At 42.4% G+C, this 143,565-nt stretch overlaps 7 protein-coding genes across 14 annotated transcripts; 3 read left to right on the plus strand and 4 right to left on the minus strand.

Annotated features, from left to right (window-relative positions):
- Positions 1 to 678: 678 nt before the first annotated feature.
- LOC118393105 (E3 ubiquitin-protein ligase RNF34-like) lies at positions 679 to 31,267 on the plus strand. Of its 2 annotated transcripts, XM_035785415.2 has the most exons (8): positions 679 to 825; positions 7,276 to 7,494; positions 12,992 to 13,381; positions 16,441 to 16,503; positions 18,964 to 19,165; positions 19,314 to 19,343; positions 19,607 to 19,651; positions 29,294 to 31,267. In XM_035785415.2, the coding sequence occupies exons 1-8, from the start codon at positions 820 to 822 to the stop codon at positions 29,479 to 29,481; spliced, it is 1,143 nt and encodes a 380-aa protein (XP_035641308.1). In that variant the 5' UTR covers positions 679 to 819; the 3' UTR covers positions 29,482 to 31,267. The 2 variants fall into 2 exon arrangements, with proteins under 2 accessions (XP_035641308.1, XP_035641309.1); XM_035785416.2 differs by lacking the exon at positions 19,607 to 19,651.
- A 2,881-nt stretch (positions 31,268 to 34,148) lies between these two features.
- Positions 34,149 to 56,605, minus strand: LOC118393092 (lysine-specific demethylase 2B-like). Of its 4 annotated transcripts, none has more exons than XM_035785392.2 (13): positions 56,590 to 56,605; positions 55,401 to 55,496; positions 53,799 to 53,902; positions 53,471 to 53,688; positions 41,241 to 41,465; positions 40,602 to 40,742; positions 39,686 to 39,772; positions 38,699 to 38,989; positions 37,703 to 38,511; positions 37,225 to 37,388; positions 36,928 to 37,089; positions 36,453 to 36,671; positions 34,149 to 35,977 (listed from the first exon to the last, which is right to left on the minus strand). In XM_035785392.2, exons 4-13 carry the CDS (start codon positions 53,522 to 53,524, stop codon positions 35,796 to 35,798), a joined length of 2,334 nt encoding a protein of 777 aa, XP_035641285.1. In that variant the 5' UTR covers positions 53,525 to 53,688; positions 53,799 to 53,902; positions 55,401 to 55,496; positions 56,590 to 56,605; the 3' UTR covers positions 34,149 to 35,795. The 4 variants fall into 4 exon arrangements, with proteins under 4 accessions (XP_035641285.1, XP_052317384.1, XP_052317385.1 ...); XM_052461424.1 differs by having other exon boundaries at positions 38,699 to 38,996; positions 39,684 to 39,772; XM_052461425.1 differs by having other exon boundaries at positions 38,699 to 38,996; positions 39,684 to 39,772; positions 53,471 to 53,902.
- Positions 55,731 to 59,605, plus strand: LOC118393119 (calcium release-activated calcium channel protein 1-like). 3 transcript variants are annotated; one of them, XM_035785453.2, is made up of 2 exons: positions 55,731 to 56,201; positions 58,118 to 59,605. In XM_035785453.2, the coding sequence occupies exons 1-2, from the start codon at positions 56,103 to 56,105 to the stop codon at positions 58,670 to 58,672; spliced, it is 654 nt and encodes a 217-aa protein (XP_035641346.1). In that variant the 5' UTR covers positions 55,731 to 56,102; the 3' UTR covers positions 58,673 to 59,605. The 3 variants fall into 3 exon arrangements, with proteins under 3 accessions (XP_035641346.1, XP_035641345.1, XP_052317388.1); XM_035785452.1 differs by lacking the exon at positions 55,731 to 56,201 and adding an exon at positions 56,209 to 56,499; XM_052461428.1 differs by lacking the exon at positions 55,731 to 56,201 and adding an exon at positions 56,885 to 57,169.
- On the minus strand, positions 59,476 to 62,519 carry LOC118393122 (rho-related GTP-binding protein RhoF-like). Its single transcript, XM_035785460.2, has 4 exons — positions 62,221 to 62,519; positions 61,796 to 61,905; positions 61,326 to 61,460; positions 59,476 to 60,674 (listed from the first exon to the last, which is right to left on the minus strand). Exons 1-4 carry the CDS (start codon positions 62,354 to 62,356, stop codon positions 60,444 to 60,446), a joined length of 612 nt encoding a protein of 203 aa, XP_035641353.1. The 5' UTR covers positions 62,357 to 62,519; the 3' UTR covers positions 59,476 to 60,443.
- A 2,980-nt stretch (positions 62,520 to 65,499) lies between these two features.
- Positions 65,500 to 82,272, plus strand: LOC118393087 (histone-lysine N-methyltransferase SETD1B-like). Its single transcript, XM_052460754.1, has 19 exons — positions 65,500 to 65,635; positions 66,003 to 66,154; positions 66,317 to 66,421; positions 66,526 to 66,790; positions 66,936 to 67,048; positions 73,235 to 74,401; positions 74,551 to 75,285; positions 75,422 to 75,538; positions 75,653 to 75,746; positions 75,862 to 76,058; positions 76,170 to 76,296; positions 76,417 to 76,884; positions 77,034 to 78,151; positions 78,237 to 78,497; positions 78,591 to 78,710; positions 78,814 to 78,933; positions 79,114 to 79,251; positions 80,807 to 81,676; positions 81,738 to 82,272. The coding sequence occupies exons 2-18, from the start codon at positions 66,017 to 66,019 to the stop codon at positions 80,978 to 80,980; spliced, it is 5,457 nt and encodes a 1,818-aa protein (XP_052316714.1). The 5' UTR covers positions 65,500 to 65,635; positions 66,003 to 66,016; the 3' UTR covers positions 80,981 to 81,676; positions 81,738 to 82,272.
- LOC118393102 (4-hydroxyphenylpyruvate dioxygenase-like) lies at positions 82,103 to 88,030 on the minus strand. Of its 2 annotated transcripts, none has more exons than XM_035785411.2 (15): positions 87,912 to 88,030; positions 87,523 to 87,625; positions 87,357 to 87,383; positions 87,002 to 87,064; positions 86,544 to 86,648; positions 86,375 to 86,417; positions 86,167 to 86,249; positions 85,876 to 85,965; positions 85,682 to 85,785; positions 85,471 to 85,548; positions 84,895 to 85,057; positions 84,639 to 84,710; positions 84,410 to 84,532; positions 84,113 to 84,229; positions 82,103 to 83,931 (listed from the first exon to the last, which is right to left on the minus strand). In XM_035785411.2, exons 2-15 carry the CDS (start codon positions 87,523 to 87,525, stop codon positions 83,821 to 83,823), a joined length of 1,182 nt encoding a protein of 393 aa, XP_035641304.1. In that variant the 5' UTR covers positions 87,526 to 87,625; positions 87,912 to 88,030; the 3' UTR covers positions 82,103 to 83,820. The 2 variants fall into 2 exon arrangements, with proteins under 2 accessions (XP_035641304.1, XP_035641305.1); XM_035785412.2 differs by having other exon boundaries at positions 87,523 to 87,549; positions 87,912 to 87,955.
- A 24,347-nt stretch (positions 88,031 to 112,377) lies between these two features.
- On the minus strand, positions 112,378 to 116,094 carry LOC118393108 (apelin receptor A-like). The gene has a single exon (XM_035785431.2). The coding sequence runs from the start codon at positions 115,914 to 115,916 to the stop codon at positions 114,819 to 114,821; it is 1,098 nt and encodes a 365-aa protein (XP_035641324.1). The 5' UTR covers positions 115,917 to 116,094; the 3' UTR covers positions 112,378 to 114,818.
- Positions 116,095 to 143,565: the final 27,471 nt, after the last annotated feature.

The following is a 143,565-nucleotide window of genomic DNA, read 5'->3' on the forward strand; positions in this document are numbered from 1 at the left end:
AATGTAATGTAATCAAACGATAAAGCTGTTAAAACAAAGTTATGACTGGATAGATAAATAAAGTAAGGATACAGGGGTGGAAGACCTAATGGATGTATGGTTGGATGAAACGAAGTGAGGGCAGGTGTTCGGCAGTTGGGAGCGAAGGACACTGTTCATGCTCGATGCCCACATGCAGAAACGCCCCTAATTGCGGCCTGCAGTTGTACACTATTGGACATGACGGGATATTTTTGTTGTGGTACAATTAGTTATGCAAGAAATGACGGTGGAAATATTTTGATTTGGTACATGAAAATGTAACAGCAAAAGTACATTTGATGGAAACAAATCTCTGATGAGAAAATGTGCATATTGTTTTTATGCGGATTTGAGAATATGTGCATGAAAATCTGTCGACAATTGGATGTGAAGAAGACATACCTACACAAATCAAGTTCGCCTAGCGGTTATAGTTCGAATCCCCGAGCCGACTAGCTATCGATGTGCCCTTGAGCAAGGCACTTAACCTTAATCGCTAACCTTAATCGCTACTGTACATCGTCTGCTAAATTAGTCAAACGTACAATGGTGGATAGCAGTGAACAGCAGCAGTAAAGTTAACGCCCTTAAAATTGTGATTGGACATTATGGATACTGCTGCACGGGACTTCGATTCAATTGGTGGAATTTATGTCCATCAAATTGCTCTCGCTGTCCAGTTTAATGCTCTAAATGCTGGTGGAAAGAAGGAAGATGTACATGAAGTGAGGATTCCTGAGTTTTTGCAATGGTCAGACTATTCATTTATTGCCACACATTCCACAACTCGGAGTTGCTATGAAGGTACAATTATTTCACAATTATTTGTAGTTGAAATGATACTTTCCTCAATAATCAATAGGTGATTGCTGCCAAGCTAGTTGACTGTCAGCAAATGTGTTAGCTAGCTAGCTAGGTCTAGCTATCTACCCAGATAGATATAGCTAGCTATGTTGAATGATCTGAGCTCAATCATCTCTAGCTCTTGGCTAGCTAATGCAGCGTTATTGCCAGCTACTGTACTGTCAGTATGTACAGTGCCTAAATAAAGTATCACATCACTTGTCCTTTTTACACATTTTATGTTACAGCCTGAATTTAAAATGTATTAAATTGAAATTTGTGTCACTGGCCAACACACAAAACCCAATAATGTCGAAGTGGAATTATGTTTTTTGATTATTTTTAATCAAAAATTAAAAGATGAAATGTCTTGAGTCAGTAAGTATTCAAACTATTTGTTATGGCAAGCATACACAAGTTAAGCAGTGAACATAGGTTAAACAAGTCACATAATAAGTTGCATGAACTCACTCTGTGTGCAATAATAGTGTTCAGCATGGTTTTTGAATGACTACCTCATCTCTGTACCCCACACATACAGTTATCTGTAAAAGGTCCCTCAGTCGAGCAGTGAATTTCAAACACAGATTCAACCACAAAGACCAGGGATGTTTTCCAAAGCCTCACAAAGTAGGGCACCTATTCCTTTGAGTATGTTGAAGTTATTATTTGCACTTTAGATGGCGTATTAATACACCCAGTCACTCCAAATATACAGGCGTCCTTCCTAACTCAGTTTCCGGCTCAGGGTTTCACAATGAGCCCAATGGTGAATTTAAAACAGAGTTTAATGGCTGTGATAGGAGAAAACTGAGGATGTATCAACAACATTGTAGTTACTCCAGAATATTAACCTAAATGACAGGCAAAATCCCAGATGAAAACTCCTTTCTAAAAGACACTGGGAGACAAATGCACCTTTCAGCAGGACAATAACCTAAACACAAGGCCAGATATTACTTACCATAATGAGATTTGCTTACCATGATGACATTGAAAGTTTCTGAGTGGCCTAGTTACAGTTTTTATTTATATCTACTTGAAAATCTATGACATACATGAAAATAGTTCTATAGCAATAATCAACAACGAATTTAACAGAGATTAAAGAATTTTGAAAAGAATAATGGTCAAGTGTTGCACAATCCAGATGTGAAAAGCTCTTAGAGACTTACCCAGAAAGACTCTCAGCTGTAATCGCTGCCAAAGGTGTTTCTATAAAGTATTGACTCAGAGGTGTGAATACTTATATTCATTTTTATTTTTTATTTTTTTATTTCACCTTTATTTAACCAGGTAGGCTAGTTGAGAACAAGTTCTCATTTGCAACTGCGACCTGGCCAAGATAAAGCATAGCAGTGTGAACAGACAACACAGAGTTACACATGGAGTAAACAATTAACAAGTCAATAACACAGTAGAAAAAAAGGGGAGTCTATATACAATGTGTGCAAAAGGCATGAGGAGGTAGGCGAATAATTACAATATTGCAGATTAACACTGGAGTGATAAATGATCTGATGATCATGTACAGGTAGAGATATTGGTGTGCAAAAGAGCAGAAAAGTAAATAAATAAAAACTGTGGGGATGAGGTAGGTGAAAATGGGTGGGCTATTTACCAATAGATTATGTACAGCTGCAGCGATCGGTTAGCTGCTCAGATAGCTGATGTTTGAAGTTGGTGAGGGAGATAAAAGTCTCCAACTTCAGCGATTAATGAGATATTTCTGTATTTCATTTTCAATACATTTGCAAAAACGTGTATATTTTTTCCTTCACTTTGTCAATAATGGGTATTGTGTGAGGATGGGTGAGATTTAAAAACATATATTTAATTAATTTTGAATTCAAGCTGCAACACAACAAAATGTGGAATACGTCAAGGGGTATGAATACTTTCAGAAGACACTGTAGCTAGCTAAGTTACAATGATGCCGAAATAAGGTTAGCTAGCTACTATTAGCTAGATTTTATTTTCTAACTGTAAGAGCTAGCTAGATTACACTATCTACTCATCTAGGAAATTCTCATTAACCAGCATTAATTTGCAATATCAGTACTATTGAAGATTGCCCCCAAGACCAAGGGTAGCTTGATGTTTTGCATCTGTATCTACTGCTAGTTGTAGCCAGCTTTGTGAAAGCACAGCAGATTGATTGAAATCTTTCCTTGCTTGTGACTGATATTTGTGATTTGAATGGATATTTATAGCATAATTCAAATCCTCCCTCCTAGGAAGCACGCTTCCTGTCAATGAATGATTCTATTTGTTTAATGTATGTTACAATTGTCTGTAGGCTGTTTGGTTGCACATCTGTAGAAACCATGAAGTTCATTCATTGGGCATCATTTTGACTTGCTTTATTAGGATCCCCATTAGCTGACGCCAATGGCGACAGCTAGTCTTACTGGGGTCCGACACATGATGAAAAAAACATTACAGACAAAAGACTTCACAATTTACATACATTTAAAAACATGAACGTGTGTGTGTGTGTGTGTGTGCATCTATGAAATTATGTTTAGCCAAGTTTATAGTTGGAGTTATAATGTTCAAAAACAATCATCACATTGTTGCCCACCTAATGCAATTTTGTAATTGTTGTACTATCTCTCTTCAATCAATATGTATTAGTAAAGATTATTGAACAAGTACTGTATTTAATTTCATCATAATACAATCTCAAACTGAGAGACAACTGAGGCAGTTTGCTGATATGAATGAATGATTATTGGTAGAACGAGATCTGCAGGGGACTCAATGCAGATACAGGTCAATGTACCAGGAGAAACTGCATCTTCAAGAGAAACACCCTGGCAACACATCCATTAAAAAATAAGTTAATACAGACTTCCATTTAGACTAACAACTTGAGAGCAGAAAATGCAATGTTATTAGAACATTAGTAACAATCATAATATAGCAATTGACCTGTTGCCTGAGTAACTACACTAATATATACAAAATCAAATTAGTGGGTTTGGTTATTTCAGCCACACCCATTGCTGACAGGTGTATACAATCAAGCACACAGCCATGCAATCTCCATAGACAAATATTGGCAGTAGAATGGCCTTACTGAAGAGCTCTGTAACTTTCATCTTGGCAGTGTCATAGGATGCCACCTTTCCAACAAGTCAGTTTGTAAAAATTCTGCCCTGCTAGAGCTGCCTCGGACAACTATATGTGCTGTTATTGTGAAGTAGAAATGTCTATGAGCAACAACGGCTCAAACGTGAGGTGGTAGGCAACACAAGCTCACAGAATGGGACCGCCGAGTGCTGAAGCTTGTAGCGTGTAAAAATCTTCGGTCCTCAGTTGCAACACTCACTACCGAGTTCCAAACTGCCTCTGGAAGCAGCGTCAGCACAATAACTGTTTGTCGGGAGCTTCATGAAATGGATTTCCATGACAGAGCAGCCGCACACAAGCCTAAGATCTTCATGCACAATGTCAAGCGTCGGCTGCTGTTGTGTAAAGCTTGCTACCATTGGACTCTTGAGCAGTGGATGCGCATTCTCTGGCGTGATGAATCACGCTTCACCATCTGGCAGTTTGACGGACGAATCTGGGTTTGGCGGTTGCCAGAAGAACGCTACCTGCCCCAAAGAATAGTGCCAACTGTAAAGTTTGGTGGAGGAGCAATAATGATCTGGGGCTGTTTTTCATGTTTCGGGCTAGGCCTCTTAGTTTCAGTGAAGGGAAATCTTAAAGCTACTGCATACAATGACATTCTAGATGATTCTATGCTTCCAACTTTGTGGCAACAGTTTGGGAAGGCCCTTTCCTGTTTCAGCAAAGCGAGGTCCATAGAGAAATGGTTTGTTGAAATCGGTGTGGAAGAACTTGACTGGCTTGCACAAAGCACTGACCTCAACCCCATTGGACACCTTTGGGATGAATTGGAACGCTGACTGAGAGCCAGGCCTAATCGCCCAACATCAGTGCCTGACCTCACTTAATGCTCTTGTGGCTGAATGGAGGCAAGTCTCCGCAGCAATATTCCAACATCTAGTGGAAAGCCTTCCCAGAAGAGTGGAGGCTATTATAGCAGCAAATGGGACCAACTCCATATTAATGCCCATGATTTTGGAATGAGAGCAGGTGTCCACTTTTGGTCATATTCCTTTTTTTGTTTTTTTATTGATTGTAATTTTTTTTACTACCGCATAGTACAGTTGTGGCGAAAAGTTTTGAGAATGGCACAAATATATATTTTCACAAAGTTTGCTGCTTTAGTGTCTTTAGATATTTTTGTCAGATGTTACTAGGGAATACTGAAGTATAATTACAAGCATTTCATAAGTTTCAAAGGCCTTTGTTGACAATGACATGAAGTTGATACAAAGAGTCAATATTTGCAGTGTTGACCCTTCTTATTCAAGACCTCTGCAATCCACCCTGGCATGCTGTCAATTAACTTCTGGGCCACATCCTGACTGATGACAGCCCATTCTTGCATAATCAATGCTTGGAGTTTGTCAGAATTTGTGTATTTTTGTTTGTCCACCCGCCTCTTGACGATTGACCACAAGTTCTCAATGGGATTAAGGTCTGGGGAGTTTCCTGGCAATGGACCCAAAATATCGATGTTTTGTTCCCCGAGCCACAGTTATCACTTTTGCCTTATGGCAAGGTGCTCCATCATGCTGGAAAAGGCATTGTTTGTCACCAAACTGTTCCTGGATGGTTGGGAGAAGTTGCTCTCGGAGGATGTGTTGGTACCATTCTTTATTCATGGTTGTGTTCTTTCAAAATTGTGAGTGAGCCAACTCCCTTGGCTGAGAAGCAACACCACACATGAATGGTCTCAGGAAGCTTTACTGTTAGCATGACACAGGACTGATGATAGCGCTCACCTTGTCTTCTCCGGACAAGCTTTTTTCTGGATGCCCCAAACAATCAGAAAGGGGATTCATCAGAGAAAATGACTTTACCCCAGTCCTCAGCAGTCCAATCCCTGTACCTTTTGCAGAATATCAGTCTGTCCCTGATGTTTTTCCTGGAGAGAAGTGGCTTCTTTGCAGCCCTTCTTGACACCATGCCATCCTCCAAAAGTCTTCGCCTCACTGTGCGTGCAGATGCACTGACACCTGCCTGCTGCCATTCCTGAGCAAGCTCTGTACTGGTGCTGCCCGGATCCCGCAGCTGAATCAACTTTAGAAGACAGTCCTGGCGCTTGCTGGACATTCTTGGGCGCCCTGAAGCCTTCTTCACAACAATTGAACCGCTCTCCTTGAAGTTCTTGATGATCCAATAAATGGTTGATTTAGGTGCAATCTTACAGGCAACAATATGTGAAGCCTGTGAAGCCCTTTTTGTGCAAAGCAATGATGACGGCACGTGTTTCCTTGCAGATAACCATGATTGACAGAGGAAGAACAATGATCCTAAGCACCACCCTCCTTTTGAAGCTTCCAGTCTGTTATTCAAACTCAATTAGCATGACAGAGTGATCTCCAGCCTTGTCCTTGTCAACACTCACACATGTAAACGAGAGAATCACTGACATGATATCAGCTGGTCCTTTTGTGGCAGGGCTGAAATGCAGCGGAAATGTTTTGGGGGGGATTTAGTTCATTGACATGGCAAAGAGGGACTTTGCAAATAATTGCAATTCATCTCTTCACTCTTCATAACATTCTGGAGTATATGCAAATTGCCATCATACAAACTGAGGCAGCAGACTTTGTGAAAATGAACATTTGTGTCATTCTCAAAACCTTTGGCCACGACTGTACTATTGTTCATGTAACAGAGACCATTATAATATGCAATGGCCATTTGATAGAGCCTAGTTCGGAAACATTGATAGAGATAGGAGCTGAACTGTAATTGAGTATGTGGAATTATCTTCCCATGGTAATATAGGGGAATGCATTCTCTCGTGTTATATTTCCAGGGAACAGATATGGAGTTAGAATTTGCAGCCACTCATCGAGGTTAGTTTATCAGATACGTTAATCATTTCTCCACTACATGCCTTTGCTTTCTCACAAATTTTCCCCTGCAGACAAAGTATCCAATTTAGGGAAAGATGTAGGTCTATTAGGGCTGGTCTGCATGCGATCCCTGGGCATGTCTATTCTGTTGTGCCATTCTCAACTTATGCTTTTAATTTCCTCAGCCATAACAACATGATGTTTCTCATGTGGTTGCATAATAGTATAATAGTCGGTGTTTCCATGACCACTCTATTTTTAGGAAATGTTATCAGACTTGCAGTAACCGTTGCAATACATTGCAGAACCTAGCCAATCCTTTTGTAGGTATCACTGTGAAAATGACTATAGGCTGTGTGGTGTTGCACAGATAGCTCTCAGCTAAAGGAGAGGAAAGGGAGACCCCTTCACACATCTGTGGAGCTCTGCAGTCTGAAAACTGCTGTCTGTGTTTTGTGTTCTCCAGGCAGGGGCCTCGTCCATGTGGGCTTCATGCTGTGGTCTGCTGAATGAAGTCATGGGCACAGGGGCAGTGAGAGGCCAGCAGCCCGGGTTCGGAGCCAGTGCTGGACCCTTCCGGTTTGCCCCCAGCGCTGGATACTCCACATACCCGCCCACAACCTCAGGGAGCCCCAGCCTTGTATGTAAGGCCTGTGGCCAGGCATTCTCGGTCTTCAGGAGGAAGGTAGGTGTTTGGTTTGGGGACTATTGGGGTTGCTAGTAGACTGACTGTGAATGTCCTATATGATTGTAGGCCAGTCCCAGATGGTTAGGGGTTGTTTGATGGGCTTTGGGGTGATGGTTAGGGGTTGTTTGATAGGCTTGGGGTGATCAAGAAGGAACCTGATAGGGTTTTTGATCCAAGGAATAATTTATGAATTGGTATGGACTGAGAGACATTACATTCAATACACCAATATTATTTGAGTAGGCTTTTGAGTAGCCATCATGTTTATTTTGCCACTCATCCTCAAACAGACACACTCTACTACAGTACATGTTGTAAAGTGAGGGCCAGTATTGATTAGTTACGTCCTAATACATTAACTGTCCTTGCAGAGAGCCAAGATAAGAGACGCCAAAAGCAGCCAGTTACGTCATGAGACTGCACTTACTACAGGCCTGGGGCACATCAGTTGTAATTGCTACACTCCACCACCATAGGTATTTTGTGAAAACCACATGTTTTAATTAAGTGGGCTAAAAATAGACAATGACTTAGGCTATGTATTTAATGTAGATTTACAGTGCATTTGGAAAGTATTCAGACCCCTTGACTTTTTCCACATTTTGTTACATTACAGCCTTATTCTAAAATTGATTAAATTGTTTGTTTCCACCTCATAATTCTACACACACTACCCCATAATGACAAAGCAAAAAACGTTACTTACACAGATCTGGGGAAGGGTACCAAAACATTTCTTCAGTATTGAAGGTCCCCAAGAACACGGTGGCCTCTATCATTCTTAAATGGAAGAAATTTGGAACCACCAAGATTCTTCCTAGAGCTGGCCACCGGGAGGTGACCAAGAACCCTATGGTCACTCTGACAGAGCTCCAGAGTTCCTTTCTGGAGATGGGAGAACCTTCCAGAAGGACAACAATCTCTGCAACACTCCACCAATCAGGCCTTTATGGTAGAGTGGCCAGACGGAAGCCACTCCTCAGTAAAAGGCACATGACAGCCCGCTTGAAGTTTGCCAAAAGGCACCTAAAGACTGATGAAACCAAGATTGAACTCTTTGGGCTAAATGCCATGTGTCACATCTTGAGGAAACCTTACACAATCCCTACGGTGAAGCATGGTGGTGGCAGCATCATGCTGTGGGGATGTTTTTCAGGGAATGGGAGACTAGTCAGGATCGAGGGAAAGATGAATGGAGAAAAGTACATAGAGATCCTTGATGACAACCTGTTCCAGAGCGCTCAGGACCTCAGACTGGGGTGAAGGTTCAACTCCAACAGGACAATAACCCTAAGCACACAGCCAATACAACACAGGAGTGACTTTGGGACAAGTCTCTGAATGTCCTTGAGTGGCCCAGCCAGAGCCCGGACTTGAACCCGATCTAACATCTCTGGAGAGACCTGAAATTAGCTGTCCAGCGATGCTCCCCATCCAACCTGTTAGAGCTTGAGAGGATCTGAAGAGTAGAATGGGAGAAACTCCCTAAGTACAGGTGAGCCAAGCTTGTAGCGTCATACCCAAGAAGACTCGCGGCTGTAATTTATTTTTAATACATTTGCAAAAATGTCTAAAAACCTGTTTTTGCTTTGTCATCATGGGGTGTTGTGTGTAGATTGATGATGTTAGCAGTTGATGTTACTCTTCAATAACACAGACCCCAACGCAAATCGGGGGAGGAAAATAGGTTTATTCAAATAGGACAAATCATGCGGGGAGGTAGATGTTCTTTCTCCCCTGTCCTCAGTGATTTTCTCCTGTGATTCTCTCTTCAGAACAAAGGGACAGGATGTAGTTTTATAACCCAGCCCTAGCCTGTGGCTGACCAATTAGAATTCCTTGCAATACAACTGGGCCAAGTATCCTATTTCAGGTTCAATGTATAAACAATTTGGACCAATGAGAACTTGCCATGTAGCTATGAGTCCCAGACTGAAATTCCTCCCATGTCTCTGACCCATTAATCATTAATCCCCTATTACTGAAAAAAAAAATATTTCCATGGATCGTTAGTACTCTATTGACTTTTATTCATCTTGACCTTTAGTACTCTATTGACCTGTATTTATCTTGGAAATATTCTTACAATGAGGGAGAAAAATATTTAAATCCATTTTAGAATTGGGCCGTAAAGTAAAAAAATGTGGATAAAGTCAATGGGTCTGAATACTTTTCGAATGCACTTTATTTATTTAACCTTTATTTAACCAGGTAGGCAAGTTGAGAACAAGTTCTCATTTACAATTGCGACCTGGCCAAGATAAAGCAAAACAGTTTGACACATACAACAACACAGAGTTACACATGGAGTAAAACAAAACACAGTCAATAATACAGTAGAAAAATAAGTTTATATACAATGTGAGCAAGTGAGGTGAGATAAGGGAGGTAAAGGCAAAAAAGACCATGGTGGCGAAGTAAATACAATATAGCAAGTAAAACACTGGAATGTTTGATTTGCAGTGGAAGAATGTGCAAAGTAGAGATAGAAATAATGGGGTGCAAAGAAGCTAAATAAATACAGTAGAGAAAGAGGTAGTTGTTTGGCTAAATTATAGATGGGCTATGTACAGGTGCAGTAATCTGTGAGCTGATCTGACAGCTGGTGCTTAAAGCTAGTGAGGGAGATAAGTGTTTCCAGTTTCAGAGATTTTTGTAGTTCGTTCCAGTCATTGGCAGCCGAGAACTGGAAGGAGAGGTGGCCAAAGGAAGAATTGGTTTTGGGGGTGACCAGAGAGATATACCTGCTGGAGCACATGCTACAGGTGGGTGCTGCTATGGTGACCAGCAAGCTGAGATAAGGGGGGGACTTTACCTAGCAGGGTCTTGTAGATGACCTGGAGCCAGTGGGTTTGGCGACGAGCATGAAGCGAGGGCCAGCCAACGAGAGCGTACAGGTCGCAGTGGTGGGTAGTATATAGGGCTTTGGTGACAAAACGGATGGCACTGTGATAGACTGCATCCAATTTATTGAGTAGGGTATTAGAGGCTATTTTGTAAATGACATCGTCGAAGTCGAGGATTGGTAGGATGGTCAGTTTTACACGGGTATGTTTGGCAGTGTGAGTGAAGGAGGCTTTGTTGCGAAATAGGAAGCTAATTCTAGATTTAACTTTGGATTGGAGATGTTTGATATGAGTCTGGAAGGAGAGTTTACAGTAACCAGACACCTAGGTATTTGTAATTGTCCACATATTCTAAGTCAGAGCCGTCCAGAGTAGTGATGTTGGACAGGCGGGCAGGTGCAGGCAACGATCGGTTAAAGAGCATGCATTTAGTTTTACTTGTATTTAAGAGCAATTGGAGGCCACGGAAGGAGAGTTGTATGGCATTGAAGCTCGCTTGGAGGGTTGTTAACACAGTGTCCAAAGAAGGGCCAGAAGTATACAGAATGGTATCATCTGCGTAGAGGTGGATCAGAGACTCACCAGCAGCAAGAGCAACATCATTGATGTATACAGAGAAGAGAGTCGGTCCAAGAATTGAACCCTGTGGCACCCCCATAGAGATTGCCAGAGGCCCGGACAGACCCTCCGATTTGACACACTGAACTCAGAGAAGTAGTTAGTGAAACAGGCGAGGCAATCATTTGAGAAACAAAGGCCGTCGAGTCTGCCGATGAGGATGTGTTGATTGACAGAGTCGAAAGCCTTGGCCAGGTCAATGAATACAGCTGCACAGTATTGTTTCTTATCGATGGCAGTTAAGATATCGTTTAGGACCTTGAGCGTGGCTGAGGTGCACCCATGACCAGCTCTGAAACCAGATTGCATAGCGGAGAAGGTATGGTGGGATTTGAAATGGTCGGTAATCTGTTTGTTGACTTGGCATTCAAAGACCTTAGAAAGTTAGGGTAGGATAGATATAAGTCTGTAGCAGTTTGGGTCAAGAGTGTGCCCCCCTTTTGAAGAGAGGGGTGATCGCAGCTGCTTTCCAATCTTTGGGAATCTCAGACGACACGAAAGAGGGGTGGCAACAATTCTGGCAGATCATTTTAGAAAGAGAGGGTCCAGATTGTCTGGCCCGGCTGATTTGTAGGGGTCCAAGTTTTGCAGCTCTTTCAGAACATCACCTATCTGGATTTGCCTGCACCCATTACGGATGCAGGCAATGATCGCTGAGATCTTGGTTGACAACAGCAGAGGTGTATTTAGAGGGCAAGTTGGTTAGGATGATATCTATGAGGGTGCCCGTGTTTACGGCTTTGGGGTGGTACCTGGTAGGTTCATTGATAATTTGTGTGAGATTGAGGGCATCAAGCTTAGATTGTAGGATGGCTGGGGTGTTAAGCATGTTCCAGTTTAGGTCGCCTAGCAGTACGAACTCTGAAGATAGATGGGGGGAAATCAGTTCACATATGGTGTCCAGAGCACAGCTGGGGGCAGAGGGTGGTCTATAGAAGGCGGCAACGGTGAGAGACTTGTTTTTAGAGAGGTGGATTTTTAAAAGTAGAAGTTCAAATTGTTTGGGTACAGACCTGGATAGTAGGACAGAACTCTGCAGGCTATCTTTGCAGTAGATTGCAACACCGCCCCCTTTGGCCATTCTATCTTGTCTGAAAATGTAGTTAGGGATGAACATTTCAGAACTGTTGGTGGGCTTCCATACCAGGATTCAGACATGGCTAGAACATCTTGAGAACATCCATCCATGCACTGTAGATCAGTCTGGCGTTTTGTTGATGAGACACCCTAATGCTATGGTTTGATAAAGTTTGTTAGAACAAAATGTAAAATTAAAATGTAAGAATTGGCTGTTAATGAGTGTGAGACTGTGCCTCATCAAATTTCTAGCCAGAATTTAATAAAATGTGTGGTGGTCCCCTCCCACTGGTGAGACACACCTGTCTGTGATTTGGGAGGGGGGTTGTTCTGTTGTTATGACAGAGGGAGAGATCCTCTCCATATTGCAGGGTTGAATTCCATTACTTGTCTGGTTTGGTCCCTCTGATGCCCTAAGTCACCATGCCAATACAGCGTCTAATCCCAAGGCTTGCATGTTATTACTGTTTGATGTTTGTGACACGAAAGAAATTAACTGCCTGCCTCCTGTCCGACTGTCTAGAGAGGGAGTGGAACAGATGTACAAGATTGAAAAAGACAGTAACAGTATTAATACATTGATATTCTGCTTCCTCATGCCTTGTTTGAGCTCCAATACCCCACATTCCTCTCATCTGTCCACTACAGCCGGTGAAGGTTCTATTGAATATTAAACATGAGTGTAGCTTTGTTAAGAACAAACAACCATTCAAGATACTGTATATAGAGCCAGATGAGGGAGGGGATTGCTTATCTGAGATTGAATCATTTTGAATCTTCCTTCCGCACTAATGTTTTAATGGAGATACATTCTAAATGCTGAATATTGGGCAGGCTTTGCAGATCCTATTAAGGCACAGTGTGCCCTGGAGCCTACATTACTGTCAATGTCACTTCTTCTGTATCTTCTACTTGGTTAATGCCTACACGCTCTCTATCACTCTCTCCCCCAGTATATCTGCTGTGACTGTAAGAAGAGCTTCTGCACGCTGTGCTCCATGCTTCAGGAGAACTTGCGTATATGTGCCACATGTCACCTGCTGAAGGGGACAGCCTTCCAGAGACCACAGCTGATGCGGCTGAGGGTCAGAGACCTGCGGCAGTACCTGCTGCTACGCAACGTCCCCACAGACACATGCAGGGAGAAGGAGGACCTGGTGGAACTGGTGCTCTGTCACCAGGGGACCGAAAGGGAGGGGGACCCCGACATGGCTAGCTTCAACTCCCGCTCCCTCTACACCCCGCCCCCTTCCACCACACGCTCCGCCTCCGAGCTGTCTACTCTCTCCGCCTCTCAGGGGGAAGCGCTCAGCAGGAGCGACAGCTCAGGGACTACCAACCAGGTACACATACTTCTTCTACACCCTCCCCAACTACCAACCAGGTACGTCATGCAGATAATGTGTAAAAAATATTAGGTCTGCTCTGGAAGTGACTGAGGCAAAGACAGTACAGTATGAAGATAGGCAGAAACTGCTTCTCCAATAGAAATCCTGATCACACTTGTAGGCGATGTCTTGGCGACGTCCGCTTTCAAAGCTTATGTACAGAAACACGTAGTCGGGTCTAACGGTCGTCTCACGCTGAACTACGCATGTGCAGGCCTTCAAATCAAAGGCATTCCTTCAATATATAGTTGTTGTGTTTTTATAAAAATTAGAATGGGTCAGTTTGACACGTTCAAGAGGTTTGAGTAAAAAACATGTTAAACTACTTAAGAAATTGGCTCGAATTAAATTGTGCCTTTAGATTTCAAGAAAATTATCAACTAAGGAAGATCTTTTCTCATTGACTTCTCAAACTCTGACTGAGGTATACATTTCAGGGTTGTGATTCTTATGGATTAATCCGGAATGTCTGGTACAGACTAGCAAAGAGCAGGTGAACACTGACTGTGGATGTTCTGTGTGTGAAAGTACATTAAAGACATCTGAAATATGGAGCTTCACAGTTAGTTTCTACTTATGTCAGCTTTAGAAAGCATTTATTTTGCTTGTCCTTATCAGACTGTCAACCCCTGGTGACTAAAATTGATGGGAGTGATTTGGTAAATTCTGTTGATTTAATAGACCCATCGTCTTCATTGTTGGACTCTTAGAAAGATGAGGCCTCCTGTTGGACTCTTCCCCTCCATAGAGAGATGAGGCCTCCTGTTGGACTCTTCCCCTCCATAGAGAGATGAGGCCTCCTGTTGGACTCTTCCCCTCCATAGAGAGATGAGGCCTCCTGTTGGACTCTTCCCCTCCATAGAGAGATGAGGCCTCCTGTTGGACTCTTCCCCTCCATAGAGAGATGAGGCCTCCTGTTGGACTCTTCCCCTCCATAGAGAGATGAGGCCTCCTGTTGGACTCTTCCCCTCCATAGAGAGATGAGGCCTCCTGTTGGACTCTTCCCCTCCATAGAGAGATGAGGCCTCCTGTTGGACTCTTCCCCTCCATAGAGAGATGAGGCCTCCTGTTGGACTCCCCCCGCCCCCAATAGAGAGATTTTATTTTATTATTATTTTTTAAACCAGGTAGGCCAATTGAGAACAAGTTCTCATTTACAACTGCGACCGAGCCAAGATAAAGCAAAGCTGTGTGACAAAAAATAAACAGAGTTACACATGGGATAAACAAACGTACAGTCAATAACACAATAGAAAAATCTGTATACAGTGTGTGCAAATGAAGTAAAGAGGTAAGGCAATAAATAGGCCATAGTGGTGAAGTCATTACAATTTAGAAATTAACACTGGATGGATAGATGTGCAAGTAGAAGTACTGGCGTGCAAAAGAGCAGAAAAACAAATATGGGGATGAGGTAGGTAGTTGGTTGGATGGGCTATTTACAGATGGGCTATGTACAGCTGCAGCGATCGGTAAGCAGCTCTGACAGCTGACGCTTAAAGTTAGTGAGGGAGATAAAAGTCTCCAACTTCAGTGATTTTTGCAGTTCGTTCCAGTCATTGGCAGCAGAGAACTGGAAGGAAAGGAGGCCAAAGGTGATGTTGGCTTTGGGGATGACCAGTGAAATATACCTGCTGGAGCGCCTGCTACGCGTGTGTGTTGCTATGGAGACCAGTGAGCGGAGATAAGGCGGGGCTTTACCTAGCAAAGACTTATAGATGACCTGGAGCCAGTGGGTTTGGCGACGAATATGTAGCGAGGACCAGCGAACAAGAGCATACTGGTCGCAGTGGTGGGTAGTATATGGGGCTTTGGTGCCAAAACGGATGGCACTGTGATAGCAAACTGGATGCAGTCTGAGTAGAGTGTTGGAGGCTATTTTGTAAATTACGTCGCCAAAGTCGAGGATCGGTAGGATAGTCCGTGTTACGATGGTATTTTTGGCAGCGTGAGTGAAGGAGGCTTTGTTGCGAAATAGGAAGCCGATTCTAGATACTCGTTTTGGATTGGAGATGCTTAATATAAGTCTGGAAGGAGAGTTTACAGTCTAGCCAGACACCTAGGTATTTATAGTTGTCCACATAAGTCAGAACCGTCCAGAGTAGTGATGCTGGACGGGCGGGCGGGTAGCGATCGGTTGAAGAGTGTGCATTTTGTTTTACTAGCATTTAAGACCAGTTGGAGGCCACGGAACCAGTGATGTATGGCATTGAAGCTCGTTTGGAGGTTTGTTAACACAGTGTCCATTAAAGGGCCAGAAGTATACAGAATGGTGTCGTCTGTGTAGCGGTGGATCAAAGAATCACCCGCAGCAAGAGCGACATCGTTGATATATACAGAGAAGAGAGTCGGCCTGAGAATTGAACACTGTGGCACCCTCATAGAGATGGCCAGAGGTCTGGACTCTATCTGAGAAGTAGTTAGTGAACCAGGCGAGGCAGTCATTAGCGAAACCAAGGCTGTTGAGTCTGCAGATATGGTGATTGACAGAGTCGAAAGCCTTGGCCAGGTCGATGAAGACGGCTGCAAAGTACGGCCTTTTTTCGATGGCGGTTATGATATCGTTTAGGAACTTGGAATCCAGATTGCATAGCGGAGAATGTATGGTGGGATTCGAAATGGTTGGTGATCTGTTTGTTCACTTGGCTTTCAAAGACTTTAGAAAGGCAGGGCAGGATGAATATAGGTCTGTAACAGTTTGGGCCTAGAGTGTCTCCCCCTTTGAAGAGATGAGGCATCTTGTTGGACTCTCCCCTAGCCTCCTCTCTCAAATATGTAGGAAGTAGCCCTGTCCTGTTTTCCTATTCCTGTAAACAAAAAGCTCAGCTGGTGCAGACAGCAGTAGAAGCTTTACTATGAATGGAAGGTAAACATAGTAGTCCCCGAGGTATCTATGGACTAAGCAGCGGGTGACTAATCCTAATCCCTGCCTGGACTGTACAGTAAGTATTTATAGTTCTCTGTGGAGGTTTCCGTCTGAGTCATGTGTTTTTGTGTTTGTTTTGGCTGTATAGGATATAGGAGACGCTACATCTCTCTCCACCCTGAACCTGGAACCCAGTGAACACACACCAGAGGTAAATAATAAACATCACCCAGTAGGCTCTACCTCTTACAGCATCTGGAGCTTATTCAGAGGGGTGCAACTTTCTCTCCAATGCAGTACATGTCATGTACAGTTGAAGTCGGAAGTTTACATACACTTAGGTTGGTGTCATTAAAACTTGTTTTTTAACCACTCCACACATTGTTTGTTCTCAAACTATAGTTTTGGCAAGTTGATTAGGAAGTAATTTTTCCAACAATTGTTTACAGACAGATTATTTATCTTATAATTAATTTGTATCACAATTCCAGTGGCTCAGAAGTTTACACACACTAAGTTGACTGTGCCTTTAAACAGCTTGGAAAATTCCAGAAAATGATGTCATGGCTTTAGAAGTTTCTGATAGGCTAATTGACAATTTAAGTCAATTGGAGGTGTACCTGTGGATGTATTTCAAGGCCTACCTTCAAACTCAGTTCCTCTTTGCTTGACATCATGGGAAAATCTAAATAAATCAGCCAAGACCTCAGAAAAAAATTGTAGAACTCCATAAGTATAGTTCATCCTTGGGAGCAATTTCCAAATGCCTAAAGTTGTGATGACCGTTGGTGGAAGAAGGTGAGGACCGAGATGCAGCTTGGTAAGTGTTCATCATTATTTTAATGAACTGAACACTAAATACAACAAGGAACAAAAGAAACAGCTCGGTCAGGTGCAAAACACACTAAACAGAAAATAACTACCCACAACCCATAATGGGAAAACAGGCTGCCTAAGTATGGTTCTCAATCAGAGACAACAATTGACAGCTGCCTCTGATTGGGAATCATACCAGGCCAAAACCAGAAATACAAAACATAGAACAAAAACATAGAATGCCCACCCCAACTCACGCCCTGACCAAACTAAAATAGAGACATAAAAAAGGAACTAAGGTCAAGGATGTGACAAACGTTACCAAGTTAATTTGTATAAACAATAGTACGCAAGTTTAAACACCATGGGACCACGTAGCCGTCATACCGCTCAGGAAGGAGACACGTTCTGTCTCCTAGAGATGAGTGTACTGTAATGAAACGGGCAGGGAGCAGGTCTCGTTCCCTCGACCTTCTAGCCCGAAGTCCCGAGCACTATCGACTGTGCCCCAAAAGCATGCTCGAGCGGCAGAGTCGATATCCGCGCTTTTAAACCCAGGGTCGTTACACTACTCCCTCCTTTCAAAGAGCGCGTCCTCGTGCTAGCTTGCGACTCTATGTCTTACAGGAACACGCTCACAGGCCATGCACACTCACTGTCGTGGATGCAAGGTCCGATCCCACTTCTGACACCAATGTAGTGAAACAAGCAGGGAGCAGGTCTCGAACCCTCAACCTTCTAGCCTGAAGTCCAGCACGCTATCGACTGTGCCCCAAAGGCATGCTCGAGCGGCAGAGTCGATATCCGCGCTTATAAACCCAGGGTCGTTACAGTACTTTGGTGCGAAAAGTGCAAATCAATCCCAGAACAACAGCAACGGACCTTGTGAAGATGCTGGAGGAAATCGGTACAAAAGTATCTATATCCACACTAAAACGAGTCCTAAAGCGACATAACCTGAAAGGCCACTTAGCATAGAAGAAGCCACTGCTTCAAAACCGCCATAAAAAAGCCAGACTACGGTTTGCAACTGCACATGGGGAAAAAGATCATACTTTTTGGAGAAATGTCCTCGGTTCTAAAGAAACAAACATAGAACTGTTTGGCCATAATGACCATCGTTATGTTAGGAGGAAAAAGGGGGATGCTTGCAAGCTGAAGAACACCATCCCAACCCATGAAGCACGGGGGTGGCGGCATCATGTTGTTTGGGTGCTTTGCTGCAGGAGGGACTGGTGCACTTCACAAATTAGATGGCTACATGAGGAAGGAATATTATGTGGATATTTTGAAGCAACATCTCAAGACATCAGTCAGGAAGTTAAGGCTTGGTTGCAAATGTGTCTTCCAAATGGACAATGACCCCAAGCATACTTCCAAAGTTGTGGCAAAATGGCTTAAGGACAACAAAGTCAAGGTATTGGAGTGGCCATCACAAAGCCCTGACCTCAATCCCATAGAAAATGTGTAGACCTACAAACCTGACTCAGTTACACCAGTTTTGTCAGGAGGAATCGGCCAATATTCACCCAACTTATTGTGGGAATCTTGTTGAAGGCTACCCAAAACATTTGACCCAAGTTAAACAATTTAAAGGCAATGCTACCAAATACTAATTGAGTGTATGTAAACTTCTGACCCACTGGGGAATGTGATTAAATAAATAAAAGCTGAAATAAATCATTCTCTGCTATTCTGACATTTTACATTCTTAAAATGAAGTGGTGAATTTTTTCTTGGATTAAATGTCAGGAATTGTGAAACACCCTAGCCAAATACATTTAAACTAAGTTTATGTAAACTTCCGACTTCAACTGTATGTAATGGCTAATGGCTCCCCTCTCTCATCCTGTAGGTGATTCCTCAGATGTGGCAGCGAGCACGGGCCTCTCTCTCAGACATCTCTTGCCTGAGGGACATCGAGGGTCTGTCCGTCAGACAACTGAAGGAGATCCTGGCCAGGAATTTTGTCAACTATTCAGGCTGCTGCGAGAAGTGGGAGCTGGTAGAGCGCGTCAGACGCTTGTACAGAGAGACAGAGGAGAACAGGAAGTCATGTGAGTAGCAGTGAGCCTGGTCCCAGATCTGTTTGAGCTGTCCCATCAACTCCTATGGTCATTACCATGCCTTGTTTGGCAATTAAAATGGTGTACGATAGTCTTATTAGCTTGAGTACTGAAATGTTTTTTTCTTACTTTCCTCTAGTGGAAAACGTGAACACAGCTGTAACTTCAGGTAAGAAATCACTGCTCTGTCTGTCTTTTGTGATGGTACATGATGATATGTAAAGTTTGGACCAGGAATGGAAAGTACAGCTACTTAACATGTAACCCTTCAGTCTCTGTCTCGTCAGTGATATTCTAGCTCAGGACGTACAGTATGTTCATTACTGTAGCTGCCTTTAATATTGTACCTTCAGAGTTCCTTCAGAGTTAGTGTTTAAAAAGAAAAATCAGAATCAGTATTTATTGACAGTTGCTTTACTCCTTCCTTTCAAGTGGTGGCCTTGCCCCTTCCTCCCATCTGCATTGGAGGGATTGGAGGTAAGGGATCTGAAAAAGGAAAGTGTTCCCCTGGTCACTCCAACTGTTGACCTGGTCACTCTTACCATCTCATGGCCCGGCCCCTCCGCATGCATGTAACACAGGCATCCATCCTCATATACAGCCCTTAGTGATGCATGCAGGAGTTTCACCTTACTTACTGCATCTGGTTCCACCACCACCACTACTACTCCTGCTGCACATCAATCATGGTGTTTTTGTATCTCATCCATACCAAGGGTACCTCCATGCATGTTTAGCTATTGGACGCCATCTTTGCCCCTTTCCATTGGTGTATAAGAACCGGTCACCCAAGTGCAATCCTTAAGTGTATTACCTCTTGGAAAGCCCAAGATAGTATTTAATAACTTCACACACATACAGTGCCTTCAGAAAGTATTAGGGCCCTATGATTTCCACGATGTGGAAAAGACTGATGGAATCACTGAATTTGGTATTAAAAATGGAATCAACTGTAAAATGTGAAATATTGCAGAATTGTCCATAATTTGCCTGAAATGTATTTAAAAAATAAAATAAAGTAGGCCTAATTATTGTAGTGATCTAAATGATTTAATAATTGTAAAATTACAGGTGAGTAGGCCTAGACAAATAATTCCATTTTGGATTGGGGTGTTTTGAGAGGGTGGTCGGTTGTGCGTGAGACCCTTACGTCACCTCACAACTTGGCTGTCATTTTGAGAAACATTTCGAAGAGGTCGTCTAAGACGTCCAAGTCGTCAAAAAAAACGGAAAGATTTGACCCTAACCCCTAAATTCAGAGCAGAGCAATGCCCAAAGGACTATTATGAGTCAGGTGATAAGCTGTTTTGCAAATTCTGTCAACATAGTATTGATTGGACCTGTAAAAATATGTGTGATGACCACTTAAAGTGTAAAGCTCATGTGAACAAGGAAAAGCACCATGTTAGCCAGAGCATGCCTCTTCAAACGACCTATTACTTGTGCAAGCGCATCAGCAGATTCAAGATGAGAATTTATTCAGGACTTTTTGGCTGTGTGCGCTGAATCTGACATCCCCTTACACTGTATCCCAAACTGGACGCGCGTGTGCAAATTGATTTTGTCCCCCCACACCAAACGCGATCACGACACGCAGGTTGAAGTATCAAAACAAATTATATTAATTTGGGAACAGGTCGAAAAGCATTAAACATTTATGGCAATTTAGTTAGCTAGCTAATTTTCCCTGGTATATAAATGTTGAGTTGATATTTTACCTGAAATGCACAAGGTCCTCTACTCCGACAGTTAATCTACACATAAAACGGTCAACCGAATCGTTTCTAGTCATCTCTCCTTCCAGGCTTTTTCTTCTTTGGACTTTATATGGCGATTGGCATCTAATCTCATAGTATTACCACGACCGACCGACCTCAGTTCATCTTTTAATCACCCACTTGGATATAACCAATGAGGAGATGGCACATGGGGATCTGCTTCTATAAACCAACGAGGAGATGTGAGAGGCAGGACTTGCACCGTGTTCAGCGTCACAAATAGAACTGACTTCTATTTTAGCGCTTGGCAACCCAGACACTCGTTGGCTTGCGCGACCAATGTGGGTGCAATGATTGCATAACATGTAAACTCAGCAAAAAAATAAATGTCCTCTCACTGTCAACTGTGTTTATTTTCCGCAAATTTAACATGTGTAAATATTTGTATGAAAATAACAAGATTTATCAACTGATACATAAACTGAACAAGTTCCATAGACATGTGACTAACAGAAATGGAATGATGTGTCCCTGAACAAAGGGGGGTCAAAATCAAAAGTAACAGTCAATATCTGGTGTGGCCACCAGCTGCATTAAGTACTGCAGTGCATCTCCTCGTGGACTCTACCAGATTTGCCAGTTCTTGCTGTGAGATGTTACCCCACTCTTCCACCAAGGCACCTGCAAATTCAAGGACATTTCTGGGGGGAATGGCCCTAGCCCTCACCCTCCGATCCAACAGGTCCCAGGCATGCTCTATGGGATTGAGATCCGGGCTCTTTGCTGGCCATGGCAGAACACTGGCATTCCTGTCTTGCAGGAAATCACGCACAGAACGAGCAGTATAGCTGGTAGCATTGTCATGCTGGAGGGTCATGTCAAGATGAGCCTGCAGGAAGGGTACCACGTGAGAGAGGAGGATGTCTTCCCTGTAATGCACAGCATTGAGATTCCCTGCAATGACAACAATCTCAGTCCGATGATGCTGTGACACACCGCCCCAGACCATAATGGACCCTCAACTGGTAGGCCAGTTGAGAACAAGTTCTCATTTACAACTGCGACCTGGCCAAGATAAAGCAAAGCAGTGCGACAAAAAACAACACAGAGTTACACATGGGATAAACAAAAGTACAGTCAATGACACAATAGAAAAATGTATATAAAGTGTGTGCAAATGGAGTAAGGAGATAAGATAATAAATAGGCCATAGTGGCGAAGTAATTACAAATAAGCTAATTAACACTGGGAGTGATTTATGTGCACGTAGAAATACTGGTGTGCAAAAGAGCAAAAAAGTAAATAAAAACAATATGGCGATGAGGTAGGTAGTTGGATGGGCTATTTCCGGATGGGCTATGTACAGCTGCAGTGATCGGTAAGCTGCTCAGATAACTGTTACTTAAAGTTAGTGAGGGAGATAGAAGTCTCCAACTTCAGTGATTTGTGCAATTCGCTCCAGTCATTGGCAGCAGAGAACTTGAAGGAAAGGCGGCCAAAGAGGTTGGCTTTGGGGATGACCAGTGAGATATACCTGCTGGAGCGCGTGCTACGGTTGGGTGTTATGGTGACCAGTGAGCTGAGATAAGGAGTTTTACCTAGCAAAGACTTATAGATGACCTGGAGCCAGTGGGTCTCGCAACGAATATGTAGCAAGAGCCAGCCGACGAGAGCATACAGGTCGCAGTGGTGGATAGTATATGGGGCTTTGGTGACAAAACGGATGGCACTGTGATAGACTGCATCCAGTTGGCTGAGTAGAGTGTTGGAGGCGATTTTGTAAATTACATCGCCAAAGTCAAGGATCGGTAGGATAGTCAGTGTTACGATGGTATTTTTGGCAGCGTGAGTGAAGGAGGCTTTGTTGTGAAATAGGAAGCCAATTCTAGATTTCATTTTGGATTGGAGATGCTTAATATGAGTCTGGAAGGAGAGTTTACAGTCTAGCCAGACACCTAGGTATTTATATATTCTAAGTCAGAACCGTCCAGAGTAGTGATGCCAGTCGGGCAGGCGGGTGTGGGCAGCGATCGGTTGAAGAGCATGCATTTAGTTTTACTAGCGTTTAAGAGCAGTTGGAGGCCACAGAAGGAGTGTTGTATGGTATTGAAGCTCGTTTGGAGGTTTGTTAACACAGTGTCCAAAGAAGGGCCAGATGTATACAGAAGAGGTGCGTAGAGGTGGATCAAGGAATCACCCGCAGCAAGAGCGACATCATTGATATATACAGAGAAGAGAGTCGGCCCGAGAATTGAACCCTGTTTTACCCTCATAGAGACTGCCAGAGGTCCGGACAACAGGCTCTCTGATTTGACACACTGAACTCTATCTGAGAAGTAGTTGGTGAATCAGGCGAGGCAGTCATTAGAGAAACCAAGGCTGTTGAGTCTGCCGATAAGAATATGGTGATTGACAGAGTCGAAAGCCTTGGCCAGGTCGATGAAGACTGCTGCACAGAACTGTGTTTTATGATGGCAGTTTAGTACCTTGAGTGTGGCTGAAGTGCACCGGTGACCAGCTCGGAAACCGGATTGCACAGCGGAGAAGGTGCGGTGGGATTCGAAATTGTAGGTGATCTGTTTTGTTAACTTTGCTTTCAAAGACTTTAGAAAGGCAGGGCAGGATGGATATAGGTCTATAACAGTTTGGGTCTAGAGTGTCACCCCCTTTGAAGAGTGGGATGACCACTGCAGCTTTCCAATCTTTAGGGATCTCGGAACAATACGAAAGAGAGGTTGAACAGACTGGTAATAGAAGTTGCAACAATGGCTGCGGATAATGTTAGAGAGAGAGGGTCCAGATTGTCTAGCCCAGCTGATTTGTACGGGTCCATGTTTTGCAGCTCGTTCATAACATCTGCTATCTGGATTTGGGAAGGAGAAGCTGGGGAGGTTTGGGCAAGTAGCTGCGGGGGGTGTGGAGCTGTTGGCCGTGGTAGAGAAATGCTTATTGAAATTCTCGATTATCGTGGATTTATTGGGGATGACAGTGTTTCCTAGCCTCAGTGCAGTGGGCAGCTGGGAGGAGGTGCTCTTATTCTCCATGGACTTTAGTGTCCCAGTACTTTTTGGAGTTAGAGCTACAGGATGCAAATTTCTGTTTGAAAAAGCTAGCCTTAGCATTCCTAACTGACTGTGTGTATTGGTTCCTGACTTCCCTGAAAAGTTTCATTTCGAGGGTACTATTCGATGCTAGTGCAGTACGCCACAAGATGTTTTTGTGCTGGTCGAGAGCAGTCTGGTCTGGAGTGAACCAAGGGCTATATCTGTTCTTAGTTCTACATTTTATGAAAGGGTCATGCTTATTTAAGATGGTGAGGAAATTACCTGTCAAGAACAACCAGGCATCCTCTACTGATGGGATGAGGTCAATATCCTTCCAGGATACCCAGGCCAGGTTGATTAGAAAGGCCTGCTCGCAGAAGTGTTTTAGAAAGCATTTGACAGTGATGAGGGGTGGTCGTTTGACCGCAGACCCATAACGAATGCAGGCAATGAGGCAGTGATCGCTGAGATCCTGGTTGAAAACAGAGGTGTATTTAGAGAGCAAGTTGGTCAGGATAATATCTATGAGGGTGCCCATGTTTACGGATTTAGGGTTGTTCCTGGTGGGTTCCTTGATGATTTGTTTGAGATTGAGGGCATCTAGCTTAGATTGTAGGACGGCCGGGGTGTTAAGCATATCCCAGTTTAGGTCACTTAACAGAATAAACTCTGAAGATAGATAGGGGGCAATCAATTCATATACAGTGGGGAGAACAAGTATTTGATACACTGCCGATTTTGCAGGTTTTCCAACTTACAAAGCATGTAGAGGTCTAATTTTTATCGTAAGTACACTTCAACTGTGAGAGACAGAATCTAAAACAAAAATCCAGAAAATCATATTGTATGATTTTTAAGTAATTCATTTGCATTTTATTGCATGACATAAGTATTTGATACATCAGAAAAGCAGAACTTAATATTTGGTACAGAAACCATTGTTTGCAATTACAGAGATCATGTGTTTCCTGTAGTTGTTGACCAGGTTTGCACACACTGCAGCAGGGATTTTGGCCCACTCCTCCACAGACCGTCTCCAGATCCTTCGGGTTTCGGAGTGGTCGCTGGGCAATACGGACTTTCAGCTCCCTCCAAAGATTTTCTATTGGGTTCAGGTCTGGAGACTGGCTAGGCCACTCCAGGACCTTGAGATGCTTCTTACGGAGCCACTCCTTAGTTGCCTGTGTATTTCAGGTCGTTGTCATGCTGGAAGACCCAGCCACGACCCATCTTCAATGTTCTTACTGAGGGAAGGAGGTTGTTGGCCAAGATCTAGCGATACATGGCCCCGTCCATCCTCCCCTCAATACGGTGCAGTCGTCCTGTCCCCTTTGCAGAAAAGCATCCCCAAAGAATGATGTTTCCACCTCCATGCTTCACGGTTGGGATGGTGTTCTCGGGGTTGTACTCATCCTTCTTCCTCCAAACACAGCAAGTGGAGTTTAGACCAAGAAGCTCTATTTTTGTCTCATCAGACCACATGACCTTCTCCCATTCCTTCTCTGGGTCTTCCAGGTGGTCATTGTCAAACTTCAGACAGGCCTGGACATGCGCTGGCTTGAGCAGGGGGACCTTGCGTGCGCTGCAGGATTTTATTCCATGACGGCGTAGTGTGTTACTAATAGTTTTCTTTGAGACTGTGGTCCCAGCTCTCTTCAGGTCATTGACCAGGTCCTGCCGTGTAGTTCTGGGCTGATCCCTCACCTTCCTCATGATCATTGATGCCCCACGAGGTGAGATCTTGCATGGATCCCCAGACTGAGGGTGATTGACCATCATCTTGAACTTCTTCCATTTTCTAATAATTGCGGCAACAGTTGTTGCCTTCTCACCAAGCTGCTTGCCTATTGTCCTGTAGCCCATCTCAGCCTTGTGCAGGTCTACAATTGTATCCCTGATGTCCTTACACAGCTCTCTGGTCTTGGCCATTGTGGAGAGGTTGGAGTCTGTTTGATTGAGTGTGTGGACAGGTGTCTTTTATACAGGTAACGAGTTCAAACAGGTGCAGATAATACAGGTAATGAGTGGAGAACAGGAGGGCTTCTTAATGAAAAACTAACAGGTCTGTGAGAGCCGGAATTCTTACTGGTTGGTAGGTGATCATATACTTATGTCATGCAATTAATTACTTAAAAATCATACAATGTGATTTTCTGGATTTTTGTTTTAGATTCCGTCTCTCACAGTTGAAGTGTACCTATTTTAAAAATCACATACCTCTACATTTTTTGTAAGTAGGAAAACCTGCAAAATCGTCAGTGTATCAAATACTTGTTCTCGCCACTGTATGTCCCGCAGGTTTGATGTTTGGATGTACCTATCCTGTGCAGGTGTTGTTACACGTGGTCTGCCACTGCGAGGACGATCAGCTGTCTGTCCTGTCTCCCTGTAGCGATGTCTTTGGCGTCTCACATTACTGACATTGCAATTTATTGCCCTGGCCACATCTGCAGTCCTCATGCCTCCTTCCAGCATGCCTAAGGCACGTTCACACAGATGAGCAGGGACCCTGGGCATCTTTCTTTTGGTGTTTTTCAGAGTCAGTAGAAAGGCCTCTTTAGTGTCCTAAGTTTTCATAACTGTGACCTTAATTGCCTACTGTCTTTAAGCTGTCTTAACGGCCATTTCACAGGTGCATGTTCATTAATTGTTTATGGTTCATTGAACATGCATGGGAAACAGTGTTTAAACGCTTTACAATGAAGATCTGTGAAGTTATTTGGATTTTTACAAATTATCTTTGAAAGACAGTGTCCTGAAAAAGGGACTTTTCTTTCTTTGCTAAGTTTGTGTAAATGTATTTTGCTACGCGAGCTGTGGGGTCAGCATGTTAGAAAAGCTAAGAAAGCTACAGCCCTTTCTAGTGAAGCATTGCAAACAGGGAGGAGCGTTGCCCGAAAATGAGAGCAGCCCCTGTCAAACTCACCTGCCTGTGTGTTCGACCAACATATGACTGCCGTTCTACAGAAGATCCGTGGCATGAAGTTTGCGGTGGTTGTTGACGAGACAACAGATGCAAGGGATTACAGCGTTGTAAACATCGTCATTGGTGAGTTAACAGCCTATTAATATACCGTTGCAATAGCCTACATTTACATTCTGCAATGTGAATTGTCCGCATGCAAATTGTGATATTCCAAACGACGAGCTATCGTGTTGAAATATAGTGATGCATAATGTCAGCAGCTGTCTGCCTCTCCATCTAGCTTATTATCGCTGTATCTATATTGTGTTTACACTTGGAATTTAAATAAGACCTTTATTTTGTCACAATATTATTTTAGGTTAAATCAAAGTTTTTCCTTATCTTTAATTACAGGTGTTGAAAACCAGTACTTTCTGATGGATGTCATTTTCATGGACAAATGCAACTACTCAACGTTTTCCCAATCATTACTAGCCTCCCTCCGCAGCAACCATCTGAACCTGAATGATGCCTGGGCGTTGGTCACAGATAATGCCTCCTACTGACTGAAGACATACAAGGAGGTTCTGAAAGGAGTGATGCCCAACAGTGTCCATGTAACCTGTCTCTGTCATGTCATCAATCTGGTGGGTGAGACCTGGCATTACAACAAACACTTCTCTGAAGTTGCATCACTTGTGACATGGATGAGATCTGTCTTCTTTGAGAAGTCTGCCAGAAAGAGAAGATGGGTGAGCTTCCTCATTATGAAGTAGTTTGTGCAGGACAAGGCTCCTCCTGAAGCACTGAGCTCCAGATGGAATAGCTGGTTTGAGGCAGTGAAGTACCATGCAGAGAATGTTCATCTGTACAGAGATTTATTAAATAATTTATTTTTAAAAATAGATAATGGAACATGGGACCGACATTTAACATGTTGCGTTTACATTTTTGCTCAGTGTGTTTTGGAGCAGATTCAAAAGTGTAACTAGTTCACTAAGGAACATTTAATGTCGTCTTGGTAAGCAACTCCAGTGTATATTTGGCCTTGTGTTTTAGGGTATTGACCTGCTGAAAGGTGTATTTGTCTCCGCGTCTGCTAGGAAGCAGACTGAACCAGGTTTTCCTTTAGGATTTTGCCTGTGCTTAGCTCTATTCTGTTTCTGTTTATCCTAATAAAAAGAACTCCTTAGTCCTTGCCGATGATAAGCATACCCATAACATGATTCAGTCACCACCATGCTTGAAAATATGAAAAGTGGTACTCAGTGATGTGTTGGATTTGCCCCAAACATAATTCTTTGTATTCAGGACATGAAGTTTATTTCTTTGCCACATTTTTGGCAGTTTTACTTTAGTGCCTTATTGCAAACAGGATGCATGTTTTGTTATATTTGTATTTTGTTCTTTTCACTCTATCATTTAGGTTAGTATTGTGGAGTAACTACAATGTTGATACATCTAGAGTTTTCTCCTATCACAGCCGTTAAACTCTGTAACTGTTTTAAAGTCACCATTGGCCTCATGGTGAAATCTCTGAGTGGTATTCTTCCTCTGTGGTAACTGAGTTAGGAAGGACGCCTGTATCTTTGTAGTGACTGGGTTGATACACCATCCAAAGTGTAATGAATAACTTCAACATGCTCAAAGTGACATTCAATGTCTGCTTCTTCTTTTTTTCTTACCCATCTACCAATAGGTGCCCTTCTTTGCGAGGCTTTGGAAAACCTCCCTGGTCTTTGCGGTTGAATCTTTGTTTGAAATTCACTGCTCGACTGAGGGACCTTACAGATAATTGTATGTGTGGGGTACAGAGATGAGGTAGTCATTTAAAAAATCATGTTATAACACTTATTGACCACAGTGAATCAGCACAATTTATGTGACTTAGGAAATGCTTTATTCCTTAACTTATTTAGGCTCTCCATAACAAAGGGGTTGAATACTTACTGACTGAAGGCATTTCAGCTTTTCATTTTTAATTTAAACAAATTAAAAATCTATTAACATTCCGCTTTGACATTATGGGGCATTGTGTTTAGGCCAGTGACACAAAGTCTCAATTTACTTTCTGAAGGCACTGTATTTCTATAAAGCTAAATATGTCCAGCTGCATGATGTCTGAATTCAAACATCCACTGATACACTGTCAGGATGAGGAACAGGTCTCATTGTCATGGAAACTCCTCGTATGGAAGCCTTTTTATCTAGCGCTGCTATTTCCAGGAGCCTGTATGGAGCTTGCCCTCTGCTTTGTACCAGGCATGACCTTCCTATGATAAGGCACCCTAGATAAGAGAGAGAGAGGAGATATTGGGATCTCTCTTCAAGGCAGTGTCCCTCTCTTCTACCTCTTCGGGGCATGACATCATCATTGCTCTCCTCCACTCTCATCTGTATGTCATGTTGTTCTTTTACTTTTTTCTGATTCCTCCCCTCTGTCTTCCTCCAGATCGGGAGAAGGCCCAGCTGACCAACCTGGATAACAGCCTGTGTAGGATCTGCATGGATGCTGCGATTGACTGCGTCCTTCTGGAGTGTGGTCACATGGTCACCTGCACCAAGTGTGGTAAGCGTATGAGCGAGTGTCCCATCTGCAGGCAGTACGTTGTGAGAGCTGTGCACGTCTTCAAGTCCTAATGTCTGAACCCATCACCACCGTCTCAGAACATCTTCAACAAAACATTAATCTCCAGAGAAACGGAAATCTGTTCCTTCACAGTCCATACTGGGAGACTGCCTCCATGCTCTCACCACCAGTACTTCTTGTTGTGGGTGTTCATGTTTTCATCCCCTGAAACGCTTACATTATTTGCACACTTAAACGTGACTATTAAAAATGCAGTGTTCTCTTTTTACCTTGTATTATTTAGTCTGACTAATCAGTATTTGAAGGAAAAAAGGGCAGCAGTCTACCCTCGTATTATTCCATTACTAAACACATCCTTGACTTGTTCCTATCAAGAATGTGAGCTATTCAATCACATGTGCATTGTTGTCTAACATGACGTATCACTTTTGAATCTGCCTGCTATGAACTGTAGCATTTGCTGCAAATAACTGCATATCTTAGTAATTCTGAAGAAAATACTGTACTGTGCAACAGGATGGGGAATGAGCAAATTAGAGGTCTATTTGGATTCAAAACAGCAATATCCAATGTAATTTGCTCTTTTGTCATGTCTTAGCACTGAGTGTTAAGATGGAAAAGAAAAACAGGTGCTAAATATATTCAAATGTTTTTCCAACTTAAAAATTGTGGATTTTCTTTAATATGTTCCATTTTCTTTTGAAAGTGGAAGGAATAGTTTGTTTTTAATTGATACATGATTGTAGTTAACACAGAACTAACCAATCAAAGAGAGCTGCAACTTAACTGACACTGGAATATAAAGTGTGTCTATATATATATATATATATATATTAGTACCATTGTAGAATAATAGGGAAGACATCAACACTATGAAATAACACATGGAATCATGTAACAACAAAAAAATGTTAAATCAATATATTTTATGTGATATTCTTCGAAGTAGCCACCCTTTGCCTTGCACACTCTTGGAACTTTTTTTACTATTTTCTACATTGTAGAATAAGTGAAGACATCAAAACTATGAAATAACACATACCAAGAGTGTGCAAAGGTTGGCTGCTTTGAAGAATCTCAAATATATTTTGATTTAACACTTTTCTTTGTTACTACACTATATGTGTTATTTCATAGTTTTTATGTCTTCACTTATTCTACAATGTAGAAAATAGTAAAAAATAAACAAACCCTTGAATGAGTAGGTGTGTCCAAACAGAGTGCAAGTGAGAGAGAGGTGACTTGCTGCACATTTGCATATGTTTCATATCACTATGAGATGTTCATATCTATATTTTTTTCCATTTGATTTGAACGTGTAATATTGAATTATTTAAGATGTCCCTCAGATTAGGCAAGTTTATAATTAAAGAGTTGTTTCACTGTCAGGTGGATTGAAATGTGTTGTTACTGCATTGGTTTGCTTGAGCTGTGTTCCCAAATCAGAAGCAGAGTATAAAGACATGCACAGTTGCGTCTGAAATGGCACCCTATTCCTTATCAAGTGCACTACTTTTGACAAGAACCTATGGAGCTTTGGTCAAAAGTAGTGCACTATATAGGCCAGGGAATAGGGTGCCATTTCTTACATAGGGTTAGAGATGTTATTTGCATACCGATCTGTTTGTTTTCTACCCTATTAAAATACTAAGCACTGTACTGTATCACACAAAGTCAACATTGCTGCTATTTCAGAAAATGTCACATGCAAGCACCTAGAGTAGCTGAGCAGGTTGTACTTCACTTTGGAAGGGTATGCTAAACAGTGTGTAAGGTCTGGTCTTTGGGAATGTTTAACTTTTTATTTTGGTAATTAAATATTTTTATTAAAATACATGACTGTTTACTTGTCTAGTGTGCTGTGATGCGCAGATCACTTGTTCTTGGCACCCCTTCGAAAAATGTAATGAACATAATTTGATTAATGGGGAAATGCTTTAGGAAAATTAAAGCAATCCTGTAGGGCAGTGGTTCCCAAACATTTTATAGTCCCGTACCCCTTCAAACATTCAACCTCCAGCTGTGGTACACTGACCCCTAGCACCAGGGTCAGCACAATCTCAAATGTTGTTTTTACCATCATTGTAAGCCTGCCACACACACACACTATAAGATACATTTATTAAACATAAGAATGAGTGTGAGTTTGTCACTTCCCCCTAGCCGGGTTGTGACAAAGAGCTCTTATAGGACCAGGGTACAAAATATAATAAATGTTTCTCTTTACTTAGCCATCTTACATATAAAACCTTATTTGTTCATCAACAATTGTGAATAACCCACCACAGGTTAATGAGAAATGTGTGCTTGAAAGGATACACAACTCTGGGCTGTATTGGAGAGAGTATCTTTTTCCACACAGTCTGCCTGTATTTCGTTGTCATGCTAGTGAGTGCCGAGAATCCACTCTCACATAGGTACGTGGTTGCAAAGGGCATCAGTGTCTTAACAGTGTGATTTGCAAAGGCAGGATACTCTGAGCGCAGCCCAATCCAGAAATCTGCCAGTGGCTTCTGATTAAATTACATTTTCACAGAACCACTTGTTGCAATTTCGATGAAGCTCTCTTGTTCAGATATGGTAAGTGGACTGGAGGCAGGGCATGAAACGGATTACGAATCCAGTTGTTTGTGTCATACGTTTCGGGGAAAGTACCTGCGTAATTGCGCACCCTACTCACTCAGGTGCTTCGCTATATCACATTTGACATTGTCCGGTAAGCTTGAGTTTATTTGCACACAAAAAATCATACACTGATGGAAAGTCCTGTGTGTTGTCCTTTAAGCTCCTCTCAATTAAAAAAAAATGTGTCACTACTTTGCACCATGATAACCAGCGCTCTTCTTCTGTATGTTGTAAAAGCGTTAAATTGTCACTGCCCATATCATTGCATAGTGCAGAAAATACATGAGAGTTCAGGGGCCTTGCTTTAACAAAGTTAACCATTTTCACTGTAGTGTCCAAAACGTATTTCAAGCTGTCAGGCATTCCCTTGGCAGTGAGAGCCTCTTGGTGGATGCTGCAGTGTACCCAAGTGGCGTCGGGAGCAACTGCTTGCATGCGCATTACCACTCCACTATGTCTCCCTGTATTGTATCAGTACAGATACCAACACATCTTGACCATCAAAGTCCATTTGATGTCACAAAGTTGTCCAGTACTTTAAAAATATCCTCTCCTGTTGTCCTGGTTTCCAGTGGTTTGCAGAAGAGGATGTCTTCCTTAATCGACCCCCCATAAACGTAACGGACATATACCAGGAGTTGTGCCAGGCCCGCCATGCCTGTTGACTCCAGCTGTAAAGCACAGAATTCACTGGCTTGTATGTGAAGCAGTGATTGTTTCAAAACATTTCACTGATGCGCCGTGAAACAGTGCTGCTTGATGGCATTGTCTGTATAGGTTTTTGGACCTTTCCCCCCAGCATTGTCCCAGCCATATCCGCGGTAGCAGGAAGAATGAAGTCCTCCACAATAGTATGGTGCTTGCATGTCCGAGCCACTCAGTAGCTCACCATATAAGACGCTTCTAGCCCCTTCTTATTAATGGTATCTGTTGCTTTTATACATGTCTTACTAGTCAAAATTCATCTTAATTCTCACTCAAATTGGCATGTTTTGTTTCTAAATGTCTGCGCAAGAGTGAAGGTTTCATCGAGTTGTGAGTTATGTGCAAAAGTACTATAACACACAGTGGCTAAGGAAAGTCACTACTTCCAATACAAGTGAACCCCAAATCAATGTAGTTCTCATCATATTTGAGCCTCTTCGATGGTCCAACATCCCTGTCTGTTGTTTGGTGCTTTCCCGGGTCAGGGGGCAGTAGCTCTTCGGCTGCATCAGATTCACAACTGTCAGTGTCCATGCTAGCTGGGCTAACAACAAATGTAGAATTACTGATGCTAGCATTGGATGTGCTCGTGGAAGCAGAACAACTTGTGTCGTCGACAGGTGCAGTACTGCTACTACCAGCAGTACTACCAGTAGAGCTGGTATGTGTCTTTATGGATGAGGGCCTTACTTTTTTTAACCATTTATCCATTTTTCGAGCAAACTGAATGAGCAGCAGCTACATTTGGCTACATATGGACCTTTAGTGGAATTCCCGCGAGAAAGTAACGGTTAATGTGATTGGATGTTAATTATTTGACTAGGCTACCTGTATTTGACATTGTTGTTATTTCGCTGAACACGAGATGGTTTCATTTGATTTTTGGCAGTGAAACGAGGCTACTCAGTTGAGAAAAAAAACTCATCAAAAATGTATAGCCCCGTTGGAATATATAAATGGACTGTTTGAAAATGTGAAGATTTTTTTTTTTTTTTAAATAACTTAACATTTTTATGTGAATCACATTTTTATTTGGCGTACCCCCGACGGCATTGCGCCTACCCCAGTTTGGGAATACCTGCTGTAGGTTGAACTAGTGTTTAGAGTGCCAGATTAGGCCTTTGTCTAGGAGAGGACAGCTGCAGACTGCAGCTTCCATGTGACAGACGTTTGAATGTAAAACTAAAAAACATGGTTAATACATGACCCGAGTTGGGTGAGAAGGTTCCAGAAAGGTCCATATACCAATGTCCTTTCCTGCTCATTGAAAGCTAAGCCACCCGAGGTCACCAGTTACCCTGGCATTTAGGAAATTCTCTGCTGTGCCCTATCAAAAGGCTACACAACTGAGGGTAAAAAAAAAAATGTTATAGTATATGAAAAACCATTTTATACATAGAAATATACTTTTAATGACAATCATAGCACTAGATTTTAGATTTACAAATATAAACAACTACATCATGTGCATCTGTATTCAAGGTGGCCAATATCATTCACTTGTGATATTGTAGGTCACGGTCAACAGAAAATGGCAAATTATAATTACATCACAATTATGGATGATAACTAATATAAATAAATACAAAATGAATAGATAGTCGATCTTGAATTAAAAATAGGATGATCAAATGCTCTTTCAAAGAAACTCATTATATGCCAAGTCTGTGGAGGCCACTGTGACTGTATGCACCTGTGGAAACAGTAAAGGGGCAGTCTGCAGTTACTACACTAATTTTTGGATTAGAAATTCATGATATATACTCATTGATTCTTGAATATACCTTACAAATGCCTCATGAGCTTAGTTCAACTATCGTATCCCATCAGAACTCAAAATATAAGCATGCATTCCTCCAATGTTTTAAACAAATGTAAACCAACTGTATTGCCTCAAAACATGGTTAAAACTATAATTATGATATCATGGATGGTCAGCCTTTGCATTCTTGTAAGTCTTCGATTTGAGAGGGATGACATTTCTCCAGGCCCAGCCCTCAGCCTTTTACCAAAACAGAGGCGGGGAACGCTTTGTTATTGTTTTAAATGTGGATTGGCCCTTTAAAGCAGATGATTCAATTACTTGACAGAATCTCACATTATGGGCTCGAGTGCTAAAACATGTGAAACAACAGATTGACATATGTACGAAACATAGGAAAATGCAGAAGGTACTGAGAGATTGAAAAAATACATTTGACTAATTCCTTATGTCAATATTTATTGACTGATTAATTTCAAGATATATTCATTATCCTAACCATATTTGCAACATTTATTTAATTCTTATTTACTTAAACATTTAAAACATGAATTATTTCATAATAATAGTGTTATGTTAATTTTTTTAAAGTAAAGTATTAAATTAATTCCAGTCCAAGTCAGTAACTACCATTAACTTGTAATGTCACCTTCAGAATTTGGCACATGGTATCAGGTAAAAAAAATAGCATCCAAAAATACATATTACCATCGGTGTCAAGGCAAGCTGATTTAAAGTACTGTAGGTCAATATTCAGATGTAAGAGTTGAAATCTGGGGTGTGTATGGTACTGCATACATAAAGCTTCACTATAACGTCAAATGTTAGCCCAATGCGTGAATTATTGTTGTACAAAAAAATGTCTTAAACATTTAACATGTATAATAAGTAATAGAAAACAAATCCCCCAACAAATTAAATCCAATAAACATAAGCCTTTGAAAAAGGTACAATCTTAACACAAAACGAAACTAATGCATGCTTTGTTTTCCCTCCCCATCTCCTGTCCAGGACATCTTTGCCTTTCAGTACAAGGATGGGTTTGTAACATCCAGAAAGACATTGATGCAAACATTTTGACCATCCCCCTTCTGCTCCTCTCATCAACTCATGTGACATTGTTCGTTCACAAATCTAACACAGTAGATTCTCCAATGAAGAAGAAACAAACATACAAAACCAACCAGTGCAGGCTTGATGGGGGAAACCTTGTCTTGCTCCATTTAGTGCAAAGGGTAGTTATTTTTTGCTGTTTGGCCTTGATGTCAATGTCTAACTGAGTTTCTGCAGTAATTTGTCCTCTTTGAGTCCAAACTGTACACTCACAGACATCTCTGCTATGAACTGTTCACAGGCCATCTTGGTCACCTGTTTGCAATAGCGCAGGTCAATATGACAGATGCTTCCACAGCGCTTGAAGAAGGTAAGGGAATGGTCTGTCACCCTATTACAAACTTGAGGTGGAGACAAAAACAGAGCCAGGCATGAGGAAACTGAAGAGCCAGATTGAATATTATGAAGCCTAAATGCAACATAAAGACTTGCAAACTATTATAGAAATAACTGAAATCAAGATAAGACAGAAAATAAATACATCTTCGATATTCTTTAATATTAAGAGAAAAATAAGTGAAATAGCTTGTTCTATAATAGTTCTGACTGATAACACGATGTATAATGTAAAATTGTATAACGTAACTACTGTAAAAAAATAAAAATAATTAAGTTTAAATAAGTGGTATGTATCTAAAATTGTGTTTAGAATGTACATGTAACAACAAAAGAAAAAGCTGTAAAACGTTACATTTTGTCCTCCGAAGGAGGTGACAGCAGAGTAAATAAAAACAGCCTCTGTGCTGTTGTATTACTCTAGCCCCTAGTGCTAATACTGAGGTTGTGAGAGTGGTGTGATTGACTGAGGGTTCCTACCTGACAGGTTGATCTCTGTGAGTGAATCTCTGGTTGTGGTCCCTGCGGCCGTCAGCAGGTTGACCGAATGGTCGTTGATGTGGTTGCAGTAGCTCAGGTCCAGTCGGGAAAGTAACGGCATATGTCTGATAATCAGACGCAGAGAGGCATCTGTGATGTCCAGCCCGGCCATACGCAAGTCCAGGATGTTCCTCAGTTTACAGCGGTTGTCCAACTGACCTGAGGGTGGAGAGCAGGAACAAAACAGGAGTGATTTCTCATCTCGCAGTCAAACATGGCGAGTAATCTCATACATTTTCGTTAACATCCTTTAATTAAACGTAAACTATCTTAAGATACACTCATTTTTCTTCTTAATGGGTTTTTAGAAAGAAAAGCCTCCCAGTCCTGTCACACCCAGGAGAACCACCAGAGGTTGCTATAATACACTCATGTCAATTTCACCTAACTCTCCCCTCTTGTTGCAGGTGGTTACCTGGTCTGTTATCGGTCGGGGGCGAGAGCAGGTCCCTCATCTGGGCATCTTTGAGCCCTTCCACCCACTGCACATCCAGGGTGCGCAGCAGAGGGCAGCTAGAGGTGCAGAGGGCAGACACAGCCACCCACGAGCACCCTGAGAGCAGCAACACCCGCAGACCTGCAGGACACAGAGCGAAGTACTGTCAGACGGGTTTCAACGCTGAGCCACAATCACATATGGACAGTCTCTGGTGTCTGGCCGAAACATTTTCCTTTCCCATAGATCACAGGTTCACGTGGTCCTGGTATGTACCTGGTAAGCGGTTTATTAGCCAGCTCAGCTGCTTCTTGGAGATGTTGGTCCAGCTGAGGTCCAGTGAGAGGGGCTGTCTGCGGATGATGCCACTCAGCATGAGGGGAGTGATAGATTTACAGCGGTTCAGATCGATGTTGGTCCACAGTCTTTTATCACAGCACCTGTCAGAGATAGTGAGTGTGTATTTATATTGTCTATCTGGCTTGGACTAAAATTCACAAAGTTCTAGATAATTAGTATATTTGAATGTGAGTGTTAAAGAGATTGAACGGGATCTTAAGCACTTACAAATTAGCAACATATTTTACGAATTGGAATTCCTAACTATTTTTTATGCAGGACGTAACACATCATACGAAATGGATGACGGGGACCCCCGACAGGGACCCAACTTTTATAACACATCTTTATTTGATGTTTTATAGGCCCTTAAATGTAAAGTCAAAATATGAGTGGAAATAGGAAGAGCTCTCACCATCTATTCCATGTCTTGCAGACACGCATGCAGACACACAGCTCCTTGTGTGTGAAGTGCCCAAAGAGCTTCATCCAGACCTCTCGCTGAACTGCATGGGTCTTCCCGTCCACCAGGGGAAGTCTGTCCGGCGGGGGGCTGATGGGGGGTGGCCGGATTACGTGCCGCTCCATTTGGACACACTTGGGTGGGGATCGTGGGGGCAGGGGCCGGGTGCCAGGGGAGCTCCTGTTGAAGCCCAGAGGGGTGACCTGGCTGGGATAGAAGTGGCGCAGCTCCCAGGGGGTGCCGTTCATTTCCTTGATCCGGAGGTGGGGGCGCTCCCCTCCCAGGTCACTGCCGATGCGGAAGCCCCTCTTGGGCTCCTCATTCTCACTCTCTGGCTCCACCTTGAGGGGCTGGCGGTTCTCATTGGCTCTGCAGTCCTCAGTCTTTTGGATCTCCTGGTTCAGTGCTTTGCTCAGCTCCTTGTTGGGTAAACGGCGTTTGCGGCGCGCTTTGGGGCGTGGGCCCTTCTCCTGGGGTTCACTGCCACCCTCGCTGCTGGGGCCAGCTTGTGGAGAGCTGCAGTGAGACTGGTCACTGTCTAGAACAGGAGTTTTGAGAGGAAGCCTTGGAAAGTTTGTCTTTGTGTCTTTGCCATCCCCGTCCTCTGCCCAGTCCTCGGTATCTTCTAAACGATCTCTCCTCTCCAGGCCTCGCCAGAACAGAGAGTCCGTCTCCTCCTCATCCACTTCCTCCTCCTGGTCTTCCTCCTCAGTCTTGATCTGGTGAAGGAGTTTGGGGAACAGAGGTTCATCTGCCTTTCCCTGTGGAGGAGAGGGAGGTTTAGTTAGAGAGCATGTTCAACTATGGATACCAGAGCACATATCAACATCCAAACATTTTACAAAAGGAGTTGCTTGGCACAGCATGAAAATTGCCATGCATAGTCAATGAGTAACATTATACTAACAGACACTGAAACATAAACCACATTATGAAATCGGAGTCTACCTTCTTCCTCACACTGAAGTCCTCTTCCTCGTCATCGTCGAAGAGCTTCCTCTTCTTCCTCAGTTTGTCCTCAGGTCTGGGCCGAGGCAGGGTGCTGGGGGTCAGGACAGGGGGGTGTCTGTGGAGGGGCTCCCGTTCCTCAGGTCTGTGTCTTGAGATATCATCCCCCTCAGGCTTTCTCTTGGCTGTAGACGTAGATGTGGCCTCACCCTCCTCCTTGACTGCCTTCTGCTCCTTCAGCAGGGAGCCAGGGAGGTTAGACGCATACTTGAACCCTGGTCCCCTTTTTTGCTTGCAGACCAAAAGGTGGAAAAACAGGGAATACAACTTTATATATTTCGCCTATCACGACAGGGTCACCAAACTGAGATACTGTACTTGTTTCAATGGTGAAACAAGTCAGACATTGTAAACTACTTAGACTGTGACTGTGCCACTACTAGAGAATTAGATGTTTGTTTCCTTCCCGTGTAACAGACACAGGGCATTGAACCATGTGATATAGTAAGTAGATGAACAGGAAGTAAGAAACCACAAAGTAAAGACATTATGAAATGCCTCTGACGTTAAAAGAATAATTATTTGGAGAGTTTTTTCCAAAGATGGTTCACAGCACTGTTTCCTAATCCAACATCAGATGACAAAATTGGTGTGTGCTTTATCTTTGGAGAAAGGGGAAACTAAAATATCAATTTCATATTAATGCTTATGAACTTGAGAATATATAGTATTCTATGATGGGCTGCCTACAGTAAGTCCTTAAAATGATGCATTCATATACAGATGTATGATCATCCTGTTGCAGGAGAACTGTCCTGCAAAGCAGGACATTTAAAACTTATATTGAAATTGAGGTTTATAATTTCAAATGTATCAACCGCTACAAAGTATCAATTAACTATAATCTACATATCCTTTAGCTGCAGGATTAAGTTCCTGCTGTAACAAACTGGCTCAAATTAAGATCCTACATTTGTAGGTACTCACTTTTCCGGTTTTCCCAGCGTAGTTGCATTTGGGACATTCCCAACAGTTAGGAAGTTCATCGTTCACCACGCCAGAAGCATCTTTTACCTGAAAAGCATGAAGTAAAAGAGAGAGTTAAGACGAAAAGGGCAGAAGGGGAGTCAGACTAATGTACAATGTGTTCAGCACAGAGAGAAATTAACAGGGAACTGAAAGTGACTATTGTCACCTCTTTGTGTGAGGCAGTTTAACACTTTATTTTCTGACACATTTAAAAAGTGAGAAACTCTAGCAAACAACCTCCTCTAACAATGAAAAATCAATATTCTTCAGAAATACCTTACCATAAGTGTGTTATGTGCCTGGAATACAACAAACACAAAGGCTGTGTTCCTAATATCTGATGTAGTTCACAACTTCACTTCATTAGAACAGGTTCGAGCAAGGACATGCTATGACATGTTATGCTTTGGCTGAATGGCTCCTAAGAGTGCATGGGCAGCTTTGCATTTTATTTGCATCCGGCTCCACCCAGCAATGTCGACAACACTGCAAGGTCCTATTCAAGCATCATGTGATTTCAACTGGACACAGCCTACTGCAAGTCTGGCTGGAGGAGGGAAAGTGATGAGGTGATTCAGTGTCAAACAACAACAGGAAGTCCCCACCACACCAATGACTCATCAAGTTGCCTTGTAAAACTATTTGACAGTCAAAACACAGTGAATCACCTGCCGTTAAGTACAAAGGCAAACATTCCAGGATTTTGCCTTCATTTGTGTGTCAAAGCATATAAATCACTCAACCGTGTCATAAACATTCAGGTGAATCTCACTCACACAAATAAGGAATCATCAAACTCATCAGGTGGAGGCTTGGCCTCGTGTTCAGTCATGGTTGTGTTAAATCACAACTCGACATGCTCATCCTGTCTCACCTTTAAGCAGTTGGGGTGGACAATCTCATTGCAGATGGAGCACTCCATGAGCATGACGTTGAACTTGTCCTCCTCCTCCAATGTGTCCTCCTTCCCTGCTTCTCCGCACACCACACACACAGCTGTGTGGGGCAGGACAGGCTGCAAAGGACAAATACAAAAACACATTCACTGACAACTGTCAAACTCATTGACAGTAACACACACAGTGTCTCCATTATGCCGGTGTGCAATAATATTTGCAAATAGTGTTGATAAGCTGCTACTGGTCATTCTGTTTCCTGTTTGGGGAAAATCATTAACAGACATTGGCGACTATTCTAAGCCGTAGACAAATATCCACTGAATGGACTCAACAGAATCGAGAGACCTTTGACACATGAATGAGTCATACTGTTGCAAAAATAAAAATGTTAGCACTCACTTCCTGAGGTCTCGCTCTGTATCATTGTACTTATGGTTGGTTCTTGCTTACACTGACCATTCTTTCAGACCCTGAACTGTGAACCTGTCTTGTGGTTTTCATTGCATTTGTGACACAGCACTGTAGCACTGGATAAGACAATATAGGCTAACTGAACAATCTGCTAAATAGTATGAATGATGAAAAGCCTGTGTGGTTACTATGGCTTTACTCACTGCAATGCACTGCCTCATGATACAGGACTGCTTCATGCGCCCAGGTCCTCCAAACTTCTTCATGTCTTTACAGAAGTGACATTCTCCACACTCAGTTCGGAGGCAGGCCTCACACTTTCGGCAGCGTGTTCTCCTGCGTCTGGCGCCAGACGCACTGCGATTGGACGGCAGCTTGACTGCTGCTGAAGTCCCCATCTTGGGTTTTGGCCGGTTGGCTTCTCGTTGCTGCAGAGAGAAAAATAATACAATTTATGTTAAAACATCCATTAGCTCTTGTCCCTGGAAGTAGACTTTTTGAATCCGGTCATTGGCTCCCTGGTCCTCTCCAACCACTATTCAAACCTGATTATTTGGAAAATACTTTAGAAAGGAAATTCAAATGAGAACTATTGCCTAAGACAGTAACCTACATTCTGCTTCATTATGGAACACACAACATCTAGTATGGTCTACTCCTGACAGTCATAAAGCTAGTGAAACAGTACTGCACTGAAGACACCGGCTGCGAGCCACATACAGTACCTTTCTAAACCTCTCTAAATGCCAAATCTGTAAATCAGCCTCTGTCCAAGAAAATAAAAAGATTCTCTCCCACCCCGTGACACCACAAATAGTTAGAGGTTCACAGGTAAAAATGAATTTCAATGCTCTTTACCCGAGCCTAGAGCCACCAGAACAATAAACATGAGATATTCCCTACGCCATTACTGAGAAATGTATTTTTTGCTGCAGAGGCGAGTGTTTCCTTGGCAACACAGTTCCCCTGCTTTTCCTAACCATTTGAATAGAATAATGAAAGGAGATGAGAACTAGCAGAGACATATTGTACTTTATCTTTAAATGGAAGGGCTGTGGAGAGGTTAGGATTGTTTTGAAATTGAACATTTTCATGGCTCCTCTGGCAGTACTAAAACTGTTACTTTATTTTCTCATAATGTACAAATATCGCTTCAGGCCCTAGGAGACACACTGGAAAAACAGAGTTGAATGTGCTACTGTAGATTGGGTCATTCATTCCTCTGGAAGCTGTTCTTACTGGCACTAAAAACACTGTTTATGGGGTGAGATCGATTAGTGTAGTGTAGAATCTGCTGCTTGTCACTCAGTCCCAGTCGAGCATTATGTCCTGCCTCTGATCTCCTGCAAAGGACATCTATAAGGCTGATACGCTGTTTACACAACCTACTCCACAAAATAAAAGGTACAACCAATTGCATGGTGTCAAATATGAATGTTTTAATCTGGAGGTTTGCGTGTGTATTTCTGGCAAAATTATCTACCACTGTGTGAGCCAGTAGGTCCATCCATTAAAGAAACTAAATCACAAGACAGCAACACACACAGGTCCACAAAACATGTCTTACCACCTGGCAATGCTCCTCAGTTAAGGATTAATACACAACAGTGAAAACCTTCCACTCCCAAACAAAATACTGAGAAACATTGCCACGTCACAGCCCTTACATAACCATCCTCCTGGAACAGATATAGCTAATAAGGACCAAACCGCCATCATATAAAAGCAGATGGAATTCTTGCAGAGGGCTTAAAGAGAGAGAAGAAAACCCCTAGACCAGGGTCATTGAGAACAAAGTGTTCCTTCATGAATCCTAGAATAAGATGTCCCTGGAGAGACATACCACAAGATGATCCTTCACCAGAAAGCTTTTCTTCAGGTCTGGAAAGAGAGTTGTTATAATAACCTTTCACCTTCGTCTCATCTTTGGCCATCCTCAAGCATCACTCCAGATCCTAAACAGATTCTCAAGCATACACGGTTGTTGTTGACGCAACATCCAACTGGAAATGGGAAACAGACTACAATCTGATGGTTTTCCGAAGAAATCTGTTCAACCAAGGAGTGTATGGAAAGGTGTACAAGGAAGACATCAGAAGGAGGGCTGGGGCTTAAAATGCTATGATTATCAGCATTGCGTAACATTCAAGTGTGATTGGCACATTCCTGGCATTGTCTTAAAATGTTGAAATTCCTCTGATTTTTTAGAGAGCTTTAAACAGAAATATCTACAACATTATATCCAACACAACAGATCACCAAAGCAATCAATGTGGGACTATTAGAAACCCACGTGTGCTATATGACCTATTTTCCTCTCAAACAAACTCCTGTTCACCCTGAAGGAGTCCTTGAATAAAGTAGCCGATACCCTCTTGTTCCAAATATTCTAGTTAATTGTGCAACAGCGTTAGCATGACAAAATGCTTAACAAAGTGTTCTGTGTATGTGAGTTATGAAAAGAGTGATTTTCTTCAAATATCTGTTCTGCCAAGGGGGCATGAGTTTGTTTATCTTTTATTTGGTTTAATCAACAAGTGTATGGTCCATCCAGGCCATGTTATGTGAAACCTCTGAATTACAGGAGAAAGTATTAAATATGGTGGCTAAAATGAGGAGTGATCCTCCTCCTATGCCTCTCTTCCAAGAAATCATAACTCCAATCTTTAAGACATGTGTATCGTCTTTTAAAAAGAACTAGTCGTCTGAGTCAAATGTAGGCCTATGAAACACTAATGTGTTGATTGTTTACAAAAGCATCTTGACCTATAATAGACCCAGACTGATTACCAACACTTACTGTAACTTGGCTGACTAATGTGCTAGGAATGTTAGGTTTGTTTGATGAGGCCCTAAAACACTAGGCCGAGATGGGGGCCTTATCTGATCAGTTTCACTGTGGATCCCAGTGCTGTGGGAGGAAGTCACAGGGTTCACCATCTGCCTGGCTTCAGTGGACCACAGCACACCACAACAATGCACACAAAAGGGAGGGAAGTACATGACATCTCCACAACTGCGCCAAAAGAATAACATTAAAATAACCCACTTCATAAACAATGACTGAGTGGGTGTGTAGGTTTCATTTTGTATTTCACATTTATTTAACCAGGTAGGCTAGTTGAGAACAAGTTCAACTGCAAGCTGGCCAAGAATAAACCAAAGCAGTTCAACACATACAACAACAGAGTTACACATGGAATAAGCAAACATACAGTCAATAACATTGAAGGAATTTTTTTTTATACAGTGTGTGCAAATGAGGTAAGATAAGGGAGGTAAGGCAATAAATAGGCCACGGTAGCGAAGTAATTACAATATACCAATTAAACACTGGAGTGATTGATGTGCAGAAGATGAATGTGCAAGTAGAGATACTGGGGTGTAAAGGAGCAAGATGAATAAATAAATACAGTATGGGGATGAGGTAGTTGGATGGGCTATATTACAGATGGGCTAGCTACAGGTGCAGTGATCTGTGAGCTGCTCTGACAGCTGGTGCTTAAAGCTAGTGAGGGAGATATGAGTCTCCAGCTTCAGTGATTTTTGCAGTTCGTTCCAGTCATTGGCAGCAGAGAACTGGAAGGATAGGCGGCCAAAGGAGGAATTGGCTTTGGGGGGTGACCAGTGAGATAGATCTGCTGGAGCGTGTGCTACGGGTGGGTGCTGCTATGGTGACCAGTGAACTGAGATAAGGCGGGGCTTTACCAAGCAGAGACTTGTAGAGGACCTGGAGCCAGTGGGTTTGGCGATGAGTATGAAGCGAGGGCCAGCCAACGCGAGAGTACAGGTCGCAGTGGTGGGTAGTATATGGGGCTATGGTGACAAAACGGATGGCACTGTGATAGACTGCACCCAATTTGTTGAGTAGAGTGTTGGGAGCTATTTTGTAAATGACATCGCCAAAGTCGAGGATCGGTAGGATGGTCAGTTTTACGAGGGTATGTGTGGCAGCATGAGTGAAGGAGGCTTTGTTGCGAAATAGGAAGCCGATTCTAGATGTAATTTTGGATTGGAGATGCTTAATGTGAGACTGAAAGGAGAGTTTAAAGTCTAACCAGACACCTAGGTATTTGTGGTTGTCCACATATTCTAAGTCAGAACCGTCCAGAGTAGTGATGGTGGACGGGCGTGCAGGTGCGGGCAACGATCGGTTGAAGAGCATGAATTTAGTTTTACTTGTATTTAAGAGCAGTTGGAGACCACGGAAGGAGTGTTGTACGGCATTGAAGCTCGTCTGGAGGTTTGTTAACACAGTGTCCAAAGAAGGGCCAGAAGTACACAGAATGGTGTCGTCTGCGTAGAGGTGGATCAGATAATCACCAGCAGCAAGAGCGACATCATTGATGTATACAGAGAAGAGAGTCTGCCCGAGAATTGAACCCTGTGGCACCCCCATAGAAACTGCCAGAGGTCCCGACAACAGGCCCTATGATTTGACACACTGAAATCTATCAGAGAAGTAGTTGGTGAACCTGGAGAGGCAGTCATTTGAGTAACCAAGGCTCTAGAGTCTGGCGATAAGAATGTGGTGATTGACAGAGTCGAAAGCCTTGGCCAGGTCGATGAATACGGCTGCACAGTAATGTCTCTAATCGATGGCGGTTATGATATCGTTTAGGACCTTGAAGTCGGAAGTTTACATACACTTAGGTTGAGACATTAAAACTCGTTTTTCAACCACTCCACAAATTTCTTGTTAACAAACTATAGTTTTGACAAGTCGGTTAGGGCATCTACTTTGTGCATGGCACAAGTAATTTTTCCAACTATTGTTTACAGACCGATTATTTCACAAGTCCAGTGGGTCAGAAGTTTACATACACTAAGTTGACTGTGCCTTTAAACAGCTTGGAAAATTCCAGAAAATTATGTTTGCTGCCGTTCTGGGATTGATTGAGTTAACGCTTGGTCGCAAATGGGTCTTCCAAATGGACAATGACCCCAAGCATACTTCCAAAGTTGTGGCAAAATGGCTTAAGGACAACAAAGTCAAGGTATTGGAGTGGCCATCACAAAGCCCTGTCCTCAATCCTATAGAACATTTGTCGGCAGAACTGAAAAAGCATGTGCGAGCAGGGAGGCCTTCAAATCTAACACAGTTACACAAGCTCTGTCAGCAGGAATGGGCCAAAATTCACCCAACTTATTGTGGGAAGCTTGTGGAAGGCTACCCGAAAAGTTTGACCCGAGTTGAACCATTTAAAGGCAATGCTATCAAATACTAACGGAGTGTATGTAAACTTCTGACCCACTGGGAATGTGATGAAATAAATAAAAGCTGAAATAGATCACTCTCTATTATTATTCTGACATTTCACATTCTTAAAATAAAGTTGTGATCCTAACTAACCTAAGACAGGGAATTTTTACTAGGAATAAATGTCAGGAATTGTGAAAAACTGAGTTTAAATGTATTTGGCTAAGGTGTATGTAAAGTTCCGACTTCAACTATATATACACACACACATACAAGACCAGTTCTTTATGTCCATTACATGCAAGACATATTTTATCTTGTCCTCATTATATCCTGTTTTATTCCGACAAAAAAGGAACATAGATTCTAAACGGACACTAATGACTGACAGTAAAAATGTGTCTTAGGTATTCCTTCATGGGTAGTGTGATGCCTAAGTTTAATTTACAATCGACTGACACAGCCAGGCTTCTTCTTCTTCTGACTTTATATGGCGGTTGGCAAGGTGCATTACCATCACCAACTGGACTGGAGTGTGAACCGCAGTTCATCTTTCAATCACCCACGTGGGTATAATGTATAATACAAACCAATGAGGAGATGGGAGAGGTGTGACTTGCAACACGTCAAGCATCACAAATAGAACCAAGTTCTATTTAAGCGCCTGGCTACGTAGACGCTTATTGAAATGCGCGAGCAATGTGGGTGCAATGATTGATTAACATGTATGTGTACATTTATTTTGCAACGCACGAGACGCAGGCGGTGTGGTCAGCATGGTATCTGAATAACTAGGCCTGCCGGAAGCATAATGTGCACTCTGCCTCCTCCAATACGAGCATCTATTCCTAGCACACCTAGAACCTAATGCTTCAAAATAAGCTAAATATTTGTAATTTACCTTTTAAATGTATTACCTTTTGTGTGTGGCATAAACACACAACCAGTCAATGTTTTAATCTGATTAGGCTACTTCAAAAGTCTAATGTAGGCATGCGGTTTGCAACACCTTTGCCAAACATGTCTTTTTGGGAATTATCACTTAAATAACCACTATTTTGCACATAACACATTTTACTGACACAAAAATATCCCACCTTGTCTAGCGTATTTTGTTTTGTCAACAAAATACTGACATTTGCTGCTTCCATCAGGATTGTCATGCCATTTTATATCCGGCATGCACTTGACTCGCATAAAAATATTGGATGGAAACCTGGTTCATCTGAAGCCATTTTGAGGATGCTAGAATTACATTTTGTCAATATATACATTTTGTGCCAATATTTATATGGATACATCCATAACAATGAGCTAATGAGGCACAATTTCACCTGGCATAGAACATGTGCTCACTCGTCAGGACACTGTTGTTCAGAGGAGCTAGCCAACAACAGCTAACCAACAACACAGATAACAAAATCACTCCAAACTGAAGCTGGAAAGACTGCAAACTAGCTGCACTTCATTTCGTTTGACTTTTTTACAATTTACATTTCTTTGTATATATCCATAAAAATTATGCCAGCTGATTCATGAATTTGACTAGCTGAGAAACGCTGCCTGCCTGCCCTGACTCCTAAGTTCATTACTTTTGGACAGCTGGAGATCAAATTTGAATATTGAAACAATGTTACAAATTGTTGGAGAGACAGACAGCAAGGTTTATACATATCTCTGCAGTTGAAAACAAAATGTTAGTTTAAAAGAAATGTGAGAATGTCTAGATACTTTTTATAGTGAAGATCAAGTTTATCAATTGCTTGGCTGGGCTGATGAGACAGTGGATTGCGTAGTCAGATGGAACAGAGTAGCATCATAGATTTAGCCGGTGGTAATATGTTTTAACCAATCAGGATTAGACATGATTATTTTATCATATTATACAAGTAAACTTGGAGTCGCGTGATGGTATGGTGTGTGGTCCTCCCACTATGATTTGGGAACGGTTGTAATTTATTAGGCTACAGATTAAATAAATGATGAACTTCACAGGGTGGTGAAAGTGCACGGGATGAGCATGATGCTCAATAAATATCTAGGGTCTTATTCTGGTGACATGATGATCAATGGTTGGCAAATACAAAGTGCCAATACCAGGCTGGGCACATTTGCTATACCGACACATTTTTTTGTGACAAATGCGATGGAAACCCATTTAACTTTAACGGTACATGGGAATGTAACCGCAAAAGTAATGTTCATGTGCACTATGCATTTACGCACAGACTTTTATCTGCAACAAGTAAATTTGATGGAAACAACTCTGAAAATGTGCATATTGTTTTTATGCAGATTTTTGAATATTCACATGAAAATCTGCTGCCAATTGGATGGAGCCCTAGCTATAGACACCCTAAAGACTCTGCCAAGTGTGCTAGTCCAGTGTCGCGTTGATAATGCCTGCAACATCATGGTTCACCAGCAACCCCAAACATCTAAAGAATAAGATACAGACCAGCCAAAACAAGCATGTAAGAATTGTACTTAAACTCCCCCTCCCCCCATCTGGAGGTTGAGCATTTCAAGCAGCTAGGCTGGCTATCTGTAGAAAGAAATAGTAGAATTAATTCAACTTGGTCTGGTCCACAGAATTATCAGACTCAGCCCCCTGGTACTAACCAAAAATGTTTAAATTTGTCAGAGATGTCCAACAGCATAATACTAGAGCCAGAGACACTAATATTCACTGTTTTAAATGTAAGAGTCTAACTGGTAAGAACACATTTGTATATACTGGCACTGTTGAGTGGAACAAACTACCACAGGAACTCAAAGGCATAGCAACCATAACCACTTTTTAAAAGAATGTCAAAAGCTGGCTTATGTGTGAACAGTAGAATGTCTGTAATGTGTCTATGTGAAAACAAATAGGGACCACAATGGAAATAAGCCCCGACTTTATGGTGGAATCCCAGTCACTTGAAAAAATAGTTGTACTCTGTATTGTGCATTTTTATTTTTTACTGGCAAATAAAAATCTAATCAATCCAAATTGTGCATCACGGTCATTTGATGAATGGAAATAAACATCTGTTAAAAAACACCAAAACGTTTAATGATATTCAGAGATTGTCAAACCAAACCTTTGATACTGGGTAGGCCTTCAAGGTAGGGTGGGATAAATGTTCTGTTTGTCGAGATTGACAGTCTTTTTATTTGAATTAATTAGGGATCCCCATTAGCTGCTGCCTATTCTTCCTGGGGTCCAAACACATTTAGGCACTTACATTACATATAAAACATAAGATAAACTGTACATTATAACATTATTACACCACTACATATCTACAATACAAAATGTATAATACCACCATACAACAACATTACAATGTACGTGTGTGTAGAGGGCGTGTGCTAGCGCTTGTGTGCGTATGCGTGTCTGTACCTTTTTGTCTCTCTTCACAGTCCCCGCTGTTCCACAAGGTGTATTTTTACCCGTTTTTTTTTTTACATCTGATTATACTGCTTACATCAGTTACCTGATGTGGAATAGAGTTCCATGTAATCGTGGCTCTATGTAGTACTGGGCGCCTCTCATAGTCTGTTCTTAACTTGGGGATTGTGAAGAGACCTTTGGTGTCTTGTGGGGTATGCATGGGTGTCCGAACTGTGTGTTAGTAGTTTAAACAGACAGCTCGGTACATTCAGCTTGTCAACACCTCTTACAAAAACAAGTAGTGATGAAGTCAATCTCTCCTCCACTTCGAGCCATGAGAGACTGATATGCATATCATTGATATTAACTCCCCGTGTACATTTAAGGGGAAGCTGTGCTGCCCTGTTCTGAGCCAATTGTACATTTTCCTAATTCCCTCTTTGCAGCACCTGACCACACTACTGAACAATAATCAGGCCTGTAGGACCTGCCTTGTTGATAGTGTTAAGAAGGCAGAGCTGTGCTTTATTATGAACAGACTTCTCCCCCGTTTAGCCACTGTTGTATCAATAGGTTTTGACCATGCAGGTTTACAATGCAGGGTTACTCCAAGCAGTTTATTCACCTCAACTTGCTCATTTTCCACATTATTCATTACAAGATTTAGTTCAGGTTTGGTGAATGATTTGTCCCAAATACAATTGATTTTATTTTTTGAAATATTTAGGACTAAATTATTCCTTGCCATCCATTCTGAAACTAAATGCAGCTCTTTGTTAAGTGTTGCAGTCATATCACTCAATGTAGTAGCTGATGTATATCGTGTTGAGTCATCCGCATACAGACACACTTGCATGTTGTTAGTAAAGATTGAAAAAAGTAAAAGGGGCCTAAACATCTGCCCTGGGGAATACCTGATTCTTCCTGGATTATGTTAGAGGCACTTCCATTAAAGAACACCATCTGTGTTCTGTTAAACAGGTTAAAACACCCTTTATCGACAATAGAGCAGGAGGTGTAAAGCCATAACATAAGTTTTTCCATCAGCATACTATGATCAATCATTTATTTTGGTGCTGACAACGCAAACCATGATATTGAAGCACACAAGGTCAGTATACTCAGTTTATTGGTTGTTTGGTGCATTGGCCCATAACCCTGTGTGTCATCAACTGTGAGCATGCTGAAGTGGCATAGTCGATATCCACGTTTATACACACAGGATCGATATTGTTATTTGTGGTCATAAATATTATTTTGAGTTCATTCTGAGGGGGGAGATCAAATTTGAACTAACCCTTAGCTAGGTTGCATGCCTAACTATGCTGCAGAGCTGTCTGACAAATAATTGGACTAGTTCATCAAATAGATGAGGCATATGTAACGGATGTGAAACAGCTAGCTAGTTAGCGGTGGTGCTCGCTAAATAGCGTTTCAATCGGTGACGTCACTTGCTCTGAGACCTTGAAGTAGTGGTTCCCCTTGCTCTGCAAGGGCCGAGGATTTTGTGGAGCGGTGTGTAACGATGCTTCGTGGGTGACTGTTGTTGATGTGTGCAGAGGGTCACTGGTTCGGGCGTGGGGACGGACTAAAGTTATACTGTTACACATACTTTCACAAAATGTTTGTCCCTCTCATCGTCATATTGTGTACTTTCCTCTCTCAAAGTCTATGCGGTCTGTGTGTATCTAACCTGTAGCAGGCGTTAAAGTTATCTGACACTGAGAAATGTCGGTGGAAACGCCTTTATGCGCAAATATTGATATAACAACCATCACATGGAAATAAACTTGGAGTCACGTGATTATATGTTGTGTGGTCCTCCCATTACGACTCAGGAAAGGATGCAGTTTATTAGGCTACAGCTGGAATAATATACACTTTTCCAGTACACAAATGCACGTGACTCTTGGCGGCAGTAACAAACCATCTCCATCTGCACCCATTCAACATACATTTATGTTATTACTTATAAACAACATATTTTGGGGGGGTTTCTCATACCCTTCCAATTAAGTTTTGGTTCTTGATTGTATTATGAAATGCACTCAAACAAGATGTAAATAAAGGCTTTTTTTGCGGCGTTCTAGAACTCTCCCTTGTTCTGCCACAAACGGCAATGTTTGTAAACACAGAAAGGGGTCGACACATTATGAACTTCACAGGGTAGTAAATGTGCAAGGTGATGAGCTTGATGCTTCTTTACAATAAATATTGATGGTCTTATTCTGGTGACATGATGATCGATGCTTGGCTGCCGTTTGACAAATACAAATAATAGCGCTCATCCATAATAATCTCAATGTAGGTCGCCTACACGCACTGTATCTGCGAGCTGTGAGCTAGAGCGCATATGCCAAGACAAGAGTGGTCACATTGGCTATATAATAACAGTTGTGAAAAAGCCCTCAGAGTTGAAAATGCGATGGAAACCCATTTAACTTTTTAATTCGGTACATAGGATTGATGGTAAATTATTTGTATGTGCGCTACGTCATGACGCCCAGCCTCTTATCCGCAAAAAGTAAGTTTGATATAAACATCTCTGGTGGGAAAATGTGCATACTGAATATTATAATATTCGAATTTAAATCTGTCGCAAATTGGATGGAAACCTAGCTACTGTGTGTAGTTAAATACCATGTTTATGCGCTAAACTATGTTGATTATTTGCTTCATGAAAACTACAACTCCCTTCAACCCAGCGTCCCGCATTGTTCTTGACTTGAATTCTCTCGTAAATGATTTTATTTCCCTTGAGAAGACACCATGGGCTCACAATAAACATAATTAAATGGAATTCAAGTAACTGAACCAATGTCGCTCAATTTGTTGTTTAATAACCGGAAAAAACGACATATCGGTTAATCATTCAACACTATTGTCGCGTAATGTACAACTAAAAGTCTCCAAACAGGCAAGAGCGATCAACCGCTGTAAGAGCAGCTCATTGTTCCCTCTCCCCATCCCCCTCCCCAGTTCGGTTCCTGCAAAATAACATTGCCTCCAGCCCTCTTAAAGGCACAGAGCATGGTTAGGTGTGAGTACGAGCAGTTCAACACGGAAGGAATAAGTATGTCTGTCCATAGAGCTAGACCTGAATGTGACAATGGTGCTACATCAGGCATGGTCTGATTTAGCGTAATCTATTTACTTTAGTTTTAGAAAAAGTCAACACTGAGCCTCAGGTGAAGTGTAGTGAAAGGCCTCACATGTATAGTCATGCTACACTACTCTCCCACACCCCGACTGTTCACACAAAAATACCAGTCACAATGACCGATCCTCTTCCATGATCACAGTAACTTGACCAAGAACACAATCTGACAGGTCAGTGTGTGACAAATAGCTGGTAGACAACAGAGGGGGACAATGGATATTCATTGGGTCCTCTTCAGGATTTTTGTTGAGAAAGGTATGTTCCTAAGGTGAGAGGATTCTGGATCACATTTAAAGCCAAGCAATTATTGGGATCAACTAACTACTTTGGTGAGCAGCTCATTCCTTTCTTGCTAGGGTCTGAGATAGGTCATCTGGATACAACAGCATGAGCCAGGGACAGGAGAAGGTGTCTGTATGACCTCTTAAATAGCTATCTCTTACCCAGTGGGTTAGTTCTCTTACCAAAACAACAAACCATGTTTCCCTTTTCAATCCAGTCCCTAGTCAAATTATTATCCTATTCCTACTTATGGTACTGAGTGAGTGGGGATAGAGAAAAGAAAGAGATAGAAGGCAGGGAGAGAAAATACATTCTACTCACAGGATTACTGGTCTAAAGCCCCCCCCACACAAGAAAGACAAAACAGCATGCAGATTAGAAACCCAACGTGGCTAATGTTCTGTTCTCTGACCTGTTCAGATTCTGAATCATAATCCTCTTCGTCTGCACTCAGTGACAAGGCCATGGTTCCTCTCTTCTCATCGTCTGTCCAGCGTTGTAGAGAAAACTGACATGGCTGAAGCCTCCAGACCTGCCGCTGTTCCCTGCTGCTGTTCCCTGCTGCTGTTCCCTGCTCACTCGTCCCCCTTTCTCCCTCCCTCTCTCCACACACAGTTCAGAACCAAGCAGCTGTACAGGCACACACACGGCGACAGGAAGCCTCATGAATATGCACAGGAAAGGTCAGGAGAGACAGGGGGCAGGCAAAGCCAATGGAGAGGCAGATTGCATTTGCTTACAGGGTTGCTTACAAAGGGCACCCCGAGTCAGAGTGGGACTGGAGGGTGGTAGGGAGGGAATGGTCAAGAATAGTACAGATGGGCAATGTGAAGACATCTGGCTCCTTGGGAATAAAGGGAGTGGCATGTTATCACACAACAAAAAAATCAGAATGATTGAGTACATGTTACAGGTTGACGTTTATTGTTATGAGTCTTGTCCTGGAGGCAGAATTGAGTGATTTCCCTTTAGATAGGCCTGCTGCAAAGTCAAAATTGTCTCTATTGTAAAAATTCATGAAAACAAAGCATATGCTTCTTGGTCTTAATTTAAGGTTAGGCATTAGGGTTAGCAGTGTGGTTAAGAGTAAAATCAGATGTTATGACAGTGGCTGTGCCAGCTAGTGACCACTCTGCAGAGCTGCATCCAGAACAAGATTCATGAAGAAAAACTCTAAACTGCGACAGACCACAGGAAGCAATCAGCTGCTCTGGGTTTGATTGCTCTGCCCTTAATGTCTACAGATAGAGGACAAAGTACCCAACTCATGATTTCTTGGTAGTTCAAAGCAGAAATAATTAATTGCCAGTAACTAAAGTACTCATGTAGGACATTATTGAGTACTTTCATTGGAAGATTTACATCTAATTTCTGCACAAGTATTACCAATTTAACAAGAGTGTCATCATGACCATCATTATACTGTTTAAGTCTGATCTAATAATGTCCAGAACCCTATTTGTTCTTGTTGACATTTTGTGAAATTCTTGCATCTATGCATATGAACAGATTACACAGTAGGAGATTCTAATACAATTGTTAGATTAAAATATGATGGACAAAGAGTCAGCTGCACACTCCTTCCCCCCACCACCACCACCCTTCATTTGTTGGGGCATGGACTCTACAAGCTGTTGAAAGCATTCCACAGGGATGCTGGCGCATGTTGATTCCAATGCTTCCCACAGTTGTGTCAAGTTGGCTGGATGTTTTATGGGTGGTGGACCATTCTTGATGCACACGGGATACTGTTGAGCATGGAAAACCCCAGTGGCGTTGCAGTTTTTGACACAAACCGGTGTGCCTGGCACCTACTACCATACCCAGTTCAAAAGACACATACATTTTTTTCTTGCCCATTCACCCTCTGAATGGCACACATACACAATCCATGTCTCAAGGCTTAAAAATCCTTCTTTAACCTGTCCCCCCCCCTTCATCTACACTGATTGAAGTGGATTTAACAAGTGACCTCAATAACAGACACTTAGTTTCACCTGGTCAGTATATGTAATAGGAAGAAAAGGAGTTCTTAATATTTTGTATACTCTGGATAATGTGCATTATAATGGACAACAATTCTACAAACCTCTAAAGAGTGTGTTTAGGTAATAGGTAAGAAAGATTTACGGGATTTTCTTGGGGGCAGTATAATCTGGTCACAACTGGCATTAACAGTTGTGATTGGAATGTTCTACATGCCCAGATGGGCCTTGTTCAAATCAAAAAGCAAATCAAATGTTATTTGTCACATGTGCCAAATACAACAGATGTAGACAGTGAAATGCAGTGAAATGTTCTCTGACATCAGGGACATAGTACATGATTGTGTCCTCACCTACCTTGTCTTTAATACATGGTCAGTGCATTCAGTGCAGAAACCTGCTCCCAAGACCAATGAGAAGTTTTACAGTGCAGATACTCAAAGCCACCAGCACCTGTGTGTGAGGGAAGAGACAAGTATTGAGATCCAGCGCACATCAAATCAGAGCAATAAAAAGGGCAAAACATATTGTACTAGTAGAACATGTTCATCAAATAGATTAAAAGGGATACCAATAAAGAAGTTAAACACATGAAAATAATTGATAACAAGCACTCGCCTACAAAATTATTTCTAGGCCTTTATTCTCAGAGCTTCATCGAGTTGTCATAATAGCCTATGGCATCCACTAGGTGTCAGTCAAATATGGCTGCTCAATAGCACGTCTTCCATCATATCCATTAATTGGATAATTAATCCATAAAAACGTGCTAGTTTGCCTTAAAGAATGCGACCATCCAACAGCACATATTGCACATATAGTTTACCAACACGTTCAATGTCACAGATGCGTCGAATTATTAGATGGAATTCTGGTACTAGAATATTGTCAATATTATCTGGCTGAAATGCAAGTGAAAAAGTATGGTAGCATTTATGCAATACTATAGGCTATGGACACACACATTTAAATATAATCATCCCACGGTATTCAACACGTTGTTTGCATTCTTGAGGCGAAGTTGATGTGACATATTCAAAAGTGCACCCACAGATCTAGATGTACAACCCCACCGAGGAAATCTACAGGAATGTTCATAGGCGCACTACAACTACCGCAAGGAGTAAACTGCGCCGCACACAAAAACAGCATTGGATTGTGGGTAAAATAATATCTTGTGTTTCCTGAATTAGTTATGGCAACAGTAGCAGAAGGTTAACGTTTATAGAAATAACGTTTTTTTCTTTAGTTTAGAAGTTAAATTATATGTCAATTCGCATGAGACCGCATCTTGTGTAGAACTACAGGTTGACTACTTGAAAAGTTATAACGGTAGCCAGCAATGAGTTTGAACGAACACTCTTTGCAAGCTCTGTCATGGAGAAAACTTTACTTGAGTCGAGCAAAGCTGAAGGCTACGAGCAGAACTTCAGCTCTCCTTTCGGGTTTCGCGATGGTGAGTACTGGACTCAGAGATTGGAGAGGATTCTGGCAACTTTGCCAAAATTTAGTTATATGACGCACAATTTCTTGACATGACACCTACCGGCCTATTTGACTATCTAATAATGTAGCGTTCGTAACCGAGTGGGAAGGTAGTAATTACCAGTTGTAAATACCAATTCAAGTGCTTTGAACTTGTTGAGAAACGCCGATTGGATAATGTAATGGCCAACAAGCCGTGTCAACCATAAACTGAAAGTGGGCTCACAGCTATCATGTCTATAAACAAATTATAGTGTTCAAAAACCATAATTAATACATTCGTTTTTATAAATTATATTTTGTTTTTAAATATATCTGCTGAAAATGTTAATCGAGGTCATTCCCTTAATAGGTGAAGTCAGAGGTCAGCATGTGGGAGAAGTCGGGGCTCAGGGATGATGTTTCATTCAAATCAACTGGGAATTTGGAAATCTCAGACTACAGTGCATTCAAGAAAAAGCAATTTGATGGATCATACAAGTCGGAAACTCAGGCATCTTTCTAGACCTGAATGATTTGATCTTGTTTTTAGCATTCAGGGCTTTAACCGCCCGATTTGTCATGGCCATTATAAACTGGGTGGTTTGAGTGCTGAATGCTGATTGGCTAACAGCCGTGGTATATCAGACCGTATACAACGGGTATGACAACATTTATTTTTTCTGCTCTAATTACATTGGTAACCAGTTTATAATAGTAATAAGGCACCTCGGGGGTTTGTGATATATGGCCAATATACCACGACTAAGGGTTGTATCCAGGTACTCCGTGTTGCGTCATGCTTAAGAACAGACATATTATATTTAAGCAATAAGGCACAAGGGTTGTGGTATATGGCCAATATACCACAGTTGTGGTTGTTCTTAAGTATGACGGGAAGCAGAGTGCCTGGATACACCCCTTAACAGTGTCGTATTGGCCATAAATCACAAACCCCAGAGGTGCCTGTTGCTATTATAAACAGGATACCAACATAAATATAATATTAAACAACTTAGTTTCTGATTTACACATGGCTGGAATATTGTTTCAGCATCCAGGACCCAAGCTACCTGGTTTATAATGCTGGATAAACCACAACTTTTTGTTTGAAAATAACCGGTGGATAGATTTAACGATACAATTAAACATTTAAAATAAATCTGTATGAAACCGGATACATTGCAATTTGTGACGCATAGATTTGGGGCATAGTTGAATGCATTGAAATGTCTCTGCAAGTTTAAACCTCTATGCAAGGCCAGATACAAAGTAAGGATGCCATTAGTGAGTCAGAGTTCTATCTAAACCTTAACCTACCACAAATTAACTACAGAATATCCTACCGTACCATACAAGCCAATAACATTTAATCTGACAGTCACTCACCCAACAGACAGTTAGACCCAGTACAATTGTCACCTGCCCACAGGGGTTAGGCTACATCTTTCTGTACAGCCGGCACCCAACAGAGAAAAACATGGAATTGTCACTTGCAGTGGTTGAGCTATAAAATAGATAATTGTCTCTGTTCAAATTGTTCTGAATCAAATCCTGGTCGTTGCTCTCTCGGTCAGTGTTTTGTGTTAAAATGCCTCTCTGTATTTCAGGTGGCTATGGTGGAGGTGCAGCTGGAGCCAGATCATGTGTATCCCCCAGGGCTGCTGATAGCCTTCAGCGCCTGCACCACTGTCCTAGTGGCAGTGCACCTCTTCGCCCTGATGATCAGCACCTGTATCCTGCCAAACCTGGAGGCCGTCAGCAACGTTCACAACTTGAACTCGGTCAACGAGTCACCCCATGAGCGCATGCACCGCCACATTGAGCTGGCCTGGGCCTTCTCCACTGTTATTGGTACCCTGCTCTTCCTGACCGAGGTGGTTCTGCTGTGCTGGGTCAAGTTCCTGCCCCTCAGGCGCCCAACTGATAATGGCACCATCAGTTCTGGTGAGGCGGCAGCCATTGCCTCCACCTCCATCATGGTGCCATTTGGATTGGTGTTTATCGTCTTCGCTGTCCACTTCTACCGCTCTCTGGTCAGTCACAAAACTGACCGTCAGTTTCAGGAGCTGGAGGAGCTGTCCAATATCACCCGGCTGCAGAACCAGCTGGACCACAGGGCAGAGACGACCAGTCTGCAGCCCTCCTCTGTCCACTTCCCCTAACGGGAATTAGACAGCTGTAAGAAATCTATAATGAAGCTTTTTAAAAAAAAATCTATTTGCATGAGCACCATGAGAAAGGATACTTTATATAGTAATATATCATTTCTACAGATGTTTTGTATTGGGATTTGGACTGCTCTTGGCCTTTTCTATTTGATAAAATGGTTGTGGAGAGGTCAGGAGAATTTGCTTTGTATTGTTCATTCGATTGGACTCAAGCAACTTTCTTTTTTTTTATTACTTTGCTGCATGTCTATTGTCTTCCTTATGTGTTCAGAAACAGATCTGAATGTGAGTGTGAAATTTGTAGTTGAATATTTTTGGATATCTTCATTAAATAGATGATATTTGTATTTATATCACAAAGTTTTGTCTATGGCGGCTGGGGAACACTAAAAGTGTGGGATGAACATTTTGTGAAGTAGCTAGAATTATTAATTTACAAATGATAACCGGCCAATTTCCATGAAAGTAAAACTCCTCAGGAGAGTATAACATGTGTTAACTGCTGTAATAGTTATGGTGCAAGCGAAGTGCAGAATTCAGATATTTTTTAGTCAGGTGACCTTAATCTGTCCATCAAGGTTGGAATATTTATATTTCAACTTTTTAAACTCAACATTATTGATAATTAAAGATATGCTCTGATGGTTTTTTGATAAGTTAATGCATTTTAAGTACACTCCTCATACTGTTGTTACATGATAGGTGAACTCTTATACTGTGGTTGTGAAAATGCTGAAATATTGTCATCAACATAATGTACTTCGTTTTAACAATACTGTAAAGCACTGATCGTTTTGCATTTATGTGAAGTCACAAGTAGCTACTTCTAAATTCATTTAAATGGAGGCAAAACTCCAGATCTTTATCATCAACCTTTGAATGCGATCCAAGTGCACATATTACTTTAATAAAATAATGGCATGATTATTTGCGTTTTTTTATTATTTTATGCGTCAGTATATTGGATGATGGTTGACGCCTTTTTTAAAACATCCCCTTTAAATGCCATTTGATGTTTTTAAGATGTTCTGTTTGAGGGTTTATTAAGCTCCACTTAATTGTTTACTCTGACTATACTGCCTTGTGTCTGTTGCCAAATCCAAGGGGTTGAATAGTTTTATAGTCGTATACTGTAAATCTGTTACAATGTGCTGAGTCTCCCCAAAGGTAAGTGAATTGGATTGAGAACCTCTTTATTAGGTAATCATTAACATTTCTGAAATACATTATACATAGTGTATGTCATATCTGATTACATTCATTGTTATTAGAAGGACTGAATTCAAAGTGCAATTGTTATTATGCATAACAACCCTAGGCTTATGGAAGAATGAATTCTACAAGCTAATCCAGATTTATGTTGCTTCACTTAATCATGTTTTTTAAAAGTTTTCTTTTTACATCTATGAGATGTACTATGTGAATTACTGTTTGAGTCAACCTTCTCTTTTGTATAAATTAAAAGATTTGGATACATCAAAATGAAAAATACAATGGAACCTTCAATTATTATACAATGGTACCTTCAACTTCTTCCTCATGCCTCCTTAAATTTCTAAGATCAAATGTCCCCATTTGTGGTTCTATAACTTGAGGGCGTTGTTCGTTTCTATTAAAGAAACACATTTTGACAATGTGTCAAGAATTAGCAGGAAGGAACAACAAAGGAAGTCGGTTAGCAGAAGGGTAAAATGCAGCAACAATATTATAAGAGGACTCGTAGGGAGAAGTAGTCTGTCATCATCTGTGTTTTCCCTGAGTAGGGCTAGAGTATTGTCTGTATCAGGAGCTCGCGGTGGTGGATATCATTATCTCTTGGGTCACAGAAGGGCACAGAATCCGTTCCTCTTTGCCTTTCTGGATTTCCTTGTTGCTGCAAGGGCTTGTTTGGTAGCCTCTCTGAATATGTCCTCCACATTCTCCTTGTATTTGGCTGAACACTCCAAGTAGAGCTCAGCTTTGATCTTCCTTTCGGTCTCTTCACCCTGCTCAGATTCTGAAAAAAGTTGTGATATTCCTAATTGAGAGGCCAAAAAAACATAAACCTTGTCCTACTACTCTGAGGTAACTTCCTGTTAGGTGTTTTTAGAAGAAAAAAAACTGAAGGCACAGTGATGCTGAAACATTGGTGTTTTTTGAACCAGTAAATAACTGGGAGGTTATATATATGTAGTCTGCGACTCTCTGTTTTTATAGCTTACAGTTTATTCTCTGTTAGTCAGCACCTCTACACTAAATAATGTTCTCTGGGTGTGCGCCAGCTCATGCTGTTTATAAGAAAAATATTGTATGACAAAAGTTCCCTCTCTGACATGAACTAGTTCTGTTGTCAAAAAGCAATTGGCAGATATATAAATTGAGTCCATGTAAAGGGGTTATTCAGAAATTGAATTACCACTCACAAATGTGGGGATTTGCCTTGTAATTACTGTCACAAACATAACATCATCAATACTCTAATCTTTTGACATTTTTTTTGTTCAAACATTTCTGATCAGTCTCCCATTCCAATCACACAACCCTAATTCAACCACATTTTCAATAAACCCAATACTAATGACTTATTATTATGTAAGTGGCATGGCAAATGTACATTCAATGTATATAAGTTATACATGCATAATGTATGGCTATGTATGAAATCTACCTGGATGTATGTGATGGGGTTCTGGCCTGAGGACCACAGTTTCCTTGCCAAGGCCTTGTCTTTCCGAAGATCTGTTTTGCATCCTACCAGGATAATGGGCACGCCATGGCAGAAGTGATGCACCTCGGGGTACCACTGAAATATATGTAAACAGAGTTAGATATTATAAACATTCTACGTCATGCATTCTTGTGAGAGTGACTGCATCTACTGTGCAAAAATAATTCACCATAAACCTGATAAATACTTGCTTGAGCAAGTATTCAAATATATTTCTGGTACTGACATATCTTCATATACATACTTGTATATCATATTCATGTATGATACTGACATCTTCAGCGACATTAATTCTGTTGTAAATGTCATAAAACTTTATATGGCATGTATGTTAATAAGGTGTCTTCCTCTTTCTGGGGATTTAAACAGACAAACAAGCAGTAAAGTATGAAGAGAAGACAGTGCAGTACCTTTATTAGGACATTGTCATAATTTGAGGGGCAATTTACATCATAGCAGATCAATACCAGGTTAGCGTTCGGATAGGACAGGGGCCGTAATCGGTCATAGTCCTCTCGACCTGAAATACACAGAAACAGATGGATGTGCATTTTTAGTCTGCCATGAAGTCCTGTATTTATTTATTTTTATTTCAGATATGATAGCTAAAAAGGTTGAAATTAACTTTGCTCTTTTCGTCATTTTCTGTGGATATATACATATTATTTTTGTCACATACAGTCAAGCACTTCTCACTATAATTTGCTTACATGCAGAGTAAAAATAGTGCTGAAAAACAAATAAAAATAGATAGACACTTTTCACTTAATTAAAGCAAGTGTAAAAAGAGAAGAGAAGCAGCCAGATGATGAGCTGGCTTTGTCAATTGTCTTACCTCTGGAAAGTCTTTTTTTAGTGTAAACCATGAGGAGGGAGGTTTTCCCACATCCACCATCACCTACTATCACAACCTTCAACTCCTCTCGCCGCCTGGTATGCCCACTGCTCATGCCTGACACGTTCTGTGGCATGCCTCTTTCTGAGAAGCTAGATGAAAATGTGGCAAAGAGCCTCCTCTTGTTGAAGAAGATTTGGTTATCTGGATAATGGCCGCCCGCAGACACTTGAGATAAGAATAAATGACAACAAACCCTGAGTGAGAAAACTAGCTTAACGTAGTGTGAATAGCTCCTCTTGGTTGAGTACTTACCCATCCCACGACAGAAAAGTAGGACCTCCCCTTTTCTCTGCCCCACCCCCCATTTATTAATGAAGGGGCCCATCACCAATGCCTTATCCAGGTTGGGTTGGGTAGGTTACTTTCTAAATGTAATCCGTTACAGTTACTAGTTACCTGTCCATAATTTTTATCAGTAATGTAACTTTTGGATTACCCAAACTCAGTAATGTAATCTGATTGCAATCAGTTACTTTTTGATTGCTTTCCCCTTAAGAGGCATTAGAAGAAGACCAAATGTATTACCAATTGAACGACATCTAATTGCAGGATAAATCAATGTTAAAGATTACATAGCTGGCCATATATGGATATTACATTTTACTTAATGGGTTGGTTATGTAGGCTTTTTCTAACCCATCACTTTCTACTACATATAATAATACAATTATATCTTTACATTAAAAACCTATCAGAATTCCAGTCACTCTGTTTTGGTAAAAAGCTGAGGGATGTGTCTGGAGAAGTTAACCACTCTCAATGTCACACCCTAATCTGTTTCACCTGTCTTTGTGATTGTCTCCACCTCACTCCAGGTGTCACCCATCTTCCCCATTATCTCCAGTGTATTAATACCTGTGTTCTCTGTTTGTCTGTTGCCAGTTCGTTTTGTTTTGTCAAGCCTACCAGCATTTTTCCCTCTGCTCCTGTCTCTCAATTGTTCCAGATTCCTTGTTTTCCCGGTGTTGACCATTCTGCCTGCCCCAAACCTGAACCTGAGCCTGCCTGCCGTCCTGTACCTTGTTCCACCTATCTGGATTACTGCCATCTGCCTGCCCTTGACCTGTCTGTTGCCTGCCTCTGTTCGATTAATAAACTGTTGTTCCTTCGATGTTGTCTGCATCCGGGTCTTACCTGACGCGTGATTCTCAGATTAATAGACAGAGTTATGGATGCAAGGACTGACCATCCATGATATCAAAATTATTGTTTTAACCATGTTATGAGGATATACCGTGTTTGTTTACATTGACAATGTTTACAAACATTGGAGAAAAATAAGCTTGTCTTCGATGGGGTCTCATGGAGTGTGACAGTTGAACTAAGCTCATGAGGCATTTATATACTTCAAGAATCAATGGATATATGGATGTCGCAACTACAGACTTAAGTATATCAAAAGTGTGTGAGTTTTTCCATTAGACCTTGGATTTTTTTATAAGCATGAATTAGATTGAACAATAAAAGCCCCACTTTTATTCCACAGGCAGGGGTCCGCACGACGTGGCTGTTGCAAGAATGCATTTTCACTGGCTGTCCACTGGTTTCAAAAACAATGATTGATAAGCAGTAGTGTGTTCAAATACACTTTTAGATTTGTGAACAGCTATCCACAACAACCACAATCCATAGAGTGCAAATAGCTCAATGAGAGAGCAACAGATCACATCAATGCGCTATGTAGATATCAATAATACGTGATATCCGTATCACAGTAGACTACACTATTGCTGTCATCCTGATACCCCCAAGCTAAACTTTTAGTCAAATTTGATCAATTTGGATGCCGACAACAGTCGCACCATTGGAAGACATAGCTTGGACTGTAGCCTACAAAAGCCGATTCCTGCTCTTTTAAGTCTGACTGGTTGAGGTGGAACAAACTTACATTTGTGCCTTTTTCAATGTTGATTTGAATGTCATTGAGAAAACAGAAGTGTCCAAGATTTTTTTTTCTCACAAACATCCTTTCTCAATTTAAAAGTAATCCTCAAGTAATCATCTAGTTTTTCAAAAGTATCTGTAATCTGATTACAATACTTTTGCTGGTGATGTAACGGATTACAGTTATCGGTTTTTGTAATCCCTTACTTGTAACAGATTACATGTAATCCGTTACTCACCAACCCTGTCAAGGAACACATGAAAGCCAGAAGAGATACAATCAAAAGACAGTTGTGCATCTTTTTTGGCATTGTATGCATGTAAGAAAACTGTGGCAAGACATCAGTAGGTTTATAATTGAACACATTTATGAAGATTTTACACTATTGTGGAGAGATGTACTGTTTGGATTCTTTACATACAATAGAAATAAGCGGAATCATTTTTATGTAATTAATTTCATTATTCTTTTGGCCAAATTTCATATACACAAATGTAAATTTACAAACAGAAAACCACATTTTCGTACCCTACAAAAAGAAATTGAACTGTATTTTAAGACGGTTAAATGCTCTACTAACAAAAAAGCTGTTAGAATTGTAAGTATATGCATGTCCCTTAAGGTCCTTGTGTAATTGTAATGTGATATTGTACCCTCTAGCTCGATTGTCCATTGTTTGTAATATATGTATGCTTGTGTTCCCTCATGTGCTTTATGTATTGATTTGTTGTTAATAAAAAATAAAAAAAATAAAAAAAAGATACAATCAAAAGAACCTAGAAAGCCCTTGTTCATTAGCTCCAGAACAAAATCAACCTTTTGCAGGAGAGTGAACAAATGGAAATGCTTTAATATGGGTCATGGAAACAGACCCTTTACTATTATGGCTGTCTGTTGCGATTGGCGCTGTTCCACCCTTTCAAAACAGATTAAATATGTATGCCACCTAGTGGATCAAATGCTAAAGTATGTACATCAATCAGATAGTAGATGATTTATGTACGAATACTCTGCTTGTTTGTAGAATCCATATACCGTAGGTAGAATCCAATAATAATTGAATAATTTATTTATATATATTTTATAAAAATGATTTAATAAAACACAGTGATCAGTAACTGAGGTTTGTGACCTGTACTGTGTTTGTTTTCCTTTCTTTTTTGGGGAAGACCTGATGAATGATTGTAGATTTAGGTACTTTCTCCAACAATTCGTCGTCTAGATCCTACACTCTCCATATTTCTATAACTTTACATATAGTAAACCTTTTATATTTTAATGTAGGCCTATTTTATTGACAGAAGCTTGACATTATTTTCTTCAGTTCAAAGTATCGAATGTGCGGAGTGATTCATAAATAGGCTCCCGTCCCCAGTCCCCAGTCCCCAATAGTGTAAACTGGAAGGAAAAAAGTGCTATGACAACAGGTGCACAATGTAGGTCCGTGGGAGGCAGCTTTCGGTGCAGGTAAGAGAAAATTAGAAATAAAAAACATTGCAACATATTCTCGATTAAAAGAAAAGTGCGATACAAATGTGCTCAAGACTAGCAAGACATGTAAAAGATCACGAATTACAATAACATTGTATTGGTAGCTACAGGTGAATCGCCATCTCTCCATCACCTGTCAGGGCGTGTTTCAATGGCTTGAACCAGATGATAAAATCTCTAACGAGTAGTCAGTCTACCATCACATTTGTGCATTTTATCGTGTCGCATAGAACAATGTTTTTTTTTGTTTTACATGTTGTTATATAAATATTTTAAACATGGCGTGTAATATAGGCTATTGCGTATGCCGTATGTTCAATAGACCTACTGTTTACGTTTTCAGGTGTGGTGAATGTAATGGAAATCAACCATCGGGTAAATCACGGAGAAAAACATCCTCAGCACTGGAGGAGCTGCAAGTTGATCGTAGACCCTGCGTTGAATAATGGGTTTGATAAAGTGTATCGTTACGATGGGCATCATTTCAACATGCCAGTGAGTAGATTTAATTTTGGATTTGTACATCTAGTTGTGTTAGGCTACTTGTTGGATGTTATTACAGATACTGTTGCCCTTTGACCTAAACTTTCTTTTGACAACACACTTTTTTTCTGTTCCCACATGAGTGTTCTTATCTCCTTGATGTTGCTATATCAGGTTCAGGACTTAGGGGCATTTCCTGTGGATACTGTCCGGGATCCCAGAATCTGTCGTCTTTGGACCAAATTCAGAGACACTGACCTGCTGGTCCCCAAATTTAAGGTAACACCTCATTTTCTGTGATGACGTCATGTGAAATGCAATCTTAGATGGATAATAATAATTGTTTACCAACTGACAATCTGTTATCTGATTAATGTTTATAGATTGATGAATGCTATGTCGGCCCACCCAAGGAAGTGACATTTGCCAGGTTAAATGACAACGTAAGGGAGGGTTTCTTGACTGACATGTGCATAAAGTACGGACAGATTGAGGAAGTGGAAATCTTCTATAATCCTAAAAACAAGAAGCATTTAGGAATTGCTAAAGTCATCTTCGACACAGTCAAGGCTGCAAAGGACACTGTGGAACACCTTCATGACACCTCTGTCATGGGGAACATTATCCACGTGGAACTTGATCCAAAGGGTAGGTTAATATAATTGATTGATCATTGAAAATAGGCTTAATTACACATACATAACTAATGTCAATAAATGTGGTAATAGATTATGATTTATGATTTTCAATTGGCTTTTGGGTAGTGATCCATCTGACTCTAATCCTTTTATAGGTAAAAACAGAATGCGGTACTTCCATCTTCTTGTTAGTGGACTCTACACCCCTTCAACATTGCCACTGGGCAGTGATGAGCACACCCTCCAACGCCTAACTGAGAGATTGCAGGTAATAGAGTTTTACTGCTCTACTGTTCTAATGTGTTCCATTTATAGTTCTTTGACAGACAGAATTCAATCTTATGTTTATTACTGCTCATTAAAATCAAATCAAATTGTATTAGTCACATGCGCCAAATACAACAGGTGTAGTCCTTACAGGGAAATGCTTACTTATGAGCCCCTAACCAACAATGCAGTTTAAAAAAATACAGATAAGAATACGAAATAAAGTTAACAAGTAATTAAAGAGCAGCAGTAAAATAACAATAGCGAGACTATATACAGGGGGGTACCGGTACAGAGTCAATGTGCGGGGGCACTGGTTAGTTGAGGTAATATGTACATGTAGCTAGAGTTATTGAAGTGACTATGCATAGATGATAACAACAGAGAGTAGCAGCGGTGTAAAGGGGAGGGGGGGGGGCAATGCAAATAGTCTGGGTAGCCATTTGATTAGATGTTCTGGAGTCTTATGGCTTGGGTGTAGAAGCCTCTTGGACCTAGACTTGGCACTCAGGTACCGCTTGCCGTGCAGTAGCAGAGAGAACAGTCTATGAATAGGGTGGCTGGAGTCTTTGACAATTTTTAAGGCCTTCCTCTGACACTGCCTGGTATAGAGGTCCTGGATGGCAGGAAGCTTGGCCCCAGTGATGTACTGGGCCGTTCGTACTACCCTCTGCCTTGCAGTTACCATACCAGGCAGTGATGCAACCAGTCAGGATGCTCTGATGGTGCAGCTGTAGAACCTTTTGAGGGTTCTAGAGGACCCATGATCTGAGGACCCATGCCAAATATTTTCAGTCTCCTGGGGGGGATTAGGTTTGGTGTTGGTGTGCTTGGACCATGTTAGTTTTCAAATCAAATCAAATTGTATTTCACATACACATGGTTAGCAGATGTTAATGCGAGTGTAGCGAAATCTTTGTGCTTCTAGTTCCAACAATGCAGTAATAACCAACAAGTAATCTAACCTAACAATTTCAAAGATATATGAATGAGTGATGGTACAGAACGGCATAGGCAAGATGCAGTAGATGGTATCGAGTACAGTATATACATATGAGATGAGTAATGTAGGGTATTTTTTAATTTTTTACAATTTTACCTTTATTTAACCAGGCAAGTCAGTTAAGAACATATTCTTATTTTCAATGACGGCCTGGGAACAGTGGGTTAACTGCCTGTTCAGGGGCAGAACGACAGATTTGTACCTTGTCAGCTCGGGGGTTTGAACTCGCAACCTTCCGGTTCCTAGTCCAACGCTCTAACCACTAGGCTACGCTGCCACCCCTATGTAAACATTATATTAAGTGGCATTGTTTAAAGTGGCTAGTGATACATTTTTTACATCAATTTTTCCAATATTAAAAGTGGCCGGAGTTGAGTCAGTATGTTGGCAGCAGCCACTCAATGTTAGTGGTGGCTGTTTAACAGTCTGATGGCCTTGAGATAGATGCTGTTTTTCAGTCTCTCTGTCCCTGCTTTGACGCACCTGTACTGACCTCCCCTTCTGGATGATAGCGGGGTGAACAGGCAGTGGCTCAGGTGGTTGTTGTCCTTGTTGATCTTTATGGCCTTCCTGTGACATCGGGTGGTGTAGGTGTCCAGGAGGGCAGGTAGTTTGCCCCCGGTGATGCGTTGTGCAGACCTCACTACCCTCTGGAGAGCCTTACGGTTGTGGGCGGAGCAGTTAACGTACCAGGCGGTGATACAGCCTGACAGGATGCTCTCGATTGTGCATCTGTAAAAGTTTGTGAGTGCTTTTGGTGACAAGCCAAATTTGCGCTACTGCGCCTTCTTCACCACGCTGTCTGTGTGGGTGGACCAATTCAGTTTGTCCGTGATGTGTACACCGAGGAACTTAAAACTTACTACCCTCTCCACTACTGTCCCGTCGATGTGGATAGGGGGGTGCTCCCTCTGCTTTTCCTGAAGTCCACGATCATCTCCTTTGTTTTGTTGACGTTGAGTGAGAGGTTATTTTCCTGACACAACACTCCGAGGGTCCTCACCTCCTCCCTGTAGGCTGTCTCGTCGTTGTGGTAATCAAGCCTACATCTGTAGTGTCGTCTGAAAACTTGATGATTGAGTTGGAGGCGTCTATGGCCATGCAGTCGTGGGTGAACAGGAAGTACAGGAGAGGGCTCAGAATGCACCCTTGTGGGGCCCCAGTGTTGAGGATCAGCGAGGTGGAGATATTGTTACCTACCCTCATCACCTGGGGGTGGCCCGTCAGGAAGTCCAGTACCCAGTTGCACAGGGCGGGGTCAAGACCCAGGATCTCGAGCTTGATGACGAGTTTGGAGGGTAATACGGTGTTAAATGCTGAGCTGTAGTCAATGAACAGCATTCTCACATTGTTATTCCTCTTGTCCAGATGGGTTAGTGTAGTGTGGTTGCGATTGCGTCGTCTGTGGACCTATTGGGGCGGTAAGCAAATTGGAGTGGGTCTAGGGTGTCAGGTAGGGTGGACGTGATATGGTCCTTGACTAGCCTCTCAAAGCACTTCATGATGACGGAAGTGAGTGCTACGGGGTGGTATTCGTTTAGCTCAGTTACCTTAGCTTTCTTGGGAACAGGAACAATGGTTTGTTAGTGTGATGTGGACACCAAGGAACCTGAAGCTCTCAACCTGCTCCACTGCAGCCCCATCGATGAGAATGGGGCTGTGCTCAGGCTTGTTTTTCCTGTAGTCCACAATGATCTCCTTTGTCTTGATCACGTTGAGGGAGAGGTTGTTGCCCTGGCACCACACGGCCAGGTCTCTGACCTCCTCCCTATAGGCTGTCTCGGTGATCAGGCCTACCACTGTTGTGTCATCTGCAAACTTAATGATGGTGTTGGAGTTGTGCCTGGCCGTGCAGTCATGAATGAACAGGGAGTACAGGAGGGGACTGAGCACGCACCTCTGGGGGGGCCATTGTGTTGAGGATCAGCGTGGAAGGTACAGTGCCTTGCGAAGGTTTTCTGCCCCCTTGAACTTTGCGACCTTTTGCCACATTTCAGGCTTCAAACATAAAGATATAAAACTGTATTTTTTTGTGAAGAATCAACAACAAGTGGGACACAATCATGAAGTGGAACGACATTTATTGGATATTTCAAACAGTTTTAACAAATCAAAAATAGAAAAATTATTCAGCCCCCTTAAGTTAATACTTTGTAGCGCCACCTTTTGCTGCGATTACAGCTGTAAGTCGCTTGGGTTATGTCTCTATCAGTTTTGCACATCGAGAGACTGAAATTTTTTCCCATTCCTCCTTGCAAAACAGGTCGAGCTCAGTGAGGTTGGATGGAGAGCATTTGTGAACAGCAGTTTTCAGTTCTTTCCACAGATTCTCGATTGGATTCAGGTCTGGACTTTGACTTGGCCATTCTAACACCTGGATATGTTTATTTTTGATCCATTCCATTGTAGATTTTGCTTTATGTTTTGGATCATTGTCTTGTTGGAAGCCAAATCTCCGTCCCAGTCTCAGGTCTTTTGTTGACTCCATCAGGTTTTCTTCCAGAATGGTCCTGTATTTGGCTCCATCCATCTTCCCATCAATTTTAACCATCTTCCCTGTCCCTGCTGAAGAAAAGCAGACCCAAACCATGATGCTGCCACCACCATGTTTGACAGTGGGGATGGTGTGTTCAGGGTGATGAGCTGTGTTGCTTTTACGCCAAACATAACGTTTTGCATTGTTGCCAAAAAGTTCAATTTTGGTTTCATCTGACCAGAGCACCTTCTTCCACATGTTTGGTGTGTCTCCCAGGTGGCTTGTGGCAAACTTAAAATGACACTTTTTATGGATATCTTTAAGAAATGGCTTTCTTCTTGCCACTCTTCCATAAAGGCCAGATTTGTGCAATATACGACTGATTGTTGTCCTATGGACAGAGTCTCCCACCTCAGCTGTAGATCTCTGCAGTTCATCCAGAGTGATCATGGGCCTCTTGGCTGCATCTCTGATCAGTCTTCTCCTTGTATGAGCTGAAAGTTTAGAGGGACGGCCAGGTCTTGGTAGATTTGCAGTGGTCTGATACTCCTTCCATTTCAATATTATCGCTTGCACAGTGCTCCTTGGGATGTTTAAAGCTTGGGAAATCTTTTTGTATCCAAATCCGGCTTTAAACTTCTTCACAACAGTATCTCGGACCTGCCTGGTGTGTTCCTTGTTCTTCATGATGCTCTCTGCGCTTTTAACAGACCTCTGAGACTATCACAGTGCAGGTGCATTTATACAGAGACTTGATTACACACAGGTGGATTGTATTTATCATCATTAGTCATTTAGGTCAACATTGGATCATTCAGAGATCCTCACTGAACTTCTGGAGAGAGTTTGCTGCACTGAAAGTAAAGGGGCTGAATAATTTTGCACGCCCAATTTTTCAGTTTTTGATTTGTTAAAAAAGTTTGAAATATCCAATAAATGTCGTTCCACTTCATGATTGTGTCCCACTTGTTGTTGATTCTTCACAAAAAAATACAGTTTTATATCTTTATGTTTTAAGCCTGAAATGTGGCAAAAGGTCGCAAAGTTCAAGGGGGCCGAATACTTTCGCAAGGCACTGTATGTTGTTACCTACCCTTACCACCTGAGGTGGCCCGTCAGATAGTCAAGGATCCAGTTGCAGAGGGATGTGTTTTGTCCCAGGGTCCTTAGCTTATTGATGAGCTTTGAGGGCACTATGGTGTTGAGCGCTGAGCTTTTGTCCAGGTGGGAAAGGGCAGTGTGGAGTGCAATAGAGATTGCATCATCTGTGGATCTGTTGGGGCGGTATGCAAATTGGGTGGGTCTAGGGTTTCTGGGATAATGGTGTTGATGTGAGCCATGACCAGCCTTTCAAACCACTTCATGGCTACAGATGTGAGTGCTACGGGTCGGTAGTCATTTAGGCAGGTTACCTTAGTGTTCTTGGGCACAAGCACTATGGTGGTCTGCTTAAAACATGTTGGTATTACAGACTTGAATAGGGAGAGGTTGAAAATGTCAGTGAAGACACTTGACAGTTGGTCAGTGCATGCTTGCAGTACATGTCCTGTTAATCCGTCTGGTCCTGCAGCCTTGTGAATGTTGACCTGTTTAAAGGTCTTACTCACATCGGCTGCGGAGAGCACGATCACACAGTCTTCTAGAACAGCTGGTGCTCTCATGCATGTTTCAGTGTTATTTGCCTCGAAGCGAGCATAGAAGTAGTTTAGCTCATCTGGTAGGCTCGTGTCACTGGGCAGCTCTCAGCTGTGTTTCCCTTTGTTGTCTGTAATGGTTTGCAAGCCCTGCCACATCCGACAAGCGTCAGTGCCGATGTAGTACGATTCGATCTTAGTCCTGTTTTGACACTTTGCCTGTTTGATGGTTCGTCGGAGGTCTTGGCGGGATTTCATATAAGCTTCCGGGTTAGAGTCCCGCTCCTTGAAAGCGGCAGCTCTAGCCTTTAGCTCAGTGCGGATGTTGCCTGTAATCCATGGCTTCTGGTTGGGGTATGTACGTACGGTCACTGTGGGGACGATGTCATCGATGCACTTATTGATGAAGCCAATGACTGATCTGGTGTACTCCTCAATGCCATCGGAGGAATCCCAGAACATATTCCAGTCTGTGCTAGCAAAACAGTCCTGTAGCTTAGCATCTGCTTCATCTGACCGCTTTTTTATTGATCTAGTCACGGGTGCTTCCAGCTTTAATTTTTGTTTGTAAGCAGGAATCAGGAGGATAGAATTATGGTCAGATTTGCCAAATGGGGGGCGAGGAAGAGCTTTGTATGTCTCTTTGTGTGCGGAGTAAAGGTGGTCCAAAGTTTTTTTTCTCCCTCTGGTTGCACATTTAACATGCTGATAAAAATTAGGTAAAACGGATTTAAGTTTCCCAGCATTAAAGTCCCCGGCTACTCTAAGCGCCGCCTCTGGGTGAGCTTTTTCTTGTTTGCTCATGGCTGAATACAGCTCATTCAATGCTGTCTTAGTCTGCGGTGTTATCTAAACAGCTACGAACAATACAGATAAACTCTCTAGGTAGATAGTGTGGTCTACAGCTTATCATGAGATACTCTACCTCAGGCGAGCAATAGCTTGAGCAATAGCTCAAAAACAACTTCTCTAAGTTGTTTTTGGTTATGGTGATGTGAGTAGACTCGGCTGAGGCGATGTGAGATGCTTCGTTGCTTCATTTTAGCCACTCTGTTTTGTTTCCTCCATCTTCAGGACAGCAAACCTCTGCAGAAACTGACTGATGGGAGTTCATCATTGACAAGGTCTATTTCTAGTCCCACCAGCGTGGCTACACCTCTCTCCCTAGACACAGCCTACTCCAGTATCTGGCAGGACACACCGGGCAGCTTTGGGCAGACACCCCTCTCTCAGGGCACCCCTCATACCCCCTGCCTGTCTGGGACCCCCCTCTCTCAGGACTCTTGTTACTCTAGCCAGCACACCACCCCAGTCCACCAAGTCACTCAGGGTGAACACTCCTCATACGGTGCTCACAGACGCTTGAGGCGCGAAGTCTGCTATCGTCAACCAGGGAGACCTTATATGAGATCCCACCATCAGAGCTCAGAGCTGAGCTCTCTCCTCAAACACCTCCAACCTCACCGTCCTCTCCAGCCCCAAACACAGGTTGCTAGCGGCAGCTACAAATCTTCCGTCTTCTGGTATCAGAACCGCCTGCCCTCGGGTGATGATAACCCTGCCACAGAGCCTCCCCTCCACCTCTCCCTTCCTGAACAAGAGTCCTGGAGGGTGCCCTCTATACCTCCTGCCTCTGAGGCTTTCCCTCTGAGCAGCAGCTCTGCCAGTGCCACAAGTATGAACGTGGTACCTCTGAGGGAGAGACCCCAGTCTCCCCCTTCTGGACCCGATGCGTGCCTTATAGAACCGCCCCCTTCCCCTCCCAATAACTCTCCTGGAAGCCTCATCCCAGAGGCAGAGAGCCACAGCCTGGACTCACGCATTGAGATGCTTCTCAGCAAGACTCAGAGTTCCTGCCTTCCTCTACATGGTGAAAGGGGTTTGGATGCTGAAGTGCACTCTCAGGACAGCCCTGTTTCCCCATTCTCCCCTGCCTCGATGTACTCTCCTGAATCTGACCACACCCCAGCCCGTAGTGGATCTCCTGTGAACTGTACCCACCCCACCACCAGTGATGGTCTGGAGGATGTTAGTCCCACTCCCCTCCCTGAGTGGGAAGGAGACGAGTCCCTTCCAGGGATGTCTTCTCTAATATGGACCTCACAGCCCCCCTGCCCTCCTGGGACGCTCTCTCTCACTCAAAGGGAGAGAAGTAAAGGAACAGAGATGGACCATGCAGATCAGTCAACCTCTAGTGAAAAGTATATGGGACGGGCACTCCATTCCTTATCATTTTCTCAGGTATTGGAGAAAATAGAGAGTATGAATACATTGATATGTTTAACGAGATTTAACAAACAACATCACAGATAAAGAATTAGGGACATATTTCTTGCATTGCACATTGGGGAGAGGGGTTACAATCTATTCATTTATCATTTCTTTCACAGGGTCTCCATTTGCCAGGGGAAGACAAGGACATCTCAAATGCGGGGCAATCTGGAATGTCGAATCTCAAAAGCCATTGTTCCAGGAGCATCACAGTCATTCCCTCCTTGCGACAGCCTCTTCCAATCTCCTCTCTCAATCACCCTGCTCCAATCCCTCCCTACAATCCTCACTCTTCAGTTCCCTCTTCCAATCCTCCCCCATCAATCACCCACTCCAACCTCCCCATTCGATTCTCTCCCTCCAACCCTCACCCTCAAATCCACCCTTCCATCCATCCCATTTCTGCTCCTCTTTCTATTCCAATCCCACCTCCAAGATTCCATCTGCTTCCTCCACACATTCCTCCCCCTCTCACTATCCTTGGGCCTCCTCCAACTATGGCAGCCCCCCCCTCTATCCTACATCCAGTTTACCCATATCCCTTGAATACGCTGCACACTGTGCATATGGACAAGGTGAATGGTCTGCCTGGGTGTGGCAGTGTGCCAGTGTCTTTTACTGGGCAACCCTGGCCCCTGCCTCCCTTCATGCCCACCTTCAACCCCTCTGTGCCCCCGCCAGGCTACCTGCCTCTGCAGGAGGACCCTCATAAGGCCACAGTGGAAAAGGTGCTGGCTGTCATTACGGAGGAGCTTAAGTCCATCGTGAAGAGAGACATCAACCGTAAAATGGTTGAGGGGGTAGCCTTCAGGGCGTTTGATGAGTGGTGGGATGGCCAGGAGCTGAAAGCTAAGGTGAGCTACTACCTAGTTGAAGTTCAGCATAGTTGAAGATACAGAACTCTTCTACACCACAGCAAATTATCTGTTTTGATACTTGTGGTTTGTTGCTATAATGTTCATAATGCTTCTTCATTTCGTCATTTTTCAGATTGCTGTAAGTCTTGTGAATGCCAGAGAGGGTAGAGTGGAGGTCAGGGCCAAACCAAGAGACTCCCTAAGACAGAACATTGGCCCACGTGGTGCCACCAACCTGCCTTCCTTCAAGGTAGGCTTCTGCTGCTACTACTAAACGTATCATGAAGGAGCTCAAACAAGGTACAGTGTGACTGTGTCTGTGGAGGTGATTATCATGATGATCGTGACTTGTGTTCATGTGTAGGTAAAGAAGAAAGAGTCCGACGAATCGACTGCCTCAGAGGACCCCAAAAGAAAGTGTCCCTACACACCTGTTAATGATGCACATGAGAGTGCTGGTTAGTGCTGTGCATTCGGACAAGGCAACATATTTACTCCCCAGTATGATTTCAATTGGTTTTACAATGAGAATATTGTGAATGCTTAGCACGCTTTCTTTCTCTTTCCCCTTAGAGCTGGAGAGAAACATAACGAATCACACATTGGACAGGTCCCCAAAAACTGGAACTATTCCAGCTGTGAGGCGAAGACATGCAAGGCCACTGGAGCTGGACAGTGAGGGGGAAGAGGAGAGCAAAGAGAAAGAGGGGGAGCCAACAAGAGACAAAGAGGAGGATACTGTGGAAGCAGACAAGGTTCCCCAACGCCAGGTACACAGAGGTTTCCAGCTGTCAATCAACAGCAATACCGAAATGCCAAATGTATTTAATCTAATTATATGTTTAAGTTGCATTAACCAGTTTATTTTTTATTTTTTTCAGCAGAGGGATGAAAATGATGACAGTGAACAAAAAGAGGAAGAAGTGGACGAGGATGAAGATGATGATGAAGATGATGAAGATGTGCTCTTCTCTAAAGTTACAAGAGGATTACAGTCTCCAAATGAGGGTAATGTTTAAGAAGCTTTGACTTTTTGTCTTAAGGGGTTTTAATAGTTGCTTAATAAATCTACTTCAATAAATATGTTACACATACTGAAATGCACATGATTGTTTTCTCATTTACTAGAAGTTGCCAGGGTAAGCCTCTCAGAGGTAGAGTCTTACTCCTCAGAAGACAGTGAATACCTCTCAGAGTCTGACTCCTCTGACTCCTCCTTTGAGGAAAGTGAAGACTTCTCAGACTATGACTCCAGTTCTGACCAGGAGACAGAGGAAGAGGAGGAGACCGATGAAGATGCTGATGAGGTCAACAGGGAGGTAGAGTGTGTGGTGTTGTCATCAGATGAGGAGGAGATGGATCTGGAGCCCCCGGCCACACCCTCAGCCCCTCTTACCCCAGGCACGGAGCTGGACCTACTGGATGGGTCAGAGCCGGTCCTGAGGGATCAACCTTGGGAGGAGAAGCACTCAGTCTGTCTGACTCGAGATTTCTTTGGGCGCACCAGCTGCACAAGCCGACCTGACCCAGGGATGGAGCTCCTGTCCAGTGAGCACCACCATGATCTCCAGGCCCCCTCACCCATAGGACTGCCAGGTAGATTTTAAATACATGCATGTATTGGTAAATGATAATAAAAGTGCTCTTCAATAACATTCAAACAACTCTTATGTATGCATTTAAAGCCTGACAGCAATTACAGGGATTAGATTCAACAAAACAGAGTGTTTATTTTCCTCTACCAGCAGTGGTGGAGCCTGACTTTGCAGTGGAGATAGATAGCCCTGAATGGAGCGTTGAGTCACCAGATAACGTGGAGAACCTCCGGCCTCTCACCCCCACTGGCTCTCTGGGGGACAGCGACTCAGACCTACTGTTCAAGAGCAAACCAACCCCCCCTGCTGTGGAGGAGGTGGAACTGCCACACACTCCTGGTCGGGGAGCAGAGCCCCTCCTTGAGAGTGAGGAGGACTCTATGGACCACCTCCTCTCCTTTTCCCCCACAGACAGTGAGCCTTTGTCCCAGAGCCGCCCCACTCATCCCCCTGCCTTAGCCTCGTACCCAACATACGAGGACATGCCCAAAACACCAGGGAGAGATGAGAGGGGTCTATGGAATCCCCTTACCCCCTGGAGGGTGCCAGTGACACCGGGCAGAGAGCCAGGCCTCACAGAGGGAGGCCCAGGGTTTAGTCCCACTCCCTGTAACCCTTTCCCCCTCCCCTCCCTGTGCACCGGCCTCTACATCAGGACCCCACAAACTCCTGGGAGGGACTTCATCCCAACCAAGAGAACACACAGGAATACCACCGTTATGTTGGCCTCTTCACAGAGGACTAATGGTGCTCCTTTATCCTGTGATGAAATGCTTACAGACTCACCTGTTTTAGCTTCTTCTCCTAGCAGCCTGTCTGAGTCATCAGCAGAGACTTCTGGCCATGGGTATGTGTGGCTTGATCCTAATCCTGGGTCCCAGAGGAAGTTACCCCTGCAGGGCCTGGAGAACTGGTTAGGGCTGGCGGATGTGGAGAACCAGAGAGAGATGGAGAAGTGCTCCTGGAGGAGGGTACAACCAAGAATGAGGCGGAAGATGAGGCGGAAGATGAGGCGGAGGATGAGGCGATGGCAAAGGATGAGGTCAGTGCAGAGAGCCATGCCCTCTGTCTTCTCGGCCAGTCCCTGTCGTCGGTCACGAAGTGAGGAGATGACTGTCCTCCACAGTGTCTGGAAGGAGGGCCTGGATGAGGAGGATTCCAAGCTGCTGCAGGTCACCTATGACAGGCTGCTACAGCAGGACAATGGCTTCAGCTGGCTCAGTGACACTCTCTGGGTCCCCCACCCTCATATCCTTTACTACAGAGCTGTTATTACCATACTGTCACTGGACACTGATACACTAATGGGATCTCAACTGTTATTGTGTATGTTTTAGAATTCATTTCTTATAGACTAACTGTTGCAAATTGAAATTAATTAAGAATTGCATACATATTCCTCTATACATCAGTGAATTATTGTCTAGTTCCCTTGACCCCTTTGCACTCACCAGAGTCTTGACGGAGAAGAGGAAGGAGCTCAATGATTGGATGTGGGACCATGTGACAGGATCTGCCCGCAGCGAGGGCTTTTACAAAATCAGCAAGAATGACAAAATAAAATACCTCAACAGCACGTGTTTGAATACAGACCAGCCCTCTGCAGACACCCAGGTATTCAGAGAGGAACAGCTCTTCCCCCATGTTAATGTATGCCATACCTGATAATTGACTCCTTTGATAATGGACAATATTTAATTTCTGCAGGGGGTGGGTCTTTCAAGCCAGCCACACCCTTCCCTGCGGTCTGAGTTCAGGTCTGAACAACGCCGTCTGCTCTCCTCCTTCAGCTGTGACAGTGACCTGCTCAGGTTTAACCAGCTTAAGGTCAGTCAACCACTCATCTGTGCCCAGACAGACAGTACAGTTCAGTGTATCTCTCTGCAAACGACATGAGGCTTTAGTCACAGACGATATTCCTGTGTTTCAGTTCCGCAAGAAGAGGATTCGTTTCTGCCGCAGTCACATCCATGACTGGGGCCTGTTTGCCCTGGAGCCCATAGCAGCAGATGAGATGGTGATTGAGTATGTGGGCCAGTGCATCAGACAGGTGAGACACAGACTGGGCCACAGTACCCAGTAAATAGGTAGGACAATAAGGGACATGAAGTAAGGGGCACAGCAGACTGGTGTAACATTTGGATACATATTCATTTACATGTACATTTCATCTAGAGCTAATTCTTAACTGAGTGACTTGTGTGAATGGACACGCCACCCCTCTCCTCAGGTGATTGCAGATATGCGGGAGAAGCGCTATGAAGATGAGGGGATTGGGAGCAGCTACCTGTTCCGGGTCGATCAGGATACCATCATCGACGCCACTAAATATGGGAACTTGGCCAGATTTATCAACCACAGCTGCAATGTGAGTGGTTTATGGTCTATGGAAATGTTTTGCATTTCAGAACTATTATGTGTTGTAAATGGTTTGATTTATAGTACTGATCATTTATGAAACATTTTGTAAATAGATACAATGGTCAGACTATCACACATAGGGGTTGCAAATGGCGGGTATATTACTGGAAACGTTAAAATACCAGATTTTTGTGGGCATCTTTCAATCTAGCAAAAGACACCTAGTGGCCCTTTTTGGGTACTTCAGATTATTACAGGTGTCTAATTCAAATCAAATCAAATTGTATTAGTCATATGCACCGAATCGAACAGGTGTAGACCTTACAGTGAAATGCTTACTTACGAGCCCCCAACCAACAATGCAGTTTCCAAAAATACGGATAAGAATAAGAAATAAAAGTAGCAAGTAATTAAAGAGCAGCAGTAAAACAACAATAGCGAGACTATATAAAGGGGGGTACCGGTACAGAGTCAATGTGTGGGGGCACCAGTTAGTTGACGTAATATGTACATGTAGCTAGAGTTATTGAAGTGACTATGCATAGATGACAACAACAGAGAGTAGCAGCGGTGTAAAGTGTGTGTGTGGGGGGGCAATGCAGATAGTCTGGGTAGCCATTTGATTAGATGTTCAGGAGTCTTATGGCTTGGGGGTAGAAGCTGTTTAGAAGCCTCTTGGACCTAGACTTAGCGCTCTGGGTACCGCTTGCCGTGCGGTAGCAGAGAGAACAGTCTATGACTAGGGTGGCTGGAGTCTTTGACAATTTTTAGAGCCTTCCTCTGACACCGCCTGGTATTGAGGACCTGGATGGCAGGAAGCTTGACCCCAATGATGTACTGGGCCATTCACACTACCCTCTGTAGTGCCTTGCGGTCAGAGGCCGAGCAGTTGCCATACCAGGCAGTGAACAACCAGTCAGGATGCTCTCGATGGTGCAGCTGTAGAACCTTCTGAGGATCTGAGGACCCATGCCAAATCTTTTCAGTGCATTTGAATTATCTCTGGTCCTCTGTGTGTTCAATTCATTAAATAATTGATTAAATAAGATAAGTGCTGTAAAACATTATCCTAAATATTTACCATCAACTTAGTTAATACCATTGGTGTTTAATATAAAGTTTTCAGCATGAAATATCCCTTATATTTTTTACAGACTTATTTATTTGACTATGTCAATATGTGTTTGTTGTAAATGTTTTGGCGTCAAACTGCTGGCAGTTGTGAAAAAGTCAATAGTTGGAAGAGTTTCAGAGTTCATTGATAATAATGCCATTGTTGATTAGATGCTTTTTTCATTAATTAGGATATTTTCTCTTTAGCCATATGTTATATCTACTACATACACATTTACAATATGGACATAGATATAAAAAATTAATACTACACATTATTACATTTTTCAAAAGTTATTCAAGTATAAATTACCAAAGTTATAATAGATTGCCATATATTTTCTGTTAATTACCAAAATGATTGAATATTACTTTAACTATGGTAAATTACCGGTAGCTTTGCAACTCTAATCACACTGATGACTTAGTAATACATTTTCTCTCTTCAGCCTAATTGCTATGCAAAAATAATCACAGTGAAATCCCAGAAGAAGATAGTGATCTACTCCCGGCAGCCCATCAGTGTCAATGAGGAGATCACGTATGATTACAAGTTCCCCATCGAGGATGAGAAGATTCCCTGTCTGTGTGGAGCAGAGAACTGCCAGGGCTCCCTCAACTGAACTGTGAACCCTTGTCTCCAGCCCCCCTCTCAAGCACTCCTGACTGTCCTGCTGCCTTACAGTTCCTGACATAGGAATAATAATACCTCCCTTTCCAACCAAGGTTCATGAAGAGTGGAGCAAGCTGAAGATTCAAAGATGTTCAGCAACTCTTGGGCAGACAATTGAAGTTCCTTTAAAAAAAGTTATTTATTGTTAAAACAGTTTGCGGAAAAAACACACACCCCCTGCACCAGGGATGGGCGCTGTTCTCCTCTCCCTTAAAATTACTACACAGGGTGGGGTATGATATTGCCTTGCCCTGTAGAGGTGATTCACAGGGTGGGGTATGATATTGCCTTGCCCTGTAGAGGTGATTCACAGGGTGGGGTATGATATTGCCTTGCCCTGTAGAGGTGATTCACAGGGTGGGGTATGATATTGCCTTGCCCTGTAGAGGTGATTCACAGGGTGGGGTATGATGTTGCCTTGCCCTGTAGAGGTGATTCACAGGGTGGGGTATGATGTTGCCTTGCCCTGTAGAGGTGATTCACAGGGTGGGGTATGATATTGCCTTGCCCTGTAGAGGTGATTCACAGGGTGGGGTATGATGTTGCCTTGCCCTGTAGAGGTGATTCACAGGGTGGGGTATGATGTTGCCTTGCCCTGTAGAGGTGATTCACAGGGTGGGGTATGATGTTGCCTTGCCCTGTAGAGGTGATTCACAGGGTGGGGTATGGGCCTTGCCCTGTATGATTCATTGCCTTGCCCTGTAGAGGTGATTCACAGGGTGGGGTATGATGTTGCCTTGCCCTGTAGAGGTGATTCACAGGGTGGGGTATGATGTTGCCTTGCCCTGTAGAGGTGATTCACAGGGTGGGGTATGATATTGCCTTGCCCTGTAGAGGTGATTTCTTGTGCAAATGTGTACATGACGAGTTAAATGTTTTCATTCATGAGAGCTAATGAAGATGTATTCAGCTTGTGTCAAGCATTTTATTAAGTTATTTTGGTAATTGTTCTCTCAGGTTGGTTGTTTTAGGCAGAGTGGTCACTATATTTATAAATCATTTGGTTCATTATGTCTTTTTCACAAGTTCTCTCTCGCACACACAAACACTGTGAATGAGGAAGGAGTCACAATGCAGTTGTATTTTTATTACATGCACTTAAAAATGTATGCTGAAAGTATCCAAAGTAAAAAAGTTTACGAAAGCAATTGGGGGAATCAAGATGAACAAGTAAAGTGTAAAAAATACTTTTAGTTCATGGAAAGGATACAATAAACTGACATGTTGTCATTGTGCATCTTATTGAGTCATATGTTGTGGTTTATTACTTCCTTCCACTTAAATAGGATTTGTTTTCAGAAGTAAGGCAAATAAGACAATGTGAAGCTAAGACAACAGAGTTAATGTCATACTTAAAAATGTCTTGTTAATACCAGATTTGATAACATAGCTGGCTCAAATCTAATGATGATGTCTGCTCTTTTTCTGTTGCTTTGGATTGTACATCAACATAGTTGATCATACTTTGATTGTCACAAAAATGTGTTTTCTAAGCCAAAAACAAACACACAGCCTTCGGAAAGTTGTCACACTCCTTGACTTTTTCCATATTATTTAGCATTACAGCCTGAATTCATTACATTGAGATTTTGGCCACACACAATACCCCATAATGTCAAAGTGGAATTATGTTTTTAGAAATGTTTACAAATGTATTAAAAATGTCAAGCTGAAATGTCTTGAGTCAATAAGTATTCAACCCATTTGTCATGGCAAGCCTAAATATGTCCAGGAGTAGAAATTTGCTAAAGAAGTCACATAGTAAGTTGCATGGCCTCAGTCTTTGTGCAATAATAGTGTTTAACTTTTAAATGACTCCCTAATCTCTCACATACAATTATCTGTAAGGTTCCTCAGTCGAGCAGTGAATTTCAAACACAGAATCAACCACAAAGACCAGGGAGGTTTTCCAATGTGTCACAAAGAAGGGTAACTATTGGTAGATGGGTAAAAACAAAACAAAAAAAAGCAGACATTGAATATCCCTTTGAGCATGGTGAAGTTATTAATTACACTTTGGATGGTGTAGCAATACACCCAGTCACTACAAAGATACAGGCGTCTTTCCTAACTCAGTTGCTGGAGAGGAAGGAAACCGCTCAGGGATTTCACCATGAGGCCAATGGAGACTTAAAACAGTTACAGAGTTGAATGGCTGTGATAGGACTGAGGATGGATCAACAACATTGTAGTTACTCCACAATACTAACCTAAATGACAGAGTGAAAAGAAGGAAGCCTGTACAAAATATAATATTCCAAAACATACATTCTGTTTGCAATGAAGCACTAAAGTAAAACTAAAAAAATATAGCAAAGAAATGTACTTTATATCCTGAATACAAAGCGTTATGTTTGGGGCAAATCCAACACATCACTGAGTACCACTCTTCATATGACGGGTGACAATTATAATTTTTTAAATCCATTTTGAATTCAGGCTGAAACACAACAAAATGTGGAATAAGTCAAGGGGTATGAATACTTTCTGAAATCACTGTATTTAAAATTGGCATCAAGTCAAATATATTTTTATGTTATTTTAGCATCACTATATTATTTGAATAATTAACAATCATTCCTATGTTTGACTCCAGAAGGCATGTCAATCATAATTTAAATTTGAATAGTGTGTGCATAGAGCAGCAATTTATCCATCAAAGTCATTCAACTAGATTCTGGTTCACCTCCGATATAAATTGTTGAACAAATTATTTTCAATAGTTCTAAATTAAATGTAAGCTTCAGAGATGATGGACATTATATCAATCGTGAAAATCAGAGCGGTACTTCAAATTTGGTTAGACACTCCATTAGGTTTCAGGATAGTCAAGTTTCCTCTAGCATTCTGGTCTGCCTCGATGGCCTCGAAAAGAGCCTTGAAGTTGCCTGCACCAAAGCCCTAAGAAGAGTACAAAGACATGTTTTCACATAGTTTTCAGTCTAAATGTAGATCGGGACATCAATCTTTATCAACATTACATACTTTAAATTGTTTTCAATACACTAACAAAGTCCTAAAATCAATCTGGTTATATAATGTTTCATTGGTAAGGCTCTCTGAAATCTCATGCTCCTCTCACCTGATGGTTGTGTCTCTGAATGACCTCCAGGAACACTGTGGGACGGTCCTGAACAGGCTTGGTGAAGATCTGGAGCAGGTAGCCATTGTCATCAAAATCCACTAAGATCTTCAGCTCCTGTCAGAGCAACAGGACATAAGATTGATTGTCTGGCTGCGTAGCTAAGAACCTACCATAGAAGTTCAAATTAACTGAATTATCATTATAATGCAAATAACTATCAGGTATTTAGATCATTGAAATATAACAAATAATTGAAACATTTATTAAAACATCAGAGAAAGTTGTGTCTCTGACCTCCAGAATGTCCAAGTCCTCAGTGACCCTGACTTGCGATTGTTGGAGATTCTTTCTCAGCAGCTGGTAGTAGGTGTCTGGCACACACATGAACTCCATGCCACGCTCCTTTAGGTTACGGATCTACAACAAAGAGAATATACTAACCACACCAATCTTTCAATCTTCCATTAATGTGTATGTAAAAGTAACCGGGTTGAGCTTAGCCTTTATGTGTGAAAAGACTTACTGCGGTGATGATGTCTGATGTGTTCATGGCGATGTGCTGGACACCTGGGCCACCATAGTACTCCACATACTCCTGCTAAGTCCAGTGAGTTTAGCGAGGTACAAGTTCTACTCATTACTTTTTGTAATGCTGTGTTTTTTAAAGGTACGGTACTGAATACGTGTATGGATGACAATGGCATGACTTTGTTACGTTGGATAAACACCTCTTTACATAGTTAATATATTTTATATTGAATAACATGGCGATGACTTGCCTGGATCTGGGACTTGCGTTTACCCATGGCTGGCTCATTAATGGGCATTTTCACTGTCTCTTCATAATTGGCCACAACAATGGAGCGCAGTGCACTGAAGTCTGTCTGCAGCTGCTTGTCGTCTACTGACCAGAACCGGTGGAAGAGCAGGTTTTTCTGGTACCTATGGAAACAAAACCTACTCCTCAGGAACCCCTGTGTGTTGGATGGACAGGTGAAAGACCACAATATATCTATCCCACAGCCCTCTTCCCTGGCCCTTCCCTTCAGAGATCAAACCCATCCCTGTTTTTTTTATCTCAGAGCTGCATGGTGGAGCTCTAACTGACTCCAGATGTGCGGAACCCCAGTGATCCAGCTCAAAAACTGTTAAGTCATAGTAGCATCTGGCCTATGCCAAACAGCCTGGGTTACATAATACTGACACCTCCCCCATCCACCCATTGCTGTTTTTTTATACTGCATTTAGTGTGTGGTATAAGAACTCTGATATTCATGGATGTTTTTGTCTGGAATAAAATGTACAGGCCAGTGTGTGTGTTAATACATCCCTATGCCCTTACCACAATGCCTTACCATTCCACTACAGGCACCATCTCATCATCCGGCTGGTTCCCCACAACATGGTCAATGAAGTTCAGTAATCCACTGGGTCTGTAACGTTAGATAAGGCCTCACAGTGATGTCAACTGTTTAACTGAAACAGTCACTCAAATTCTGTCTTGTTTACAATGGTCTGTAAAGAGCACTCTCATCTCTAACACCAGATAAAAAAGTTCATACTCACAGCTTGGCCAACAAGGGGTCCCGGTGGAGAGGAGTATGGAACCCTGGGAGGAACAGCCCATTATAGGCAGTCCTCTCCACAAATGTGTGTGTGGTGTCCCCATACTATAGAGATATAAGAGAACATCCCAAATCTTGAGCATACTGTAAATCTCCTTTTCGGCACTCAGATTCACCAGATATTGATCGTCTTACCGTCTGGAGAACAGCTAGTTTTACCCTGCCATATTTGTCCTCCAGTACATATGGCTCTTTCACTATGATGGCACCACGCTCTCTGGCTTTCTGAAGAGTATAATAGACAGATAAACATATGCATGTGATGAAGATCCAGGAAGATTAAAAAATAACAATATTTTCAATAAATCAAAGAAAACGATTGCAATCCAACAGAATATTTTTAACCCATCTCATTAGGAAAGAGGCATTCTCCTCATTCCAGAAAGAGCAGTGACATTGGTTTAAATGGTAAGTCTGCTATGGTACCTGCACAAGGTAATCACAGTTCTCCACAGTGAATGCAATGTCCTTGGCTCCATCCCCATGTTTGACCAAATGCTCCCCCATTTCTGAATAAAAGAGGTGGACAAAAGTATACTCAAATCGGAGTGAGTGAAGTAGCACACTAGTCAGTGACAGCCAATCTCATCATATCTAACCACATGAAGGATGACATTTTTGTGTCATACTGTACCTTTGTTTCCAGGATTGAGAGCGGATGCAAATACATAAATAATCTGTGAAAGAAAAAGAGCCAAAAAGTTACATGGTGGACAACCAAGGACCTCCATCACTTGTATCAAGTTACCTCGCTATTATAAACATGTGCCATAACGAATTCAGAATGCCGCAACTCTGCTCACCTTGTCTTGTTTGACCACATGGGACACCACATCCCGGCAGCCTGTCTCTAAACCCCGATAGGCCAACGGTTCAAATCCAAGCTTGTTACAATAGTAAGATGCTGCCTGTTGAAACAGAAGAAAAAACACTATTGCCACTCACAAGCAATACAATATTTGTACATTTACTATCAGGAAAAAAAAACCGTAATAATAGTGTGTTGTGAACTGTAAAGGACTGTGGTGGGGGCGCCACCTCCTGGTGATGGTGTGGAAAACCTACAGCTTCTGGATCAAATTAAGAGCAGGAAGAATGGTGGGGTCTACTCTGAGGTTGCATGCCTATTTCCCCCACCCCTTTAAGAGAGCCAATAGCCACCCCTCAGTGAATACTCCTTTAACTTGGAGAAAGTTCAGGAAAATATTTACCACATGCAAAAAAAGTGAAAAACAACCACAATGGCACATGATTCTCATACCTGTTTGGCATTTCCAACCCAGAATGTGATGTGGTCGAAACAGACGAACTTGCCGTGGTCGTGCTATGAACAAATCCAGGACAATTTAATACTGGTATGTAAGGGGGGGGGGACACACTTAGCATCAGCCCATTCATTCATTTATGACATAGCAATTAGAAATTCTTAGATGTAAGAGAAATATTATTGTACATTTAAACATCTTGGTAGGCTATTTACACATTTTAAATAAATGTTGAAGTTTCTCAACTACTGAATCATACTTTGAACTTGTTGAAAGTCCTAATAATAATTATGTGTTCATTTAAATGTCTACAGGCAATTCAAAAATATTAGTAATTTTAAAAAAACTTACCTTTTCACCTCTGTCCATGTAGTTAGTCTAAATAGATAGATACAAAACATTACACATCAGCATTAACGTTAAAGACCATTCTTTCAATAGCTCAAAAATATTGTAATGCGAAATTGAAATAAGACATTGAATAAGACAATTTGAGTAAATATATATTTTATCTTACCATCCTGTACCCTTAGCCTTTCAACTCCTTGAAAAGAAAATCGGTACAATAAAGTCGAGTGTTTAAACGTTCAGAATCAAGTTCGAACTTCCACGCCCCCGGTCTTCGAGGAGGAGGAGAGTGGGAGCGAGGGAGAAAGACACAGAAAGATAGAGAGAATAACAGTGATGCTCACTTTATGTTACACAATCATGTCGCATCATAATTTACATAAACAAATAATAGTTATCGAACGCTTGACTCTGCATAGAGCTTTGAAGACATTTTATACCAAACGTTTATATTAGATGAATCACATAACTTATAGGTGTGTACTTCACATATAATATCAGAAAAGCACGCACTTACCTTCTCTACTCAAACACACTTCTCTACTCAAACACACTTACCTTCTCTACTTATGTTATATTTCAAACTGAAATGCAAAGACACAGACATAATGCACTCCCAATCATTTCAAGTCAGGCCGGCCATGTGTTTGTATTTAGCCTCGAGAGGAGGTTCACTCATTGAGGTTTCCTATTGGCTGTTCGTTGGGAAGTATGTTGGAGTCAGTTATCCATAATTTTGACATGAAACAAGTTTATGCTTATTGTGGACCATTGCAGTAATTACTATTGGTAGGCTACAATAGCCCCCCTCCCCTTTTCACAATCAGTGGCCTAATCTGTTAATTAATTAGTATGTATGAGAAAGTGTTTTATACCTCTTGCATCATTCTTTATAAATCCTTTATCATCAACATGTGTATGAAAATGGTTCTTCCATAAATGTTCTTCATTGATCTATTTGTGTGTGTGAATACAATGTACATTTGCCCAATGTGCCAATATTGACAGCCCGCACAACTGATTTACTTAGTAGTGAATATGATACACTACAACACTACAGTTCTTCTCCTCAAGTGACCTAATAGTCTCAAAATGTGATGGGAATATGGCTGCTGAAAAATGTATTATTCCTTTCAGAAGATGACATTTGACAGATTGTCAAATTTCACTACAGCAGACATAGACACTGATCAAGCTATTCATTGTTTCCTAGATAGTGAGCAGCTTAAGTTTCATAGAGTCAACCAGATCGACACAACAAGAGGTTGCACCTTGTCATAGTGATTATTATATATATATATTTTTTTACAGCCATGTGGCTTTATGTCCCAATGGGGGTGAAAGGGATGAAATACATCAATGAAACAATGCATTTCATAACTCTGTAATTCCCTTCAAGCATAGGGTCATTACACTGACTGACCCCTTGTATTCATAGGACTCAGTTCTCGAGAAATAAGTGACACTATCCGATAGGTGGTCAGAATGTTGGGCCAGTTACCAAAAGGTTGCTAGTTAGAATCCCGAGCCGACTAGGTGAAATCTGTCAATCTGCCCTTGAGCAAGGCACTTAACCTTGATTGCTCCAGGGTTGCCATCAATAATGGCTGATCTCTGTCCGTGACCCCAGTCCCAGGGCGAGTGGTATATGTAAAAAACGAATTACCATTTCCCCCCAACACATTTATACAGGTTATACACATGTACATGTGTGAAACAAGAAAAATATAGGGAAAGGGAAAGGGGGATACCTAGCCAGTTGTACAACTGAATGTCTTCAACTAAAATGTGTCTTCTGCATTTAACCCAACCCCTCTGAACCAGAGAGGTGAGGAACATAAGCAACCCCTATTTGACATTTGACCGTGCAAGCTCTCTGGTGTAACAATATGTACCCAATATGTACCCGATGTGAGTAAGACCTTTAAACAGGTCAACATTCACAAGGCCGCAGGGCCAGATGGATTACCAGGACGCATACTCAAGAGCATGCACTGAACAACTGGCAAGTGTCTTCACTGACATTTTCAACCTATCCCTGATCCAGTCTGTAATATCTACATGTTTCAAGCATGTTCCTGTGCTCAAGAATGGCAAGGTAACCTGTCTAAATGACTATCGCCCCATGCACTCACATTTGTAGCCATGAAATGCATTGAAAGGCTGGTCACAACTATTTGCGTTGACCCCCTTTTTATTTGCACTTACTCTCTTGCACTGGCTCTATGCATACTCACTGGAATCTACCCACACACTCACACATACTACACTGGCACCCAACACACACACACTTTCACACTCAAGAGATGCAATTAGAGACAGTAAATGATGATGGTGCTGCTTACACAACAGTGTGATGTTGAAGTGGTAGATGGTTACTCTTCATATTCTGCACATTAAACAGATTCTCTGGTACTTTTGTATACTTTTTAGCCAGAAATTCTAAAACTAGTGCTCACGAGCAAAAGGTGGTCCCCGAAATTTCCGTACTTCGTCACATATTTGCAGATATGTGCACCACATCATTGCTCTCTCTCTCTCGCACTGCTGTGTGTGCATCTTGCCAGCTGTCACTCAAATGGCGAGGGGCTGAAGCTCATTGGCTGGAACTTGAATTACTGGGGGGATGGCCCACTTAGGGGAAAATGTAGGGAAAATGGCACTGCACAGCTAGGGATTTCAAGGCTAATTGAAGTCAAACAGTAATTCTGCTCATAGATAATGCATGTATTAACTACAAATTGACACACCTAGCCCAAAGCGGGAGGTTTAGTCACTAAAGTTACGGAGCATGCCTTTAAAATAAAGAAGGATTGTTCATGGTTTAGACACAATGCCTACTGATTTCCGCTTATTCTATGTTTTAAGTCAACTGATCGAGAAAAGGCACAAATATTACATTGTCTAATTCACATACGATATATAACGACATAATCCAAAAATGTTCAATACAGGCAGTTTAGGAAAACGAAAACAATAGAAGTCGGAAGTTAACAGACACCTTAGCCAAATATATTTAAACTCAGTTTTCACAATTCCTGTCATTTAATCAGAGTAAAAATTCCCTGTCTTAGGTCAGTTACGATCACCACTTTATTTTAAGAATGTGAAATGTCAGAATAATATGATTTAGTTCAGCTTTTTATTTCTTTCATCACATTCCCAGTGGGTCAGAAGTTGACATACACTCAATTAGTATTTGGTAGCATTGCCTTTAAATTGTTTAACTTGGGTCAAACGTGTCGGGTAGCCTTCCACTAGCTTCCCACAATAAGTTGGGTGAATTTTGGCCATTCCTCCTGACAGAGCTGGTGTAACTGAGTCAGGTTTGTAGGCCTCTTTGCTTGCACACGCTTTTTCAGTTCTGCCCACATATTTTCTATAGGATTGAGGTCAGGGCTTTGTGATGGCCACTCCAATACCTTGACTTTGTTGTCCTTAAGCCATTTTGCCACAACTTTGAAAGTATGCTTGGGGTCATTGTCCCTTTGGAATACCCATTTGCAACCAAGCTTTAACTGATGTCTGATGTCTTGAGATGTTACCTCAATATATCCACATAATTTTCCTACCTCATGATGCCATCTATTTTGTGACGTGCACCAGTCGCTCTTGCAGCAAAGTACCCCCCCACAGCATGATGCTGCCACCACCGTGCTTCACAGTTGGGATGGTATTCTTCGGCTTGCAAGCCTCCCCCTTTTTCCTCCAAACATAACGATGGTCATTATGGCCAAACAGTTCTATTTTTGTTTCATCAGACCAGAGGACATTTCTCCAAAAAGCACACTCTTTGTCCCCATGGGCAGTTGCAAACCGTGGTCTGGCTTTTTTATGGCGGTTTTGGAGCAGTGGCTTTTTCCTTGCTGAGCGGCCTTTCAGGTTATGTTGATATAGGACTCGTTTTACTGTGGATATAGATACTTTTTACCAAAGTACGTTCATCTCTAGGAGACAGAACGCATCTCCTTCCTGAGCGGTATGACGGCTACGTGGACCCATGGTACTTATACTTGCGTGGTACCTTCAGGCATTTGGAAATTGCTCCCAGGGACGAACAAGACTTGTGGAGGTCTACAATTTATTTTCTGAGGTCTTGGCTGATATTTTTTGATTTTGCCATGATGTCAAGCATAGATGCACTAAGTTTGAAGGTAGGCCTTCAGGTACACCTCCAATTGACTCAAATGATGTCAATTAGCCTATCAGAAGCTTCTAAAGCCATGACATAATTTTCTGGAATTTTCCAAGCTGTTTAAAGGCACAGTCAACTTAGTGTATGTAAACTTCTGACCCACTGGAATTGTGATACAATGAATTACAAGTTAAATAATCTGCCTGTTAACAATTGTTGGAAAAATTACTTGCGTTATGCACAAAGTAGATGTCCAAACCAACTTGCCAAAACTCTAGTTTGTTAACAAGAAATTTGTGGAGTGGTTGAAAATGACTCCAACCTAAGTGCATGTAAACTTCCGACTTCAACTATATTAACATCAGTTTGATAGCTTGGGTCATTTGCAAAAACCCAAGTCAGAATGAGACAATTGGGCGTGAAATGCTCACATTTCATTGTTTTTTTAACCTTTATTTAATTAGGCAAGTCAGTTAAGAACAAATTCTTATTCACAATGACAGCCTACCAAAAGGCAAAAGGCCAACTGCGGGGATGAGTCTGGGATTTAAAAAATAAAGAAATAGAAAATATAGGACAAAACACACATCACGACAAGAGAGACACTACAACACTACACGAAGAGAGACCTAAGACAACAACATACAGTGGCTTGCGAAATTATTCACCCCCTTTGGCACTTCCTATTTTATTGCCTTACAACATGGAATAAAATATATTTTTTTGTGGGGTTTGTATTATTTGATTTACAGAACATGCCTACCACTTTGAAGATGCAAAATATTTTTAATTGTGAAACAAGAAATAAGACAAAAAAACTGAAACCTTGAGCATGCGTAACTATTCACCCCCCCACCCCACCCCAAAAGGCAATACTTTGTAGAGCCACCTTTTGCAGCAATTATAGCTGCAAGTCTCTTGGGGTATGTCTATATAAGCTTGGCACATCTAGCCACTCTGATGTTTGCCCATTCTTCAATGCAAAACTTCTCCAGCTCCTTCAAGTTGGATGCGTTCCTCTGGCGTGCAGCAATCTTTAGGTCATACCACAGATTCTCAATTGGATTGAGGTCTTCGCTTTGACTAGGCCATTCCAAGACATTTAAATGTTTCTCCTTAAACCACTCGAGTGTTGCTTTAGCAGTATGCTTAGGGTCATTGTGCTGCTGGAAGATGAACCCCCGTCCCAGTCTCAAATCTCTGGAAGACTGAAACAGGTTTCCCTCAAGAATTTCTCTGTATTTAGCACCATCCATCATTTCTTCAATTCTGACCAGTTTCCCAGTCCCTGCCGATGAAAAAACTCCCCACAGCATGATGCTGCCACCACCATGCTTCACTGTGGGGATGGTGCTCCCGGGGTGATGAGAGGTGTTGGGTTTGCGCCAGACATAGCGTTTTCCTTGATGGCTAAAAAGCTCAATTTTAGTCTCATCGGGTTTGTTGTGGTGCCATATTCTTTTGGTTTTTTAATAATGTATTTAATGGTGCTATGTGGGATGTTCAAAGTTTCTGATATTTTTTTATAACCCAACCCTTATCTGTAGTTCTCCACAACTTTGTCCCTGACCTGTTTGGAGAGCTCCTTGGTCTTCATGGTGCTGCTTGCTTGTTGGTGCCCCTTGCTTAGTGGTGTTGCAGACTCTGGGGCCTTTCAGAACAGGTGTATATATACTGAGATCATGTGACAGATCATGTGACACTTAGATTGCACACAGGTGGACTTTATTTAACTAATTATGTGACTTCTGAAGGTTGCACCAGATCTTATTTAGGGGCTTCATAGCAAAGAGGGTGAAAACATATTCAAGCACCACTTTCACGTTTTTTGTTTTTTATAATTTTTTGAAACAATACATTTTTTAAATTTCACTTCACCAATTTGGACTATTTTGTGTATGTCCATTACATGATATCCAAATAAAAATCCATTTCAATTACAGGTTGTAATGCAACAAAATAGGAAAAATGCCAAGGGGGTGAATACTTTTGCAAGGCACTGTAGCATGGCAGCAACACATGACAACACAGCTTGGTAGTCTTTGAATGAAGAGATGGAGACAACACTGTCCAGTTTGAGTGTTTTTTTGGAGCTCGTTCCAGTCACTAGCTGCAGCCAACTGAAAACAGGAGCAACCCAGGGATGTGTGTGCTTTGGGGACCTTTAACAGAATGTGACTGGCAGAACGGGTGTTGTATGTGGAGGATGAGGGCTGCAGCAGGCATCTCATATAGGGGGGAGTGAGGCCTAAGAGGGTTTTATAAATAAGCATCCACCAGTTGGTCTTGGAACGGGTATACAGAGATGACCAGTTTACAGAGGATTATAGAGTGCAGTGATGTGTCCTATAAGGAACATTGGTGGCAAATCTGATGGTTGAATGGTAATGAACATCTAGCCGCTCAAGAGCACACTTACCTGCCGATCTATAAAGTACGTCTCCGTAATCTAGCATGGGTAGGATGGTCATCTGAATCAGGGTTAGTTTGGCAGCTGGGGTGAAAGAGGAGCAATTACGATAGAGGAAACCAAGTCTAGATTTAAATTTAGCCTGCAGCTTTGATATGTGCTGAAAGAAGGACAGTGTACAGTCTAGCCATACTCCCGAGTACTTGTATGATGTGACTAACTCAAAGCTCTAAACCCTCAGAGGTAGTAATCACACCTGTTCTGAGAGGGGCATTCTTCTTACCAAACCACATTACCTTTGTTTTGGAGGTGTTCAGAACAAGGTTAAGGGCAGAGAAACCTTGTTGGACACTAAGAAAGCTTTGTTGTAGAGAGTTTAACACAAACTCCGGGGAGAGGCCAGCTCAGTACAAGACTGTATCATCTGCATATAAATGGATGAGAGAGCTTCCTACTGCCTGAGCTATATTGTTGATGTAAATTGAGAAGAGCTTGGGGCCTAGGATCGAGCCTTGGGGTACTCCCTTGGCGACAGGCAGTGGCTGAGACAGCAGATGTTCTGACTTTATACACTGCACTCTTTGACAGAGGTAGTTAGCAAACCAGGCCAAAGACCCCTCAGAGACACCAATACACCTTAGCCGGCCCACAAGAATGGAATGGTCTACCGTATCAAAAGCTTTGGCCAAGTCAATAAAAATAGCAGCACAACATTGCTTAGAATCAAGGGCAATAGTGACATCCTTGACAACATTTAAGATTGCAGTGACACATCCATAACCTGAGCAGGAACCAGATTTCTTACCAGAGAGAATACTATAGACATCAAGAAAGCTAGTCAGTTGATTAACACTTTTGATAAACAGGGCAAAATAGAAATTGGCCTATAAGAGTAGTGTTCTTCCTCCTGTTCCCTCATGTCTAAGTCAATGGATCACTTGGATCCCCCATGGCTCCTGAAAGTATCAAATCAAATTGTATTGGTCACATACACGTGTTTAGCAGGTGTTATTGCGGGTGTAGCGAAATGCTTGTGTTTCTAGATCCAGCAGGGCAGTAATATCTAACAAGTAATATCTAACAATTTCACAACAATACACACAATGTTCACAAATCTAAGTAAAGGGATGAAATTAAAAATATATAAATATATGGATGAGCAATGTCAGAGCGGCATAGACTAAGATACAGTAGTATAGAATACAGTATATACATATGAGATGAGTAATGCAAAATACATGTATGTAAACATTATTAAAGTGATTAGTGTTCCATTATTAAAGTGGCCAGTGATTTCAAGTCTATATATATAGGCAGCAGCCTCTAATGTGCTAGTGATGGCTATTTAACAGTCTGATGGCCTTTAGATAGAAGCTGTTTTTCAGTCTCTCGGTCCCTGCTTTGATGCACCTGTACTGACCTCGCCTTCTGGATGATAACGGGGTGAACAGGCAGTGGCTCAGGTGATTGTTGTCCTTGATGATCTTTTCGACTTTCCTGTGACATCGGGTGAGGTACAGTATCTATCTGTATGACGGTCCAGTGACTTAGTGAATTGGGACTTAGCCTAGTTAATCAATTAGACTGTGTTACAAATGCTGTTATTATTTCTAAGTCTAAAGTATCCAATCTATTAAAAAATACAAATGTGATTGTTCACTTTAAACACAAAGGCCTGTGACAAATTCCAGGTTTGTGAGAACTATTCATATAACTGAATATAAAGCAGATTGCAGTGTATTCCTATGACATCTTGACCCCTTGGGGGAAATAAGCAACACCTCAGGCAATTAAGACCCTCGTAGTTTCAGGGCTTAGAGAACAGTGTATAGTCACAGAGTTTACAGATCAGTGTATATATTTAGTGCAGGAGAACAAGACAGCAGCACAGACCAAGCACAGAGTTGAGGTTTAATAATGAGTGAGTTATCTTCAGATAAACCACCACAGCAACTGGATGCAGGGACACCAGGAGAATAGGATGGAGCGGAGTCTCTTGACAAAGCAGTGGACGTTTCTCGACCCATCTCTCTCCTAGTTAATTCTGTCAAACTCAGTGACGAAGGCTTGGAGGACTGCATCCCTGCAGAGAGGACTACTCAAGCAAAGATGCAGTCTGTTTTCCAGCAGGTGCGCAAGCAGGTCAAATCCCAGCTGAGCATGAACGTCCCAAGGGATGGCATTCGGAAACGAGTTCAGAAGGTCAAAAGCAGAGAGCTGGAGATGGCATAGGTGAATGGCCCCAATGACACTGAGAAGGCAGGTGCAGAATTTTGGAAGACGAGTGTACAGGTGAGATGGATGTCAAAATGGAGGAGCTTATAGCGTTTTTTCAACAGGAGCTGGAGGCCAGTAAAGAGGTAATGAGGGGTGAGTTTAAAGAGCAGATAACCCAACTGCGGATAGAAATGCAAGTCTACACAGGCCAGATTCTGAAGGGTCTGGAGTTCAAGGTGCAGAATAGGCAAACATACTCCCACAGTGTACTGTGTATCAAGCAGAACAGTCAGAGATCAGAAGTCTTGAGAAGAAGAAGTTTCCAGCAGCACCCTTACTGAGCCCTGGTAAGACCAGAGTTCTGAGCAGAACCACGACAAATCTCACCCCCAAGACATGTCCCCCGATTGTCCTCTTGCCATGCTCTAAATCAGAGACCTTGATCTCCTCCATGGAGAACAGTACTCTGCTTCTCCTCAAGGATCCAGACTTCTTTGTTCTCCTATCTCTGAACACCTGTCACGACTTCCGCCGAAATTCGGTCCCTCTCATTGTTCGGGCTGCGTTCGGCGGGCTGCGTTCGGCGGGCTGCGTTCGGCGGGCTGTGTTCGGCGGTCGGCGTCACCTACCACCGCCGATCCACTTTTAATTTTCCATTGTTTTTTTCTTAGTCTTACACACCTGGTTTCACTCACCCAATTACCTGTTTATTAACCCTCTGTTCCCCATGTTTGTTTGTGAGTGATTGTTCTTTGTAAATCGGTCCGTTATTGTGGGCTCGTATATTTGCCTTGTATTTTTAAATTTTGAGTAAAGTACTTTGATTACTCATGTCAGCTGTCCTGTGCCTGACTCTCTTCACCAGCTATACACAGGACCCCATTACAACACATCAGTCCTGTGGACCTCTACCCCTACCTGCCCTTCTCATAAGCTGCCTTATCTGATGTCAGTGCAACCAGCCACACAGACCTGTTGAGTTGGTGGGCTCAACATCAGGTGGGATGCAGTTGTTTACATTATATTTTCACTATAAGTGAAATAGTACTTTAACTTATGCTGCAAATAAATGTTGCATATTAGGTTGCATATAAACGTCTACAGAAAATAAAGAAATGCCAATGGCGGAGGTGTTGCTGTTTATATTCAGAACCACAGTCCTGTGAAGCTTAGAGAGGATCTCATGTTAAATACTGGTGAAGTAATATGGCTACAGGTTCATCTGCCTTACCTAAAGCTATTTTCTGTGGACATTGCTATAGACCACCACATGTTAACAGTCAGTGTCTGGATAACATGTGTGAAATGCTTGATAATGTATGTGATATCAACATAGAGTTATATTTTCTGGGTGATTTAAATATTGACTGGCTTTCATCAGGCTGCCACTCAAGAAAAAGCTTCAAACTGTAACCAGTGTCTGCAACCTGGTTCAGGTTATCATTCAACCTAAAAGGGTGTGTAAAGAGTAGCAACCAGACACGGCACTTGACACATTTAATAAATGGCTAATTCCAGTTACTAATACGCATGCACCAATTAAGTGAAAATGATTGTGAAAACTGTTAAATCCCCATGGATTAATGAGGAATGGACAAATTGTATGGTTGAGAGGGATGAGGCAAAAGGAATGGCAAATATGTCTGGCTGCACAACTGATTGGCAAATGTACTGCAAATTGAGAAATAATGTGACTAAACTGAAGAAAATGAAGAAGAAACTATACTATGAAACAAAGATAAAAGATATAAAGAATGATAGTAAGAAGCTTTGAATCATTCATTGATTCAAAGCACCGGGGTCTGACAACTTGGATGGAAAATTACTGAGGATAATAGCGGATGATATTGCCACCCCTATTTGTCATATCTTCAATCTAAGCCTACTAGAAAGTGTGTGCCCTCAAGCTTGGAGGGAAGCAAAAGTAATTCCGCTACCCAAGAATAGTAAATCCCCCTTTACAGGCTCAAATACCCAACCAACCAACCCTTAGTAAACTTTTGGAAGAAATTGTGTTTGACCAGAAAAATGCTATTTTACTGTAAACAAAAACAGATTTCAGCAAGCTTATAGGGAAGGACATTAAACAAGCACGGCACTTACACAAATTACATTTATAAAAAGATTGTGGGAGCTGTTTTGTTAGACTTCATTGCGGCTTTTGACATCTATGTATGCGGATGACTCAACACTATACATGTCAGCTATTACAGAGAGTGAAATCACTGCAACACACAAAGACCTGCAGTTATTTTCAGAATGGATAGCAAGAAAAAAGTTAGTCCTAAATATTTCAAAAACTAAAAGCATTGTATTTGGGACAAATCATTAACTAAACCCTAAACCTTAACTAAATAAATAATAAATGTAATAAATCAATGTGGAAATGTACAGAGGTTAAGGTTTAGTCTCCCGACCCCTTCTGCCTCAGCCTCCAGTATTTATGCTTCAATAGCTTATGTGTAGTGGAGCTAGGGTCAGTCTGTTATGCCCGGAGTATTTCTCCTGTCTTATCCTGTGTCCTGTGTGAATTTAAGTATGCACCCTCTAATTCTCTCTCCCGCCCCTCCTGGAGGACAGCCCTGGGACCATGCCTCAGGACTACCTGGCCTGATGACTCCTTGCTGTCCTCAGTCCACCTGCTCGTGCTGCTGCTCCAGTTTCAACTGTTCTGCCTGCGGCTATGGAACCCTGACCTGTTCACCAGACATGCTACCTTGTCCTTGACCTGCTGTTTTCGACCCTCTCTCTTTCTACCACACCTGCTGTCTCTAATTCTGAATGCTCAGCTATAAAAAGCCAACTGACATTTACTCCTGAGGTGCTGACCTGTTGCACCCTCTACAACCACTGTGATTATTATTATTTGACCCTGCTGGATATCTATGAACGTTTGAACATCTTGGCCATGTACTATTATAATCTCTACTAGGCACAGCTAGAAGAGGACTGGCCACCTGCAGAGCCTGTTTCCTCTATAGGTTTATTCCTAGGTTCCTGCCTTTCTAGGACGTTTTTCCTAGCCACTGTGCTTCTACATCTGCATTGCTTGCTGTTTGGAGTTTTAGGCTACGTTTCTGTATAGCACTTTGTGACATTAGCTGATGTTGTCACGTTCTGACCTTTATTTCCGCCTGTTCGGCGCTGCTGCCGGAGCCTCCCGCCTGTCCGGCGCTGCTGCCGGAGCCTCCCGCCTGTCCCTCAGCCCAGAGGCGCCAGAGCCCCTCAGCCCAGAGGCGCCAGAGCCCCTCAGCCCAGAGGCGCCAGAGCCCCTCAGCCCAGAGGCGCCAGAGCCCCTGCCCCTCTATCCCGAGCTGCCCCTCTGTCCAGAGCTTCCTCCCCTCTGTCCAGAGCTTCCGCCCCTCTGTCCAGAGCTTCCACCCCTCTCTCCAGAGCTTCCGCCCCTCTGTCCAGAGCTTCCACCCCTCTGTCCAGAGCTTCCGCCCCTCTGTCCATTGGGGTCATTCAGAAGGGTGGCCATGGTTAGAAAGCCACGGAGGCGGACAATAAGGCGGACTAAGACTATGGTGATGTGGGGTCCGCGTCCCGCACCAGAGCCGACAACCGCGGACAGACGCCCACCCAGACCCTCCCCTATAGGTTAAGGTTTTGCGGCCGGAGTCCGCACCTTTTGGGGGTACTGTCACGTTCTGACCTTTATTTCCTTTGTTTTGTCATTATTTAGTATGGTCAGGGCGTGAGTTGGGGTGGGCAGTCTATGTTTGTTTTTCTATGATTTGGGTATTTCTATGTTTCGGCCTAGTATGGTTGTCAATCAGAGGCAGGTGTCATTAGTTGTCTCTGATTGAGAATCATACTTAGGTAGCCTGGGTTGCACTGTTTGTTTGTGGGTGATTGTCTATGTTGATGGCTTGTTTCAGCGCAGCTCGCATTAGCTTCACGGTTGTTATTTTGTTTACTGTTTTTGTATAGTGTGTTTCAGTGTTCAGTGTTTTCTTTATTAAAATTCATGATGAACACATACCACGCCGCATTTTGGTCCTCCGATCCTTCTCGCCTCTCCTCCTCAGATGAAGAGGAGGACGACCGTGACAGATGTAAAAAGGACTTTATAAATACATTTGATTGATTGAATTTGAATGACTGCTTGGAGTTACCCTGGATTGTAAACTGTCATGGTCAAAACATATTGATACAACAGTAGCTAAGATCAGGAGAAGTATGTCCATAATAAAGCACAGCTCTGCCTTTTTAACAACACTATCAACAAGGCAGGTCCTACAGGCCCTCATTTTGTTGCACCTACCACAAAGAGGGACCTCAGAAAATAAAAATGGTCTCAGAACAGGGCAGCACGGCTGGCCTTTAAATGTACACGGAGAGCTAACATTAATAATTTACATGTCAATCTCTCATGGCTCAAAGTGGAGGAGAGATTGACTTCATCACTACTTGTTTTTGTAAGAGGTGTTGACATGCTGAATGCATGAGTTGTCTGTTTAAACTACTGGCACACAGTTCAGACACCCATGCATACCCCACAAGACACCAAAGGTCTCTTCACAATCCCCAAGTCAAGAAGAGACTATGGGAGATGCAGGGTACTACATAGAGCCACGATTACATGGAACTCTATTCCACATCAGGTAACTGATGCAGGCAGTAGAATCAGATGTGGAAAAAAAGGTAAAAATACACCTTATGGAACAGCGGGGACTGTGAAGAGACACACACAGGCACACAGACAGACATACACATGATAAGACACACATACATGGATTTTGAATTATAGATATGTGATAATAGAGTAGTGGCTTGAATGTGTTGTGAAAAGTGTTATGAAATGTCATGTCATGTAATATTTTGAATTGCATATACAGTGGGGAGAACAAGTATTTGATACACTGACGATTTTGCAGGTTTTCCTACTTACAAAGCATGTAGAGGTCTGTAATTTTTATCATAGGTACACTTCAACTGTGAGAGACGGAATCTAAAACAAAAATCCAGAAAATCACATTGTATGATTTTTAAGTAATTAATTTGCATTTTATTGCATGACATAAGTATTTGATACATCAGAAAGGCAGAACTTAATATTTGGTACAGAAACCTTTGTTTGCAATGACAGAGATCATACATTTCCTGTAGTTCTTGACCAGGTTTGCACACACTGCAGCAAGGATTTTGGCCCACTCCTCCATACAGACCTTCTCCAGATCCTTCAGGTTTTGGGGCTATCGCTGGGCAATACGGATTTTCAGCTCCCTCCAAAGATTTTCTATTGGGTTCAGGTCTGGAGACTGGCTAGGCCACTCCAGGACCTTGAGATGCTTCTTGCGGAGCCACTCCTTAGTTGCCCTGGCTTTGTGTTTCGGGTCGTTGTCATACTGGAAGACCTAGCCACGACCCATCTTCAATGCTCTTTGCTCTTACTGAGGGAAGGAGGTTGTTGGCCAAGATCTCCCGATACATAGCCCCATCCATCCTCCCCTCAATACGGTGCAGTCGTCCTGTCCCCTTTGCAGAAAAGCATCCCCAAAGAATGATGTTTCCACCTCCATTCTTCACGGTTGGGATGGTGTTCTTGGGGTTGAACTCATCCTTCTTCTTCCTCCAAACACGGTGAGTGGAGTTTAGATCAAAAAGCTCTATTTTTGTCTCATCAGACCACATGACCTTCTCCCATTTCTTCTCTGGATCATCCAGATGGTCATTAGCAAACTTCAGACGGACCTGGACATGCGCTGGCTCAAGCAGGGGGACCTTGCGTGCGCTGCAGGATTTTAATCCATGACGGCATAGTGTGTTACTAATGGTTATTTTTGAGACTGTGGTCCCAGCTCTCTTCAGGTCATTGACCAGGTCCTGCCATGTAGTTCTGGGCTGATCCCTCACCTTCCTCCTGATCATTGATGCGCCACGAGGTGAGATCTTGCATGGAGCCCCAGACCGAGGGGGATTGACCGTCATCTTGAACTTCTTCCATTTTCTAATAATTGTGGCAACAGTTGTTGCCTTCTCACCAAGCTGCTTGCCTATTGTCCTGTAGCCCATCCCAGCCTTGTGCAGGTCTACAATTTTATCCCTGATGTCCTTACATAGCTCTCTGGTCTTGGCCATTGTGGAGAGGTTGGAGTCTGTTTGATTGAGTGTGTGGACAGGTGTCTTTTATACAGGTAACGAGTTCAAATAGGCACAGTTAATACAGGTATTGAGTGGAGAACAGGAGGGCTTCTTAAAGAAAAACTAACAAGTCTGTGAGAGCCGGAATTCTTACTGGTTGGTAGGTGATCAAATACTTATGTCATGCAATAAAATGCAAATTAATTACTTAAAAATCATACAATGTGATTTTATGGATTTTTGTTTTAGATTCCGTCTCTCACAGTTGAAGTGTACCGATGATAAAAATGACAGACCTCTACATGCTTTGTAAGTAGGAAAACCTGCAAAATCAGCAGTGTATCAAATACTTGTTCTCCCCACTGTAACTGCCTTAATGTTGCTGGACCCCAGGAAGAGTAGCTGCTGCTAACAGTTTAATATCATTAGCACAAAACACTTCACAAGGTGAACAATAAACACAGATATATTGTTCAAAACAGCCATTAAAAACAACCCATTTCTCACTCTGCTTTACATCCTTGTTTTCATGTGCAATTTCACGTGTCACAACTCAACCATATTGGCTAAACTGTCTGGTCTCCATCATAGAAGGCCCTTTACCATAGACAGCTGTTGTCAGTTGTCTTGTCTAATGGTTTTCAGGAATTTCCTTTATTTACTATATTTTTCTTGTCAAATCTTTTACTTGAAACAGTCAATAAAATTTAGAAGGCAAATATATGTCCGAATTGATGCCAATTGTTAAAATAGCTTAAAATTGGGTATCAGTGACAATGCAAGTTAGCATACACATTCAGTGGTTAGGTTACTAAAATGACAAATACATGTATTTTACCCATCAATAACCGATTTCCAAAAGTACATAGGCTGCACCTTTAAAATCCTGTTGATGTGGCATGTGAAAACTGTTGCTGAGTCATCCTCTCATTTCAGGAGTATGGGTGGGCTATATATTTAAATAATTTCAGTCAATTGAATTTTAGCTCACCCTTTTCCTAACCAATACCTAATTCTCATAACGGAAAGTAAATTAATATATTTCGTACTGTACTACCAAAGTTTTCTATAACTGAACCAAGATAGAACAAAGCCTGTCGTTTCCAATGGGAACAAACGAGTCATAGTGGTAGAACAAGCAAGGAGGGGGGTAGAGCCAAGCACGAGCTAGTGAGATCCTATTGGCGCGTTCTAGCATCATCTACATATTTCCGTTAGGGAACGCCTACTCTGTGAAGTTTGCGTGTGCGACGACTCAATTCACCTTTGCACTCCTTCGAAACAATAACAATATAGGGTAGGGTATAGTCTTCAAACCTTAGTCGACTCTGTTCATAACTGATTTTAGTTTGGGAACAGAAAAGTGTATTGAGATCAAATGTTTCATCGATGAGAAAATGTGCATAATGTCTGCCAAAATGCATCTCGTTCCAGGTTCTCCCTCTGCCCACCAGTGGGCTTCCTTTCACTACCATATTTGGTAGTGAGTGGAAACACCAAGCGGATGTTTCACATTTATATATCCAGTGAAATTTCTGTCTCATCGTCTCATCTGTGGTACTACAGTGTGTAACCGCAGTCTGAATCTGGAAATTGACGTTGATTGGTTCAAATGGTTTCGCGGCTCGCGCTGAGGGTGCAGAAGGATTTCTTTCTTCAACTTCTGCTGCCATCTGCTGACTAAAGTTGGGATTTGCAAACTGCTCTGTTACCTATTTTTGGTCAGCAGATGGCAGCTTCATAAAATACATGTATTTTCATCAACAGAAAAGTTTCTGCTGGAAATGTAATTGGAGTAGGTGTTTGCAATTTGTAGTTTGTATTTGCAACTTGGGGTGGCAGGGTAGCCTAGTGGTTAGCAAGTTGGACTAGTAACTTGAAGGTTGCAAGTTCAAACCCCCAAGCTGACAAGGTACAGATCTGTCCTTCTACCCCTGAACAGGCAGTTAACCCACTGTTCATAGGCTGTCATTGAAAATAAGAATTTGTTCTTAACTGACTTGCCTAGTAAAATAAACTTGAAGTATTGACTTTATACTACTTTATATCGAATCCCCGAGCTGACAAGGTACAAATCTGTCGTTCTGCCCCGGAGCAAGGCAGTCAACCCACTGTTCCTCAGGCGCCGAAGACGTGGATATTGATTAACACCATGCCAAAACTGGACGCAATTTAGGCAGCCCCCCGCACCTCTCTGATTAAGAGAGGGTTGTGTTAAATGCGGAAGACACATTTCAGTTGAAGGCATTCAGTTGTACAACTGACTAGGTATCCCCCTTTCCCCATCTGTCCCAAGCTCCCTGCTTGCCTTAGCACGCACATGAAGCTAACTTACATTGGGGCACCTGTCAGGAAGAAAGGATGGGGGAAGGGGCTATATGGCGGTGGTTTGTTGTCTCTACAGGCCCTAGGATTCACGATGCAGGAGAATGGAAGGGTGCATGTGAGAGGAAGGAGGTGTAGACAGAACATAGCATCACACCAAGTAATAACTGAGGCAGCTTTGTTCTGTTATATTTGTGTAGCAATGGCCCCTATTGATATCTGCTCAAATCGAGGAAACTGTCAAGGGCACCTGGCAAGGGTTAGAGACAATAATGTTAATGGTGTCGCTTGAGGTCTACTGGGTGAGACATGGTGAGAAATATGGAAGAACACTGATATATATTATAATGACCTATCTAAGTCATAGCCTCGGAAGCCCAGGCTTTTTGCTTCAACGAGACGAGATATGGAAGGCTGGCCATGTGAGACTATCTAAATCTCCTGAATGAGTCCAATTCGTATATATCAGAACTTATCATTTGAGTTTGGAGACAATTGGTTTAAAGTTTTAAAAATTCAAGAGTTCTCCTTTTTTGAATATCTTTGCATGATCCGAGCACCTGAATGCATCCAGCTGAACTGGCACTGGGTATGGGCAATGACAGGAGATGCATTTAAGTCTGTAACGGGCATGGGGGGCCGTGTGCCCAGAGGCACCCCTCTCTCACAATGGATGGGATAGAAGATGTTGTGAAGAGGAGCTTTGTACCCCAGGGAGGATGAGCTCTGAGCGCCCAAATCCGGGGGACCATGAGCCGAGCACATTCAGTTCTGGCCAAGGCGCGCTGTCATCGGAAGCATCGCATCTCTGCTAACGATGTCCACCCAAAGCAATGCTAATTAACATCTGTATGCCTTGGTTATTTGACATTTCTTAATATTATAAGGAATCTAGTCATCCCTCAGTCATCACTCAGTATAGTTCAGTAATAATAGAAGTCAGCAGGGCTTCAAACATTTTAAAAATATTTTTATGACCAGGTTGATTTTTCATCCATCCCTGCCCAATGATTTTGACAACCAAGGTGTAAAAACAGGAAAGCTCACTGAAGACCACATGGTCATTAACTGACAGGATGAGGGATCCAGGCGGCACCATGTCTGTCCATCCGTATTACCCCGCTTCCCCATTGTTCATTTCCCTCAAACCACATATGCACTTCCTCCTTTTTGAACCTTTTTAACTGCTTATTGATGTTTATTGCAAAGTTAAAACTGATGACAAAGTTATCTGTGTTGTGTTGGTGTTGACATGTTGTATTGACATGGGAGAAGAGTGATTTTACTGCTCCCTTCCTTCATACAAGAGTTGCTTTCTTTTAAAAAAAGATCCCCCTGAAGCTTTTTTTAATGGGGCATGATTTTTACCTTCTCAATCATATTTGAAAAGTGACAAATATATCAAATTATCAGCAAAGAACACAGATCATCAATGAGTCAAGATTTATTCTATGCATATCTAATTTGGGCTTTACTAATTATCATACACCCACACCACCAATGGACGATCAGGTCATATTAACAGCTCACCCATTAGAAGGACAATGAGGAAGGAAGTCCCCCATTTTGAGGTCAATCAGTGTCACGCCCTCTGTGTTTATATCAGTCTCTTCTACAACACATCTGTCTCTCAGGAATACACATGTTGTACTTTCTGTTGTGTAGAAAAAGCTTGTCATATTTGACTGAGATAGGTAATATTATTGCTGAGTTTATGACGCTGCTTAAAATGTAGAGTATTCTACTTTCCTGTAAAATGTTCATCATCAGAATTCTTCTAGAGGTGCAGCCGTACCTTCTTATTTACAGTTAGTGTTTTATGCTTCACTTATTGTATTACAACTTGAAAGGGTCTTAGTCTTCATGGTTTATATCCTCTTATGCACTCGTCGAACTGACTGAAATCCTTCTCACCCAAACAGTCCTGTATGATACTGGGTGGAATAAGGTGTGGTCCTGGGCCTGAACAAAACAAGAAGTCAAAACAATGTTGGACCATTCAGAGAATCGGCTTTAATTAGATACCTGTTTGTGAATTTTCAGATCTCCCACCCACTGAAGGCCCAAACGGCCAAACTACCATTATCATTCCAATGCTACGGCCTTACTGTAAACAGTACACATGTCTTGACCATCTCACCTGGATTGTAAAATGTGTTGGTGTAACAGGTTAGTGAGGGCAGGGCACTTCCTGGTCGAGCAGGACAGGTGATTCTGTAATGGATCACTACTCAACACAAAGCCTTGGGGCACAGAGACTATCTGGAAAAACAACTTCTTACATTACACTTCTAGAAAGAAACACAGGACAGTGTACAACAGAGAAAAACAAACAAATAGAGAGAGAGAGTGAGAGATCGAGAGAGAGAGACAGAGAGGTAGGGAGGAGAAGGGAAGTGAATGGTTCTAGACTGTAACATCATGTGTGTGTATTGGCCATCCAGTGGCCCTCCTTTCCATTGTAATGCAGAAAGACCTGCATTTGTCAATTAGCTCAGAGTACAGGATCTTTAATTGCCATCTTTGTTTGGGTTTAAATCCCAATCATTGAGTGATAGTTCACAATTTGCTGGACATGTTGTGATTTTTTAAATTCTCCCCCATACTCTAATAAATTACACTCTCTTCATTTTTCAACATCCATTGTCCATTATGGTTGTTATTTTAGTCACCATTCATCAAAGCACGAGTGTCTCACAGAGAAGACAGATAGTACCATGACAGTATTATTTAAGAATAGTTATTCCTATCGATCATTATCAATGGAGCTTTGTGTTAATGTTTTGCTCTGCAAACCAATTTCAAAACTGTATAAATGAAACATTGGGTCATATGAAAAACCTAATCTTCAAATAAGCAACAGGAGTGTTGAGATAAACTTGCGGTATTGATCAACGGTGATAATCTATGCCTGGGGTTCCTTTTGTCCTCTCTGACCTTTCAGAGTGTAGAGAATCGAGTCCAAACAGAGGATAGAGGAGACCTGCCCTGATAGCTCTGTGGATGGATCTGCTCTCTGCTGCAGTCATAAAATGATTATGAGGGGGTCCTGACAGAGTGGACGTGGACTGTCAGACTGTATAGGGGTTCTGCCCTTTGATCCCAACAGATTGGAACCAGCCAGGTGGATTAATGGGCTCCCCACCTGCCTGCCCTTTTGCTGAGGGTTGAAAAATACCAAATTAAATCTTAATTTTCTCTATCTGTGTTTTGCTCATCTATGTTTCTCGTCTTTTCATACACTCACAACCAGCATTTTCTTGGGATATGCCACACACAGGTGAGAATGCTGGTTGTGTATCAGAGTCAGGGCTCTGGTGGGAGCATGTGTGCAGAGTGTGTGCTTCACCTACGTTAAGAACGGGGGAGAGTGATCAGAATGCATGCAACAGAGAATGATGTTTCCACACAACACAAGGCAGCTGGTAAGGCTGAAGTGCGTCGGACATAGCTGAACAATTGTTCAAGCACTGCAATGGAAGCTTGCCTTGGAAAATGCCAAATGAATTTTCCAGAATGTGTAAAGGTATATGTCATGAAATTAGAGGAAAATGATGAAATGTAATCATGAAGACTCAAGCCGAGGTTTAAATCTGAGAGGAGATATTAGGATATTGAACTTTGAGGTTCCAAAAGATGAACTGTTCTCAGTGTCAGTTATTTACTTTATCTTTGTAAGCTCTTTGAATATTTATTACACTGTGACACTGTCTGCTCTCGTTTACAGAAGGATAGACGGCTCCTTTGAACTGGGGTAAAGTTGGAGATTGTTGACATTGGTTGAGTAGGTTCCTGTGTTGTTAAAGTGTTTAACCTCAGCTAATGTACTTTTCTCTATTCTATTCAATTTAATTTAAGGGGCTTTCTGCTCGTTACAGTAGAGAAGCAGGGTTGGGTGGGGTGGGGGGGATATCTAAAATATCAAAGGATCTCACTTTGGGGGCACCTCTGTGAGAGAAGAGAGAGACAACCCACAGAGTGGAGGGGTGTGTTTAAAGGTTTGGTCAACTGCAAATAACTTGAAATATAGGCTGTACAAGCACTTCTAATGATTTACCAATATGTCCTTATAGAGGATAAAGCTAACTCAATCTTCTAGAGAGGAAATCAGACAGTTTAACCCACCCAGACAGGAAAGGTGTACCTGCTACCTTCTGGGGCCCTCTTCCAGAGCTCAGACTTGGTCATGGTGAGCCCACTTGTTTTGATGGATCAGAGGCTCTATTGTCTAGACTAGCGTGGAGCCCATACACAGACACATTAAGTTATTAACAGTGATGTGTGAGTCCTAATCCTCCAGCCAGATAGGGTTTCCCCTCAAGGACAAGCAGACATCAGTCCCCCCACAAGCCCACAGTCTCCACTCAGCCTGTTTTTATCATTAGCTAGCATACATTTATATAATCACCAATAACACACTGCTTGTGCTAGAGATCACAGTCAATATACTGTACATCCAATTACATCACGCTTCACATCAAACCTGTGGCTTATGGTGATATCTGATGTTGGTTGTATTTTTGAAATGGTCACTCAAATCTTGTTGAATCTGTTGAATCTGACACACTCTGTCATTCTACATTTAGCTTATGTTAACTTTCCATTAGATAGATATCCTGTCCTTTCATTCTTTCTATCTATCCCTCTTTTTCTTTCCCTCCCAAGTGGGACCAAATTGTGTTCCATTAAAGTCCCCCAAACTTGATCCCCTGATCGTGGGCTACAGTAGATTCAGGGTGTTCCAGCTCACAGGTACTCCTCGCCCTGTGCTAAGCATGATGACACCCCAGGCCTCTTTGATCTGTGGATGGAGTGGGGGAGGTGAGGGGTCCCTAAACCTCTGTCCTCACAGCTCACTTTAAATCAAATCAAATCAAATTTTATTTGTCACATACACATGGTTAGCAGATGTTAATGCGAGTGTAGCGAAATGCTTGTGCTTCTAGTTCCGACAATGCAGTAATAACCAACGAGTAATCTAACCTAACAATTCCACAACTACTACCTTATAAACACAAGTGTAAAGGGATAAAGAATATGTACATAAAGATATATGAATGAGTGATGGTACAGAACGGCATAGGCAAGATGCAGTAGATGGTATCGAGTACAGTATATACATATGAGATGAGTAATGTAGGGTATATAAACATATAAAAGTGGCATAGTTTAAAGTGGCTAGTGATACATGTATTACATAAAGATGGCAAGATGCAGTAGATGATAGAGTACAGTATATACATATGAGATGAGTAATGCAGGGTATGTAAACATTATATTAAGTGTCATTGTTTATAGTGGCTAGTGATACATTTTTTTTTTACATCAATTTCCATTATTAAAGTGAGCTGGAGTTGAGTCTGTATGTTGGCAGCAGCCACTCAATGTTAGTGGTGGCTGTTTAACAGTCTGATGGCCTTGAGATAGAAGCTGTTTTTCAGTCTCTCGGTCCCTGCTTTGATGCACCTGTACTGACTTCTGGATGATAGCGGGGTGAACAGGCAGTGGCTCGGGTGGTTGTTGATCTTTATGGCCTTCCTGTGACATTGGGTGGTGTAGGTGTCCTGGAGGGCAGGTAGTTTGCCCCCGGTGATGCGTTGTGCAGACCTCACTACCCTCTGGAGAGCCTTATGGTTGTGGGCGGAGCTTGTTCCATTCTCTATGGTAACTTCACTAATGGGTTTTGTGATGTAAGTCTTAGTGTGTACAGACATGCCTTTGGGAAGTGCTTTTTTAAAATGAAAATTAGAGTATTTGAGGAACTGTTTGTATTTTGATATGCCTATGTATGTGTGTAAATGTGTTATGGGCTACATTCTCTGATCTCAGTGTGTTTTTTAGAACTTTATTTTGACATATGATACTGTGTGTGCATGTATGTTAATGAGACAGGTGGACAGATGCTGGGGGGATGTAGGCACAGTGTTGACAGGCTGTCGAACGTGTCACATCTCTGTTTACACGCGCACATTAATTACTTTGTGTTTCTGTGCACTTGGGTGTGCTCGAAATGTGTGTGTGCATTTGTCACAGTGTGGGTGGGATAGGAAAGCAGGGAGATCTGAGGGAAGGTCCAGAGTAGCCGCCTGTCTGTGTTGTGTTTGGTTGTGGGATGCTCAGATGCTCCATTTGGGTGTGGCAGCTCACACTGATGACACCACTCGAAGACAGACAACTGTTGGACTGGTGGTGAACATTGATTAAGCAGGGTATATGCTGCAGGGTTTTCTCCATTTTGGCAAGGTGACAGGTGACAGCTGTGTGACCGTTGAAGATAAACACAACCGTCCTCCCAAGCAAGCCCCCACCCTGATGAGGCGTTTGTGTTATTTATTGGGTTGGGGTCTTGAACACAGAAAAAAAGGTTGAACAACAACAAAACATGAAGGATTTAATTTAGAACACAGATTAATCTGTCCTTCTGCCCCTGAACAGGCAGTTAACCCACTGTTCCTAGACCAGTTAACCCACTGTTCCTAGACCAGTTAACCCACTGTTCCTAGACCAGTTAACCAGTTAACCCACTGTTCCTAGACCAGTTAACCCACTGTTCCTGGGCCGTCATTGAAAATAAGAATTTGTTCTTAACTGACTTGCCTAGTTAAATAAAGGTTACATTTTTCATTTTTTTTTTTATAAAAAAGAAATATAAACAAGTATGATGCACCTAAACACACTCACTCAGGCACACACGCATGTGCTCACGCACACGCAATCACAGCAAGCATGTCTGTGCTTCTAAAGAGCTAACATTTTTGTTTTTGTCACTGGCTTTAGCGTTCATATCCCCACGCTGCCTTGGTCAGCTTGTATTCTGGGTGAGTTATTCCAAAGGGGCCTTACTGGCTAACACCATCAGACAAGCTGTCAGTCCAATTCGTCTCAATAACAACAACAGGCCTGGCCAGTCTTCCATGTGCAAGATTCACTACACCCTATATTTTATTACATTATCCCTTACCAGTCATTTGTTTATAATCAGCTAATCAGGTGTAATGATCAATATGCTTAGTCTGTCAAACGTAAATGCTTGAATTGACTTGTGTCCTTTAAGGGATGAGGTTATGGCATAAGGACAGAATAACAATCATCTGTGATTTACTTCATGCTTTATCATTGTCAAATATTTTCAATTTCCCCAGATGGTAAACGGGTAATATGATCTCTCACACACACAACAAGATGAATTACTTCTCTCTCTCACTATTTCACATATGTAGTTTGTTTTGGCTGTGTTAAAGGATAAAATATGACAAAACTGTAAATATATGATCCTTTCCAATAACTCTCTATCTCTCTGTCTGTCTCCCCCTCTGATCACCCCAGGAAGAGTCCTCCGCTCTTATCACCGGCGTCTGTTGGTTTGAGCATCTGCAGACACCCCACTCCTCCCCCCACCTCCTCCCCACTCAGTGCTTCTAACTGCAATCTCTTGTCAACAGGGACAAACATTGACTTGTCCTGCAGCCCAACTTCTGCCAGGATTAGGAACCTAGACCCCCTCTTCCATCCAATCTAAACTCAGTGATTATGTCCAACAGAGCTCATTACTGTCAAATCAAAGGGCCCCTTAGAGGAGTCACTCATTGGTAATTACCCCATTATTCAGCCAACATGTGGGGGCTTGGCTTGCAAACTGCTTAGTGAATACAGCCCAGTCCAGTAGAACTGGAACTAGAGGTTCCCCTACTGGTGCTATGGGGTAGACAGTGATTCACGATGTGACAATATTTGTTTCTATTTGTATGGCATGATACATGTGGTCCCTGTATTTTTTTGTTATTCGTTATTCACTGTGTATTTATTCCTCATGTCACTATATATACAGTACCAGTCAAATGTTTGGACACATCTACTCATTCCAGGGTTGTTCTTTATTTATTTTTTACTTTTCTACATTGTAGAATAATAGTGAAGTTGTCAAAACTATGAAATAACACATTAAACAAATCAATAATATTTTATATTTGAGATTCCTCAAAGTAGTCACCCTTTGCCTTGATGACAGCTTTGCATGATCTTGGCATTCTCTCAACCAGCTTCATGAGGTAGTCACCTGGAATGCAAAGTCTTTTCTTCTTAATGCGTTTGAGCCATCAGTTGTGTTGTGAAAAGGTAGGGGTGGTATACAGAAGATATCCCTATTGGTAAAATATATTGTAGCAAGAACAGCTCAAATAAGCAAAGAGAAACGACAGTCTATCATTGCTTTAAGACATGAAGGTCAGTCAATCCAGAAAATTTCAAGAACTTCTAAAGTTTCTTCAAGTGCAGTCGCAAAAACCATCAAGCGCTATGATGAAACTGGCTCTCATGAGGACCGCCACAGGAATTTGATTTTTTATTTGAACCTTTATTTAACTAGGCAAGCCAGTTAAGAATAAATTGTTATTTACAATGACGGCCTACCCCAGCCAAACCCGAAACCGGACGACACTGGCCAATTATTCACCGCCCTACGGGACTCCCAATCACAGCCTGTTGTGATATAGCCTGGAATTGAACCAGGGTCTGTAGTGACACCCCTAGCACTGAGTGCCTTAGACCGCTATGCCACTCGGGAGCCCAGAGTTACCTCTGCTGCTGCAAAGGATAAATTATTTAGAGTTAACTTTACCTCAGATTGCAGCCCAAATAAATGCTTTATAGAGTTCAAGTAGCAGACGCATCTCGAAATCAACTGTTCAGAGGGGACTGCGCAAATCAGGCCTTATTCTACAATGTAGAAAATAGTAAAAATAAAGAAAAACCCTTGAATGAGTAGGTGTGTCCAAACTTTTGACTGGTACTTTATATATATATATGATAAAAAAAATGTTTTTTTCTCTGCATTGTTGGAAAAGGACAAGTAATTAAGCATTTCACTGTTAGTCTACACCTGTTGTTTACGAAGCAAGTGACAAACAAAATATTTGATGTAATAATCTCTAGACACCATTAAGTACTACACTTTTTTTCAAACCTCTGCATGGAATATACATTAGCAGGAGAAAGGTTTTTTCCTTTTCTTTCAGATCTGTATATTGGTTTTGATTGAATAGGGTCTAGTGTTTGGTGCAGTGCTGTAAACCAAGAGGAAGACATTCATGGCAGAGCTGCAGCCCTTTGGGCATCCTTATCACTGAAAAAACAGGATGATGTTGAAATCCTATACTCTCTGATGAAACTAATGTGAAAGTTCACATGTGCAGAATGAATGAAGCATTAACACACCATAACAATTAATCATGAATTTCCTCAAAGACTGAACTTTGTGTGTTACTTCAAACAGGATCAAAGTTAAAGAGAATACACATACCCCTATTCCTTGAGATAAAATTCCACATAAAGATCAACAAGGAGATCCATTTCATAGATCATATTTCTTTAATACAGTAGTTAGTTACACAGATGTCAAAAACATATATGCAATACAATAAAAAATTCATGAAGTCCCCTTTCCTCCCCGGCACCAGAGGGCACTGTAAAGCCCCCACCCACTTCCCTGACAACATTTGTCAGCTGCCATCTGCCTGTCTGCCCCTGTCTCCTCCTCAAACTCTGTAATTAAGCTGCAACACCTTTCCTCCTCTTACACCCCCCCCCCCTCCTCTGCCCAGTCTCCTACCTTCACAAACAACAACCTGAAGAAGATATGGTCTCTTTGCAAACACATTTCCCCTCTTTTACATTTCATTCATTTAACAAGTGCTTGTAATAAAACAAAATATCAACACATCTGAAACAGCAAAAGTATGAAAATACTGTACATTTGTGATTTACCCAGTGTAAACAGGTTTGCATGTGATATACATAACAACAACAGAAAAAAAACCTCAATGACCATCTGTCTTTTTGTTCAGGGTTCTGGTCCCTTATACAGTAAAGAATAACAGTTGAAAGGGAGAAGAGGAAAAATAGAGCCCGTCTGAAAAGTATATTTACCTTTCTGAGACGTTGTGGGGGGAAAACGCAGCTATATGGAGCTCAGCCAACTCTTCCCAGATCCAGAGTCCAGTCCAGGGGTTAGAGGGAACCTTTGAAGGGCTGAGGACTCCCTGAGCTTCTCCCCTACCCACTGAAGCACCCGTTGGGTTGAAATGGGTGAGAAATGTACATATACACAAGAATGAAAACATACTGTATATGCAAACCCATGTTTCGGAAAACAAAGTCATTGTTCATTGTCTGTTACGCCTTAAAAGCATTTGAGTAACGGACACCAAAAAACTGTGTGTTTACCAGTCAGTGTTCCTGTGGTGGCAGCAGGGAACCAGCCAGCAGTCCCACTCCACCTATCCCTCCCCTCTTTTTACACTTTGGTGGCCAGAGACTGTATCTCTGACTTCTGTGTTTGGGCGCTGAGCGTGGAGGACATGGAGCTCATCTGTCCATGCATGGCCTTCTTCAGGTTGAGCAGGCACAGGCACTGGGATCGGAAGCGCAGGTCGAAGAAGGCGTACAGGAAGGGGTTGAGGCAGCTGTTAACGTAAGCCAGGCAGGTAGCATAAGGATGGGCCACCAGGAGGAAGCGCTCAAACCCACAGGAGCTGGGAGACAGGTTCAGGTAGGAGAGGGCGTCCATGCTCTTCAGCAAGTGGAATGGGGTCCAGCAGATGGCAAATACAACCACCAGGGTGGTGATGATCTTCAGCAGACGACGCTTCTTCTGGTCCTCCTTGCGCAGGTTGTTAAAGTGACGCGTGACAGTGCAGCCGATGAAGCAGTAGAAGATGGTCATGGCCAGGAACGGTAGGAGGAAGCCCAGGGCAGAGGACGACAGGCTGAGTCCTGCGATCCACAGGGACTCATGCCTCTCGTTTTGGGTGACCAGGCTGAAGTCCATGGCACAGGTGGTGCGGTTGCTGTTGATGTCGTCCACGGTGGTGCGGAACAGCAAAGTGGGCACAGCCAGCAGGCCTGAGAGGAGCCAGATGGCCCCCAGGGAGGCCAGCATTGTGCCCCGCGACCGCAGCCGGCTGCTGGACAGAGAGTGGACGATAGCCAGGTAACGGTCAAAGCTCAGGCAGGTAAGGCAGAAGACACTGGCGTACATGTTGACCAGCACCACGTAGCTGCTGATCTTACACAGGGCCACACCAAAGGGCCAGTGGTAGCCCAGTGCTGTGTACACGGCCCAGAGGGGCAGAGTGATCACAAAGGTGAGGTCAGCCAGGGCCAGGTTGCCTATGTAAACATCTGCTGCTCGGCGCTTGGACTTGGACCTCCACACGGTGAAGATGACCACTCCATTCCCAGACAGGCCCAGGATGAAGATGAGCATGTAGAGGACAGGGATGAGGGAGTAGGATGGCTCCCACTCAGAGTAGTCACACATAGTTTCGTTGTCACCATAATCATAATCATAGGTATCTCTATACTCCACAGTGGGATCCATGTTCCAAGTCATGAGTATGAAATGGAAAATGATTTCAAACTTTTAAAATCCTTTCTGTGCAGTCCAGAGCTGGTTCAGTAAAATTCAAACAAAGCAAATGTCAACACTGAAAATGAGAGAAAAAGTCACATTTAAGGAATGGTCCCCATCAGTCACTGGAGGAGAGCACAGGCAGTATGAGTGAGTGGTGCAACGCTGCCTGGCTTTTTAAACTCGGTGCTCCACACCCCTAGTTCCCTCCCTCCCAGGACGAATCCCCCTCCCCCATGAAACACTTAGCCCTGCACCCCCTCCTCTCACCTCTCTCTAGAGCAGCACACACCAGCCTTTATCCAGTTGCGATGAATCATGAAGCACGTCTGGCTTTATTCATAGCATTTGAAAATGGAATGGGAAAATATAAACTTCAATTGTCTCCCTAAAAAGTGATCTATTTTGAAATATTCTTGAAAACGTTATTGTAAAGAATTTTCATCACTTTCAGTCACGATCATTGATGCTGAATAACCTTTAATTTTCAAAATAGTGCAGAAAACCCCCACATGTAAAATAATGCAACTAGACAAGCTTGTGAGACACTAGACAATTAGCTCATAGAAAAAAGTGTTACATTCAATGTAAACGTTTTTTTTTTTAATTAAAAAATTAAAAAACATGTGTTTGGTGCACCAAGCTGCCTCTGCTTTAAATTCAACAATAAATCAAACACACCTTTTTAATGCTTTTCAATTGATTTTGAGAACTATTGCTCAATCTTAAGGGTTCATGGCATGTCTGGACAGGCAAGTTTTGTAATTCACAGATGAACTACTAAATTACAATGTCAATGCCTCAATGCTAAAAGTAAATGCCTGGAGATTTCCTAACCTGATGGTCTTGTCACTTACATTTGGTTCTCAACGTGTTCTATTTAAAATGTAATAAAGTGTAACAATTTAGAAATAGGATAATTAAAATATGACAACAACAATGAATACTATTCAGCTGCCAATGCAACATGCAGAGCATCAGTGTGTTTTGATAAAAACATCAAATGGTAATTAGATTGATAGGCGGGCACTTTAGAATGGGTTAAACAGGTTTAATGATTAAATTAAATGTAACCAGACAGCTCAAGGGGTGTGTGAATTAAATTCTCACTCTGGATTAAGTTCCATGATAAAAAGAAGAAAGAAAATGTCACATTCGGTTTAACTTGCTTTACTTTGATCGTGGTTGGCCTATAGGTTTAACTTGCTTTACTTTGATCGTGATTGGCCTATAGGTTTAACTTGCTTTACTTTGACTGTGGTTGGCCTATAGGTTTAACTTGCTTTACTTTGACCGTGGTTGGCATATAGGTTTAACTTGCTTTACTTTGATCGTGGTTGGCCTATAGGTTTAACTTGCTTTACTTTGACCGTGGTTGGCCTATAGGTTTAACTTGCTTTACTTTGATCGTGGTTGGCCTATAGGTTTAACTTGCTTTACTTTGACCGTGGTTGGCCTATAGGTTTAACTTGCTTTACTTTGATCGTGGTTGGCCTATAGGTTTAACTTTGATCGTGGTTGGCCTATAGGTTTAACTTGCTTTGACCGTGGTTGGCCTATAGGTTTAACTTGCTTTACTTTGACCGTGGTTGGTTTAACTTGCTTTACTTTGACCGTGGTTGGCCTATAGGTTTAACTTGCTTTACTTTGATCGTGGTTGGCCTATAGGTTTAACTTGCTTTACTTTGATCGTGGTTGGCCTATAGGTTTAACTTGCTTTACTTTGACCGTGGTTGGCCTATAGGTTTAACTTGCTTTACTTTGACCGTGGTTGGCCTATAGGTTTAACTTGCTTTACTTTGATCGTGGTTGGCCTATAGGTTTAACTTGCTTTACTTTGACCGTGGTTGGCCTATAGGTTTAACTTGCTTTACTTTGACCGTGGTTGGCCTATAGGTTTAACTTGCTTTACTTTGACCGTGGTTGGCCTATAGGTTTAACTTGCTTTACTTTGATCGTGGTTGGCCTATAGGTTTAACTTGCTTTACTTTGATCGTGGTTGGCCTATAGGTTTAACTTGCTTTACTTTGATCGTGGTTGGCCTATAGGTTTAACTTGCTAATGCAAAAATTAAAACATATAGGCCTAAACTACTCCGGCTTAAAAAAAAAAAAGACAAGTGAAAATGCTAGTCTATTTGGCTCTCTCCCCACCACCCAAGCTCTGCTCAGTGCCTATGCGCTTGTGAAAACCAGTGCAGTGATTTTTCAATAACAGGCTACAGCTACTGAGCTCTTCAAAAAACATTGTAGGAAAGAATGCATAGCCTAATCAAGGTCATTTGGCAATTGATTATAAGATTTAAACTCATCCCATATCCTAGCGGTTAGAGCGAAAGGTTGCCAGTTTGAATCCCTGAGCCAACTAAGTGAAGCATCTGCCAATGTGCCCTTGAGCAAGGCACACAACTCAATACATTGTTTTGAAATAATGTTATTTCAGCTGCTCAAAGTCCGACAGGCTAATGCTTATGAACTACACAAAGCTACCCTATAGGCTACGAGAGCGGTTGGACACTTGTTGGGCTCCAGAAGGAACTGCTCCTCCCGGTGGAGACCATGGTGTTGTGCAGGGGCTCTGACACATAATGCAGGCAATTTTGTAATGCTCCTCCCAAAAGAGAAGACTATTTATATTCTCAACATTGTCATGGAGGACAACATCAGAGTGATGAAATCCCTCCAGCACTGATGCCCATTGGACATTGTCACCATCCCATCCTTCATGGCAAAACCTCTGGCTGCAGGTCAATCTAACAGACAACTAGCGTAATATAATGTTTTGGACAGCAGTAGTTGCTTAACCCTTAAGAGGGAGAGGAAGTGAGGGAGAGAAAGAGAGAGAGAGAGAGAGAGAGAGAGAGAGAGAGAGAGAGAGAGAGAGAGAGAAAGAGAAAAAGAGAGAAAGAGACAGACAGACAGACAGACAGACAGACAGACAGACAGACAGACGGCAATCCCAACGTGAGGCAGCAGGGTAGCATGGGGAGATCTGGGAGGATCCAGGGAACACAGAGGATTGGACTCACTCTACACTTCTGATCCATCGCTCATCGGCAGGGAGAAGCTGGCGCCCAGTTGCTGCTCAGCAGAGACACAACTACCCCTCAGCTCAGTAGCAGTAACTACTGTCTAATGTCCTCCTGAAAGTTAACAACAGCTCTCAGCTATTCTGTGTGTGTATGTGTGTGTTCGAGAGAGTACATTACAATCTTGGCAGAATGTTTTTCTCTCCAATACATATGGTTTGCAAAGGCAACAGAATAAAGGGGAAGGATATATTGTCAGGCAAAAAAACAACTTCTAGTCCCAGATGCACCACAAATATAAAGTTAATTAATTAAGATACACACACACACACACACACACACACACACACACACACACACACACACACACACACACACACACACCTACAGCTGAAGTCGGATGATTACATATATTTAGGTTGGAGTCATTAAAACTTGTTTTTCAACCACTCCACAAATATCCACAATATCTACAATTTAGTTTTGGCAAGTCGGTTAGGACATCTACTTTGTAACACAAGTACTTTTTCCAACAATTGTTTACAGACAGATTATTTCACTTATAATATACAATTTCAGTGGGTCAGATGTTTATATACACTAAGTTGACTGTGCCTTTAAACATCTTGGAAAATTCCAGAAAACATGTCATGGAAGGTTCTGATATAGGTTCTGACATAATTTGAGTAAATTGGAGGTGTACCTGTGGATGTATTTCAAGGCCTACCTTCAAACTCAGTGTCTCTTTGCTTGACATCATGGGAAAATCAAAAGAAATCAGCCAAGACCTCAGAAAAAAGAGTCCTATATCGACGTAACCTGAAAGGCCGTTCAGCAAGGAAGAAGCCACAAGGAAGAAGCCACTGCTCCAAAACCACCATAAAAAAGCCAGACTACGGTTTGCAACTGCACATGAGGACAAAGATCGTACCTTTTGGAGAAATGTCCTCTGGTCTGATGAAAGAAAAATAGAACTGTTTGGCCATAATGACCATCGTTATGTTAGGAGGAAAAAGGGGGATGCTTGCAAGCCGAAGAACACCATCCCAACAGTGAAGCACGGGGGTGGCGGCATCATGTTGTGGGGGTGCTTTGCTGCAGGAGGGACTGGTGCACTTCACAAAATAGATGGCATCGTGAGGGAGGAAAATTATGTGGATATATTGAAGCAACATTTCAAGACATCAGTCAGGAAGTTAAAGCTTGGTCGCAAATGGGTCTTCCAAATGGACAATGACCCCAAGCATACTTTCAAAGTTGTGGCAAAATGGCTTAAGGACAACAAAGTCAAGGTATTGGAGTGGCCATCACAAAGCCCTGACCTCAATCCTATAGAACATTTGTGGGCAGAACTGAAAAAGCATGTGCGAGCAAGGAGGCCTACAACCCTGACTCAGTTACCCAGGCTCTGTCAGGAGGAATGGGCAAAAATTCACCCAACTTATTGTGGGAAGCTTGCGGAAGGCTACCCGAAACGTTTGACCCAAGTTAAACAATTTAAATGCAATGCTACCAAAAACTAATTGAGTGTATGTAATCTTCTGACCCACTGGGAATGTGATGAAAGAAATAAAAGCTGAAATAAATCATTCTCTCTACCTTTTATTCTGTCATTTCACATTCTTAAAATAAAGCGGTGATCCTAACTGACCTAAGACAAGGAATTTGTACTCTGATTAAATGTCAGGAATTGTGAAAAACTGAGTTTAGATGTATTTGGCTAAAGTGTATGTAAACTTCCGACTTCAACTGTAGGTTGGGATCTGCCTCGATCTCACTCCCCAGGGAGAGGATTGGCTGCCTGCTGTTTTCAGGCCCCGAATCCGTTAGATAAATAAATTCACAAATAAATAAATAAATACAGGAGGGCAGATAAGAAACAGATGGTCAGGTTAGCCCATTGTCTGGGTCTTACAGATAATACATACCCTACTAACCTATAATGAACTTGTGAAGCACATTACACTAACTTCCATCTGATCATTAGCTTACATTTGTGTTTATTAGATTGTAATCAAATCAGATTTAATAGACTTTCCTTGCTTAATCTCTTCATGTATCTGTACAGATCCCTAACACTGTGCGTTTTACTGGTTCGTGTAACAGCGGTGGAAGTGTTTCCCTGTCCTGGTGTTGTTTTGCTGTCTCTGGGTTAGACCACACATGTGAGCACTGGCTAAGGTGGCCCTGACACAGCTGTGAGTGCTTTTGATCTGGCATTCAAATGACCCTGCTGTTGCAATATGACTGCTTCTGTCTCACAGCAACCCTGGTCACACCACGGCTGTGTTGTTCAGACGGCAGACTTCCAGAAACAAGTCTTAGGGGAGAGTGGGGTTAGTTGAGCCGTTTTTTACATTCAGCATCACTCCATCAAGGGAAATATAGTATTCTTTATAACAAATATATATCTACATATATTTCAGGATGTTATGTCTCCCTGAAAATAATGAGAGTTAATTTAAAAATGACAGTTTAGACAACATAGCTTGTCCAAAAGTGGTGTCTTACTCCAGGTACAGGGTAAATTAAGCCACCTACAAATTATCACTACCTTTTTAAAACCATTTCTACCTTTATTTCCCAAACACAATTCAACACAGTCACAATAGGTGTTTTGTCTTTTAATAATTTTAAGCATCTTTTAACACAGGATTAACACCTGACAAACACTTTGTACTTTCTAAAATACTTTGAACCTAGGCCAGGCACTGTAGTTACCTCCCAGTGGGTCCCAGTTGGAGTCATAGCCGTGCACCATCAGTAAGTTTGCAGACGACACAACGTTGGTAGGCCTGATTACAGATAACGATGAGACAGCCTATAGGGAGGAGGTCAGAGACCCGGCAGTGTGGTGCCAGGACAACAACCTCTCCCTCAATGTCAGCAAGACAAAGGAGCTGATTGTGGACAACAGGAAATGGTGGGCCGAGCAGGCCCCCATTCACATCGTAGTGGAGCTGGTCGAGAGTGTCAAGTTACTCAGTGTCCACATCACGAACGATCTTTGTATCATGTTCCTTGCACACCAACACCGTTGTGAAGACGGCACGGCAAAGCCTCTTCCCCCTCAAGAGGCTGAACATATTTGTCATTGGTCCACACACTTCAATTTGCTCGACTTTGCCATTTGCTCAGCTTACTCCAAAGCAAACATTTTGACTATATTAGCCCACACAGCTACAAGAATACACTTTCATGCTTGATCTCACATTGAAGCTAATAGAGACCTAAACTGATGTATAGAACAATCTTAAAACTATCTACTTGGTTTAGATACAGTACAAGCATCATGAAACCTCTAACACAGTAAATTAATTTGACTTGGTGAAAATCAGTTTGCTTACCACTTTTTCAATGTGGTTTCTTCCTTCACAGACTCCATGAAATTATGACAAATGATACATTTTGTGTACTGTTTCCTAGAAACAAGGGTGGCTCAACTTACCCCACTCTCCCCTAACCTGCTTAGGAGCTGGAGGAATCAGCCTCATTGTTCAAGAATCCAAACAGAATATCAGTCATCTTGAGTGTTCTGGAAAGAACCAAACTCCATAATCACCTCTGGGAGTGGGTGTTCCAGAATTAAAATATTTAATATTCTTTGCATTGAGTCTTGACTGACAGCCATCTTTCGTTTCAACTTGGTCTCAGAGCATTTCATATTATTCTGTATGTAAATATGTAACACTCCATTTATTATGATATGTAACGCTTGGTATGGTTACAGAAGACAGACGGTTAAAAAGAAATTCCAAAAGGTTGCAAGTTCGAATCTCATCACAGATAACTTGATCATTTTAGCTAATTAGCAACTTTTCAACTACTTTTCAACCTTTTTAGCTACTTTGTAACTACTTAGCATGTTAGCTAACCCTAACCCTAACCCTAACCCTAACCCTAAACCGAATCTTCACCCTTTTAGCTTCCCCTAACTCTTTAACCTAACTCCTAAACTTAACCCTAACCTTACCCTAACCCCTCAGCCTAACCCCTAGTCTAGCTAATGTTAGCGAGCTAGCTAACGTTAGACACCTAGCTAAAATTTATAACATATTATACGTTTTGCAAATTCGTAACATATTGTACATTTTGCAAATTCGTAACATATTGTACATTTTGCAAATTCATAACATATACTCTGAATTGTAATTCATAACATATCATATGAAATAGGTGATGGACATCCACAAAATAATACATACTTTACGAAATGTGATATAGCACACTAAATGGTGTGTCTCGGATTTACGTACAGAATAATACAAAATGCTCTGAGACCAGGTTGTTGGCTCAGATCGCCTTAAATGACCTCACTATAAAACAATAACCGGTTCTATGTACACAGCTGGATTTTTTGAACGTCCATTATACCCTAAACAGCAAGTGAGCAGAGGGTGCAATTTGTCCGTTGTGCATCTCACTCACACAAAGTTCAGTGGGATCAATAACAGGGAACTTGTAGACATTTATAATGGACACCTGTCAGCTCTAGTCTGGTGAGGAGTGGTTGGGGGGAGACATAAGTCATGGAGGGTGTAATCTGTGACCAGGGACCTGTTTGAAGTGTAAACCTGTCAACCACAAACAGATTGGCCCTCCTGATTTGTCGACCAATGCACCAGACCCCAGGCCCCACAAATCACGCCCAGGCGCCCAGGGACAGGGGGACGAGGGGGCCGGGGTCACAGCCTGGTGTCACCTGAGTAGGCCTGGGCCTGGGGCTGAGGTAAGTCGCTGGACATAGCGTGTCTGTCGGCTCCTGAAGAACTATGGGGAAGGTTGTGTACATGACTCTGTCTGACACTTTGAAATAAGTTTCTAATAAGAATCTAATGTTTCTAATATTTGTCCCACTGGGGACACACTGGCTGAAACAACATTGTTTGCACATCATTTTAATTAAATGACATTGAACCAACGTGGTGTAGACATTTAATTGATGTCTGTGCCCAGTGGGTTTGTATATCTCTTCTCCCTCGTGCCGATGCCTATAGCAGGTTGTTATAAACCAGGGCTTCTGACCTTTCACATCAGCTTGCTAAGCATTGGGACTGCTGTGCCAGCCGACATCACACTCCTGTGTCACGAGCCCACATCATCACCCCACCCCCTATGTAAGGGCACAGCTCCTACTGTGGTGATTGGCAGAGCTGATAACCTGTCACAACCCCATTTGATTTACAGAGAAGGTGAGCACTCTCCTGCTTTTTTGGGGATAATATTGCATGCTCCTACTCTTTATACTAGGTCACTTGAAGTGACCCACTTGTGGGTGAGTGACTGTATCTTGTGCAAAAAGTCATAAATGAATGATTGAATCCCAATGGGAACAAGGGAGAGGAGAAAATGATTTATCTTTATTATAAATCAGACTTACGGCCCGCCGTTTCCCTTACTGTAACTAGGCCTGTAGGAGCTTACTCTCCTAACAACTTCCTGGAGACGTTGTTCTGACCTAATTAGCTGCTCAAACATGAAGTCACAGACCGGTTACACGAACGTCTATCCTTTTCCCACAGCTGTCTTGCCTTGACTTCACCATTGAATTGACTAGAACCCCACCTGACTGTAACAAGTGTTTGGGTTGATAAGGTTCACCTATTGTTTCATTTCTGCTTCCCTCAGCACGTTTCTGTTAATGAGCAACACACCTGTTTTCAGTCTGAGGTCTCCTCTAGATTTTCACAAACATTTGTTGTTGTATGAAGGAAGATGATAAAATCTTTCACAGTGCACTGCTACACACCACATCACAGACAATCAAAAACATTGACTTTATTTCTCGGATGGGGAAATACTCAAAATGTCTGCTTACTTGTACAATTTTTTTAAACAAAGCTGGGTTAAAATAACATCCCAAAACTGGACGAGGGCATCTGCTTATGTAAAAACACCATCATTATCTCGTCTGGAAACTTCAGTCGGTCCCCTCAGCAGTATTTTATCCTCTATTCCTTCAATGTTATAAAAAGCATATGTGTAGGAATTGTACTGGGGGTCCATAAAATCAGAACTGTAGCTCCATGGATGAGTTGGACAGGGCAGTCCATTCACTACCCACTAAGCACTTATCGACTGCGACGTCTTTTAGGCTTCTTTTTTTGGTCCTGTCCGGACCTGGCGTCTCTGTTGGGTTCAGATTTTGTCCGGTCTGGACCGGCCTTGATTTCAATGTCCACAGACATCCGGTCAAACCGGACCAATATTTGGCGCAAACATAGACCTCGATAATTGGTTCAGATTTGGTGTACTGTATTGCACCCTACTTTACTCTAATTTACTCTAATCTATTCAACTCTAAGGTCACACATTATTTGGATAGTCCAATATAGATGATCTACAGATTTTCATACTATCAACAAATGATATGTTGATAAGTAAAATGCCTACTTAAATAAAGGTTAAATTAATAATAATAAAATGTTTGCTAAGGTTCCGGTTAGGGATCGGGTTTGGTTTAGAATAAGGGCTAGGATAAGGCTTAAGGTTAGGGTTAAGGTTACATTTGGGGTTAGGATAAGGCTTAAGGTTAGGGTTAAGGTTACATTTGGGGTTAGGACAAGGCTTAAGGTTAGGATTAAGGTTTAAGGTTAGGATTAAGGTTACATTTGGGGTTATGACAAGGCTTAAGGTTAGGGTTAAGGTTACATTTGGGGTTAGGACAGGGCTTAAGGTTATGATTAAGGTTACATTTGGGGTTAGGACAAGGCTTAAGGTTAGGATTAAGGTTACATTTGGGGTTAGGACAAGGTTTAAGGTTAGGATTAAGGTTACATTTGGGGTTAGGACAAGGTTTAAGGTTAGGATTAAGGTTACATTTGGGGTTAGGACAAGGTTTAAGGTTAGGATTAAGGTTATTTTGGGGTTAGGACAAGGTTTAAGGTTAGGATTAAGGTTACATTTGGGGTTAGGACAAGGCTTAAGGTTAGGATTAAGGTTACATTTTGGGTTAGGACAAGGTTTAAGGTTAGGATTAAGGTTACATTTGGAGTTAGGACAAGGTTTAAGGTTAGGATTAAGGTTACATTTGGGGTTAGGACAAGGTTTAAGGTTAGGATTAAGGTTACATTTGGGGTTAGGACAAGGTTTAAGGTTAGGATTAAGGTTACATTTGGGGTTAGGATAAGGCTTAAGGTTAGGATTAAGGTTACATTTGGGGTTAGGATAAGGCTTAAGGTTAGGATTAAGGTTACATTTGGGGTTAGAACAAGGCTTAAGGTTAGGGTTAAGGTTACATTTGGGGTTAGGACAAGGCTTAAGGTTAGGGTTAAGGTTACATTTGGGGTTAGGACAAGGCTTAAGGTTAGGATTAAGGTTACATTTGGGGTTAGGACAAGGTTTAAGGTTAGGATTAAGGTTACATTTGGGGTTAGGACAAGGCTTAAGGTTAGGATTAAGGTTACATTTGGGGTTAGGACAAGGCTTAAGGTTAGGATTAAGGTTACATTTGGGGTTAGGACAAGGCTTAAGGTTAGGGTTAGCGGATAGTTAGTTGAAATGTTGTTGACAGTTATTGAACATTACTGAACTGAACATCTACAAACCATCTACTAGTGACTTATCCAAATAAAGTGTTACCAACTCTACTGTACTCTAATGAATTAAACTATACTGTACTGTACTGTACTCTACTGTAGTCTACTCTACTGAATAAAACTCTATTGTCCTGTAGCATACCATACTGTACCATACTCTACTGTACTCTAGTGTACTAAACTGTGCCTTACTGCACTGTGATGTTCAAACTTGTGTAACATAGCCTAGATGTCTATGATTCAGATATGAATCTGGTCCGCACCAACAAAATGTTTACTTGTTTGGGGTGGAGCTCATTACAATAGTGCCCAGCATGGTTTGCAAGTAGATCTTCTATTTTTGACATTTACATTTTGTTCATTCAGCAGTTGATCTTATCCAGAGCAACGTACAGTGCATTCCACTAAAGGTTAACCTAACATAGCAGGCACAGGAAGACGCCTGAGCGGACTCCCCACTTCCGTTTTTCAGGAAAAAGTTAGATTGAAAATACTGTATCCCTGAAAACCAGAAATATCCTCTTTCTGTCGACTACGGTGAGAGTGGATGAACAACAACATATCACAGTCATAGCTATTTTAATTATAGAACCATTACTGTGAATATTACTGTAGTTGAAGTGGTCAGTAGGTTTATTCGGTAGATTGGACTACTTTGAACATCATCGCTGCCAGTTTTAGAGCTTTTTAAAAAGCTAACATAAATGCATGTGACAGATGGGAATAATAATAAAACATATTCTGTCGTAAGTTGACTCCTCTTTCCTCTATTAAGAGGCTTGAACAATTGATTTTGTGATATAATGCTTTACTTCATTGAGAATTTTTGACGTCCGGAAAATACGCCTTTTGACCTTTAGCTCTGGATAAGAGTGTCTGCTAAATGACTTAAATGTAAATGTAAATGTAATTCAGCATCTAAAACGCTCCTGAAGTCAACGTCTGAAAAAGACACATAAAAACGTCTTTTCAACGTAATTGTGCTTACTGGGTAGCCTGTGTTTCTGCCCCAGGGAGCATCAGAACATTCTCTGTACCCTGGAAACAATGGAAGCCAGCTATCAAAACCCAAACAGCAGGCAGAGATAAACTTTGAGCTGATGGATTGAGGCCTCATTGTTGTTGTTGCTATGAGAAACAAGATGCTGTTTGTTTACTTAATACGTATCTATCTTCCTAGCAGCTGTATCATTGGCAAGAAAGGCATAAAACAAAACAAAATGGCTAGATTTACGTAAGGTGTCTCTTCCCAGTTGTATTTCAGCATTTCAATACATTTCTGCTGTGATCAAGAAAAGCCTAACAACTTGTTTCACTTTTACAATCTGATTTCTTCTCATACTGTGTTTGACCTGCAGAGACCAACAACCCGCAGAGAGCATCAATCCGTTTATAGACATTCAATCGCTCCCTATCCCAGTCTGCTGTCCCCACATGCTTCAAGATGGCTACCACAGTTTCTGTACCCAAGAAGGCAAAGATAACTGAACTAAATGACTACCGCCCAGTAGCACTCACTTCTGTCATCATGAAGTGCGTTGAGAGACTAGTCAATGATCATATCACCTCCACCTTACCTGCCACCCTAGACCCACTTCAGTTTGCATACAGCCCCAACAGGTCCACAGATGATGCAATCGCCATCACACTGCACTATGCCCTATCCCATCTGGACAAGAGGAATACCTATGTAAGAATGCTGTTCATTGACTACAGCTCAGCATTCAACACCATAGTACCCTCCAAGTTCATCATCAAGCTGGAGGCCCTGGGTCTCAACCCCGCCCTGTGCAATTGGGTCCTGGACTTTCTGACGGGCTGCCCCCAGGTGGTGAAGGTAGGAAACAACATCTCCACTTCGCTGACCCTCAAACTGAAATGGACCACCCACATAGACAGTGTGGTGAAGAAGGTGCAAAAGCGCCTCCTCAACCTAAGGGGACTGAAAACATTTGGCTTGTCACCTAAAACCCTGACAAACTTTTACAGATGCACAATCGAGAGCATCCGGTCGGGCTGTATCACAGTCTTGTATGGAAACTGCATTGCCCTCAACTGCCAGGCTCTCCAGAGGGATGTGCAGTCTGTACAACTCACCACCGGGGGCAAACTACCTGCCCTTCATGACACCCACAGCACCCGATGTCACAGGAAGGCCAAAAAGATCATCAAGGACAACAATCACCCGAGCCACTGCTTGTTCACACCACTACCATCCAGAAGGCGAGGTCAGTACAGGTGCATGAAAGCTGGGACCGAGAGACTGAAAAACAGCTTCTGTCTCTATGCCATCAGACTGCTAAACAGCAATCACTAACTCAAAGACGCTGCTGCCTACATTGTGACCTAATCACTGGCCATTTTAATAAATGGATCACTAGTCACTTTAAACAATGCCACTTTAAATAATGCCACTTTAATAATGTTTACATATCTTACATTACTCATATCACATTTACAGTTGAAGTCAGAAGTTTACATACACTTAGGATGGAGTCATTAAAACTCATTTTTCAACCACTCCACAAATTTCTTGTTAACAAACTATAGTTTTGGCAAGTTGGTTAGGACATCTACTTTGTGCATGACACAAGTAATTTTTCCAGGGGTCAGAAGTTTACATACACTATGTTGACTGTGCCTTTAAACAGCTTGGAAAATTCCAGAAAATGATGTCATGGCTTTAGAAGCTTCTGATAGGCTAACTGACATAATTTGAGTCAGTTGGAGGTGTACCTGTGGATGTATTTCAAGGCCTACCTTCAAACTCAGTGCCTCTTTGCTTGACATCATGGGAAAATCAAAAGAAATCAGCCAAGACCTCAGAAAATACATTGTAGACCTCCACAAGTCTGGTTCATCCTTGGGAGCAATTTCCAAACACTTGAAGGTACCATGTTCATTTGTACAAAAAATAGTACACAAGTATAAACACCATGGGACCACGCAGCCGTCATACCACTCAGGTAAGGAGACACGTTCTGTCTCCTAGAGATGCACCAACGTACTTTGGTGCAAAAAGTGCATATCAATCCCAGAACAACAGCAAAGGACCTCGTGAAGATGCTGGAGGAAACAGGTACAAAAGTATCTATATCCAGAAGTATCTTTTCTTACCAAAGTTTGTTAATCTCTAGGAGACAGACTACGGTTTGTAACTGCACATGGGGACAAAGATTGTACTTTTTGGAGAAATGTCCTCTGGTCTGATGAAGAAAAAAAATTGAACTGTTTGGCCATAATGACCATCGTTATGTTTGGAGGAAAAAGGGGAAGGCTTGCAAGCCGAAGAACACCATCCCAACAGTGAACAGGGTGGCAGCATCATGTTGTGGGGCTGCTTTGCTGCAGGAGGGACTGGTGCACTTCACAAAATAGATGGCATCATGTGGCAGGAAAATTACGTGGATATATTGAAGTAACATCTCAAGACATCAGTCAGGAAGTTAAAGCTTGGTCGCAAATGGGTCTTCCCAATGGACAATGACCCCAAGCATACTTCCAAAGTTGTGGCAAAATGGAGGAATGGAGGAATGGGCCAAAATTCATCCAACTTATTGTGGGAAGCTTCCAGAAGGCAACCCAAAACATTTGACCCATGTTAAACAATTTAAAGGCAATTCTAGCAAGTACTAATTGAGTGTATGTAAACTTCTGACCCACTGGGAATGTGATGAAAGAAATAAAGGCTGAAAAATGTCATTCTTTCTACAAATATTCTGACATTTCACATTCTTAAAATGAAGTGGTGATCCTAACTGGCCTAAGACAGGGAATTTTTACTAGGATTAAATGTCAGGGATTGTGTTAAAACTGAGTTTTAAAGTATTTGGCTAAGGTGTATCTAATCTTCCGACTTCAACTGTATATACTATATTTTATACCATCTATTGCACCTTGCCTATGCCGCTCGGCCATCACTCATCCATATATTTACATGTACAGTACATGTTCTCATTCACCCCTTTAGATTTGTGTGTATTAGGTAGTCGTTGGGAAATTGTTAGATTGTTTGATATTAATGCACTGTCAGAAACTAGAAGCATAAGCATTTCGCTACACTTGCATTAACATCTGCTAACCATGTGTATGTGACCAAAAACATTTGATTTGATTTGATCTGATAAATTCATAACCTAATATGGGAAGACAGTTTTGCATCAAAACATACTATAGATGTAGTTTTTTGTCTTGGCAGTGTTCCTCTATGTCCGTCCCTGTTTCCATACCTCCAGTAGCTGTGTCATGTCATGGGAGGAACAAGGGGGTCACAAGGTGTTTCCCCTCTCCCTACTCAGAACCCTGTACCACCCCCGCACCCATCCTCTCTGCACCATGCCCCCTGTAAATGGACAAAACAGCAGCCCCAACAGGATGTGCTATAATGGGACAGTTTGTCCAACAAAAAAACAAGATGCTTCAGTCAAACTTTTGTTTAATGGTCGCTCAAGGTTAGCTATTTGTTTTAGAGGCCGCGTGATTGGTTGATAATATAAATATTGTTTTTTAAATAAAAGCTTGCATCCCCGGTCAGTTTTCATAGTGTAGTAGAAATAGGCCAAAGCTTTAATCATGAGATAATATTCTACATGGAAGAATACTGAACCATCTCAACTTAAAGACACATATATTGCAAGGTGCTGAAGTCCTTGGATATTAGTGATATTGATTAAAGGTCCAATGCAGACATTTTTATCTCTATCAAATCATTTCTGGGTAAAAATTAAGTACCTTAATGTGATTGTTTTCAATTAAAATGGTCAAAAATGAACAAAAATAGCTTCTGAGCAAAAAGCTATTTCTCAAGCAAGAATTTTGATAAGACTGTCTGGAAGTTGTCTGAGTGGGGTGGGGGAAAATGAAAACTAGATGTTATTGGCAGAGATGTCACCAGGCAGGCCAAAACTGCATTCCACCAAAACCCCAAACAGCTCTTACACTTCAAGGGCATTGGGGACAGTTTGAAATAGAGTAGGGTTTCTAAATCTATTTATCTTTGTTTTGGGGAGGGTTTTGTGATTTTTTTTATTGGGCAAGGCAGAGGGTAGTGCATTTTTTGGGTGAATATTTGAATTATTGTTTTCAAGCGAGTACTATTGAGTACAATTCTACTTTAGGCTGTACACTGCAGTGAACATGTCATTTAAATAATGGCGCAAAAGCCCTGTTATTTGAATGTTTCATTCCATTTGGATTAGTTGCGGGTCTAATCTCGAACAGATTATAAACTCTAGAAAGGCACATTACAGGACAGTCTGGCTGTATTTTTACTCCTGATAAATATGTGTCATTTAACATTTAAAATGCATTAGCTTTTATATGTGTGGCATAAACACAAACATTCACAATGTTTTAATATGTAGGTCTGAAAGACATTCATTTGCAGTAGAAGGTGTACGATTGAGAGAAGAGGGGAATGAAACCTCAGTTAAAACATGTGAAACAATAACATGAGGGGAGAAAAATAGAGGGACAACAGATAAAGTTGAGGAAGGAGGGGAGAAGACAGGCGAGACTCCCCTCTTTTAAAAGAGAGGAATAGAAGGACAAAAGGCTGATGAGAGGGTTGGGGTTGGCGGATGAGAGTCTCCCTTGTTTAATGGCCCAGGAAGCCCAGCTCTGTGGATAATCACAGGGATTAGGAGCTGGAGACTGCTGGGATCCACTGGCCCTGATAGACACCAGAGGGTTTAAACTGCCCTGCCCTGCCTACCCATCCCAGGAGACCTATGGAAATCTGACTCCATTTGGCCCAAACTCTTGACAAAACAAAACACCTTTTGCTCAATTAGGTGGAAATAAGCTGCTTCGAGGCTAGCCTTTCTCTGTTTAGCATTACGGTTACCATTCTAAACCGTTAGCCAACCTCGGACATATGGTATGAGGTGGCTAGGATATACCATTTACCCATTTATTCATGAGGGTGTCACATTCTGTTCTTTTTCTTCCCCAAAATTCAAAGACACTCAGAGGGTATCCCTGTCATGCAGAAGCATAGCGGAAACCCAAACACTGGCCCATGCAAAACCCAGGTGCTCAGACTTTCCACAACCAACGTCCGCCCGGGAACCTCTGGCCGTCATATGATACCTTCCATCAGGATGGGAATGAAAGCCCAGTTTCAGGCCTCACTGGCACTGACACAAACCAGGAGGGAATGAAAGCCCAGTTTCAGGCCTCACTGGCACTGACACAAACCAGGAGGGAATGAAAGCCCAGTTTCAGGCCTCACTGGCACTGACACAAACCAGGAGGGAATGAAAGCCCAGTTTCAGGCCTCACTGGCACTGACACAAACCAGGAGGGAATGAAAGCCCAGTTTCAGGTCTCACTGGCACTGACACAAACCAGGAGGGAATGAAAGCCCAGTTTCAGGCCTCACTGGCACTGACACAAACCAGGAGGGAATGAAAGCCCAGTTTCAGGCCTCACTGGCACTGACAAAAACCAGGAGGGAATGAAAGCCCAGTTTCAGGCCTCACTGGCACTGACACAAACCAGGAGGGAATGAAAGCCCAGTTTCAGGCCTCACTGGCACTGACAAAAACCAGGAGGGAATGAAAGCCCAGTTTCAGGCCTCACTGGCACTGACACAAACCAGGAGGGAATGAAAGCACAGTTTCAGGCCTCACTGGCACTGACACAAACCAGGAGGGAATGAAAGCCCAGTTTCAGGTCTCACTGGCACTGACACAAACCAGGAGGGAATGAAAGCCCAGTTTCAGGCCTCACTGGCACTGACACAAACCAGGAGGGAATGAAAGCCCAGTTTCAGGCCTCACTGGCACTGACAAAAACCAGGAGGGAATGAAAGCCCAGTTTCAGGCCTCACTGGCACTGACACAAACCAGGAGGGAATGAAAGCCCAGTTTCAGGCCTCACTGGCACTGACAAAAACCAGGAGGGAATGAAAGCCCAGTTTCAGGCCTCACTGGCACTGACACAAACCAGGAGGGAATGAAAGCACAGTTTCAGGCCTCACTGGCACTGACACAAACCAGGAGGGAATGAAAGCCCAGTTTCAGGTCTCACTGGCACTGACACAAACCAGGAGGGAATGAAAGCCCAGTTTCAGGCCTCACTGGCACTGACACAAACCAGGAGGGAATGAAAGCCCAGTTTCAGGCCTCACTGGCACTGACAAAAACCAGGAGGGAATGAAAGCCCAGTTTCAGGCCTCACTGGCACTGACACAAACCAGGAGGGAATGAAAGCACAGTTTCAGGCCTCACTGGCACTGACACAAACCAGGAGGGAATGAAAGCCCAGTTTCAGGTCTCACTGGCACTGACACAAACCAGGAGGGAATGAAAGCCCAGTTTCAGGCCTCACTGGCACTGACACAAAGCAGGAGGGAATGAAAGCACAGTTTCAGGCCTCACTGGCACTGACACAAACCAGGAGGGAATGAAAGCCCATTTTCAGTTCTCACTGGCACTGACACAAACCAGGAGGGAATGAAAGCCCAGTTTCAGGTCTCACTGGCACTGACACAAACCAGGAGGGAATGAAAGCCCAGTTTCAGGTCTCACTGGCACTGACACAAACCAGGAGGGAATGTCTCATGATCAGATGTCACCTTTAACTCTTAGAAATACATCTCAAATGATATATTGACTTATTTTTTTAAAATTGAACTGAACATTTTGTGATTTATAATACCCTATATGGATCAGGTCTGAGAAAGCAACATTAACGTCTACTTTTATTGCATTCAATTTAAGCATTTTAATCTAATCCTAAACTGGAGCCCTGCCAGTCAAAACCACAGAAACCTCAAAACAACCCTTTTTATAAAACGTCTAAACTGAGGAGTGTGTTGTGGTTGTGGCCTGTACTGTGGCCTGTAGTATGCAAGGAATAAGGCATCATATTTAGTATCTACAGTAACCTCCAAAAGTACTGGTTTAGTGACATTTTTGTCGTTTTGGTTCTGTACTCCAGCACTTTTGATTTGAAATGATACAATGACTGTGACAAAGTGCAGACTGTCAGCTTTAATTTGAGGGTATTTTCCATTTAGAAATTACAGCACTTTTTAGGGGACCAAAAGTATTGGGACAAATTCACGTATATGTGTATTAAAGTAGTCAAAAGGGTAGAAAAGAATGCCCCATTTACTTATCCTTACCATTCCAGTTGGTAGTGAAATGGAGGGAGTTGGAAAGTGATGTGTCTGCTGTGCTGCTGAGGTTGCAGTGCAGTGTCCATCTGTCAGCTGCTTGATAGACAGCTCCAAACTATAAATCAGGCAGTGTTGAAACCAGCTCAGCCCACCTCCCCAAGCTGAGAGTAAACAAACAGTAGGGAGTGTGTTTATTCGCCATGACAGTGCTTCTCTCACTTCCTTAACCCATGTCAGCTGTTCTCAACTGTTCACCACTTTTACCAGGTACCATTAAAACCTTCAAACACCTAACCCACTATCAAGCATTATCGCCTTTTGGGTTAAATGACAATGGCCAGTGGCTGCACAAAAAGCTGCCTATGTTACAAATAACACTTCTAATTAGGGTTAACCATTGTTCCAAGAACAGTGTTGTCCAGGGGCTGTCTGTGATCTCACCACTCTCTGCAGTCCGAGTTCAGGGCTCCTTCATTTACAGACTACTGCTTCAAGGAGCTAAACAACCAAATCAATCACAGGCACTTTAACACTTACTCTACAACGTTGATGTGCAATCACAAGGCGAGGGGGAGAGAGGGAGTGCAAACATCCCCAACACCCCTCTAACTGTTTCTACATCTGTTTTGGCATTTCTATTGTCTTGGTGTCTGAAAACAAAACTCAATCAAAGTGCTCATGTACACACATTCACAATGTGGGTCTGCTGGGGACATATGTTTATCACTCACACACATTTCAGTGGAGTGAAGAGGACGGCCGCATCATGGAAACCATTAATGGAAGAACAGGCCATGTTATTACACAGTTACAGTTGAGAAGGCTGCATGGGGGCCAGGCTTTCAGAGTGGCCTTGGGACTGGCATATGTGCCGTGCAGGCTGGCTATGGCACAGAAGAATAGGTGTCCCCTATGAGCCCCCTGCCTAAAGCACCCCACCCCAGCTGACTCTGATCCATTTGATCAAGACAGCTGCAACACCCCCCCCATGCCCATACACCCATCACACCATCCCTCCTTTTGATCCTGAGCTCACTTCTAACGGAACAACCAACATCATTTGGCAGGATGGGAAAAAACCCTGATGCAAAGCAAAAATAACAATGTTCCAAAGTCAAGTCATGGGTAAATCTGTGTGGATTTAGCTAGTGGCTAGGGGTACAGATTTGGCAACAGAAGACCTGTCTTTTAGATACTACAGTACATGAAGAGAGACAGTTTGAAACAAACCCTTTGCATTTTGCTGGTTTTGCAGCTACGGTCAGTCATGCATGGTCAAATGAAATACAATTTTATTCCCCACATGCTTCGTAAACAACAGGTGTAGACTAACAGTGAAATGCTTACTTACGGGTCCTTCCCAACATTGCAGAGAGAAAGAAAATAGAGAAATAACAAAAAAGTAAAACACTTATAATAGATACACAATGAGTAACGATAACCTGGCTGTATACACGGGGTACCAATACCGAGTCGATGTGCAGGGGTGCGAGGTAATTAAGGAAGATATGTCAAATCAAATCAAGTCAAATTTTATTAGTCACATACACATGGTTAGCAGATGTTAATGCGAGAGTAGCGAAATGCTTGTGCTTCTAGTTCCGACAGTGCAGTAATATCTAACAAGTAATCTAACAATTTCACAACGACGACCTTTTACACACAAGTGTAAAGGAATGAATAAGAATATGTACATATAAATATATGGATGAGCGATGGCCGTGTGGCATAGGCAAGATGCAGTAGATGGTATAGAATACAGTAAATACATATGAGATGAGTAATGTAGGATATGTAACATTATTAAAGTGCCGTTATTTAAAGTGACTACTGATACTTTTATTAAGTCCATTTATTTAAGTGGCCAGAGATTTGAGTCTGTATGTTGGCAGCAGCCACTTAATGTTAGTGATGGCTGTTTAACAGTCTGATGGCTTTGAGATAGAAGCTGTTTTTCAGTCTTTCGGTCACAGCTTTGATGCACCTGTACTGACCTCGCCTTCTGGATGATAGCGGGGTGAACAGGCAGTGGTTGTTGTCCTTGATGATCTTTTTGGCCTTCCTGTGACATCGGGTGCTGTAGGTGTCATAGAGGACAGGTAGTTTGCCCCCAGTGGTGAGTTGTGCAGACCGCACTACCCTCTGGAGAGCCTTGCGGTTGAGGGCGGTGTGAGTGTTTCAGGTGACATATAACTAGGAATAAAGTGACAGATAGTAAACAGTTTCAGCAGCGTATGTGATGAGTAAAACAAAATTAGTGCAAAAAGGGTTAATGCCGATAGTCAAAATCAAATCAAATCAAATTGTATTGGTCACATACACGTGTTTAGCAGATGTTATTGCGGGTGTAGCGAAATGTTTGTGTTTCTAGCTCCAACAGTGCAGTAATATATAACAAGTAATATCGAACATTTCACAACAATACACACAAATCTAAAGTAAAGGAATGGAATTAAGAATATATAAATATTTGGATGAGCAATGTCAGAGCGGCATAGACTAAGATACATTAGAATAGAAAAGAATACAATATAAACATTTGAGATGAGTAATGCAAAATATGTAAAGATTATTAAAGTGACTAGTGTTCCATTATTAAAGTGGCCAGTTATTTCAAGTCTATGTACAGTATATAGGGCAGCAGACTCCAATGTGCTGGTGATGGTTATTTAACAGCCTGACGGCCTCGCCTTCTGGATGATAGCGGGGTGAAAAGGCAGTGCCTCGGGTGGTTGTTGTCCTTGATGATCTTTTTGGCCTTTTTAGTCTGGGTAGCTATTAGCTTAACTATTTAACTAACTATTTAGCAGCCTTATGGCTGGGTCCTGTTGTCACGACTTCCGCCGAAGTTGGCTCCCCTGCCTGTTCGGGGGGTGCTCGGCGGTCGTCGTCACCGTCCTACTAGCCGCTAGCGACCCCTTTTTCAATCCCCTTTTGGTTTAATTAGCTTCCCTATATGAAGTAGTTTGACCTGCCCTTGTTTTGTGCGGGATTGGTTTTTGTTACTCTGTTGGTTGTGGTTTCATGTTGATATTCTCCGAACTGTTTGGTCCTGTGTTTGGGCTGGTCTGTTTTATGCGCCCTGTATGTTGGCGTGACAGTTTTTTTGCTGGAGAATAAATGACGATTTACCGAACCCTGCACTCTGCGCCTGATTCCAACCCACCACTCCTAGTAGGCTGTGACACCTGTTGGGTCCAGACTTGATGCAACGGTACCACTTGCCGTGCGGCAGCAGAGAGAACCGTCTATGACTTGGTTGGCTGAAGTCTATTTGAGACTCAGCGTTTAATTGAAGTTTTACAGGTCAGCAAGTTAACATCCGTCCATTATCCACACAAGTGAAATCAGCGTGATGTTTATGTTTTCCATTCCGGGGGAAGACCTATGGGATATGTCAAGTTTGCACATAGCACACTCTGTGGTGTGGAGGGAGTCTATATGTGTGTTTACATTCCTCTGCCGACCCCTGGTGAGCCTTCCTGTGTTTCCAGAGAGGGGTCCTCTTCTCTCACACAAAGAATGCTTCAACAGGAAAAACAGCCTGTATTGCCCATCGTTGTGCTCCTCCCTGTGTGTCCTTACAGTCAATGCGCTGTACACAGGGCTGAGTGGACGGGAATGCCTTTTTCTAGGGAGTAGGGGTTCAATGCCCCTGCCCTTCCTGCCTTTGTGGGGATTTGTTTAGGGTGGTGCCACTTCATCAACAAGGGGTGCCCTGGTGCATGGCCCTTGCCCTACATGTTAGTCTAGTGAGGTCTAACCATACATCATATGGGGAATGGGACATCAGCAGGCACTTCTGTTTGCAAGGCCCTAACAGCTTGACTGAAGTTTCTAATAATACTGATGGGTGTCATGATGAAGAAGCTTCCCTTGGGGCAGAGGTGGATTCCTCCTGATTGGGGACACAGGATTCTCCCTGACAATCCCTCTGAGCTCTCTCTGACAATGCATTAAAGCCCATTAGCTGTGCCTCAGATGATGAGGTAAATAGATGTAAGACTCCTGGAGGACATCCAGTCGAAGGATCAAACACAAAATGATTCTCCAAAACATTGCTCTACCATGTCCTCTGTTGTTGTGACCAAAAACATTTACTTACCCCCAATTATACAAATACAGAATGCTCCCGCACTCAACTGTGCCACAAAGAGCTCACAGGTCAGTGCGGAGGCAGAGAGATGGGTGAGTGCTACCCAAGGTCAGAGGATTTGAGAAGAAGAGAGAGAGACATGTTGACGTCTAAGTTTTACTCTAGGATCATCCTTGTTACCGGGGTACTGAGGGGCTGGGTTTTACCAGCCCAAAGTCAAGCAGTCCGCAGCATTCCAGAATGTCAGGTTGGTGTATCAGAAATATTGTTCTATTAATAAGCAGAGTGAAAGACACCTCAACACCTCTCTCTTCCTAACACTCTGGTGTGTTTCAGGAGGATTTGTCACTCAGGAGAGCTAGCCTGATTTCAAAAAGGCTTTATGGCGAAAGCACACCAAACGATTATGTTAGGTAAGCACCTAGTCACAGAAAAACACAGCCATTTTTCCAGCCAAAGAGAGGAGTCACAAAAAGCAGAAATAGAGATAAAATAATTCACTAACCTTTGATGATCTTCATCAGATGACACTCATAGGACTTCATGTTACACAATACATGTATGTTTTGTTTGATAAAGTTCATATTTATATCACAAAACCTGAGTTTACATTGGCGCGTTACGTTCAGTAGTTCCAAAACATCCGGTGATTTTGCAGAGACCCACATCAATTTACAGATATACTCATCATAAATGGTGATGAAAATAAAAGGGTTGTACATGTAACTTTAGATAAACTTCTCCTTAATGCAACCGCTGTGTCAGATTTCAAAAAAGCTTTACCAAATAAGCACACCATGCAATAATCTGAGTACAGCGCTCAGACAACAAAACAGCCAAACATATATCCGCCATGTTGTGCAATCAACAGAAGTCAGAAATAGCATTATAAATATTAACTTACCTTTGATGATCTTCATCAGAATGCACTCCCAGGAATCCCAGTTCCACAATAAATGTTTGATTTGTTCAAGAAAGTCCCTCATTTATGTCCAAATACCTCCTTTTTGTTCGCGAGTTTAGTACACAAAATAGATAAATAATAGAAAAGTAAAACACGTAATAATACAAGTAATAATAAATATACAAAGAGCAACGATAACTTGGCTATATACTCAGGGTACTGGTACTGAGTTGATGTGCAGGGGTACGAGGTAATTGAGATAGATACTATATGTATATATAACTAGGAATATAGTGACAGATAGTAAACAGTAGCAGCAGCATATGTGATGAGTGAAAAAAGGGTCAATGCAGATAGTCCAGGTAACTATTTGGATTACTATTTAACTAACTATTTAGCAGTCTAATGGCTTGAGGGTAGAATCTGTTCAGGGTCCTGCTGGTGCGTCGGTAACGCTTCCCGTGCGGTAGCAGAGTGAACCGTCTATGACTTGGTTGGCTGGAGTCTTAGATCATTTTTAGGGCCTTCCTTTGACACCTCCTGGTATATAGATCCTGAATGGCATGGAGCTCGGCCCCAGTCCGCACTACCCTCTGTAGCGCCTTGCGGTCGGATGCCAAGCAGTTGCCATACCAAGCGGTGATGCAGCCAGTCAAGATGCTCTCAATGGTGCAGCTGTAGAACTTTTCAACCTCCTGAGGGGGAAAAGGTGCTGTCGTGCCCTCGTCATATGACTGTGTTGATGTGTTTGGACTATGATAGGTCCTTAGTGATATGGACACTGAGGAACTTGATGCTCTCAACCTGCTCCAACACAGCCCCATCAATGTGAATGGGGGCTCGGACCTATATTTCCTGTAGTCCACGATCAGCTCCTTTGTCTTGACAACGAGGTTGTTGTCCTGACACCATCGTGTTGTAGGCAAACTTAATGATGGTGTTGGAGTTGTGCGCGGCCATGCAGTCGTGGTTGAACAGGGAGTACAGGAGGGGAATGAGCGCACACCCCTCGTCTGTCTGCTGCTGATTACAGCCTATCAGCCAGACATCCTCAGAGTAGAGGAGAGGGAGCAAGAGAGAAAGCGAGAGAGAAATAGGAGGGAAACAGAGGGGGGGTCAGGATAGTGGCCCCAGCGCCCCCTCCCAATTCAAACCAACCTTTCACACACAACTGGAGTTCAGATTGGAGGTCAGAGTTAACCTGACAGATCCCCATTGAGTGGTTATGGAGCCATTCTTATCTCTATTTTTTACAAATAGAATTATATTATTAAAGGAACATGGGCATAAATCAGGCATGAATACGCACGCTCATACACACACTATACACCAGGTCAACCAGTGCAGGAACCAAGTAGGTTCTATATTACAATAGAGCTTGACCCAGGGGTCAGACACAGTGTACTGGTGTCCCTGGTGAAACAGGACCCTGCCATAAATCTGGACCCCAGGTCCCAGGGAAATTACCCAATATCCCAGCTCCCAGGGCAGAAACCACCCAGCCCCTCATCAACTCAGCCCCTTTGTGACTGATTACTTTCAATAACATTAGGTGGGTCTCTCACAATACGGTCATTATGCCACCCCTCGGTATAAGACCCACAATGACAGGATGGCTCTGGTCAAAAGAGACCCTGACAGCCCTCGTTACTGCACTGTGGCATTTCTCGTCACCACTTTCGTTACCTTGAACCAGGCGTGTAAACAGGATGTTGTGATGTCTCCTCCCAGCACAGTGAGAGGAAACCACACCAAGACCTGGGGACTCCACACAGCAATGGTCAACTGTTGGTCACACTGTAGCGTGTTGAGTCTGAAAGACTGTGTTGAGCCTACTGCCTATTGTGTAGCGCCTGTGTTTGTGGATATTTGTATGAGAGTTGTGTGACCTTGGATGTGAACGCGAGCATCCTCTTGCCTTGGCTATTTGGGAGGGCGCCAATAATCCCAATGGTGATAAATGACTGCTAATCACTCTAAAACTAAGTCATGCTTGTGCTTTACAGAAAGGCTCAATAAAATGTCTATTCCCATTGCTCTCCTTTCCTGCCTTTGGTGTCCAAACTAAGCTGAATTTATTAAATCAGCAATTATCACCGGCTTTCAGTAAAGACACAGATCTATCTAGAGTACAGTACATCTGTCACTGAGTGTGCAGTACAGACCCCTAATTTGCAAGAGGCTTCACTGCAGTACCTGGTTCGAATCCAGGCTGCATCACATCCGGCCGTGATTGGGAGTCCCATAAGGCAGCTCACAATTGTCCCAGCGTCGTCCGGGTTTGGCCGGGGTAGGCCGTCACTGTAAATAAGAATTTGCTCTTAACTGACTTGCCTAGCTAAATAAAGGTTCAATAAAATAAAAAAATAAATAATTTTCTTCACTCAATGAAAGTACATCTCACTCAGTTCTGGGCTACAGCTGTTGTCGATAGCATAAAATATCTCACTTTGGTTTAATAATGTCTTGTAGCTTGTAGACAATATTTGGATATAAAACACTTGTCACAAAGGTTAAATAGAAGGTCTATAACTATATTTAACGATAAAACACAACTAATGAGCAGATGAATAGCAGGAGGATGCAGTTTATGGCCCAAAGCCAAGCTCTGACCCCTGTCTCAATCACTTCTTCAAGGCCCCTCCAGGGCAGGAGGATGTAAGGATGGAACATTCCTCAGAGAGTTGTGACTGAGTACTGCTGACCACACTCACCTCTCCACCTGACATGTTATTCAACCTAAGGCTGAGATAATGCCCTGGTCGACAGGTCATCTACATTGTTATCACTACAGGCAATGCATTCCATTAGCAAGAGCTGACCTTTGACTTTTATAGTATTCTCGGAGTGAGGTCAAAGAATGGAACCCGGCTAAGACAAGTCAGAACACAGTCATGTCTCATTACAGCCCTCAGCTACCTATAAACAGGGAAACACATCAAGAGTGTTTTCACAAAATACTCCTTTTGCTCTTTAGACACACATCAGTGATGTAGATTACATCGTGTCCCATTGCATTCGATGTCTTTTGATGAATACAGTGTCAGTGCTACCTCACTAACCCCCATTTCCATGACCAGTGTGGCAGGATACTGTTTCCCCTCTGGCAGGATGCCATCCGGGAAACAGGCTAGGCAGAAGCACCTGGACAGGGACAGGGAATGACCCCCAAGCACCGGAGGAAGTGAACAACTTGAAGGGAGAGTTATTTAAGAGATGTGGGGTGACAGGCGCAGAGCATGGCATCAGAGTGTGTTTCTACTGGTCTGACAGAGGAAAGACAGCAGGAGGGGAGGGAAGGGAGAGATATTTAAGAGATGTGGGGTGACAGGCGCAGAGCATGGCATCAGAGTGTGTTTCTACTGGTCTGACAGAGGAAAGACAGCAGGAGGGGAGGGAAGGGAGAGTTATTTAAGAGATGTGGGGTGACAGGCGCAGAGCATGGCATCAGAGTGTGTTTCTAATGGTCTGACAGAGGAAAGACAGCAGGAGCGGAGGGAAGGGAGAGATATTCAGACAGATTTATAACACTGCTAATACTGTACATTTCAACAGGGGGATTACTCCATGACAATATAAGTGGGGCTGTTTTGGAGGAGCTTAGCACCCGGAGACAGTATTGTTTATAGCCTGATGCTGGTATGATTGTTTGGTAGCTAGAGCTTGGATCAGAGGTTGGCTCCTCTGTGGGTCAGATAGTGGGGTTCTCAATGGCAGCCAGGGAAGGGCTCTCTCTCCCACTGCAGCCCAGCTGCTGCCTGGCTGCCTGGTCCCCATCATTAGGGAGCCCCTCTGAAGTCAGAGCCAGCTGCCCCAGTCTACATGAACACTCACCCATGCCCCTGTAGCTGCCTGTAGAAAGCATTCTGCTGCTACTATAACATTAGGCCCTTTCTTACAATCCGAAGCAACTAGTTGCACTAGATGTGCACTACGGATC

This window comes from Oncorhynchus keta, chromosome 14, assembly GCF_023373465.1.
Source record: "Oncorhynchus keta strain PuntledgeMale-10-30-2019 chromosome 14, Oket_V2, whole genome shotgun sequence".
Lineage (NCBI taxonomy): Eukaryota > Metazoa > Chordata > Actinopteri > Salmoniformes > Salmonidae > Oncorhynchus > Oncorhynchus keta.

What these genes read in the sequence shown, in the direction of transcription:
- LOC118393105 (XM_035785415.2), top strand. An exon ending in CCAGTGAACACACACCAGAG is followed by an intron (nt 16,504 to 18,963) that starts GTAAATAATAAA and finishes CTCATCCTGTAG; the next exon opens with GTGATTCCTCAGATGTGGCA. An exon ending in CTGCATTGGAGGGATTGGAG is followed by an intron (nt 19,652 to 29,293) that starts GTAAGGGATCTG and finishes GTCTTCCTCCAG; the next exon opens with ATCGGGAGAAGGCCCAGCTG.
- LOC118393092 (XM_052461424.1), bottom strand. Translation starts at nt 53,524, where the DNA reads ATGGCCTTGTCACTGAGTGCAGACGAAGAGGATTATGATTCAGAATCT. An exon ending in ATGATTCAGAATCTGAACAG is followed by an intron (nt 41,466 to 53,470) that starts GTCAGAGAACAG and finishes TTCTCTCTGCAG; the next exon opens with CAACGAGAAGCCAACCGGCC. An exon ending in TCCACCCCAACTGCTTAAAG is followed by an intron (nt 39,773 to 40,601) that starts GTGAGACAGGAT and finishes CATGCTTTTCAG; the next exon opens with GTAAAAGATGCTTCTGGCGT.
- LOC118393119 (XM_035785452.1), top strand. Translation starts at nt 56,386, where the DNA reads ATGAGTTTGAACGAACACTCTTTGCAAGCTCTGTCATGGAGAAAACTT. An exon ending in TCCTTTCGGGTTTCGCGATG is followed by an intron (nt 56,500 to 58,117) that starts GTGAGTACTGGA and finishes TCTGTATTTCAG; the next exon opens with GTGGCTATGGTGGAGGTGCA.
- LOC118393122 (XM_035785460.2), bottom strand. Translation starts at nt 62,356, where the DNA reads ATGCCACAGAACGTGTCAGGCATGAGCAGTGGGCATACCAGGCGGCGA. An exon ending in ATGACAATGTCCTAATAAAG is followed by an intron (nt 61,461 to 61,795) that starts GTACTGCACTGT and finishes CATATATTTCAG; the next exon opens with TGGTACCCCGAGGTGCATCA. An exon ending in ACCCCATCACATACATCCAG is followed by an intron (nt 60,675 to 61,325) that starts GTAGATTTCATA and finishes AACTTTTTTCAG; the next exon opens with AATCTGAGCAGGGTGAAGAG.
- LOC118393087 (XM_052460754.1), top strand. Translation starts at nt 66,017, where the DNA reads ATGGAAATCAACCATCGGGTAAATCACGGAGAAAAACATCCTCAGCAC. An exon ending in CTCACCCATAGGACTGCCAG is followed by an intron (nt 76,885 to 77,033) that starts GTAGATTTTAAA and finishes TTCCTCTACCAG; the next exon opens with CAGTGGTGGAGCCTGACTTT. An exon ending in AGCCCTCTGCAGACACCCAG is followed by an intron (nt 78,498 to 78,590) that starts GTATTCAGAGAG and finishes TAATTTCTGCAG; the next exon opens with GGGGTGGGTCTTTCAAGCCA.
- LOC118393102 (XM_035785411.2), bottom strand. An exon ending in GGGTTGGAAATGCCAAACAG is followed by an intron (nt 86,649 to 87,001) that starts GTATGAGAATCA and finishes CTGTTTCAACAG; the next exon opens with GCAGCATCTTACTATTGTAA. An exon ending in AGGACTTGGACATTCTGGAG is followed by an intron (nt 84,230 to 84,409) that starts GTCAGAGACACA and finishes TTGCTCTGACAG; the next exon opens with GAGCTGAAGATCTTAGTGGA.
- LOC118393108 (XM_035785431.2), bottom strand. Translation starts at nt 115,916, where the DNA reads ATGACTTGGAACATGGATCCCACTGTGGAGTATAGAGATACCTATGAT.